This window comes from Bufo bufo, chromosome 1 (assembly GCF_905171765.1).
Source record: "Bufo bufo chromosome 1, aBufBuf1.1, whole genome shotgun sequence".
NCBI classification, from domain to species: Eukaryota; Metazoa; Chordata; class Amphibia; order Anura; family Bufonidae; genus Bufo; species Bufo bufo.
In genome coordinates, this window is record NC_053389.1 from 809,142,099 (window position 1) to 809,286,277 (window position 144,179).

The 144,179-nt window shown below is 45.3% G+C and overlaps 1 protein-coding gene and 2 pseudogenes across 1 annotated transcript; all 3 read right to left on the reverse strand.

Moving 5' to 3' along the window:
• Positions 1 to 33,183: 33,183 nt before the first annotated feature.
• LOC120988872 lies at positions 33,184 to 80,806 on the reverse strand (annotated as a pseudogene).
• Positions 59,229 to 59,375, reverse strand: LOC120987371 (annotated as a pseudogene).
• Positions 80,807 to 121,854: 41,048 nt separating the features above from the next.
• Positions 121,855 to 129,376, reverse strand: LOC120988880 (vomeronasal type-2 receptor 26-like). The gene is made up of 3 exons (XM_040416634.1): positions 129,290 to 129,376; positions 122,841 to 122,964; positions 121,855 to 122,762 (listed from the first exon to the last, which is right to left on the reverse strand). The coding sequence occupies exons 1-3, from the start codon at positions 129,374 to 129,376 to the stop codon at positions 121,855 to 121,857; spliced, it is 1,119 nt and encodes a 372-aa protein (XP_040272568.1).
• Between the last annotated feature and the right edge of the window lie 14,803 nt (positions 129,377 to 144,179).

Sequence of the window (144,179 nt, forward strand, 5' to 3'; positions counted from 1 at the left end):
CAGTGGGGAAGCGTCAACAGGCCCAGCTGAAGCTGATATGCTTAGAGGACAAATAGCACACCGCCCCTGAGCTGTGGCAGTGTCACTACCAGAGCTTTGAGACGTTCTCACAGCTCTGTTTCTCCACCCCTGTGATGATGTCACTACTAGAGCTTGGAGGAGTTCTCACTGCTCAGTTTCTCCGCCCCTGTGATGAGGTCTTTACTTTCTGTTTCCTTCCTCCCAGCTGTTCCTCCTGTGTTTGATTTCTCTGCCTTTAAATCACCCCTCCTCCTTTGTAGGGAGCGGATTATATTTCTCATTTGAGTTGTATCTCTTGCTTGAGTATCTTCACTTGTGTGCTATCATTTCACTGGACCTGTGTTCTGCTGCAGCAAGTACTCCGGATATTGCCAGCTGTCTTTGGATCTGTCTTCACTGCGGCTGCAGCTCCTTCAGCTAAGTGTGCAGACATTGTAGTGTTTCTGTTTGTTTTCTGACTGGATCCGAGGCGACCCCGGGGCCGTCCATATACTGAGCAGGGCACCGGTGGCCGTGCCCCTTCCACTATTGTAGGGGTTACAGTGGTCATCAGTCTTAGGTACGCGGGCATGCCTCGTTCCACCATTTGGATCCGGGCATGTGCTTAGCAGCATAGGGAGAGCTTTGAGGGTCTGACAGGGGTCACCATTTATTCTCCCTAGTTTGGGTCCGGTCAGTAGCTCTATTCACTGTGTATGCTCTTGTTGCTCACATACAGCCGTGACAGGCAGGGAATAAGAGACCAGACTGAGCTGTGGCTCTTGCCACTCAACCTACAACCGGGCATGGCTGTGTCTGATAATAGCCGTAACTTGGTGGTGGCTTTGGAGATTGGAAAGCTCACACACATTCTATGCCTAGCCCGCGTCTTCAACTTAGTGGTTCAGCGGTTTCTCAAAACCTACCCCAATTTGCCTGAGCTACTGGTAAAGGTGCACCGCGTGTGTTCACATTTCCGCAAGTCATTGTCAGCTTCAGCCAGTCTGTCAACGCTGTAGCAGCGCTTGAAATTGCCAGGTCACCGGCTGTTGTGCGACGTGATCACGCGCTGGAACTCCACGTTACACATGTTGGCCAGGCTTTGTGAGCAGCAGAGGGCTGTAGTGGAATACCAGCTGCAACATGGTCGTCGTCTTTGCAGTCAGCTTCCGTTATTCAAAAGCGAGGAGTGGGCATGGATGTTTGACCTCTGTGACGTTTTAAGAAACTTTGAGGAAACAACATAGTGTCACGACTGTGACTGATCCAGACAGGTCTGGGAGGAGAAGGTCGCAGCGACTTGCTACTCGCGATAGCTTGTGAGTTCGCTCCGTGGTTCAGGGTATGTAATCTGGGTTTTGCCTTGTGAACCTTTTTGTCCTGACTGGGAGTTTGTAGGCATCCTTCTCAGGTGAGTCCTGTCTGCCACTCCCAGCTACTATATTAGTTTCACTTTCACTTGCAGTCATTGCCAAATATAGTCCTTACTTCCAGTTCTATTCTGACCTTTGAAGGAGATCGTTTGATGGTGTTGCTGTGGAGCTCTTGTCCGGCGTGGACTGTCGTGATTGGGATCGCCTTCTCTGCTCGTGACTGGATAAGTCTATCTCTGATATAGTTTGTTTGTTGCTGTCTTCCCCTGCTGTTCTCCTAGACATGAGTGATGGTGACTAGTGCTCCCATCGGCCTTTCCCCACTCTAGGCTTTAGGGTGACTGAGGGTTTAGGCATCCTGCTCGCCGCACGGGTTCACGCCCCGTCTAGGGTATCAGGGCAGACAGGTGCCAGCTTAGGGTTAGTCAGGGGTGGCCATACTATTCCTATCCGTAGATAAGGGTCCCCCTTCCCCTCCGTCTGGTGCGACACGACTGCTGCTGGGGTAGCGGTCGTGACACATAGATGGTGAGTGGCGATAACGCTTTTATCAGCGTAAACATCCCATATCTGTGTCTACTCAAATGCTCTCTGCTCACAATGAAGGCGGACGCTTTGCATGTCAAAGAGGTGGAAATGGGGGAACACATTACACAGGGTGATAGCCAGACCAACCTGAGTTCGTCTTCTCAGTGCGAATTGGACGATGAAGAGGAGGAGGAGCAGGAAACGGTTGCCTCCGCTACAGAGGGTAGTACCCATGGAAGTTTAATTCCATATGTTCAGCGTGGGTGGGTAGAAGAGGAGAAAGAGGATGAGGAGATTGAGAGTGACCCTCCTCATGACGACAGCAATTGCCTGTTGGTACTGTGGCACACATGGCTGACTTCATGTTAGGCTGCCTTTCCCGCGACCCGCTCGTTATACGCATTTTAGACAACACGGATTACTGGGTGTTCACCCTTCTCGAGCCCCGCTACAAAGAGAACTTCTCATCTCTCATTCCTCTGGTGAAGAGGACGAGCAAAATGGTTCAATACCAGAAGATCCTTGTTGAAAAATTGGTCTAAAAATTTCCATCTGCCAATGCTGGCAACAGAGTTCATATTTCCTTGGCCAACCAAGGAGGGGAGACAAGGGGAACACACAGCAGTTCCAACAGAGGCAGGGCAACACTCTCCAAAGCCTGGGATAGTTTCATGACACCCTGCCAGCACCCTCAACCTGATGCGCAGCCTAGTGTCACAAGGAGAGAAAAGTTTTGGAAGATGGTAAAGGAGTCCGTAACAGACCGTGTCAGCGTCCTCAATGATCCCTCAGTGCCTTACAACTACTGGGTGTCCAAGCTGGACACATGGCATGAACTGGCACTCTACGCCTTGGAGGTGCTGGCCTGCCCTGCCGCCAGCGTTTTGTCTGAGCGGGTATTTAGTGCTGTTCGTGGCATTATAACAGATAAGCGTATCTGCCTGTCAACTAAAAATGCTGACAGGTTGACTCTCATAAAAATGAACAAGGCCTGGATTGCCCCAGACTTCTCGACTCCACCAGAGGAAAGCTGATGAACATAAAGGCACTTTAAATGTGTTGTTTATAATGTACTGAATACACAGTATTCCGACGCACCCCTTCCACTACAAACAAGGGTATATAGTTAAATCTTTCTTTTCTCATCCTCCTCATCTTCCATCATATCAACACATTCTTATTTGTTGCATATAATGCCCTCTCATATATGCCCTTCGTATATAATGTTTTAAATGGTCAGCTCAGCTGCAGGCCCTCGTATATAATTTTTTTAGAGGGTCAGCTCACCAGCAGGCCCTCACCTACAATATTTTGCAGGGTCAGCTCACCAGTAGGCCCTCGCATATAATTTTTTAATGGGTCAGCTCACTAGCAGGCCCTCACCTACAATGTTTTACAGGGTCAGCTCACCAGTAGGCCCTCACATATAATGTTTTACAGGGTCTGCTCAGCTACAGGCCCTTGTATATAATCTTTTAGAGGGTCAGCTCACCAGCAGGCCCTCACCTACAATGTTTTACAGGGTCAGCTCACCAGCAGGCCATCGCATATAATTTTTTAAAGGGTCAGCTCACCAGTGGGCCCTCACCTACAATGTTTTACAGGGTCAGCTCACCAGCAGGCCCTCATCTACAATGTTTTACAGGGTCAGCTCACCAGCAGGCCATCGCATATAATTTTTTAAAGGGTCAGCTCACCAGTGGGCCCTCACCTACAATGTTTTACAGGGTCAGCTCACCAGCAGGCCCTCATCTACAATGTTTTACAGGGTCAGCTCACCAGCAGGCCATCGCATATAATTTTTTAAAGGGTCAGCTCACCAGTGGGCCCTCACCTACAATGTTTTACCAGGTCAGCTCACCAGCAGTCCCTCATCTACAATGTTTTACAGGGTCAGCTCACCAGCAGGCCATCGCATATAATTTTTTGCAGGGTCAGCTCACCAGTAGGCCCTCGCATATAATTTTTAATGGGTCAGCTCACTAGCAGGCCCTCACCTACAATGTTTTACAGGGTCAGCTCACCAGTAGGCCCTCACATATAATGTTTTACAGGGTCTGCTCAGCTACAGGCCCTTGTATATAATCTTTTAGAGGGTCAGCTCACCAGCAGGCCCTCACCTACAATGTTTTACAGGGTCAGCTCACCAGCAGGCCATCGCATATAATTTTTTAAAGGGTCAGCTCACCAGTGGGCCCTCACCTACAATGTTTTACAGGGTCAGCTCACCAGCAGGCCCTCATCTACAATGTTTTACAGGGTCAGCTCACCAGCAGGCCATCGCATATAATTTTTTAAAGGGTCAGCTCACCAGTGGGCCCTCACCTACAATGTTTTACAGGGTCAGCTCACCAGCAGGCCCTCATCTACAATGTTTTACAGGGTCAGCTCACCAGCAGGCCATCGCATATAATTTTTTAAAGGGTCAGCTCACCAGTGGGCCCTCACCTACAATGTTTTACCAGGTCAGCTCACCAGCAGTCCCTCATCTACAATGTTTTACAGGGTCAGCTCACCAGCAGGCCATCGCATATAATTTTTTGCAGGGTCAGCTCACCAGTAGGCCCTCGCATATAATTTTTAATGGGTCAGCTCACTAGCAGGCCCTCACCTACAATGTTTTACAGGGTCAGCTCACCAGTAGGCCCTCACATATAATGTTTTACAGGGTCTGCTCAGCTACAGGCCCTTGTATATAATTTTTTAGAGGGTCAGCTCACCAGCAGGCCCTCACCTACAATGTTTTACAGGGTCAGCTCACCAGCAGGCCATCGCATATAATTTTTTAAAGGCTCAGCTCGCCAGTGGGCACTCACCTACAATGTTTTACAGGGTCAGCTCACCAGCAGGCCCTCATCTACAATGTTTTACAGGGTCAGCTCACCAGCAGGCCATCGCATATAATTTTTTAAAGGGTCAGCTCACCAGTGGGCCCTCACCTACAATGTTTTACAGGGTCAGCTCACCAGCAGTCCCTCATCTACAATGTTTTACAGGGTCAGCTCACCAGCAGGCCATCGCATATAATTTTTTGCAGGGTCAGCTCACCAGTAGGCCCTCGCATATAATTTTTTACAGGGTCAGCTCACCAGTAGGCCCTCACATATAATGTTTTACAGGGTCTGCTCAACAGCAGGCCTTGACCTACAATCTTTTACAGAGTCAGCTCACCTGAAGGCCCTTGCATATAATGTTTTAAAGTGTCAGCTCACCTGCCGCCCCTTAACTACAACCTTTTAGAGGGTCAACTCACCAGCAGGCCTTCTCCTATGATCTTTTACAGGGTCAGCTCATTTGCAGGCCCTCACCTAATTATACCTAATTGGTAATTTGCTCCTTGCTTGGATGTGGTAGCCGTAGAAAGGAGGGCCTCATTAACATGGTGCTACAATTTTCCAGGTAGTGGGACTCCTACACTCATAAAGCCTATGCACTAAGTGAAAGGGCTGCCAAAAATTACAAGGAACTGGTACTACAATGCACCTTATATTACACATAAAGGAGGGCATCATACACACCCTTTAAAAATTATCATTGAGGGCCTGCTGATCAAAACACCTAAGAAGTTAATTGACACAGTCAGCACAGGCTACCAAGAAAGAATGACCAATTTCTAATTGTAATGTTCCTTTGGGTTCCAGAGAACGTCACATAGCAGAGTTAGCACAGGGAATGGCGGTCAGCATTTGTTGCCTCTTTACATTATGGAACTGTATCACAATTACAAGCTGCTATCTGACTATCTTGGAATTCTATTGTCTACCCCAAAAAAAAATCTAGGGAAAGTGGCACATACAATGAAAAAAAAGAATACAATTGTAATTCCTCCAGGCCCCAAATGTGAAAGGGTCTAATATCTCCTGAAAAGGCATCTGCAAAGGAGAGAGGAGAAAATGGAGTCAAGCCTGACATTTTTTTTTTTAAAAAACATTGACATTTTTACCCCGTGCCACTATATAAAAACCAGAATCCTGTAAAAAACAAATGGATGAAAGATTCACCACTGAAGGAAACCAAATTATGTTTCCTTCCAAGTCTGAAACATAGAAAATAATATACCATGTCAGCTGACACCCCTAAAAATTGTAGGTGAGGGCCTACAGGTGAGCAGACTGTATGAAACATTGGAGGTGAGGGCTTACAACTGAGCAGACCGTATGAAACATTGGTGGTGAGGGCCTGAAGGTGAGCAAACCCCATAAAACATTGTAGTGAGGGCCTACAGCTGAGCAGACTGTATGAAACATTGGAGGTGAGGGCTTACAGCTGAACAGACTGTATGAAACATTGGAGGTGAGGCTTGAAGGTGAGTGAACCCCATAAAACATTGTAGTGAGGGCCTACAGCTGAGCAGACTGTATGAAACATTTGAGGTGAGGGCCTACAGGTGAGAAAACCCCATAAAACATTGGAGGTGGGGGCCTACAGCTGAGCAGACGTATGAAACATTGGAGGTGAGGGCCTACAGCTGAGCAGGCATATGAAACATTGGAGGTGAGGGCCTACAGCTGAGCAGATCGTATGAAACATTGGAGTGAGGGCCTACAGGTGAGCGAACCCCATAAAACATTATAGTGAGGGCATACTGCTGAGCAGACGTATGAAAGATTGGAGGTGAGGGCCTACAGCTGAGCAGACGTATGAAACATTGGAGGTGAGGGCCAACAGCTGAGCAGACCGTATGAAACATTGGAGGTGAGGGCCTACAGCTGAGCAGATCGTATGAAACATTGGAGTGAGGGCCTACAGGTGAGCAGATCGTATGAAACATTGGAGTGAGGGCCTACAGGTGAGCGAACCCCATAAAACATTATAGTGAGGGCATACTGCTGAGCAGACGTATGAAAGATTGGAGGTGAGGGCCTACAGGTGAGCAGACCGTATGAAACATTGGAGTGAGGGCCTGAAGGTGAGCAAACCACATTAAACATTGTATTGAGGGCCTACAGCTGAGCAGACATATGAAACATTGGAGGTGAGGGCCTACAGCTGAGCAGACATATAAAACATTGGAGGTGAGGGCCTACAGCTGAGCAGACGTATGAAACATTGGAGGTGAGAGCATACAGCTGTGCAGACCGTATGAAACATTGGACGTGAGGGCCTACAGCTGAGTAGACGTATGAAACATTGGAGGTGAGGGCCTACAGGTGAGCAAACCCCATAAAACATTGTAGTGAGGGCTTACAGCTGAGCAGACTGTATGAAACATTGGAGGTGAGGGCCTGAAGGTGGGCAAACCCCATAAAACATTGTATTGAGGTCCTACAGCTGAGCAGACGTATGAAACATTGGAGGTGAGGGCCTACAGCTGAGCAGACGTATGGAACATTGGAGGTGAGGGCCTACAGCTGAGCAGACCGTATGAAACATTGGAGGTGAGGGCCTACAGCTGAGCAGATCGTATGAAACATTGGAGTGAGGGCCTACAGGTGAGCAGACCGTATGAAACATTGAAATGAGGGCCTACAGGTGAGCAGACCGTATGAAACATTGTACTAAGGGCATATATACTGTATAGAACAGGAGGAGGATGAGTAAACAAGATTCAAACATATACCCTTTTTTGGAGGTGAAAAGAGTGCATCTGAATCTTGTGGATTGAGTACATTGTAAAGCATACATTTCAATTGCGTGTTTGTTCCTCATTAGCTCAGCGTTCCTCTGGTGGAGTGGAGAAGTCAGGGGCATGTTCGGTCCGCCCCCTATACATCATCATTGAGCAAACTTTGACCCTGTACCTCACAGTCAGCAGACACATTCCAGCCAATCAGCATACCCTCCCTCCCAGACCCTCCCACCTCCTATCAAAAAGCAAGGACAGCATCCATCTTAGATTCATTCTGAAGCTGCAGTGTCACAAATTTGACTAAGTTGTAATCGCAATGCGATTAATACAGGTTATATTAATCGCATTGCGAATTTAACTTAGAGCTGGGTTCCTAATGGTTGTATTGCTAGAATATAACGAAGATTGAGAATATAGTGCTATATTCGTTATATTCGTCAATACAACCATTAGGAACTTAGCTCTAAGTTGAATTCGCAATGCGATTAATGCAGGTTATACTAATCGCATTGCGAATTCAACTTACCACACTCTGCGTCAACTACGTAATTTTCCATGGGAGTTTTGCCATGGATGCCCCTCCAGCATGCCACAGTCCAGGTGTTAGTCCCCTTAAAACAACTTTTCCATCACTATTGTGGCCATAAAGAGTCCATGTGGGTTTTAAAATTCGCCTGTCTATTGAACTCTATGGCTGTTCGCCCGTTCGCAATCATTTGCGGAAGTTCGCGTTTGCCGTTCGCAAATGGAAAATTTTATGTTTGCGACATCTCTAGCCACCAACAGCACTAAATACACGCTCAGACAAAACACTGGCGGCAGGGCAGGCCAACACCTCCAAGGCGTAGAGCGCAAGTTTGTGCCACGTGTCCAGCTTGGACACCCAATTTTCGTAAGGCACTGAGGGATCATTTAGGACGCTGACATGGTCTGCTATGTATTCCTTCACCATTTTCCAAAACTTTTCCCTCCTTGTACCACTAGGCCGCGCTTCAGGGTGAGGATGCTGGCGGGGTGTCATGAAAGTGTCCCATGCCTTGGAGAGTGTTGCCCTGCCTTTGTTGGAACTGCTGTGTGTTCTCATTGTCTCCCTTCCCCGATTGCCTAAGGAAGTACGGACTCTGCCTTCATCGTTGTCAGATGGAAAATTCTGGAGCAATCTCTCAACAAGTACCTTCTGGTATTGCACCATTTTACTCTCCCTCTCCACCACAGGAATGAGAGATGAGAAGTGTTCTTTGTAGCGGGGGTCAAGAAGGGTGAACCCAGTAATCTGTTATCTAAAATCTAAATTGCGTATAATGCGAGTGTGGCTGGTAAGGCAGCCTAACATGAATTCAGCCATGTGTGCCAGAGTACCAACAGGCAAGATGTCGATATCAGGATGACTCTCCATCTCCTCTTCCTCCTCCTCCTCCTCCTCCTCTTCGGCCCATCCACGCTGAACAGATGGAATTAAAGTTCCATGGGTACTAGCCTCAGTAGCAGAGGCAACAGTCTCCATCTCCTCCTCCTCTTCACGGTCCAATTCGTGCTGAGAAGACAAACTGCGGGTGGTCTGGGTATCACCCTGTGAGATGTCCTCCCCCAGTTCTTCGTCTGCCACATTCATAGTGTTGTCCTTAATTGTGAGCATCGATCGTTTGAGTAGACAGCAGTGGGATGGTTATGCTGATAATAGCGTTATCGCCACTAACCATCTGTGTGGATTCTTCAAAGTTTTTTAAAATCTCACATAGGTCTGACATCAATGCCCACTCCTCGCTTGTGAATAGTGGCAGTTGACTTGAAAGGTGATGATCATGTTGCATCTGGTATTCCACAACTGCCCTCTGCTGCTCACAAAGCCTAGCCAACATATAGAACGTAGAGTTCCAGCGCGTGCTCACGTCGCACAAGAGTCGGTGAGCTGAAAGCCGCAAGCGCTGCTGCAGCGTTGACAGGCCGGCTGAAGCTGTGGACAACTTGCGGAAATGGGCACACACGCGGCGCCCCTACACTAGTAGCTCTGGAAAATTGGGGTATGTATTGATAAACCGCTGAACCACTAAGTTTAAGACTTGGGCTAGGCATGGGATGTGTGTCAGGTTGCCAAGCTCCAAAGCCGCCGCCAAGTTACGGCCATTGTCATGGCTGGTTGTAGGTTGAGTGGAGAGAGCCACAGCTTGGTCTGGTCGCTTATACCGTTCCAAATCTCTGCGGCGGTGTGCTGTTTGTCCCCTAAGCAGATCAGCTTCAGCAAGGCCTGTTGACGCTTACCGACAGCAGCGCTACACTGCTTCCAGCTAGCGACTGATGGCTGATGGCTGCTGGAGGTGGAAGTGGAGGAGGATGAGGCAGAAGAAGTGGGGGTTGGAGCCAGTAACATAGCTGCTTGCGGAGACCCTGATGGACGTAGGGCACGCAATCCTGAGCGTGGGTAGCACCTGTGCCATCCCAGGGTACGACTCACTCCTGGCCTCCACCACAATCACCCAGTGTGCGGTCAGGGAAATGTAGCATCCCTGGCCACCAGCACTTGTCCATGTGTCCGTGGTTAAGTGGACCTTCCCAGTAACTGCGTTGGTCAGGGCACGGGTGATGTTCTGGGACACATTCTGGTGTAAAACGGGCACGGCACACCGTGAAAAATAGTGGCGGCTGGGGACTGCGTACCGAGGGACTGCGGCCGACATCAGGCTGCGGAAGGCCTCAGTGTCCACAAGCCAATATGGCAACATTTCAAGAGCCAGTAATATTGAAAGTTGGTAATTAAGTGCTAAGGCCTGTGGGCGGGTGGGTGGCAATTTGCGCTTGTGTTTAAATTACTGTGGTATGGACATTTGGATGCTGCACTGGGACAGGGAAGTGGATGTTGTTGCTGCTTTCGAAGGTCCAGGTGTAGAGCGAGAGTCATCCGGGCCTGCGTCTTGGACAGGGGATTGGACAGCACGTAACACAGGGGAAGAGGAGGCAGTGGTGTGACCCGCAGACCCAGATTGTGGACCCAGGCGTTCGGCCCACTTAGTAGGGTGCTTGGATGCCATGTGGCGGATCATGCTGGTGGTGGTGAAGTTGCTAGTGTTCATGCCTCGGCTCATTTTGGTACCGCACAGGTTGCAAACTACCACTCTTTTGTCCTCTGCACTTTCTTCAAAAAAGCACCATACTGCGGAACACCTACCCCTTGCTAAGGTTGATTTACGCATGGGGTGAACGGTGTAACGGTTGCAGGCCAATTTGGTGTGGGCCGACTTCTCCCTTTTGCAGCTCCACTGCCTCTTCCAGCCTGTTGCGGTGCTGTGGATCCCTCCCCCTCTGTACTGCTGTCCTCGCTCGACTTTTCACCTTGCCATGTTGGGTCAATGACCTCATCGTCCAACACCTCCTCTTCCACTTCCTCACTCTGATCATCCTCCTGTCTTGACCTAACCACAACGTCAGTGATTGACGTTCACCACAGTCCTTTTCTTGAAACTGTGAAGGCTCAAGAGGTTGTGAATCAGGGCACAATATTTTAGGTCCCTCTTCAAGCATGCTGGCCGCGAGGGCCAAATCTAATAGTGGAGCTAAAAAGAGCTCCTGGGAATATCCGAATGTGGGATCACTCATTTGGCAGGCCTCTCCATGGTGGGAGGAAGGATGATCTGAGCGAGGAGTTGGCTGACCAGACTCTTGGCTACAGAGACTGGAGAGAGGGTGGTGCTTAGCTGACTGGAAGTATTATCGTCAGCAATAGGGTTGAGTGAACCCGAACTGTAAAGTTCAGGTTCGTACCGAACTTTAGGATTTTTGGGCCCCGAACCCGAACATTTCTGTAAAAGTTCGGGTTGGAGTTCGGTGTTCGGCGATTTCTTAGCGCTTTTTGAAAGGCTGCAGAGCAGCCAATCAACAAGCGTTTAACTATGTGACCTTAGAAGACATCACAGCCATGCCTACTAATGGCATGGCTGTGATTGGACAGTGCAGCATGTGACCCAGCCTCTATATAAGCTGGAGTCCCGTAGCGCTGCACGTCACTCTGCTGTGCCCAGTGTAGGGAGAGGATGATGCTGCTGCTGTGAGGAAGAGAATAGGACAGAATCTGTTATCAGAACTCCAATTGAACTCAGCGATTTACATAGATTTAGTTGTGTGGGTGCAGTGCACAATCTTTTTGCCCTGCCCTGAGCCCAGTGCTAGAGAAAAACAACTTTTATCTGTCTGTTAGTTAGGTGGGCAGCGGCGGCCATTTTATGTAAGCTCAGTGCACCAGCACTGCATCTGTGCTTTTGTGAAATTCAAATCCAAGCTTGAAATACTGCAATAATAATCTGGCTTTGAAAAAACACACATTTTTGGCAATATCCTACATCTGGGGCCTTTGCAGGATTAGTCAGTGTGCAATTTAAGCTAGAAAAACAGCTATAATTTTCTAGGTTTTTAAAAACACCCTTTTTGGGCAAAATACACTATTTTACAGCCCTTGCTGCATCTGCACGTGTGAAATTCAAGCGTTATATTCTGCTGTCATATTCTGTAAGTAAAAAAAACACCCTTTTTTTGCAAAATATTTAATATTGCAGCCTTTGCTGCATCTGTGATTGTTAAAAACAAGTTTTAAAAACTTTAATAATTTTCTGGCTTTGAAAAAACACCAATTTTTGGCAATAACCTGCATTTTGGGGCTCTGCCGTATTAGTCAGTGTGCAATTTAAGCTAGACATACAACTATAATTTTCTTGGTTTTTAAAAACACCCTTTTTGGGCAAAATACACAATTATACAGCCCTTGCTGCATTTGCACGTGTGAAATTCAAGGGTTATATACTGCTGTCATATTCTGTTATTAAACAAACACCCATTTTGGGCAAATAACTTAATTTTGCAGCCTTTGCTGCATATGTCGTTGTGAGATACACACTTTAGATACTGTAGTTCTATTCTGTTATTTGAAAAAAAAACTATTTTGGGGAAAAAACTTAAAAAGCGACCTAGTCTGGATCTGTAAGTAAGAGGTATACACTTTAGATACTGTGGTTATATTCTGCTATTAATAAAACACCCTTTTTGGGCAAAATACACAATTTTACAGCCCTTGCTGCATCTGCACGTGTGAAATTCAAGGGTTATATACTGCTGTCATATTCTGTCATTAAGCAAACACCCATTTTGGGCAAAAAATTAATTTTGCAGCCTTTGCTGCATATGTCCTTGTGAGATACACACTTTAGATACTGTGGTTCTATTCAGTTATTTAGAAAACAGCTATTTTGGGCAAAAAACTTAAATTGCGGCCTAGTCTGGATCTGTACGTGTGAGATACACCCTTTAGATACTGTGGTTCTATTCTGCTATTAATAAAACACCCAATTTTTGGCAAGAGCAAATGTGGAAAAGCTTTTTCAGCACGCCACAACAACCAGCACCACCAGCTGATATGGAACGTCTTAGCAGGAGGCAGCATTTCAGCAACATGGTGGAGCAGTATGTGTGCACACGCCTACACATACTGAATTAAGGGTCTGCCCCCTTCAACTTCTGGGTCTCAAAATTGGGCACATGGCCTGAGCTTGCCCTTTACACAAGCTTGCCCTGCTGGCCTGCCCTGCACGTGTATTATCTGAACGTATGTTTAGCATGGCAGGGGGCGTTATCACAGACAAGCGCAGCCTCCTGTCCACAGCCAATGTGGACAAGCTCACGTTCATTAAAATGAACCAGGCATGGATCCCACAGGACTTGTCCGTACCTTGTGCAGAATAGACATGTATACCGGCCTTAACCAGCCATTGTTATACTACAGCGCAATTGCTTCTTCTTGTATTTTGGATATTTTACACTCTTTTGGAGTGTACCCTAATTAAAAAAAAATAATTAAAACTAAAAACCAGTGTTGGCTACCTCGTCCTCCTCCACCGCCGCTTCCACCTATACCGCTACATCCACCGCCTCCTCAAACTCCTTCTCCATATGGATCTCCACCTCATAATCCAAGTTTTTTTGTACTTATTTTATTTTATGTTATGTAATTTCACTAATTTGTCTGTTACATTTTCGGGTGAAATTCACCAATTTTTGGGTGTGATATACCACTGCTATACCTAGTAGACAGGCAAAAAACTTAAATAGCGGCCTAGTCTGGATCTGTACGTGTGAGATACACCCTTTAGATACTGTGGTTCTATTCTGCTATTAATAAAAAAAAAACATTTTTGGCAAGATCCTAAATTTGAGAAATATGAGGAGAGCTTAAAATATGGGACGTGGCCCAGGTCGTGGTGCTGCTGGTGGAGCTCCTGTTGCAGGGAGAGGACGTGGTCGATCTGTGCCAGCTACACGCACAAGTGAAACCCCTTCCTCAGGTGCGAGTAGGCGACAGAACCTGCAGCGGTATTTGGTCGGGCCTAATGCGGCTCTACGAATGTTGAGGCAAGAACAAGTACAGGCGATAGTAGATTGGGTTGCTGACAGTTGTAGCGGTCAGAGGAGGGAGAGACCGCAAAGCAGGATTCAAGTACAGTACAGCGGACAAGGAGACTGAAGCAAAAGCCGGCTTTATTAAAGAACCAGATGTAACTGCCGGAAAATCGGATTAACGGTATAAACAGGTTTACACAGATTACATGAACACGAGTTAGAATAAATGCGTACCACAGTATACACATCAGAGTCCAGGCTACACTTAGCTAGTATACTCCTATCTAGCCCTGCTACCCAGGGGACGCTTCTGCAGCGCACTGACTAAGTCCCTGACTCTATAACCTATCACAGATCAGCACCGGTGCCACTCACAGTTCTGCAGATTCTCTTGGATTCCATAAGATGCAGTCTGGCTCCAGGTCCGGTTGCTTGCTTGTCTGTCTTTCTCTCTCTGGTTACAGCAGATGCAGCCCACTCCTCTGTAACACACTGTGCAGTCTCTTTCTCTGGGTCACAGCTGCAGCACTTCAGTTCAGAATCTATCTTGGACTGTCTCCAGCACAGCCAGCTTCTCAGGACTCCATCAGTCAGGCTCCATGTCCCATCACTAGCCTTTACTTGGCTCCTAACATGGCAGCCATCCTCTCACAGCTCTTAGGACACTCTCAACTCCAGTCATGACTCAAACCCCGGGAACTTCTGGCTTCTCCTACCTCTTAGGCATCTCAGCAACAGTTCAGCTTCCTCATTCTCAGAGCCACAGTGCCCTCTAGTGGCTGAAATAAGTAATCACAGTCTATGTAACACCATATTGTAAGATATCTGTGCAAAGAACAGTATTCTAGGGGCTGACCCTTACACAGTGCCACCAAGTCTCCTGCTGAAAGATCAGAGTTGGCACCTGCAGCCCTTGTCCATCAGTCTTTCACCTCACCCCCTTGCAAATCAGCCAAGCCCCAAGCTTGCAGCAGTCTCTTCTGCATTTTGATGACTCTGTTAGCAGGGTTGATCAGAACCATTCCCTTATCCCTGCCCTAGAAGTGGAAGAGATTAAGTGCACCGATGCCCAACCACTTGTGTTTCAAGATAAGTACATGGGACGATCATCGCAGCACGTCTCAGATGACGACGAAACACAGGTGCCAACAGCTGGGGCTTTTAAAAGTGTGCAGACCGACAAGGAGGGCAGGAGTGAAGACTGGGTGGAAGATGATGTGAAGGACAATGAGGTCCTCGACCCCACATGTAATCAAGGTCATGCGAGTGACCTGTGTAGTTCGGAGGAAGAGGCGGTGGTCGCACAGAGCCACCAGCACAGCAGAAGAGGGAGCAGGGTGCAAAAGCGTAGCGGCCATCCCCTAGACAGTACGCCTGCTACTGCCCACTGCAGCAAGGGACCGAGCACACCAAAGCCAGCTCCAAGGAGTTCCCTGGTGTGGCAGTTCTTCAGACAATGTGCTGATGAATAAGACATGAGTGGTTTGCACGCTGTGCAATCAGAGCCAGAAGCGAGGCAAAAAATGTTCTCGACCTGAGCACAATCTGCATGACCAGGCATCTAAGTGCAAAGCACGAGCTGCAGTGGAGTAGACACCTCAAAAACCAAGAAAGGTCTCTGGCTCCTCCTGCTTCCTTTTCTGCTGCAGTCTCAGCCTCTTCATCCACCTCTGGATTGACAGTGCCACTTGCCACCCCGCAAACAGAGGATCTGCCAGCAACAGCACCACCTGGGTCACCAAGCATCTCAGATACTGGTGTTCGATTCTGTTATTAAAAAAAAACACCCATTTTGGGCAAAATATTTAATTTTGCAGCCTATTCTGCTTTTGTTAGTGTGACATACAAGCTAGAAATACTGCAATAATATCCTGGGTTAAAAAAAAACACCCATGTTTGGCAATCCCCTACATCTGGGGTCTATGCTGCATTTGTTAGTGTGACATACAAGCTTGAAATACTGCAATAATATTCTGGGATTAATAAAACACCCATTTTTGGCAATACCCTACATCAGGGGCCTATGCTTCATCTGTCAGTGTGAGATTCACGCATTAGATACTGGTATTCTATTCTGTTATTTTTAAAAAACACACATTTTGGGCAAAAATCTAAATTTGCAGCCTTTGCTGCATCTGTCAGTAAAAGATACACGCGTTAGATACTGGTGTTCTATTCTGTTATTAAAAAAAACACCAATTTTGGGCAAAATAATAAATCTGCGGCCTTTGCTGCATCTGTCAATGTGAGATAAACGCGTTAGATACTGGTGTTCTATTCTGTTATTTAAAAAACAAAATTTTTTGGGCAAAATACTTAATTTTGCAGCCTATGCTGCATCTGTCAGTGTGAGATACAAGCTTGAAATACTGCAATAATATGCTGGGTTTAATAAAACACCAATTTTTGGCAATACCCTACATGGGGCCTATGCTACATCTGTCAGTGTCAGATATATACGCGTTAGATACTGGTGTTTTATTCTGTTATTAAAAAAACACCCATTTTGGGCAAGATCCTAAATTTGAGAAATATGAGGAGAGCATCAAATAAGGGACGTGGCCCCGATCGTGGTGCTGCTGGTGGAGCTCCTGTTGCAGGGAGAGGACGTGGTCGATCTGTGCCAGCTACATGCACAAGTGAATCACCTTCCTCAGGTGCGAGTAGGCGACAGAACCTTCAGCGTTATTTGGTCTGGCTTAATGTGGCTCTGTGAATTGTGAGGCCTGAACAAGTACAGGCGATAGTAGATTGGGTTGCTGACAGTGCCTCCAGTTCCTTCACATTGTCTTCCACCCAGTCTCTTGCTGAAAGATCAGAGTTGGCACCTGCAGCCGATGTCCATCACCTCAGCTCCTTGCAAATCAGCCAAGCAGTCTAAGCCCCAAGTCATGCAGCAGTCTCTTCTGCTTCAAGGAGTTCCCTGGCACGGCAGTTCTTCAGACAATGTGTTGACGAAAATACACGTGTGGTTTGCACGCTGTGCAATCAGAGCCAGAAGCGAGGCATAAACATTCTCAAACTGAGCACAACCTGCATGACCAGGAATCTAAGTGCAAAGCACGAGCTGCAGTGGAGTAGACACTTCAAAAACAAAGAAAGGTCTCTGGCTCCTCCTGCTTCCTCTTCTGCTGCAGTCTTCATCCACCTCTGGAGTGACAGTGGCACCTGCCACCCCGAAAACAGAGGATCTGCCAGCAACACCACCACCTGGGTCACCAAGCATCTCCACAATGTCCCACAGAAGCGTTCAGCTCTCCTTCTCCCAAACACTGGAGCGGAAGAGGAAGTACCCCCCTAGGCACCTGCAATCCCTGGCCCTGAATGCCATTTCAAAATAACTGGCCTTTGAAATGCTGTCATTCCGTCTGGTGGAGACGGAGAGTTTTAAAAGCCTTATGGCGGTGGCTGTCCCATAGTACGTTGTGCCCAGCCGCCACAACTTTTCCAAGCGTGCCATCCCTTCTCTGCACAACCAAGTTGTGGACAAAATCAGGTGTGCACTGCGCAACGCCATCTCTGGCAAGGTCCACCTAACTACGGATACGTGGACCAGTAAGCACGGTCAGGGACATTATATCTTCCTAACAGCACACTGGGTAAATGCAGTGGTGGCTGGGCCTGAGGCGGATAGCAGTTTGGCGCATGTCAATCCACCACCGAGGATTGCAGGGCGCTTCAGTTTGCCTCCTGTTGCTTTCTCCTCCTACTCCGCTTCCTCATCCTCTACCAGCTCCTTATCCGGTCAGTGTAACACCTTCTCCACCAACTTCAGCACAGCCAGGGGTAAACGATAGCAGGCAGTTTTAAAACTTATCTGTTTGGAGGACAAACCCCATGCCGCGCAGGAGCTGTGGACGGGCATGGAACAACAGACCGATGAGTGGTTGGTTGCAGTGAGCCTCAAGCCCGGCCTGGTGGTGTGCGATAATGGGCGAAATCTCATAACAACTCTGGGACTAGCCGCTTTGACGCACATCCCTTGCCTGGTGCATGTGCTGAATTTGGTGGTGCAGAGGTTCCTTAAAAATTACCCCGATAAGTCAGAGCTGCTGCAGTGCGGGCCGTCTGTGCACGCTTTTGGCGTACTCACCCTGCTGCTGCTCGCCTGTCAGCGCTGCAGCGTAACTTCGGCCTTCCATCTCACCGCCTCATATGAGACGTGCCCACAATGTGGAACTCCACCTTGCACATGCTGGCCAGACTGTGCGAGCAGCAGCAGGCGATAGTGGAGTTTCAGCTGCAGCACGCACGGCTGGGTCGCTCTGTGGAACAGCACCACTTCACCACCAATGACTGGGCCTCCATGCGATACCTGTGTTTCTTGTTGCGATGTTTTGAGTACTCTACCAACATGGCCAGTGCCGATAACACCGTTCTCAGTGTTACTATCCCACTTCTATGCCTCCTTGAAAAAACGCTTCTGGTGATGATAGAAGAGGATGTGGCACAGGAGGAGGAGGAGGAAGAGGGATCATTTCATAGGGTTTGCAGCCAGTCATTCACAAGTGGCTCCGAGGGTGGGTTCCTGCACCCACAAATGCCAGTTACACAATTGTCCAGCCAGGGCACAATTCTGGAGGATGACGAGGTGGAGATGAGGAGGAGGAGATGGAGGAGAAGGAACAGTGTTTAAGCAGGGTGGCACCCAAACCAGCTCATGGTCATCACTGGGGCGTGGCTGGGGGGATACAGAGGACACAGACGATAGACCTCCCACAGAGGACAGCTTATCGTTGCCTCTGGGCAGCCTGGCACACATGAGCGATTACATGCTGCAGTGTCTCCGCAACGACCGCCGAGTTGCCCACATTCTAACTTGTTCTGATTACTGGGTGGTCACGCTACTGGATTCCCATTACAAGGACAACGTAACGTCCTTAATTCCGTCACTGTAGCGCAATCGTAAGATGCGCGAGTGCAAGCACACGCTTGTAGACGCGCTGCTGGTGGCATTCCCACCTGACAGCGGGGGCACAGTGGAAGCACAAGGCGAAGGCAGAGGACGAGGAAGAGGTCGCCAATCACAGCTGGGGGACCACCAGCACCTCAGAACGCAGGGTTAACATGGCCGAAATGTGGAAAAGCTTTGTCAGCACGCCACAACACCAGCACCACCAGCTGATATGGAACATCTTAGCAGGAGGCAGCATTTCACCAACATGGTGGAGCAGTATGTGTGCACACGAACATGGTGGAGCAGTATGTGTGCACACGCCTACACATACTGAATGACGGGTCTGCCCCCTTCAACTTCTGTGTCTCCAAATTGGGCACATGGCCTGAGCGTGCCCTTTATGCCTTGGAGGTGCTGGCCTGCCCTGCAGCCAGTGTATTGTCTAAACGTGTGTTTAGCACGGCTGGGGGCATTATCACAGACAAGCGCAGCCGCCTGTCCACAGCCAATATGGACAAGCTCACATTCATTAAAATGAACCAGGCATGGATCCCACAGGACTTGTCCATACCTTGTGCAGAATAGACATGTATACCGGCACTAAGCAGCCATTGTTATACTGCAGCGCAATTGCTCATTGTTGTATTTTGGATATTTCACACTCTTTTGGAGTGTAACCTAATTAAAAAAAATATAATTAAAACTAAAAACCAGTGTTGGCTACCTTGTCCTCCACCGCCGCTTCCACCTATAACGCTACGTCCACCACCTCCTTATACTCCTACTCCATATGGACCTCCAACTTTATAAATCAAGTTTATTTATTTTTTATTTGTACCTTTTTTATTTTACTTTATGTCTTTTCACTAATTTGTCTTTTTACATTTTCGGGTGAAATTCACCAATCTTTGGGTGTGATATACCACTGCTATACCTAGTAGACAGGTAAAAAAAAACACTATTTTGTCTGTTACATAGTCAGGTGAAAATTACCAATTTTTGGGTGTGATATACCACTGCTATACCTAGTAGACAGGTAAAAAAAAATCACTAATTTGTTTGTTACATTTTCGGGTAATATTCACCAATTTTTGGGTGTGATATACCACTGCTATACCTAGTCGACAAGTAAAAAAAATTTACTAATTTGTCTGTTACATTTTCGGGTGAAATTCACCAATTTTTGGGTGTGATATACTACTGCTATACCTAGTAGACATGTAAAAAAAAATCACTAATTTGTCATACATTTTCGGGTGAAATTCACCAATTTTTGGCTGTGATATACCCCTGCTCTACCTAGTTGACAGCTTAATAAATTTCAAATAAATTTTGGTTACATTTTCGGGTGACATTCAACAATTTTTGGCTGTGATTAGGGATGAGCGAACCCGAACTGTATAGTTCGGGTTCGTACCGAATTTTGGGGTGTCCGTGACACGGACCCGAACCCGAACATTTTCGTAAAAGTCCGGGTTTGGGTTCGGTGTTCGGTGCTTTCTTGGCGCTTTTTGAAAGGCTGCAAAGCAGCCAATCAACAAGCGTCATACTACTTGCCCCAAGAGGCCATCACAGCCTTGCCTACTATTGGCATGGCTGTGATTGGCCAGTGCAGCATGTGACCCAGCCTCTATATAACCTTGGGTAACGTAGCGCTGCACGTCACTCTGCTGATACAAGCATAGGGAGAGGTTGCTGCTGCGACGTTAGGGCTAGATTAGGCAGATTAACTCCTCCAAAAGACTTCATTCAGTGATCGATCTCCAGCTGTGGATCATTGAAGTGCTGATATTCAATTGCTCACTTTTTTGAGGCTGCCCAGAGCGTTTTTATATCACTTTTTTCTGGGGTGATCGGCGGCCATTTTGTGGCTTGTGGTGCGCCAGCACAAGCTATCACAAAGTGCATTTAACCATCAATAGTGTGGTTATTTTGTGCTATATCCTACATCAGGTGCAGGCTGAGCCTGTGTCACCCAAGTGCATTTAACCATCAACAGTGTGGATATTTTTTGGCCATATACTACATCAGGTGCAGGCTGAGCCTGTGTCACCCAAGTGCATTTAACCATCAATAGTGTGGTTATTTTTTGGCCATATACTACATCAGGTGCAGGCTGAGCCTGTGTCACCCAAGTGCATTTAACCATAAACAGTCTGATTATTTTTTGGCCATATACTACATCAAGTGCAGGCTGAGCCTGTGTCACCCAAGTGCATTTAACCATCAATAGTGTGGTTATTTTTTGGCCATATACTACATCGGGGCAAGTTGAGCCTGTCACCCAGCGCCTAAAAAATAGGCCTGACATTTATATTCAACCAAATCTGTACTGTTTTAGCTGGTCAAATTATTTGTAGTGACCGTAAAAGCACAGTTTTTGTTCTGGGTTGAAAAACTATTCCCAAATTTGCCATTCTCATAAATAAGTAGTTTCTGCTATATCAGGCCTACTTTAAATCTATACCAAAAAGGATATCTTAGATTCAAGGTGCTGATAGTGTCATTCTGAAAAACTTAACACACACGCTACCGTGCAGATACAAGTCTAATTCTGTGATTAAGGGCTCATTCAGACGGCCGTATGCTGTCCGCAAAAATACTGAATGCTATCCGTTTTTTTGCGGATCCGCAAAAAAACGGATCTGCAAAAAAACGGATAGCATTCAGTATTTTTGCAGACCCATAGACTTCAATAGGGCCATGTCCTGATTTTCACGGACAAGTATAGGACATGTTTCATTTTTTTTGCGGATCCGCAAAAAAACGGATAGCATTCAGTATTTTTGCGGACAGCATACGGCCGTCTGAATGAGCCCTAATAGTGATGAGCGGGAGGTGCCATATTCGATTTCGCGATATTTCGCGAATATTCGAATGAATATTCGTATTATTTTCGTCAAAATCGAATATTCGGAATTATTTTATTTTTCGCAAATAATATGCGATTAAATTAATCGTACGATTATTTTATTATTAATTTTTTTCCTGTATAAGGCAACGTTCCTATGACTATGGCTAGGCTAATATGTGCTTTTTACGAAATTTCTTAATATTGCTCTAATTTCGTCTTTTAGAATATTCGTAATATTGCTCTAACTCCGTCTTTTAGAATATTACGAATATTCTAAAAGACGAAGTTAGAGCAATATTAAGAAATTTCGTAAAATACACATATTAGCCTAGCCATAATCATAGGAACTTTGCCTTATACAGGGAAAAAAATAAAAATAAAATCGTACGATTAATTTAATCATCCGATTATTAGCCTAGCCATAGTCATAGGAACGTTGCCTTATACAAGAAATTAATCGTACGATTTTTTATTTTTTTTAAAAAAAATACGAATATTCGATTTCGCGAATATTTGGAACTATATTCAAAATTTTCGCGAAATCTCGAAATTGCGATATTCGAGAAAAAAAATCGAAATTCGAATATTCGCGCTCAACACTAGTGATTAAAGGTATATCTGTCACACAGCGAGTAAAAAATAGGCCTCACATTTATATTCAACCAAATCTGTACTGTTTTAGATGGTCAAGTTATATTTAGTGACCGTAAAAGCACAGTTTTTGTTCTGGGTTGAAAAACTATTTCCAAATTTGCCATTCTCATAAATAAGTAGTTTCTGCTATATCAGGCCTACTTTAAATCTATCCCAAAAAGGATATCTTAGATTGAAGGTGTTGATAGTGTCATTCTGAAAAACTTAACACACACGCTACCGTGCAGATACAAGTCTAGTTCTGTGATTAAAGGTATATCTGTCACACAGCGCGTAAAAAAAAGGCCTGACATTTCTATTCAACCAAATCTGTACTGTTTTAGCTGGTCAAGTTATTTGTAGTGACCGTAAAAGCACAGTTTTTGTTCTGGGTTGAAAAACTATTCCCAAATTTGCCATTCTCATAAATAAGTAGTTTCTGCTATATCAGGCCTACTTTAAATCTATCCCAAAAAGGATATCTTAGATTCAAGGTGCTGATAGTGTCATTCTGAAAAACTTAACACACACGCTACAGTGCAGATACAAGTCTAATTCTGTGATTAAAGGTATATCTGTCACACAGCGCGTAAAAAATAGGCCTCACATTTATATTCAACCAAATCTGTCATTACTTGTGTGCCTGTATTAGTGTAATACGGTACCTAAATAGATAGCCAGACAGTGTTAGGTGTCTGTAAAAAAAGGCCTGAATTTTAATTCAATACATTGGCCCGAATAATATTTTTCTTATTGTGGTGAACGGTAACAATGAGGAAAACAACTAGTAAGGGACGCAGACGTGGACATGGTCGTGGTGGTGTTAGTGGACCCTCTGGTGCTGGGAGAGGACGTGGCCGTTCTGCTACAGCCACACGTCCTAGTGTACCAACTACCTCAGGTCCCAGTAGCCGCCAGAATTTACAGCCATATTTGGTGGGGCCCAATGCCGTTCTAAGGATGGTAAGGCCTGAGCAGGTACAGGCATTAGTCAATTGGGTGGCCGACAGTGCATCCAGCACGTTCACATTATCTCCCACCCAGTCTTCTGCAGAAAGCGCAGAGATGGCGCATGAAAACCAAGCCCATCAGTCTGTCACATCACCCCCATGCATATCAGGGAAACTGTCTGAGCCTCAAGTTATGCAGCAGTCTCTTATGCTGTTTGAAGACTCTGTTGCCAGGGTTTCCCAAGGGCATCCACCTAGCCCTTCCGCAGGGGTGGAAGAGATAGAATGCACTAACGCACAATCACTTATGTTTCCTGATGATGAGGACATGGGAATACCACCTCAGCACGTCTCTGATGATGACGAAACACAGGTGCCAACTGCTGCGTCTTTCTGCAGTGTGCAGACTGAACAGGAGGTCAGGGATCAAGACTGGGTGGAAGACGATGCAGGGGACGATGAGGTCCTAGACCCCACATGGAATGAAGGTCGTGCCACTGACTTTCACAGTTCGGAGGAAGAGGCAGTGGTGAGACAGAGCCAACAGCGTAGCAAAAGAGGGAGCAGTGGGCAAAATCAGAACACCCGCTGCCAAGAGACTCCGCCTGCTACTGACCGCCGCCATCTGGGACAGAGCACCCCAAAGGCAGCTTCAAGGAGTTCCCTGGCATGGCACTTCTTTAAACAATGTGCTGACGACAAGACCCGAGTGGTTTGCACGCTGTGCCATCAGAGCCTGAAGCGAGGCATTAAAGTTCTGAACCTTAGCACAACCTGCATGACCAGGCACCTGCATGCAAAGCATGAACTGCAGTGGAGTAAACACCTTAAAAACAAGGAAGTCACTCAGGCTCCCCCTGCTACCTCTTCTGCTGCTGCCGCCTCGGCCTCTTCTGCTGCTGCCGCCGCCTCGGCCTCTTCCTCCGCCTCTGGAGGAACGTTGGCACCTGCCGCCCAGCAAACATGGGATGTACCACCAACACCACCACCTGCGTCACCAAGCATCTCAACCATGTCATACGGCAGCGTTCAGCTCTCCATCTCACAAACATTTGAGAGAAAGCGTAAATTCCCACCTAGCCACCCTCGATCCCTGGCCCTGAATGCCAGCATTTCTAAACTACTGGCCTATGAAATGCTGTCATTTAGGCTGGTGGACACACACAGCTTCAAACAGCTCATGTCGCTTGCTGTCCCACAGTATGTTGTTCCCAGCCGGCACTACTTCTCCAAGAGAGCCGTGCCTTCCCTGCACAACCAAGTGTCCGATAAAATCAAGTGTGCACTGCGCAACGCCATCTGTGGCAAGGTCCACCTAAACACAGATACGTGGACCAGTAAGCACGGCCAGGGACGCTATATCTCCCTAACTGCACACTGGGTAAATGTAGTGGCGGCTGGGCCCCAGGCGGAGAGCTGTTTTGCGCACGTCCTTCCGCCGCCAAGGATCGCAGGGCAACATTCTTTGCCTCCTGTCTCCTCCTCCTCCTACTCAGCTTCCTCCTCCTCTTCTTCCACCTGCTCATCCAGTCAGCCACACACCTTCACCACCAACTTCAGCACAGCCCGGGGTAAACGTCAGCAGGCCGTTCTGAAACTCATATGTTTGGGGGACAGGCCCCACACCGCACAGGAGTTGTGGCGGGGTATAGAACAACAGACCGACGAGTGGTTGCTCCCGGTGAGCCTCAAGCCCGGCCTGGTGGTGTGCGATAATGGGCGAAATCTCGTTGCAGCTCTGGGACTAGCCGGTTTGACGCACATACCTTGCCTGGCGCATGTGCTGAATTTGGTGGTGCAGAAGTTCATTCGCAACTACCCCGACATGTCAGAGCTGCTGCATAAAGTGCGGGCCGTCTGTTCGCGCTTCCGGCGTTTACACCCTGCCGCTGCTCGCCTGTCTGCGCTACAGCGTAACTTCGGCCTTCCCGCTCACCGTCTCATATGCGACGTGCCCACCAGGTGGAACTCCACCTTGCATATGCTGTACAGACTGTGCGAGCAGCAGCAGGCCATAGTGGAGTTTCAGCTGCAGCACGCACGGGTCAGTCGCACTGCGGATCAGCCCCACTTCACCACCAAAGACTGGGCCTCCATGCGAGACCTGTGTGCCCTGTTGCGCTGTTTCGAGTACTGCACCAACATGGCCAGTGGCGATGACGCCGTTATCAGCGTTACAATACCACTTCTATGTCTCCTTGAGAAAACACTTAGGGCGATGATGGAAGAGGAGGTGGCCCAGGAGGAAGAGGAGGAAGAGGGGTCATTTTTAGCACTTTCAGGCCAGTCTCTTCGAAGTGACTCAGAGGGAGGTTTTTTGCAACAGCAGAGGCCAGGTACAAATGTGGCCAGACAGGGCCCACTACTGGAGGACGAGGAGGACGAGGATGAGGAGGAGGTGGAGGAGGATGAGGATGAAGCATGTTCACAGCGGGGTGGCACCCAAAGCAGCTCGGGCCCATCACTGGTGCGTGGCTGGGGGGAAACACAGGACGATGACGATACGCCTCCCACAGAGGACAGCTTGTCCTTACCTCTGGGCAGCCTGGCACACATGAGCGACTACATGCTGCAGTGCCTGCGCAACGACAGCAGAGTTGCCCACATTTTAACGTGTGCGGACTACTGGGTTGCCACCCTGCTGGATCCCCGGTACAAAGACAATGTGCCCACCTTACTTCCTACACTGGAGCGTGATAGGAAGATGCGCGAGTACAAGCGCACGTTGGTAGACGCGCTACTGAGAGCATTCCCAAATGTCACAGGGGAACCAGTGGAAGCCCAAGGCGAAGGCAGAGGAGGAGCAAGAAGTCGCCAACGCAGCTGTGTCACGGCCAGCTCCTCTGAGGGCAGGGTTAGCATGGCAGAGATGTGGAAAAGTTTTGTCACCACGCCACAGCTAACTGCACCACCACCTTATACGGAACGTGTTAGCAGGAGGCAGCATTTCACTAACATGGTGGAACAGTACCTGTGCACAAACCTGTACGTACTGACTGATGGTTCCGCCCCATTCAACTTCTGGGTCTCCAAATTGTCCACGTGGCCAGAGCTAGCCTTTTATGCCTTGGAGGTGCTGGCCTGCCCGGCGGCCAGCGTTTTGTCTGAACGTGTATTCAGCACGGCAGGGGGCGTCATTACAGACAAACGCAGCCGCCTGTCTACAGCCAATGTGGACAAGCTGACGTTCATAAAAATGAACCAGGCATGGATCCCACAGGACCTGTCCATCCCTTGTGCAGATTAGATATTAACTACCTCCCCTTAACAATATATTATTCTACTCCAGGGCACTTCCTCATTCAATCCTATTTTTATTTTCATTTTACCATTATATTGCGGGGCAACCCAAAGTTGAATGAACCTCTTCTCTGTCTGGGTGCCGGGGCCTAAATATGTGACAGTGGCCTGTTCCAGTGGTGGGTGACGTGAAGCCTTATTCTCTGCTATGACATGAAGACTGATTCTGTGCTGACATAAGGCCAGATTCTCTGTTTTACGGGACCTCTCTCCTCTGTCTGGGTGCCGGGGCCTAAATGTGTGAAAGTGGCCTGTTCCAGTGGTGGGTGACGTGAAGCCTGATTCTCTGCTATGACATGAAGACTGATTCTGCGCTGACATAAGGCCAGATTCTCTGTTACGGGACCTCTCTCCTCTGTCTGGGTGCCGGGGCCTAAATGTGTGACAGTGGCCTGTTCCAGTGGTGGGTGACGTGAAGCCTGATTCTCTGCTATGACATGAAGACTGATTCTGTGCTATGGCATGAAGAGACTGATTCTCTGCTGACATGAAGCCAGATTCTTTGCTATGGCATGAAGAGACTGATTCTCTGCTAACGTGAAGCCAGATTCTCTGCTAAGGGACCTCTGTCCAATTGATATTGGTTAATTTTAATTTTTTTAATTTTTATTTTAATTCATTTCCCTATCCACATTTGTTTGCAGGGGATTTACCTACATGTTGCTGCCTTTTGCAGCCCTCTAGCTCTTTCCTGGGCTGTTTTACAGCCTTTTTAGTGCCCAAAAGTTCGGGTCCCCATTGACTTCAATGGGGTTCAGGTTCGGGACGAAGTTCGGGTCGGGTTCGGATCCCGAACCCGAACATTTCCGGGAAGTTCGGCCGAACGTCTCGAACCCGAACATCCAGGTGTTCGCTCAACTCTAGCTGTGATAGAGCCCTGCTCTACCTAGTAGACAGGTTAATAAATTTAACTAATTTTTCTGTTACATTCTTGGTTGACATTTTACAATTTTTGCCGTGAATAAACCCCTGCTCTGCATAGGTGACAGGGACCGAAATTTTTAAAAAATAATTTGATCCATTGGTGGGTGACATTTACCCATTTCTGGCGATGAAAAACCACTGCTCTGCAAAGGTGACAGGGACTTAAATTTAAAAAAATTCGTCTTTAATTGGCTCTTTCAGTCGATCCTTCTGCTTTAATAACTTGTCCCACATTTCCGCTCCATCCCTTTGCAGCCATTGACCTCACTTGGATGAGGTCTCCCTTTTTTTTCACGCTCCCTCTCTGGCGTGGAACCCTGAATCGCCAATAACCGTGATCAACATGGTAGGCTCAGAATATAACATCGAAAGTTGATAGGGAAGATATCCAAATGGATCGTAGACGTCACAGAGATGTGCGATCAGGCAGAAGTTATTTAGAGTCAACAAAGCGGCAGCAGGGCCTCTCCTGGCTATCGTTTCCAAATACAAAATACCCCAGTGACATTCCATATAATTTTTTTTATTAATCATTCCAAAAACAGGGCATCTTAAGTATCCTGTATTGTTAGTTATCGCCACTACCTTAACGAGTCGGGAGCGGGTAATTGCCGCGCGCCCCCTCCTTTCCTTCAATTCTTCCGTTTTAATAGCTTCTTCTACATTTCCGCTCAATCACAATTAAATTTCATCCATTGATCTCCCTTGGATGTTGTCTCTTTTTCTCACGCTCCCTCTCCGACGTGGAACCCTGATTCGCCGCTAACCGTGTTTACCATGTAAACATCACGGGGACGTGCGTCATGGTGGGGCAGTATGTTTGCACACGCCTACACTAACTGACTGATGGGTTTTCCCCCTGCAACTTCTGGGTCTTCAAATTGGGCACATGGCCTGGGTGTGCCCTTAACGCCTTGGAGGTGCTGGCCTGCCCTGCAGCCAGTGTATTGTCTGAACATGTGTTTAGAACGACTGGAGGGGGTTATCACAGGTTATATTCCCCAATGTTTTGGGGTGTACACTAATTTAAACAAAAAATACATAAATTAAATAAATTAAAACCAAAAAACTGCGTTGGCTACCTCCTCCTCCTCCGCTTCCACCTACACTGCCACATTCACTGCCTCCTCAACCTCCTACTCCATATGGACCTCGTCCTCCTAGATCAAGACTATTATTTTTTATTTTTATGGATTTTATGTTATTTAAAGTCATTTCCCTATACACATTTGTTTGCAGAGCACTTGCCATGCTCTTAACCACATTTTGATGCCATTTGCAGCCCTCTAGCCCTTTGCATGACATTTTTAGAGCCATTTTATTGCTCAAAAGTTCGGGTCCCCATTGACTTGAATGGGGTTGGGGTTCGGGGTCAAATTCGGGTCAAGTTCAGTTTCCGAACTAGAACTTTTTTGTGAAGTTCGTCCGAACCAGTCGAACCCGAACATACAGGTGTCCGCTAAACTCTAATTATGAATACTTACGTTGTCTAAGTAATTAAAAAATGAAGCCAAGGCAGGCAGTGTGACCAAATAACAAACAAACCAAGGCTCATCCAGTTAGGACCTCTACTCCAGTGCTCTGTACTTTTCACTATTTACTTACCCGTACCAATGATGCACACGTGATAGTTGCAGCCAATCACTGGCCTTTGTGGACTATAGTCATAGACTGCTGAGGCCAGTAACTGGATGCAGCAGTCACCTGTGCATCATTGCTACAGGAATATGATCAATAACTGGTGTGCACTGGAGTGGCAGGGGTTCTGACAATTTTAGTTTTTTCTTATTTTATCACATTGCCTGCCTTTGCCCATTTTAATAAACTTGGACAACTCCTTAAAAAGGGTTAGCTGAGGCTGTAAATGGGCCCCCATACGACTGGGCCCCTCACACTGATTCTACTTACCTGGCTCCCCGTGTCGCTCCTGGTTCCCACACTGCCGCAGCTGCTTCTCCCCATGGCCGTATGAAAACATCCGGTGTCAGGGGGAGAAGCCAATGGCAGGCGGGTGACAGGTATGAGCCTCACGAGCATCACCCACGATGCTAGGGAGGCTCATCCCAGTCAACTCCTGTTTTCATCCTGTTGTGCATTTTCATACGTATACAATATTATCCAATGACATTATAACCAAAATGAATGACCATTGCCTTTAAGAGGAAATCAGCCTGAACCAAAGTTCTATTATGTGGCTGAGGAAGCCAAGATGAGTTCATGGCAAGTTCATTTTATATAAAAATAATTGTGAACATGAACGGACATTGTATTTAAAAGTTAGTGCTAAAGATATGGGTTTATCTAGCTAGCTTCCTCCGACATGTCTGTCTGAAGGGAACAAGGTTGTTTCATGGATAAGCCATGACGTGATAAGGATTTATAACCTTGAGGCACACCTGCTGTATGAGGTTTAATTTATATATTCATAATTATATTATATATATCTCTGTATGGTATATTTAGTTTACAACATATTTTAACCAATAATTTATATAATGTGTTATCTATGTTTAACAATGTATCGATTTATATATATATGTTATACAATGTATTTATCATTTAGAATGTATTGTGGAAGGTACAGAAACATTGAAGTAAGTTTATGTTAATTCGATTTCTGAGAAGAGTAAATGTTATTTCAAAACAATATTTTTTTATGGATGTAGATAAGTGAAATGTACAAGTTCCGGTGCCAAGCATCAAAGCCGTTATATAAAATTTTTAGCAAGTTAACATATATTTCAAAAAGATAAGAGAAGACAGCCAACTCCAAAAAGTCCAGGATACAGGTAATTAAAAGTGTCAGGAAAAGACCTTTATCAATGATGTATATTAAAAAGGGCAAGAAGGTCATGTGAATGGTTAATTAGATATTTAGTTTTAAATGCTTAAAAGTTGCGATGTTCATCTGCAGTACCACAGTGCCATCTGGAGGCAGATGGACAAGATTATATTATTTTATCATTTGTTTTATGCCATATTAGGAGTTAATATGACATCACAATGTTATTAGCATGCAAATACACCCACCTTACCTGATTGGAAATCACTAATCTAAAGGGGATGGATTCTTAGATAAGGGGGGGGATAATTACTCGTATGCGGAGCAGCAAGGGAGATCCATAGATCCATTAATTCATCCATCCATCCATTCAATCAAAAAGAAAACTTTACCAGAAGAACCTTGGATTATTTTTTTGATTACTAGGAAAGTTCTTGAGAACTGGTCTACCTTTGACCCGGTAACGTATATTTGTGTTTACTGCTCGTGATATTAATAAGATATTTCTCTCGGTATATAGCCAAGAGTTCCCATACTGTGGGAATATATAGTGTTAGGCGCCTCCATAATGCTGATTGTTCTCTTAGCAAAGATGCATATTGTTAATGGAAGATCTGACATTATTTGAAAAGAGGACTAAAGCCCTTGGAAAGAAATTTTCCATAGTCTGATTGTCCAAGCTGAATATTTTATCATATTAATATCATATATTTTTGATTGGTCATAGGAAAACAGAGTCAAGGGATAACAGTTATTTTCCTGTATATCCGTGTTTTATTGTTATAGCCTGTTTGATAAACAGAAGATCCTAAGTTTCTCTTGGTATATGAGACTGTTTGTTAAAAGTATGACACTGGTTGCCATAAATCACTGTCACACTGTGCTGATCAGATAGGGGTGTGTTAGCACCACCGTGTGGTACATTTTGGATATTATTTTGTAACTTCATCATCTGTTTTGCAATTGTATTGATTTTATATCCTTTGTTTTTATAATAAACGATTATATATTTTTGCATATACAATTGTCCCTTTGCTTCACTGCTTGCACAAATCAAATTAAGATACTCGATAAAAAGAACTTAGAGGTGAAGGATAATATAATATTTATGTTTTTTTATCCTCTCTTTTATTTGAAGATTTTTTTCATATTGAAGATACAGTTGCAATAAAAAGTATGTGAACCCTTTGGAATGATATGGATTTCTGCACAAATTGTTCATAAAATGTGATCTGATCTTCATATAAGTCACAACAATAGACAATCACAGTCTGCTTAACCTAATAACACTCAAATAATTAAATGTTACCATGTTTTTATTGAACACACCATGTAAACATTCACAGTGCAGGTGGAAAAAGTATGTGAAACCCTAGACTAATGACATCTCCAAGAGGTAATTGGAGTGAGGTGTCAGCCAAGCGAAGTCCAATCAATGAGATGAGATTGGAGGTATTGGTTACAGTTCTGGGTTTGCTTTTCACAAGATGCATTGTCTGATGTGAATGATGCCTTAACACAAAAGAGCTCTCAGAAGACATATGATTAGGAATTGTTGACTTGCATAAAGTTGGAAAGGGTTATAAAAGTATCTCCAAAAGCCTTGCAGTTTATCAGTCCACGGTAAGACAAATTGTCTATAAATGGAGAAAGTTCAGCACTGCTGCTACTCTCCCTAGGAGTGGACGTCCTGTAAAGATGACTGCAAGAGCACAGCACAGACTGCTCAATGAGGTGAAGAAGAATCCTAGAGTGTCAGCTAAAGACTTACAAAAGTCTCTGGCATATGCTAACATCCCTGTTAGCGAATCTACAATATGTAAAACACTAATCAAGAATGGATTTCATGGGAGGATACCACAGAGGAAGCCACTGCTGTCCAAAAAAAAACATTACTGCACGTTTACAGTTTGCACAAGAGCACCTGGATGTTCCACAGCAGTACTGGCAAAATATTCTGTAGACAGATGAAACCAAAGTTGAGTTTGGAAGAAACACACAACACTATGTGTGGAGAAAAAGAGGCACAACACACCAACATAGAAAACCTCATCCCAACTGTGAAGTATGGTGGTGTGGGCATCATGGTTTGGGGCTGCTTTGCTGCGTCAGGACCTGGACGGATTGCTATCATCGAAGGAAAAATGAATTCCCAAGTTTATCAAGACATTTTGCAGAAGAACTTAAGGCCACCTGTCCACCAGCTGAAGCTCAACAGAAGATTGGTGTTGCAACAGAACAACGACCCAAAGCATAGAAGTATATCAACAACATAATGGCTTAAACAGAAGAAAATACACCTTCTGGAGTAGCCCAGTCAGAGTCCTGACCTCATCCCGATTGAGATGCTGTGGACCTCAAGAAAGTGATTCACACTAGACATCCCAAGAATATTGCTGAACTGAAACAGTTCTGTAAAGAGGAATGGTCAAGAATTACTCCTGACCGTTGTGCCCGTCTGATCTGCAACTACAGAAAATGTTTGGTTGAAGTTATTGCTGCCAAAGGCGGATCGACCAGTTATTAAATCCAGGGGTTCGCATACTTTTTCCACCTGCACTGTGAATGTTTACATGGTGTGTTCAATAAAACATGGTAACATTTAATTCTTTGTGTGTTATTAGTTTAAGCAGACTGTGATTGTCTATTGGTGTGACTTAGATGAAGATCAGATCACATATTATGACAAATTTATGCAGAGATCCATATCATTCCAAAAGGTTCACATACTTTTTCTTGCAACTGTATATGACAATCCACGCATGGGGAGAAGCAGCTGTGGCAGTGAGGGGACCAGGGCCGGGAGTGGGGAGCCAGGTAAGTAGAATCAGTGTGAGGGGCCTGGGCATATGGGGGCCATTTCCAGCCTCAAATAACCCCTTTAACTACTAACTACTAACTGATTGTATGATCCTGTTTTAACATAAGATATGAAACTTGCTTTTGGAAAATACAAGCACAACATTTTGTGAAAAAAACTTTTTTAATTAGGTTTTTACATGATGATTTGTTTTCCAAAAAGGCTTTTCTTGGAGTTTACATGAGGATGAAACAAAATAATATAGCATTTTGGAAAAAACAAGCAACAGAGTATGGCCCAACTGGAGGACATTATAGCAAAGACCTCCATGGCCACAGTGTATTTACCACTAGTACTTAGTGAAGCTGGAATGAAGGACACCCATACAGTGAGGAACGCCAACATGCTGAAAGTGATATACTTGGCCTCATTGAAGTTATCAGGAAGTTCTCTTGCCAAGAAAGCAACAAGACAACTAATAAGGGCCAAGAAACTCAGATATCCTAAAGTAAACCAAAATGCCGTGGAGGAACCTTCATTACATTCATAAACAAGAACTCCAGTCCTAGCTTTGACGTTATATTCAGGGAAGGGAGGAGAAATAATAAGCCATATTGTACAGATCAGGAACTGAATGACAGTGCCCATACAAATGACCACATAGGACACTTGAGGATTTGCCCATCTTCGTAAATCACTGTTGGGCTTAGAAGCTTTAAAAGCAATCATTACCAATACAGTTTTGGCCAAAATACATGACACGCATAATGCAAAAACCATGGCAAAGGCCACTTGACGTAGGAGGCACTTCTCTTTTCCAGGATAGCCGATGAATGCCAGGGAACACAAAAAACAAAGGGACAAGCAAATGAGAAGAAGACAACTGATGGTGTAATTGTTGGCACGGACAATGGGGGTGGTCTTATAGCAAATGAGTAGCCCTAGGATAGCTATAGGTACAAAGGATGAAGTAACACTGGTGGATACCAATGTGATGCCCAATGTTTCTTCATACGAGAGGTATTCAATTGTTTTTAGTAGACATCTGTCCTTTTCTTCACTTGGCCACTTATTCCAATGACATTTAGAACAATTATTTGCATCTAAAAAGAGATTACACATAATTAGAAAAAAAATAATATTTGATCACTTTATAAGAAAAATTTCATAACTATCTCACCAGTTTCATTAGAAATCTCTCCTTGTGAGCAAGGGACACATTTGTAGCAACAACTTGGTTCTCCTTGAACTGAAGCTTTTTGAGAACCTGGTGAACAACTGTCACTGCATACAGAGACTGGAACCTAAAATGATTAAATGGATAATTAATGTGTAATGTTACATATCTGACACAAAAATTATTATTTTTTAAATTTGATTTGGCAAAATTTTAAAGATTTGACAGTTTAGTCAAATTGCAGATTACAAATTCATATTGACAGCAAGGTTAAATTGACTGTAATGTATACTACAAAAATACAAGCCTTCATACAGAATATGGAAGCACAATTTTATGACATGTCACGGTAAATACTGTAAAAAAAAAAAAAAGCGAATAAATAGTTGAAGGTAAAATATTTTACATTATTTGTAACTTAAAATGATGTCATTAAACATACAACTTGTTTGTCAAAAAATAAATAAATATATATAGTCTCGTTGATGGAAAAAAACTGTTGTGGCTCTCGGAAGGCGGGGGTGAAAAAGGAAAAAAGATGCTGCATCCTGAACACCCAAATAGTCACATTATTAAAGGGGTTGCCAAGGATTTTGCTATTGATGTCTTATCAGCTGTTTTGGAGTAATTTTTGTGCCGTAGGTCAGTGCTAGAAGTACACAGCTTCACCCATTCTCTAGTTGACAGACCTGGTAATTGTAGCACTTCCAGCCCTAGAGCTACAAGTAACATCAGCTGATTGGCAGAGTTGTGGGTTGTCAGACCAATATCAAAATCCTGGAATTCGCCTTTAAGGTTTTAAAGCATTCTTTAAGGTGCTGTAACCTATTTTGGCCTCATATGTAAGACCATTTCCACATCTAATCACACCATGGTTTACTGAGTTTCTTACCGTTTCATTACCAAAGGGCCATTGGACAGAACTGGTATTAATATAAAGGGATCCTCTGTAAGTGGCTATGCCTGTAAAATGTCCCACTTTAATCTGTTTGATGGAACCTCCCAGGTCCATTTGCCAGTTGACAATATCATATGTTGGAGGGGGGTCTCCATTCTCATCAAAAAACAATTCCTTTCCACTTCTTAACTTTATTCGGGTCTTCCTCATGTAATGGAGAACCTATGATGAGAATTTGGTGAATTCTTAGGTCCATATAGACTATAACGCTATACTATGCCTACCAACTTTTAGGTGATTTAAAAACCTAAATACAAAAACTATATGACTGTCACCAGAGCTCGAGTACTTAACAAACTTTTTTAAGATTGAGTAGTTTTTGAAAAAATGTATGTGGTGGCCAGTGATGCTATCTGGGACTGAAGGAGTAGTGTTTTAGTTATAAAGGGTGTGGAGGTAGTACTTGTACCTGGGTTCTGGTGCCTGAACAGTCCTAGAGCTCTCATAGTTTAAAAAATACTTGAAATCTGTTACAAGATGGGGGGTCCTACAGCAGATTTTGCATTGGGGCAAAAACAGAGTGAAAACAATTATTGTAATTCAAAAACTCAGGCTGACAAAGCCTTTGTGTACTATCAGGAGTAGGTAATGGTGGGACTGAAAGCAAGCCTTTCTTGCCACCGTTTCAAGGCAGTATAGGTCATAGTTGTAAAAAAAAAACAACTGTTATCACTGTAAAATTATAGCAAAAATTGTATAATTTGCTCCAGTGCAACAATGGTTCCACTCTACATACCATATCATTACCATCCCATGTGAATTCATCCAAAGAGGGAGGTGCTCATGCCGCTCTACAGAGCACTAGTGAGACCTCATTTGGAGTATTGTGTGCAGTACTGGAGACCATATCTCCAGAAGGATATTGATACTTTGGAGAGAGTTCAGAGAAGAGCTACTAAACTAGTACATGGATTGCAGGATAAAACTTACCAGGGAAGATTAAAGGACCTTAACATGTATAGCTTGGAAGAAAGAGGAGACAGAGGGGATATGATAGAAACTTCTAAATACATAAAGGGAATCAACAAGGTAAAAGAGGAGAGAATATTTAAAAGAAGAAAAACTGCTGCAAGAGGACAAAGTTTTAAATTAGAGGGGCAAAGGTTTAAAAGTAATATCAGGAAGTATTACTTTACTGAGAGAGTAGTGGATGCATGGAATAGCCTTCCTGCAGAAGTGGTAGCTGCAAATACAGTGAAGGAGTTTAAGCATGCATGGGATAGGCATAAGGCCATCCTTCATATAAGATAGGGCCGGGGGCTATCCATAGTACTCAGTATATTGGGCGGACTAGATGGGCCAAATGGTTCTTATCTGCCGACACATTCTATGTTTCTATGTTCTCTTGCAGTGAAAAACATCCTCTGAGGACACAGCCTAGTATCCACATATGTTACACAAAGATTTTGTCTTACAATTTTATGCAGCTTGAACTTCATTCACATGTATTATATGGTACCTTATCCTTGAGTTTTATTATGGAATCCTTGCTGGGATAAAATAATCCAATAGACAAAGGATAAATGCTAGATCAGTGTTTTAATCACTTCTCTGTAGTTTGTATGAGCAACAGCACATATGCTTGACCAATGCACTATACCACTTTCCCTCACTATGGATTTGTGTTGTGCTGGTGGCCCACGCCTGTCTCTCTTCCACTTCCCTATGCAGCCAGCTTGCTCTTTTCTAGCACGGCCCCCAGTATCTCATGTGCTTCTTTGAAGCCAACATGTCTGTTAGGCCAGTTGTCCTCAACTCCAGTCCTCAGGGCCCATCTCCTGGTCATGTTTTCAGGATTTCCTTAGTATTGGGCAGCTGATATAATTAGTGTCTATCCATCAGGATTTACCACAGGTATTCATTCTGTGGGATACTCCTAAATCCTGACCGGCAAGTGGGCCCTGAGAACTGGAGTTGGGGAACCCTGTGTTAGGCCACACTCTCAAAACCCATATGTTGCTCGTCCGACACCTCAGCGTCTCTGAAAGGGCCAGCGGAGGGTATTTCAATCTTTACCAGCCAACAGCTGGCAACTTGAAGGTATTTCAGGTACCTTCCCCAGGAGGAGAGTGATTAAGCATTAGGTTTTCTGTTTGTTAGTGACCAGTTTAGGTGGGCTTTTCTGTTTGTCTGCCCATGAACTGACCTCTACCTGTTTTATTACTTTGACCCTCCGCTGCCTGTTCTGACCAATGTCTATTGACCGTATAAACCCTTTTCTGCCTGTCCTGACTTCAGACTTGTTTTGTGGATTTGCTTGTACTCTGCTTGCCCTGACCTTGGCCTGTTCTGACAAGTACAGCCTGACCCTTCGTTGCTTCACCACAGTGCCTCTGACCCCTGTGGGTGAGCTGCCAATCACACAGGGACTATTACAACAGGTATCAGCCAGACATCTCCTCTGCTCCAAAGTCTAGATCTCTGTATAGGGGTTACAGGATGAATAACGGGCGACTGACATATAATGCCCTTAGTTCTTGCCCAAAAGCAAACTGGTTGGTTGGCGCAGTGGTTCCACACCCACTGTTCATATCAATGTGCTTCTGAGAAGGAACAACTGACTTAGAGGTGGGACCCTAGTGATCTAAAATAAAAGCGTATGAGTAGGTGATCAACGTAATACAATAGGTTTATCAATCTCTTTGGTATGTTAGATATTGGTATTTCTGTAATTCCTTATCTCAAGTGCAGATTTCTTACTTGCCATGGCTTAATGTTAAAAACATCTGAGCAGCCTTCATTTAGAAAAGGACCTTCTCCAACTTTACATAAACTCAAGTCATGCATAGCTTTAGCAATTACATAGATAGCCTTATACAGGTTATACACCATTCCAAAGTTGGATATATTATTCAGGCTTATATGAAAGTTCTCCAATCTTTTTTCCACTGAACAATTTCTGTTTGGCCTTTCCCAGTAAAAGGTCATGTTTTTGAAGTCCAAAAGTTTACAGCCAACAGTATCCTCCCAAAACATACCATCCCAGGGCTCATTTGACGTTTTGGAGAAATCAAATGTCTCAGTATAGTTGTCAAACCCTGGGATGTGTTCAATAGAGTAAGAAAAACCTATTGTTCCATAAAGGAGCTCACTATATTTTTCATAAGACAGCAAATTTGAGGTTGCCCAGCCTTCACTGGCCACCCAAAGCTTCCCAGTGATATTATGACGTAGAAATTCCTCAAACAACAAAATAATATCAACATCAGATGCAAAGATAACCACAGTCTTGGCTCTGGACTTTTTGATGGTCTGGATGATATGTGGAATGTTGTGATCTGGACGACTGCTCTGGACATACTCCAAAAATTCCACACAAGCTCCAGATTTGATGAATTCTTGTCTCACTCCCTGTATGCCCTGGTATCCATAATCATTAGAATCAGCGATCATCCCCACCCAGGTCCATTGGAAATGCAACAACAGTTGGGCCAGTCCTTTGGATTGGAAAGCATCACTTGGAGCAGTGCGAAGAAAGAATGGGAACTGAGCCCTGTTACTTAGAATGGAGCTGGTGGAAACATGGCTGATCTATAATGAGAAAAACAATAAAATTTTATTTCATTGTTGTACTTTTTATAAAAAAAATGTTTTCTTGGACATAAAAATGTTCTAATTTTTGATTTTTGAAATGATTAGCTTACTGATGATTAAATGATTTCTTCAGTGTCTTAAGTTTTACATGTGATCACCGATAATGTACACATTTTTACATGTATTTACCATTTTAAGACTTTTCAAAGGGTTTTTAGAGCCTTGTATGTGGTGAGAACTGCAGCTGTCTGTGGGTGGGTCAGTTGTTTTTTTGTCTGTTTCTAACCCTATTCTAGTGGCAATGTAAGCGTGAATGCCAAAGTCAGTGTTCGTAGTTTAAATAAAGCTTGTTGAAAGACTGAAGATCAGCCAATCAACAAGCATTTAAGCTGTAGGCACTTGGAAGCTATCACCGTCATGCCTACTATTGGCATGGTTGTGATTGGCCGTCACACCATGTGACCCTGCATATAAATGCTGGGTCACATGGTGTGCCGCCATTCTGCTCTGACTAGTGTAGGGACAGGACGCTGCTGCAGGCAGGGAGAGTGTTAGGCCTTTATTATTTGCAAAAAGTGTACGGGTGACCTGTAGGCTTTATTGATCAGTGCAATACAGCTCCTTTGTACCAGTGGAACAGAAATACCATACTTAGTCTATTTTCACACTTGTGGTAGCCTGTTCCGGTGGGGTAACAGCCTGCTGACTCCGTGCTACCGCTAGCCCACCGTGCCACCGGAAGTCCGCTCCGGCCCCAAACCGGCCGCAGCACGGCAAGCATGTCTCAAGGTGGCAGGACAAAAAACACAGCGTGCTGTAGTTTTTGTCCGGCCGCCTCTCGGCATGTCTGCCGTGCTACGGCTGGACCTCCGGCACACCCCTATTATAGCTAATGGGTCGGAGCGGAGGCTAGCGGTAGTATAGATCTGGCAGGCTGTTCCCCCTCCGGAACAGCCTGCCAGAACATGCTACCACAAGTGTGAAAGTATCCTTAATCGTGCTGTTCAGACCCCGATGAGGACGACAAGCATGCAGATGAACTTCCCTGAGACGGTTTCTGACAGTTTGTGCAGAAATTTCTTCGGTTATGCAAACTAATTGTTGCTGCAGCTGTCCGGGTGGCTGGTCTCAGACGATCATGGAGGTGAACATGCTGGATGTGGAGGTCCTGGGCTGGTGTAGTTACACGTGGTCTGCGGTTGTGAGGCCGGTTTTATGTACTGTCAAATTCTCTGAAACGCCTTTGGAGATGGCTTTTGGTAAAGAAATGAACATTCATTGCATGGGCAACAGCTCTGGTAGACATTCTTGCAGTCAGCATGCCAATTGCACGTTGCTTTAAATGTTGCCACATCTGAGGCATTGTGCTGTGTGATCAAACTGCACATTTCAGAGTGGCCAGTTATTGTGGGCAGTCTAAGGCACACCTGTGCAATATTCATGCTGTCTAATCAGCACCTTGATATGTCACACCTGTCAGGTGGGATGGATTATCTCAGCAAAGGAGAAGTGCTCACTGACACAGATTTAGACAGATTTGTGAACAATATTTGAGAGTAATGGGTCTTTTGTATATGTAGAAAATGTTTCAGATCTTTGAGTTCAGCTCATGCAGAATGGGAGAAAAACCGAAAGCGTTGCATTTATATTTATGGTCAGTGTATATTAGTTAATCAGTCTGTTAATTGTGTGTGTGAGACATACCTATATTTGGTGAAAAAAACTTTACTTGCCACTGTCACAGGGAAATATAATAGTTAATCACTCTGTTAATTGTGTCGGTGAGACATACCAATTGATTTTTGTTTGAAAAAAACGTGACTTGCCACGTCACAGGAAAATATAATAGTTAATTGCTCGGTTAATTGGGTTGGTGAGACCAAACAATATTTGGCGGTGAAAAAAAAGTTACTTGCCACCGTTTCAGGAATATATTATAGTTAATCGCACTATTAATTGGGTCAGTGAGACAAAACTTTTTTTTGCAGTGAAAAAAACTTTACTTGCCACTAGAGATGAGCAAATCGAAGTTGACGAAGTGGAATTCGATCCGAATTTCAGGAAAAATTTGATTCACACTGAAGCCAAATTTCATCGTGCTTCATGGTAACGAATCACATTTTTTCCTAAAATGGCTGCTGCACGTGTGAGGACATGGAGAAAGGAACTCTGGGAAGGCGTAAACACCTATAATGCCATGCATTCAGCAGCCAGCCAGCCCTGTGGTGTCACAGCCCTATAAATAGCATCAGCCATCTTAGTGTCGGCATTCGAACCCGTGACCAGCCACATCCCAGGCGGTAGCCCTGCTTACTTACTAGGCTACCGTCCTCTCTGGACATTCCTCCCTGAAGCCTATTAGTTAACCTCAGTCTTGCCAAGCCTTGCTTATTACCCTTGATTCCCCACACCTGGTACTTCCCTATATAAGTCCAGCCCCTTGCACTCCAGTTTGCTGATTATTGAGCTCCTGAGCTTTGATCAAGCTTCTCCTCATCTGCTGCTCTTGCTACTGCTGGAAGTCCACTGCTGACCAGGAATTGCCTACCGACTACTCTTCTGCTTTGTCCCTACCTACTGAACTGCTACCACCGTTGCCATCCGGATTGTCTGACCACGCTTACTGCCGCCTGCCCTGACCCACCGCCTGCCTGCTGACTACTCTTCTGCTTTGTCCCTACCTACTGAACTGCCTCCACCGTTGCCATCCAGATTGTCTGACCACGCTTACTGCCACTTGCCCTGACCCACCGCCTGCCTACCGACTACGCCTCTGCCAGACTTCCTGCACCTACTACCTGCCTGCGGTCCTTGCCACTGGGCTCCACTCCTACCTCCAGCAAGTGGTCCTCTGACTCAGGTGAGCCTGTAGGACTGTTACAGAATAATCAGCCACACTATGGAGTCCGCAATGGCCACTCTGCGTAAGCAGGTCTCCGAACTTTAAGAATTTGGTACTACATATCAGGAGAAATTTGCCCAGCTCCAAGGCGTAGTCCAAAGCCAGCAAAGGGAGATTATTGAACTACAGAGGCAACACCTGGACGTCCGCGGCGCGGCCGCAGACACCCGCATGCCACTCCCATCAAGATTCGGCGGCGACAGACGCCAGTATCGGGGGTTTCTAAACCAATGCCGCATCTATTTTCAGATGTACCCGGCCCCTTCACCACCGAGAAAAAGAAGGTGCTATTCATGGTCAATCTCCTGACGGAAGAAGCATTAGCATGGGCATCACCTTACGTGGAGACTAACAGTCAGCTCCTGGACAACCTAAACAACTTCATCACCGCCATGAGCCAAGTCTTCGACGACCCCAACCGCTGTGCGACAGCTGAGGCGCAACTACATGGTCTGCGGCAAGGGAGACGCTCTGTCGCCGAATACACCGCCGAGTTTCGCCGTTGGGTCACGGACACCACCTGGAACCCAGCGGCACAGAGGAGCCAATTCCGGCGAGGCCTGTCAGAATTAATAAAGGACGAACTCGCCAGAGTTGAGGCCCCGGACGATCTGGATGACTTCATTCAGTTATGCATCCGGATAGATCAAAGACTCTCCGAGAGGAAGAAAGAAAGACTCTGGTCCTCAGACCACAGACCCACTTACTCCTTCTCTTCCAATGCCCAGCGCGACCCCCAATCAGCAACTGAACCTATGCAGGTCGACGCTCTACGTAGGTCTCTATTTACAGCTGAGAAGGAGAGACGGCTGGCCGAAAAACCTCTGCCTCTACTGTGGGGAACCGGGTCATTTTGCCATCAAATGGCCTCATAAGATCCGAAAGACTATTGCCGTCACGGAACTAAAGGAGCAACCACAGACTCCAACCCCGCCAGCAGCCCCGGAAAATAACAACACGGCAGCTCATGGATCCCACTTCATCGTTCCCATCCTCATCGACATTGAGGGGCGACAACTCCCCTGTTCAGCGATGTTAGACTCTGGGGCGGGAGGCAACTTCATGGACCTAACCTTCGCCCGCGAAAAGAACATTCCACTAACAATCAAGGCAGCCCCCGTTGACCTGGAAACCGTCGACGGATCCCCACTCTCCTCGGGGCCGGCCACTCACGAGACCACCGAACTACAACTCCTCATAGAACTCGATCACCGCGAAAAGATCCACTTCTCGCTGATCGCTTCCCCGAAGTTCCCGGTGATCTTGGGCATCCCTTGGTTGGCCACCCACAACCCCTCGTTGACTGGGAAACCCGCTGCATACGATTCCCGTCTGAGTTCTGCTCGCTAAATTGCTCCCACAAACTCGTCCTTCCACCCGAAGACACCACCATCTCAAAACTATCCGTCAAGGATCTGCTACCCCCTCAATACAGCGAGTTCCAGGATGTCTGCGACAAGAAAAACGCAGACAAGCTGCCACCACACCGACCCTACGACTGCCCTATAGAACTGTTGCCCGGGGCCGAAATACCCTTTGGCAGTATCTACCCCCTCTCAGAGCCTGAACTCAAGGCTCTGAAAGAGTACCTGGACGAGGACCTGAGGAAGGGGTTCATCCGGCCCTCTACCTCCCCAGCGGGAGCCCCCTTTTTCTTCGTAGAGAAAAAAGACTCCTCCCTGCATCCCTGCATAGACTACAGAAAGCTTAACAACATAACCGTAAAAAAAACGGTACCCGCTCCCACTAATTTCAGAACTTCTCGAGAGACTCTGGGCAGCGAAGATCTTCACTAAACTCGACCTTCGAGGGGCCTACAACCTCGTCCGGATCCGCCCTGGGGACGAATGGAAGACCGCCTTCCGGACACGTTATGGTCATTTCGAGTACCTGGTCATGCCTTTCGGACTCTGCAATGCTCCCGCCACCTTCCAGCACTTCATTAACGACGTCCTCCATTAGCTGCAAGTACTACCTTCAAGTACTACATTAAGTACAGTGAAGAGATATTGCAGGAGATAGTCAGGAGGTAGGCTGGAAGGTGGAAACAATACAAAAAAAGGTAAGATTTGTTTGATTTAAATTTACTAATTTTTTATTTATTTTTTATTTATTTTTTCCTCCTCTTTGAAAATGGCAGACTTGGTTCAGTGCAGGAATTGTTGTGCATTTATTTCATGTTCCACTCTTTGGAGATTCGGATGCTGTCAGATCTGTAGACAGTTCTCCTTACTGCAGCAGGAAATTGCATTTTTGAAATCTGAGATATTTAAATTATCTGTTAAACAAACTCCAGCTAGGACTGCTGCAATGCCACTGCCACAGAGGACCCCCAGAAATGGCAGATGGGTTACTGTAGGTTCTGGAAGACTTAGAGTGGTGGATAGAAGACATGTCCCACAGTCGGTGGTTCTCCATAATTCATTTGCAGCACTCTCAGAATGTAAGGACAACATGGATATGGACTCAAGCACAGAGGGTGAGAAACCATCGACTCCTATGTCTAATGTATGCAAGACTGCAGCCAAGGACAAAAAAGATAAAGTGAAGTCTCAAAGGAAGCAGCTGTTGCTGGGTGATTCAATCATAAGAAGTGTGGAGCTTAAAGAAAATGGTTTTGTGAGATGTCTCCCTGGGGCTACTGCTAGAAGAGATAGAAGACGTATTATTAATATTGTTAAGCAAGCAAAGCAGGAAGGGGACGTGGATGTTCTTGTCCATCTAGGGACAAATGACCTGGCTTGCAATGAAGTGTCAGAGGTGAAAAAATCTTTTATCACACTTGGTAATGACGTATAGGATTTTGCATCCACCATTTCATTTTCTGAAGTTCTGCCTGTGCATAATGTTCAGAATGATAGGCAGAGGCGCATAAAGGAGTTCAACATATGGCTTGGTAAATGGTGTCAAGAGCAAGGATATGGCTTTGTTTCTCATGATAGCTCTACTTGGAATAGAAAGGAACTGTACAAAAAATATGGTTTGCATCTTTCTCTCAAAGGAACAAATGTACTTAGTGAACAACTCCAAGAATTTGCGAAAGAGTATTTAAACTAGGAAGGGGGGGGCAAAAGAGTGAAAATAAAAGAGTCCAATTGCCCCCCGAAACAATGCCAGAACAGGTCAGAAGCACAGAGGTTAAGAAATGATAAGCTCAGAGTCCTGTCTACAAATGCTCGCAGTTTAGGTAAAAAAATCAATGAACTTGTAGAATGTAGAATTAGTGGCTGTTACGGAGACATGGTTTAATGAAAGAAATGACTGGGACATAACCATACCAGGGTACTCTTTATACAGAAGAGACAGAGAAGGCAAGAAAGGAGGAGGAGTGGCCCTGTATGTGAAAGATAGCATTAAATCTAACCTAATACAAGTTGGTGAGGCCAACATAGAGTCAGTTTGGGTTACGTTGCAGTTTGCTAATCATGCAGTAACTCGTGTAGGTGTGATATATAGACCACCTGGTCAAGTTAAAGAACTAGATGATCTACTAGTTGAAGAAATAGCTAAAATGACAATGAAAGGAGAAGTTATCATTATGGGGGATTTCAATCTTCCAGATATAAACTGGAAAACCAAAATAGCAAGTTCTACCAGGAGTACAGATATTCTAAATTCCCTACTGGGGTTATCTCTACAACAAGTGGTAGAAGAGCCAACCCGGAGGGAGGCCATTTTGGATTTGGTATTCACAAATAGGGATTCGGTATATGATGTCATTGTAGGCGAAACCTTGGGATCTAGTGATCACCAGTCAGTGTGGTTTAATATAAGAACTGTGAAAGAGTCCCACCACACAAAAACAAAAGTTTTAGATTTTAGAAAAACAGACTTTTCAAAAATGAAATTAGTCATAAATGAGTCCTTATCAGACTGGAACGGATTACATGGAGTCCAGGAGAAATGGGACTACTTAAAAGGTGCATTATTGAAGGCAACAGAAAATTGCATTAGACTTGTCAGTAAAAGCAAAAAAAGGAAGAGACCACTGTGGTACTCAGCAGAAGTGGCCCAAATCATTAAAAATAAAAAGCTAGCATTTTGTAATTAAAAAATAAAACCCCGAGCAATGAAGATAAGGAAATCTACAAGATTAGGCAGAAAGAGGCCAAGCAAGTTATAAGAACTTCTAAAGCGCAGGCAGAAGAAAAACTAGCTCAGTCTATGAAAAAAGGGGATAAGACATTCTTCAGATATATAAATGAAAAAAGGAAATTAAAACAAGGAATAACTAAATTAAAAACAAAGGACGGAAGGTATGTAGAAGAGAATAAAGGGCTAGCCGACTGCCTTAATGAATACTTCTGTTCAGTTTTTACAAAAGAAAAAGAAGGAGAAGGACCTCCACTAGAAAGGATGACTAATAAATCGTTTGATGCATGTGTCTTTACAGAGGAAGATGTTCTAAGTTTGCTGTCTAAAGTGAAGACAAATAAGTCACAGGGGCCTGATGAGATACACCCAAAATTATTAAAAGAGCTTAGTGGTGAGCTGGCAAAACCGTTAACAGATTTATTTAACCAATCATTAGTATCAGGAGTCGTCCCGGAAGATTGGATATTGGCAAATGTCGTGCCCATTCACAAGAAAGGTAGTAGGGAGGAATCGAGCAACTATAGACCAGTGAGTCTGACATCAATAGTAGGCAAATTAATGGAAACCCTATTAAAGGATAGGATTGTGGAACATCTAAAATCCCATGGATTGCAAGATGAAAAACAACATGGGTTTACTTCAGGGAGATCATGTCAAACAAATCTTATAGATTTTTTTGACTGGGTGACTAAAATAATATTCGGTGGAGGTGCAGTAGACATCGCATATCTAGATTTTAGTAAGGCTTTTGACACTGTCCCACATAGAAGACTTATCAATAAACTGCAGTCATTGAGCATGGACTCCCATATTGTTGAGTGGATTAGGCAGTGGCTGAGTGACAGACAACAAAGGGTTGTAGTCAATGGAGAACATTCAAAACAAGGTCATGTTACCAGTGGGGTTCCACAGGGATCTGTACTGGGACCAATTTTGTTTAATATCTTCATAAGTGATATTGCAAAAGGCCTCGATGGTAAGGTTTGTCTTTTTGCTGATGACACAAAGATATGTAACAGGGTTGATGTTCCTGGATTGAAACGCCAAATGGAAAAGGATTTAGGAAAACTAGAAGAATTCTCAGAACTCTGGCAACTGAAATTTAATGTGGATAAGTGCAAGATAATGCACCTGGGGCGTAAAAACCCAAGGGCAGAATATAGAATATTTGACACAGTCCTGACCTCAGTATCTGAGGAAAGGGATTTAGGAGTAATTATTTCAGAAGACTTAAAGGTGGGAAGACAATGTAATAGAGCAGCACGAAATGCCAGCAGAATGCTTGGATGTATAGGGAGAGGTATAAGCAGTAGAAAGAGTGAAGTGCTTATGCCGCTGTACAGAACACTGGTGAGACCTCACTTGGAGTATTGTGCGCAGTACTGGAGGCCATATCTCCAGAAGGATATAGATACTCTAGAGAGAGTTCAGAGAAGAGCTACTAAACTAGTACATGGATTGCAGGATAAAACTTACCAGGAAAGGTTAAAGGACCTTAATATGTATAGCTTGGAAGAAAGAAGAGACAGAGGGGATATGATAGAAACTTTTAAATACATAAAGGGAATCAACTCGGTAAAGGAGGAGAGCATATTTAAAAGAAGAAAAACTACCACAAGAGTGCACAGTTTTAAATTAGAGGGGCAAAGGTTTAAAAGTAATATAAGGAAGTATTACTTTACTGAGAGAGTAGTGGATGCATGGAATAGCCTTCCTGCAGAAGTGGTAGCTGCAAATACAGTGAAGGAGTTTAAGCATGCATGGGATAGGCATAAGGCTATCCTTCATATAAGATAGGGCCAGGGACTATTAATAGGATTCAGATATATTGGGCAGACTAGATGGGCCAAATGGTTCTTATCTGCCGACACATTCTATCTTTCTATGTTTCTATGTTTCTATGGCATGAGCCACCACTTTAGATCTTGATGAGTGGCTGGAGAAATGAGTAGAGCCTTCTCCAGAGTGTTTTGTGACTGTTGTACCAACAGTCCAGAGTGTTTTGTGTCCCATACTGACAGTATATTGTTTTGTAGGGACCTGATATGAGCTTTGGCCCAAGGAACAGCATCTATTGATGAGGTCAAGAGACCGAAAACTCTCATGGCATTCCTGACAGACATCTTTGGATGAGCAATGAGAAGATACATTTCCTGGATAATCTTTTGTATCCTTGGTGTGGACAATATGATGTTCATTTTGCAAGAATCTATCACAAAACCCAAAAAAGTTATTGTTTTTGTAGGATCCAGGTGAGACTTTTTGTGATTTATCAGCAACCCGTGTTGCTGTATCAAAGAAGTGGTTTCTTGCAGGTCTTTCATCAGCTGGATGCTCGTATCAGTCAGTCGTCTAAATATGGTATTACTGAGATTCCCCTCAGTCTGAGGGCTGCTGACAGGATCACTGTAATCTTTGTAAACATATGAGCTTAATATGTATAGCTTGGAAGAAAGAAGAGACAGAGGGGATATGATAGAAACTTTTAAATACATAAAGGGAATCAACTCGGTAAAGGAGGAGAGCATATTTAAAAGAAGAAAAACTACCACAAGAGGACACAGTTTTAAATTAGAGGGGCAAAGGTTTAAAAGTAATATAAGGAAGAATTACTTTACTGAGAGAGTAGTGGATGCATGGAATAGCCTTCCTGCAGAAGTGGTAGCTGCAAATACAGTGAAGGAGTTTAAGCATGCATGGGATAGGCATAAGGCTATCCTTCATATAAGATAGGGCCAGGGACTATTCATAGGATTCAGATATATTGGGCAGACTAGATGGGCCAAATGGTTCTTATCTGCCGACACATTCTATGTTTCTATGTCCTCAGGGACATGCTGGATCTGTTTGTAGTCGTTTACCTGGACGACATCTTGATCTTCTCTGAAGACCTCGAGCAGCACCACGAACACGTCCGCAGGGTACTGCAGAGACTCCAACAGAACTCTCTCTATATCAAGCTAGAGAAATGCGAGTTTGAGCGAACCACCACTCAGTTCCTCGGATACATTATCTCCCCTGAGGGCCTAAGTATGGATCCGGGGAAGGTCCAAGCTGTGATGAACTGGCCCGTTCCGAGAAACGAGAAGGAGATACAAAGATTCATTGGCTTCGCCAACTTCTATCGGAAGTTTATCCGGAACTTCTCCAAGGTCATAGCACCAATCACCCAACTCACCAAGAAGGCAGTCCCCTTCTCTTGGACACTCAAGGCCCAGGAGGCCTTCACCAAGTTGAAACTCCTCTTCACTTCTGCTCCAATCCTAATCCACCCGAACCCCGAGCTGCCATTTACAGTCGAAGTGGATGCATCAGACTCCGCGGTGGGGGCAGTTTTGTCACAACGGACAGGGGAGAGGATGCTATTACACCCGTGCGCATATTTCTCCCGCCAGATGTCCCCCTCCGAGAAGAACTATGACATCGGGAACAAAGAACTACTGGCGATCAAGGATGCCTTCTCCGAGTGGAGACACCTGCTGGAGGGAGCCACCAACCCCATAATTGTACTAACTGACCACAAGAACCTCGAGTTCATCCGCAGCGCTAAGAGGCTCTCAGCCAGACAGGCCAGATGGATCCTATTCTTTTCCCGCTTCAACTTTCTCATCACCTATCGCCCCGGATCAAAAAACGGCAAGGCTGACGCCCTCTCCAGAATGTTTTCCGAGCCCTCACAGAGTAACAAGGGCCAAAATAACATCCTACCGAGAGAAAGGTCGTAGGGGCCACCTACTCTAAAGAACTCCTGGGCACAATCAAAGAAGGATATGAAAATGACCCCTTCCTCTCCCACCCCACAGGGAATGTCAGCCTTACGTTTAAGAGCGGTCATTGGTTTCATCAGGACCTACAACTATATGTACCAGAAATCGCACGGCTCGAAGTGCTCAAACTCAACCATGACTCCAAGGTGGCCGGCCATTTTGGCACAAGAAAGACCCAGGAGCTTCTCTCCCACTCCTTCTGGTGGCCAACATACAAGGAGGACATCAAGAGGTACATCTCCTCGTGCACGGTCTGTGTCCGCAATAAGACTCCTCGTTCCTCTCCCGTGGGTCTGTTACAACCCCTCCCGATTCCCTCCCGCCCCTAGGGCTCGATCTCCATGGACTTTGTGGTAGACCTTCCTCCTTCAAAAGGGATGAACACCATCCTGGTCGTGGTCGACCCTCTCACCAAGATGGCCCATTTCATCCCCTACAAAGGCCTACCCACAGCCAAACAGACGGCCGATCTTATTCTCAGAGAGGTCTTCAGGCTGCATGGGATCCCGGACGACGTGGTCTCCGACCGAGGCGTACAATTTGCCTCAAAGTTCTGGAAGAACTTCTGCCTGGCGCTCGGGGTTAAAGTGAACCTGTCCTCTGCTTTCCACCCTCAGTCAAACGGGCAGACCCTAGAGCAATACCTACGCTGTTTCAGCTCCCACCTGCAGGATGACTGGCTTGATCATCTCCCCACAGCCGAGTTCGCCTACAACAATGTTGAGCACAGCTCAACCAAGCACAGCCCCTTCTTTGCTAACACAGGCTCGCACCCGGTGTTCATTCCCCACCTACCCGTTGCCTCCACCCTCCCAGCAGTGGCCGAACGCCTAACAACCCTACAGGAGGCACAAAAGAACATTATAGACAACCTCCAGCTTGCCCAGAGGCGCTTTAAACAGGGAGCAGACAGACGTCGCAAACCCACCCCGGGCTTCCATGTGGGAGAAGAGGTGTGGCTGTCCACCAGGAACCTCAGATTGAAGGTCCCCTCCAAAAAATTTGCCCAAAGATACATGGGTCCGTACCGGATCACCGTGGTCACGTTCCGGCTCGACCTTCCGGACTCCATTAGGGTGCACCCTGTCTTCCATTGCTCTCTCCTCAAGCCATACGTGGAGAACACCTTCACAGGCCGCCACTCGCCCCCTCCACCACCCGTGAGGGTACAGGGTGAAGAAGAATACGTTGTCGCAAAGATTCTCGACTCCAGGATCCACCGGGGAAGACTACAATACCTAATTGGGTGGGAGGATTACCCTCCCGAGGATAACTCCTGGGAGCGAGAAGAAAATGTCCACGCCCCCAGACTGGTAAAAGAGTTCCACCAACGGCACCCCGGTAAGCCTGCCCCTGCAGTGCCTGGAGGTCACCTTGGAAGGGGGGGGAGTACTGTCGGGATTCTAACCCGTGACCAGCCACATCCCAGGCGGTAGCCCTGCTTACTAGGCTACCGTCCTCTCTGGACATTCCTCCCTGAAGCCTATTAGTTAACCTCAGTCTTGCCAAGCCTTGCTCATTACCCTTGATTCCCCACACCTGGTACTTCCCTATATAAGTCCAGCCCCTTGCACTCCAGTTTGATGATTATTGAGCTCCTGAGCCTTGATCAAGCTTCTCCTCATCTGCTGCTCTTGCTACTGCTGGAAGTCCACTGCTGACCAGGAATTGCCTACCGACTACTCTTCTGCTTTGTCCCTACCTACTGAACTGCTACCACCGTTGCTATCCGGATTGTCTGACCACGCTTACTGCCGCCTGACCTGACCCACCGCTTGCCTGCTGACTACTCTTCTGCTTTGTCCCTACCTACTGAACTGCCTCCACCGTTGCCATCCGGATTGTCTGACCACGCTTACTGCCGCCTGCCCTGACCCACCGCCTGCCTACCGACTACGCCTCTGCCAGACTTCCTGCACCTACTACCTGCCTGCGGTCCTTGCCACTGGGCTCCACTCCTACCTCCAGCAAGCGGTCCTCTGACTCAGGTGAGCCTGTAGGACTGTTACACTTAGATTCTGCCATTTACCAGTGTACTTAGTGCAGGGAGAGACGTCAGCAGGCGCTAGGGACAGGGTATAGAAACGCTATTGTGCTGAAAAAGCGATTTACAAGTTCAGGAAAAGATTATTCAAGGTGTAGGGAAAGGATAGGGAGGAATCATTCCACAGCATTTATGTAGAACAGGGTTCAGTTGGAGGAGGTTACAGCCTGGGTAATAAGAACAATCCTAGTACACCTTGCTGCACTGACTGGGGATCCAAATTGCCATTATACAGCTCTGTAATTCCAGCAAACCGTCTTTTTATTGGGGTGAAAGTGCTGTTTGATACAGTCATTAACAGGGTTACAAGGAAATATTTCTACATCTAATTTGCCCTGGTGCGGTGCAGTTATATGTTCTAAATCTAAAGCATTCTTTGGCTTGTATTAGTGGGAAAAAATGGCTTATTAGCCGTTGTGTGGTGAAGTGCTAAAATTAAAGTCCTTTTTGTCGTGTATTAGTGGCAAAAGTAAAATATATATGCAAGTCAGCATTGCAGTTATCTGTTCTAAAGCCATTTGTGGCGTGTATTAGCGGAAAAAGAAAAATATATTTGTCGTTCAGCGATTTAGTTATATGTTCTAAAGCCATTTTTGAGGTGTATGAGTGTGCAAAACAAAAATATATTTGCCGTTTAGCGGTGCAGTTATATGTTTTAAAGCCTTTTGTGGTGTGTATTAGCGGAAAAAGAAAATATATATTTTCCGGTTAGCGATGCAGTTATATGTTTTAAAGCCATTTTTGCCATGTATTAGCGGCAAAACAAAATTATATTTGCTGTTCAGTGGTGCAGTTATATGTTTTAAAGCCTTTTGTGGCGTGTATTAGCGGGAAAAGGAAAAATATATTTGCCGGTCAGCGGTGCAGTTATATGTTTTAAAGCCATTTTTGCCATGTATTAGCGGCAAAGCAAAATTATATATGCCTTTCAGTGGTGTGGTTATATGTTCTAAAGGCATTTTTGCCGTGTATCAGTAGCAAAACAAAAATATATTTGCCGTTGAGAGGTGTTGTTAAATGTTCTAAAGCCATTTTTGCCGTGTATTAGTAGCAAAACAAAAATATATTTGCCATTCAGCGGTGCAGTTATGTGTTCTAAAGCCATTTTTGCCGTGTATTAGTGGAAAAAGAAAAAATATATTTGCTGGTCAGCGGTGCAGTTATATGTTTTAAAGCCATTTTTGCCATGTATTAGTGGCAAAACAAAAATATATTTGCCTTTCAGTGGTGTAGTTCTATGTTCTAAAGCCATTTTTGCCGTGTATTAGTGGCAAAACAAAAAAATATTTGCCGTTCAGCGGTGCAGTTATGTTTTAAAGCCTTTTGTGGCGTGTATTAGCGGAAAAAGAAAAAATATATTTGCCGTTCAGCGGTGCAGTTATGTATTAAAGCCTTTTGTGGCGTGTATTAGCAGAAAAGGAAAAAATATATTTGCCGTTCAGCGGTGTAGTTATACACTCACCTAAAGAATTATTAGGAACACCTGTTCTATTTCTCATTAATGCAATTATCTAGTCAACCAATCACATGGCAGCTTCTTCAATGCATTTAGGGGTGTTGTCCTGGTCAAGAGAATCTCCTGAACTCCAAACTGAATGTCAGAATGGGAAAGAAAGGTGATTTAAGCAATTTTGAGCGTGGCATGGTTGATGGTGCCAGACGGGCCGGTCTGAGTATTTCACAATCTGCTCAGTTACTAGGATTTTCACGCACAACCATTTCTAGGGTTTACAAAGAATGGTGTGAAAAGGGAAAAACATCCAGTATGCGGCAGTCCTGTGGGCAAAAATGCCTTGTGGATGCTAAAGGTCAGAGGAGAATGGGCCGACTGATTCAAGCTGATAGAAGAGCAACGTTGACTGAAATAACCACTCGTTACAACCGAGGTATGCAGCAAAGCATTTGTGAAGCTACAACACGCACAACCTTGAGGCGGATGGGCTACAACAGCAAAAGACCCCACCGGGTACCACTCATCTCCACTACAAATAGGAAAAAGAGGCTACAATTTGCACGAGCTCACCAAAATTGGACTGTTGAAGACTGGAAAAATGTTGCCTGGTCTGATGAGTCTCGATTTCTGTTGAGACATTCAAATGGTAGAGTCCGAATTTGGCGTAAACAGAATGAGAACATGTATCCATCCTCTGATGGGTACTTCCAGCAGGATAATGCACCATGTCACAAAGCTCGAATCATTTCAAATTGGTTTCTTGAACATGACAATGAGTTCACTGTACTGAAATGGCCCCCACAGTCACCAGGTCTCAACCCAATAGAGCATCTTTGGGATGTGGTGGAACGGGAGCTTCGTGCCCTGGATGTGCATCGCTCAAATCTCCATCAACTGCAAGATGCTATCCTATCAATATGGGCCAACATTTCTAAAGAATGCTTTCAGCACCTTGTTGAATCAATGCAATGTAGAATTAAGGCAGTTCTGAAGGCAAAAGGGGGTCCAACACCGTATTAGTATGGTGTTCCTAATAATTCTTTAGGTGAGTGTATGTTCTAAAGCCATTTTTGCCATGTATTAGTGGCAAAACAAAATTTGCCATTCAGCAGTGCAGTTACACATTCTAAAGCCCTTTTTTGTGTGTATTAGTGGCACAAAAAAAGTAATTGCCGTTGTGTGATAAAGTGAGAAAATTACAGCCCTTTTTGGCATGTATTAGTGGAAAAAAAAGGGCTTATTAGCAGTTGTGTGGTAAAGTGTGAAAATTACAGACTTTTTTGGGGTGTTTTAGTTTCCTTTTTATTTATTTGATCTAACAGTATGTCAGACAGGTGAGTGGCAGAGGCCTAAATGTTTTTGGCGCTGGCACAGGTCGCAGCAGAGTAAGGGGGTGTGGCAGCAGGAGTCGCAGCGAGAGGCCTAAGGTCCCGGTGTCATCTAGCGGTCGTGTCTTGACCAGCAACCCAGCGGTTCTTGAATGGTTGACTCGGTCATCCACTTCGTCCTTAGTGACATCAGACACCCCCAGCCAACAGTCGGTGGGTTTGTCAGACATAACCCTTAGTTGGCATGGCCTGGGAGCAGGCCCTGTGCCCTCACCTGTCCTCAACCTGCCTCTGTCCATATCTGTTCCCTCAGCCAGAGAAGTATTATATGATGTGGGGTAGACCACCCGCTTCACAGGAGCCTACCTGCCAGGAAAGTAGTGGTGCACAGGTTCACGGAAGCAGTGGCAGTAGCAGTCAGTCAGTGCATAGTGTTGGGGATAAAATCACCTACTCGGCGGTGTGGCAGTTTTTTGTTAAGCTCTATGTCGAATCTGTGGGCAGAAGGTGAAGCGTGGCCAGGGTGCCAATGTTGGCACCATGGCCCTGCGTCAACATATGCAGCATCGCCATAATGTGGCCTGGGAGAACCGTGGCTCCGATGTGATGGTCCAGCCTGCCGCAGCAACCGCTGCATCACCCAGAGGCACGCACCCGGTTTCAGGCAGTCAAGGCTACGCCACCTCAGCCGAAGCGAGCTGTCTGTCCTTCCCATCATCTGCTGGTCCTGATGCTCCTGCTCCTCCTACTTCTCGTCAGTCATTCCGTCAGCAATCGATCACCGAAGCGATTGCCAAGAGACAACAGTAGCTGAAAGTACTCCTGTCCAAGTTTCCACTGCTGTAGTCCCTCCCTTTCCAAGTGGTGGACTCTGCACCTTTCAGAGAACTGATAGCTTTTGCCGAGCCGAGGTGGAGAGTCCCAAGCCGTCATTTCTTTGACAAAAAGGCACTACCAGCCCTGCACACACATGTAGAACAGGAGGTGGGCCAGTCCTTGAGCCTGCCGGTATGTACCAAAGTGCACAACAGCGCCGATGTGTGGAGCTGTAGGGACAATACATCTCCTTTATGGCCCACTGGGTGAATGTGGTTCCTGCACAGCTACACCAGAAACTTGGCCAGGTGACGCTGCTTCCGCCTCCACATTGTCACGCCGTTGGTCCTGCAACAATGTCCGCCTCTGCCTCCTCATCCGCCACGGTGTCCTCAGCCTCCACTGCAGGGACAATTCACAGTGCCGCTCCAGAAAATCACATGTGCAGGGCACGGTGGTGTCACTCTATTCTGCACCTCATTTACCTGGGCAAACGGAGTCACATAGGGGAGGAACTGCTCCGTGTCCATCATCAAGAAATCGAATCCTGGTTTTCTCCTAGACAACTCAAAATCAGAACCATAGTGACCGACAACGGGAAGAACATGGTGTCAGCGCTGCATCAGGTAGGGATGAGCCATGTGCCCTGCATGGCTCACGTGTTCAATCTGGTTGTCAAGTGGTTCCTGAAGTCTTCCACCCATCTGCAAGACATCCTAAAAATGGGCAGGAAGCTTTGCATGCACTTCAGCCACTCATACACCGCAAAGCACACCCTCCTTGAGCTGCAGCGGCAGAACGGCATCCCCCAACATAGGCTGAAATGCGACATGTCATTAAGGTTGGGTGAGTGATGTGTGCAGTTCGGAGGAGGAGGTGGGGGTCAGAGCCAACCACACAGAAAAAGAGGGAGCAGGGTGCAAAAGCAGAGTGGCTGTCCCCCTGCCAGTACGCCTGCTACTGCCCAATGCGCCAAGAGACATAGCCCACCAAAGCCAGTGCAATGGAGTTCCCTGGCGTGGCAGTTCTTCAGGCAGTGTGCTGACGACAGTACATGGGTGGTTTGCACGCTGTGCAATAAGAGCCTGAAGCGAGGCATACATTTTCTAAACCTGAGCTTAACCTGCATGATCCGGCATCTAACCGCAAAGCACATGCTGCAGGGGAGTAGACACCTCAAGAACCACGAAAGATCAGATGCTCCTCCTTCTCACTTTTCTGCTGCAGTCACGGCCTCTTCTTCCCCCTCTGGAGCAACAGGGCTACCTGCCACCCCGTGAACAGAGGATGTGGCAGCAACACCACCTTCTCCACCACCGTCACCGAGCATCTTTACACTGTCCCATGGAAGCGTTCAGCTGTCCATACCTCAAACACTGAAGATAAAGAGGAAGTACTCCCCTACCCACCCACAAGCCCAAGCCCTGAATGCCAGCATTTCAAAATTGCTGGCCTTTGAAATGCTGCCATACCATCTGGTGGAGATGGATAGTTTTAAAAATGTCATGATGGCAGCTGTCCCACGGTACGTGTTTCCCATCTGCCACTACTGTTCCAGGCGGGCCATCCCTGCCTTGCATGAACAAATAGCAGAAAAAATCAGGTGTGCGCCATCAGTGGGAACATCCATATAACCACTGACACGTGGACCAGTAAGTACGGGCAGAGATGTTAAATCTCCCTAACTGCCCACTGGGTAAACGTAGTGGTAGTCTGGGCCTGAGGTGGACAGCGGTTTGGCGCATGTTCTACCACCACTGAGGATTGCTAGACGTTTCTCTGTGCCTCCTGTTGCTTCCGCCCCTCCTACTCCGCTTCCTCCTCTGGTTCCTCCTCTACCGCCTCCTCATCAAGTCAGCGCAACACCTGCACCACTAACTTCAGCACAGCCAGGGGTAAACAACAGCAGGCTGTTCTGAAACTCATATGTTTGGGGGAGATACCCCACACCGCGCAGGACAGGCATCGAAGAACAGATCGATGAGTGGTTGGTGCCGCTGAGCCTCAAGCCCGGCCTGGTGGTGTGCGACGACGTGCAAAATCTCCTAGCAGCTCTGGGCCTAGCCGGTTTGATGCACATCTCTTGCTTGGAGCATGTACTGAACTTGGTGGTGCAGAGGTTCCTGAGAAATTACCCCGATATGTCAGAGCTGCTGCAGAAAGTGAGGGCCGCCTGTGCATGCTTTCGGCGTTCTCACCCTGCTGCTACTCGCCCGTCTGCGCTGCAGTGTAACTTCAGCCTTCCCGCTCACCGCCTCATATGAAATGTGCCCACAAGGTGGAACTCCACCTTGCACATGCTGGAGAGATTGTGTGAGCAGCAGCAGGCTATAGTGGAGTTTCAGCTGCAGCATGCACGGGTGAGTCGCTCTGCGGAACAGCACCACTTCACCACCAATGACTGGGCCTCCATGCGAGACCTGTGTGCCCTGTTGCGCTGTTTCGAGTACTGGACCAACATGGCCAGCGGTGATGACTCCGTCATCAGCATTACTATCCCACTTCTATGTCTCCTTGAAAAAACACTTCAGGTGCTGATGGATGAGGATGTGGTACAGATAGAAGAAGAGGAGGAAGAGGGATAATTCCCACGGTTATCGGGCCAGTCGTCCACAAGTGGCTCAAAGGGTGGGTTCATGCACCAACAGCAGCCAGGTACACAGTTTTGGAGGATGAGGAGGATGATGAGAAGGATGATCCGCTTTCACAGCAGGATGGCATCCAAATCAGCTCACGGGCATCACTGGAGCGTGGCTGGGGGGATACAGAGGAAACAGACGATACACCTCCCACCGAGGACAGCTTGTCGTTGCCTCTGGGCAGCCTAGCACACATGAGTGACTACATGCCGTCCTAAATTCCGTCACTGGAGCATGATCAGAAGATGCGCGAGTACAAATGCATGCTGATAGAGGCGCTACTGATGGCATTCCCTCCTGACAGCGGGGGCTCAGTGGAAGCACGAGGTGGAGTCGAAGGAGGAGGAGGAGGAAGTCGCCAATGCAGCAGGGGCACCGTCAGCACCCGAGTAGGGAGGGTTAGCATGGCCGAAATGTGGAAAAGAATTGTCAGCACGCCACAATATCCAGCACCACCATCTGATATGGACCGTCTTAGCAGGAGCCAGCATTTCAGTAACATGGTGGAAGAGATTGTGTCCACGTGCCTGTACGTACTGATTGATGGGTCTGCCCCATTTAACTTCTGGGTCTCCAAATTGGGCACAGCCAACGTGGACAAGCTCAAATTTAATAAAATGAGCCATGCATTGATCCCACGGGACTTGTCTGTACCTTGGGCAGAGTAGAGAAGTTTACTGGCCGCACCTAGCCATTGTTATACTCCAGCGCAATTTGTGAATTCTCTTTGATATGTTTTGGGGCCTCCACGTCCGCCTCCTCCGCCTCTTCCACCAGCACCACCATGTCTGCTTGCACTGCCACGTTCGCCTTCTCCGCCTGTACCACCACGTCCACCTCCTCCTCCACTTGGACCTCCGCCTCCTGGCTCAAGATCATTGTCTTTTATTGGCAGAGTACAGAAATATACCAGTGCACCTAGCCATTGTCATACTTCAGCGCAGTTTTTGCGTTCTCTTTGCCATTTCCCAATGTTTTGGGGCCTCCACAAACCAAAAAAATATATATATATAAAGTTGGTGACCACCTCAGCCTCTTCCTCCTGCAACACCACATCTGCCTCCTTTTCCGCCAGTACTGCTAGGTCTGCTTACACCGCCACGTCCGCTGCCTCCGCCTGTAGCACCATGTCCGCCTCCTCCGCCTGAATCAACATGTACGCCTCCTTTTCCACTGGCACCTCCGCCTCCAGGCTCAAGATTATTGTGTCTTAGATTGGCCGAGTAGAGAAGTATACTGGCCACACCCAGCCATTGTTATTCTCCAGCACACACCCTTCATCTGTCTAACTGTTGTAGGAGAGGAAATTTATTTAGTATATTTTCCCCAAATGGGGGACGTAGGAGATATAAAAATTAGAAGAAAAGATACTACACGTGATCTCAGCAATTTTACTATCTGCAGCTGTCCCACTTGACCCATCCAGAGAGGCAGGAGAAAGAAGCAAGACTTGGCCTTGCCCGAAGATCCATTTGCAGTCTTCAGAGTCCTACGAAAACAGTATCAAACAACAATGATCTCCAGCAGAATAGGTGTGTGGAGTGGAGAGAGCAAGCTGTCTTTTACTCTCCTTGTTCTAAAAATCCATTAGATATATGGTCTCCAGATAGGAGAGGTAGGAGACATTAAACTGAGAAGGAAAGATACTACAGGTGATTACACCGTAAAAGCCAAGCTTTCTCACGGTCACACCATCCCCCTGGGCGATTCGACCCATAGGGTTTCCAGGGCCTTTGTCGTCCATCATCATCATCGCCACGCCTAGGACCTGTCACGGAACCATGAACCAGACGTACAACAAGAGATAAGTGAAAATGAGAAGGCTTTATTGAAAATAAAGCTGTAAAGCAAAAGTCCAAACGGATGGTGAAACCGAGCAGAGTCTTTGCGAAGCCAGAGGTCAGGAACCAGAAGGGTAGTCAGACGAAGCCAGGATCAGGAACCAGCAGGGTAGTCAGACGAAGCCAGGATCAGGAACCAGCAGGGTAGTCAGACGAAGCCAGGATCAGGAACCAGCAGGGTAGTCAGACGAAGCCAGGATCAGGAACCAGAAGGGTAGTCAGACGAAGCCAGGATCAGGAACCAGAAGCAGCAGCAGTCTTAGAAGCATGTGAACACAAGAGGACCAAGCAAGGAACTGAAGCCACAGACCTCCTATATATATGAGCTAGGCATCCAGCTCCTCCCAGGGGAAGGAGGAGCCGCAGGGTGGAAGGCTACAAGAAACCCAGAAACCAAGATGGCCGCCAGCACATGTCAAATGAAGGAGAGCAGCAAGCAGGTAAGACCATGACAGTACCTCCCCCTCAAGGGCCCCTCCTCCGCGGAGCACAAAACGGTTTCTGAGGGAAGCGTGCGTGGAAGGCTCGGAGCAAGGCAGGAGCATGGACATCTGCGGAGGGAAACCAGGAACGCTCCTCTGGACCATAACCACGCCAATGGACCAAAAACTGCAACCGACCGCGGACCAGGCGTGAGTCCAGGATATTGCTCACCTCATATTCCTCACGATTGCCCACTTGGACCGGACGAGGCCGAGGAACCGAGGAAGTGAAACGATTACACACCAGTGGCTTCAACAGGGAGACATGAAACACGTTGGAGATCCGCATGCCAGGAGGAAGCGCAAGGGCATAGGCTACCGGGTTTACCCTGCGAAGCACTCGGAAGGGACCAACAAAGCGAGGCGCCAGCTTGGGAGTGGGCACTCGAAGGTTGAGGTTGCGGGTGGACAACCATACACGGTCTCCGACCTGGTAGGAAGGAGCAGGCGCTCGTCTGCGATCAGCCTGGAGTCTCTGGCGCTGCGCAGAGACCTCAAGGGACTTCTGGATCTGTACCCAAGAAGCACGTAGGACGGAAAGGTGATCCTCCACAGCCGGAATATCCTGGGGAGAGAATACCTCCGGTAACACGGCAGGTTGGAACCCATAATTGGCCATGAAGGGAGACGTCCCAGAGGAAGAGTTCACCGCCGTGTTCCTGGCAAACTCAGCCCAAGGCAGGAGGTCAACCCAATTGTCTTGGTGATCGGAGACATAGCAACGAAGGAATTGCTCCAAGGCCTGATTGGATCGTTCTGCGGCCCCATTGGACTGAGGGTGGTAGGCCGAGGAGAAGGAGAGATGAATCCCCAACTGGGAGCAAAAGGCGCGCCAGAACCTGGACACAAACTGACTCCCCCGATCCGACACAATCTCCTTAGGCAAACCGTGCAACCGGAAGACCTCCCTGGCAAAAATCGTGGCCAACTCTTGTGCAGAGGGTAACTTCTTGAGAGGAACACAGTGGCACATTTTGGAAAACCGATCCACAATCATGAGAATGACCGTATGGCCTCGGGATGCAGGGAGGTCCACAATGAAATCCATCCCCAGGTGTGACCATGGACGCTCCCCGGTGGCTATGGGTTGCAGAAGGCCCAACGGAAGGTGCCGAGGGGACTTACTCTGGGCACAAACGGAGCATGCCGCTACATAGGCGGCGATGTCGGAACGTAGGGAAGGCCACCAGAACAGACGTGAAACAGTCCAGGACAGCTGATTCTTTCCAGGATGCCCCGCGGTCTTGGAGTTATGGTAGGTTCGCAACAACCGAGTGCGCAACTCCTCAGTCACAAAACATCTGCCGTTGGGTCTCCCAGAGGGAGCACCAGATTGAGCCGCCAAAATCTGCTCACCCAGGGGAGAGGTCAGGCTGGTGCGAATGGCGGCCAGGATCTGATTCGGAGGTATGACCGAAGTCGGAATCGACTCCTCCCTGGACAGCTCGGAGTACTGCCGTGATAAGGCATCCGCCCTGATGTTCTTGGAACCGGGTAGGTAGGAGACCACGTAATTAAAACGTGACAAGAACAGAGCCCATCTGGCCTGACGTGGTGTCAATCTCTTGGCCTCAGAAAGGTAGGTCAGATTCTTGTGGTCCGTCAGGATGAGAACCGGAACCACCGAACCCTCGAGCAAGTGCCTCCATTCTTTAAGGGCCTGCACGATGGCCAATAACTCCCTGTCACCAATCTGATAGTTGCACTCCGCGGAAGACAGTTTCCGGGAGTAAAACCCACAAGGAAGCAGAGGACCCTCTGGTGTTCTACGCTGAGACAGAAGGGCGCCTACTCCCGTCTCAGACGCGTCCACCTCGAGGACAAAGGGCAACCCAGGGTTGGGATGCGACAGAATCGGAGCCGACACAAAGGCGGACTTTAGGGCCTCAGAAGCTCGGATGGCCTCGAGCGGCCAGACCTGGGAATTACTGCCCTTCCTGGTCAGATCCGTGAGAGGCTTGGCCAGCATGGAAAAGTCCCTGATGAACTTCCGATAATAATTGGCGAAGCCCAAAAAGCGCTGCAGGGAACGAAGACCACTGGGCTGGGGCCACTGTAAGACAGCCGAAACCTTCTCAGGATCCATGGAGAACCCCTCAGCGGAAATGATGTAACCTAAGAAGGTTACCTGGGATCGGTGAAATTCGCATTTCTCAAGCTTACCGAACAGCTTGTTCTCTCGTAACCGTTGCAACACTCGTCTGACATCCAGAATGTGGGCCTCCATGGATTCAGAATATACCAAGATGTCATCCAAATAGACTACCACACACTGCTGCAACAGGTCACGGAAAACATCGTTGATGAATTCCTGAAAGACTGCGGGTGCATTGCACAACCCAAAGGGCATAACCAAGGATTCGTAATGACCGGTCCTGGTGTTAAACGCGGTCTTCCACTCATCGCCCGCCTTGATCCTTACCAGGTTATATGCCGCCCTCAGGTCGAGTTTGGTAAAGACCGTGGCCCCTTTAAGGCGATCGAACAGCTCGGAAATCAAGGGTATCGGGTAAGCGTTCTTGATCGTGATGCGATTGAGACCCCTGTAATCGATGCAAGGCCTCAACTCACCGCCCTTCTTTTTCACAAAGAAAAATCCAGCCCCTGCCGGGGACGAAGATTTGCGAATGTGTCCGCGTGAAAGCGCCTCCCTCACGTACTCCTCCATGGCCTCATTCTCCGCTACCGACAGTGGATAGACTTTGCCACGAGGAGGAACGGCACCAGATTGTAACTCTATGGCACAATCATATGGGCGGTGCGGAGGTAGGGCAACCGCGCGCACCTTATCGAATACATCCCGGTACTCCTCATATTCAGGAGGCAACAGAGAGTCCGAGGAAGTACACAGCAACTTGACAGACCCATGGATGCAACTAGCCCCACACTGCGGTGACCACGAGAGGATCTCGACCGATCTCTAATCGAAAGTCGGATTATGCTTCTGGAGCCAGGGGTACCCCAAGACCACCGAGTGTTGTCGAGACGAAATAACCTGGAGGCAGACCGACTCTCTGTGAACGGCACCAATGGCTATCCCCACTGGAAGGGTCTCATGAGTCACGTGTGGCAGCAGAAGGGGTCTGCCGTCTATCGCCTCAAGAGCCAGTGGGGAACCTCGAGCCTGCAGAGGAATGGAATTGGCGGCAGCGAACACACTATCAATGAACAAACCACCAGCACCAGAGTCCACCAACGCCTGGGTCGTCACCGAGCCCCCGACCCAGGAGAGGACAACAGTGATCAGTGGTTTGTCAACACGGGAAACCGGGGACGAGGAGACTCCACCCAAGATCTGCCCCCGACAGGATCTCAGGGTACGAGCGTTTCCCGGACAGTTCGGACATGCCAACCGAAAATGCCCACCGAGACCACAGTACATGCATCGGCCCTCACGTCTCCGGAGTGCCCTCTCCCCCTCGGACAGGCGAGCAAACCCCAGCTGCATGGGTTCACCCCCAGACAAGTCATCCCCAGGAGGCGTGGGAGGAGAGGGAGGCATGGGTGGGACAGCAAACGTAGGCACCAATCTGTTAGAAGACCTCCGCAGGTTCTCCTTAAAGGAAGGTCTCTCCCTGAGTCTGGTGTCAATCAAAATCAGGAAAGAAATAAGAGACTCGAGCTCAACTGGTAGGTCCTTAGCTGCAACCTCATCCTTCAAGGCATCCGAGAGACCATGAGAGAAAGCAGCGACCAGAGCCTCATTATTCCAGCCCACCTCTGCTGCCAGGGTACGAAACTCAATGGCGTATTCAGCTACGGATCGTGAACCCTGTCTGATGGACATAAGGAGCTTCGCAGCAGAGGCAGCACGAGCCGGCACATCGAATACCTTCCGAAGAGAAGCAACAAAACCGGAGAACTCGGCAACCACCGGATTGTTGTTCTCCCATAAAGGGCTGGCCCAGGCCAAGGCCTTGTCCGAGAGCAGCGAGATCAAGAAGCCCACCTTTGATCTCTCAGTAGGAAAGGCATGTGGTAGCAACTCGAAATAAATGCCCACCTGGTTAAGGAAACCTCGGCACTGAGTTGGCTCTCCCCCAAAGCGCTGTGGAAGAGGGGCAGAACCGGTCATACCACGAAACACCGCAGGCGCAACAACAGGTGTCGGGGTAGACTCTGGCGCAACAACAGGAGCGGCAGTAGGAGCGAGCCCAGGAGCGACAACCGACCCATCGGCAACGGGAGCGAAATGAGCCGTGCGTTCAAGCAGGGTTTGCAACGCCACAGCGAACCGACCCAACAGGTGATCCTGCTGATCAAGTCTGGCAACCAGTGTGGGTAGCGAGGATGGCCCTGTACCGTCAGAATTCATGGCTTGGTCCTAATGTCACGGAACCATGAACCAGACGTACAACAAGAGATAAGTGAAAATGAGAAGGCTTTATTGAAAATAAAGCTGTAAAGCAAAAGTCCAAACGGATGGTGAAACCGAGCAGAGTCTTTGCGAAGCCAGAGGTCAGGAACCAGAAGGGTAGTCAGACGAAGCCAGGATCAGGAACCAGCAGGGTAGTCAGACGAAGCCAGGATCAGGAACCAGCAGGGTAGTCAGACGAAGCCAGGATCAGGAACCAGCAGGGTAGTCAGACGAAGCCAGGATCAGGAACCAGAAGGGTAGTCAGACGAAGCCAGAATCAGGAACCAGAAGCAGCAGCAGTCTTAGAAGCATGTGAACACAAGAGGACCAAGCAAGGAACTGAAGCCACAGACCTCCTATATATATGAGCTAGGCATCCAGCTCCTCCCAGGGGAAGGAGGAGCCGCAGGGTGGAAGGCTACAAGAAACCCAGAAACCAAGATGGCCGCCAGCACATGTCAAATGAAGGAGAGCAGCAAGCAGGTAAGACCATGACAGGACCCCTGACCTAATACTAATCTTTCCCGGAACCTCTATCATCCTCACCACTTCTCCATGAAGTACGGTCTTCGTCCAATCCTCTAAGTGGTGTCCGATCATCATCTAAGCCTCTTCTGGGACCACGTTCATCGTCAAAGCTCATTCTGGGGCCACGTTCATCATCCAAGCCACTTCTAGGGACATGATCATCAGCAAAGCCCCTTCTAGGGACACGTTCGTCCTCAAAGCACCTTCTGGGGCCACGTTCATCATAAAAACCTCTCTGGTACCATGTTCATCGTCAAAACCCCTTCTGGGGCCACATTAACCTCTCTGGGACCATGTTTATCATCAAAACCTCTCTAGGGCCATGTTCCTCATCAAAGCCCCTTCTAGAGACACGTTCATCATCACAGCCCCTTCTGGGGACACGTTCATACTCCAAACCTCTCTGGGGTCCCTCCTCAAAGACGTGCCTGGGACCCCTGTCCTTTTCAAGGCCACACCTGGGACCTCTGTCTTAAATCTCTCCTGAAACCTCTATCATCCTCACCCCTTCTCCATGAAGTATGGTCTTTGTCCAAACCTCTAAGTGGTGTCCGATCATCATTAAAACCTCTTCTGGGACCACGTTCATCGTCAAAGCCCTTTCTAGGGCCACGTTTATCCTAAAAGTTCCTTCTAGTGCCACATTCATCCTCCAAACCTCTCTGGGGTCCCTCCTCAAAGCCACACCTTGGACCCCTGTCCTTGTCAAAGCCACGGCTTGGACTCTTGTCCTTGTCAAAGGCACACCTGGGACCCCTGTCCTGGTAAAAAGCCACAGGTGGGACCCCTGTCCTTGTCAAAGCCATGCCTGGGTCTCCATCTGAGCCTGCTTTGCTGCGCCATGGCCTGTTGTTGTTGCACCATGGCCTGTTGTTGCTGTGCATTGGCCTGCACTAACTGCTTCATAGTTTCCTCCATTGCACTCGATAAGCTTTGCATAGCAGCTGCAGTTTTTACCCAGGACATATAAGCACCAAACTGTCACGTCGTGGCCATGAGCAACCTGACACAGAATTGACGGACACATGGAAAAAAACTAACAGAAACAGTGTTGGCTTCCTCCCCCACCTCCACCTCCACTAGGACCTCCACCTCCTGGCTCAAGATTATTATGTTTTAGATTGGTGGAGTAGAGAAGTATACCGGCAGCACCCCAAAAAATGGCTAAAAGTTCACACACAGAATTGACAGAGATATTTAAAAAACAAAAACAAAACAGTAACAGTGTTGGCTTCTTCCTCCACCTCGTCTGCCTCTTTCACCTACACTGCCATGTCCACAGCCTCCTCAACTTCCTATTCCAGTTGGACCTCCGCCTCCTGGTTCAAGATTGTTATTTTTTATTTTTATGTATTTTTATATTGTTATTTTAAGTCATTTCCCTATCCATAATTGTTTGCAGGGCAATTGTACTGCTGCTACGCCCACTTTGGAGTCTTTTGCAGCCCTCTAGCCCTTTCTATAGCTTTTTTTACAGCCATTTTTCAGCCCCAAAGTTCAGGTCCCTATTGACTTCAAAGGTGTTCTTTGTTCAGGGTCAAGATCGGCTCAAGTTCGGAATCCGAACCAAACTTTGAAACGAAGTCCGTTCGAACCCTGACATCAACTGGTCTGCTCATCACTAATTGCAATCACTATGTAAACTTTGTTGCTCAGGACACATCATCAATAAGGTCTAATAGGTTCTTTGTGGGTCAAGACAAATAACAAAATAACGTGGTCATAAAAGGCAAAAAAATGCTAAAAACCCAATATGCTGTTGTGCATATATAATCGGGGTAGCAAATCTTGCACATGTGATCCATTGCTAACAGGAATCCCCAGCAAAAATGCATATAATGGAAGATGCCGGCAGGGAACCACATGGACCACAGAAGCATCCTACACGGGGAAACCAAATGTGTGGATGTAATTGGCTATAAAAAGCAAACATTTACAAATTAAAAATGGTGCACTACAATGGAAAATGCAATTGACAATATATGGCTAAACCCCACACTGATATTAAAATTAGACTTTCGCCAATATATTCTTTTATCAAGAACATACTGGAGCCCGTGTACCCTGTCAAGGTCTCTCAAAGTGGCGCGGGACCTTACGCTAACCTATCTATGCCATGTGAGCAATTACGGATAGAGGTATAGAGGCCGACACACAGCCAACAACTCCCAGTTGCCTCGAGCGTGAAATCACACATACAATGGGAGGAGGCTGTGAGTCCCACCTATCACTGGTTCATGTGACGCAGGCCACAAGGTGCACCTGAATGTTACCATTAAATCAAAATCAAGGCACATCCAAACCTGAAGTTGCCACACCTCCAGGAATGCATGTACAGATAAAATAACAAAATAATGTGGTCATGAAAGGCAGAAGATGCTTAAAACCCCATATGCTGTTGCGCATATATAATCGGGGGTGCAAATCCTGCACATGTGATCCGTTGCTAACAGCAATCCCCAGCAAAAATGCGGTGGAGGATGCCGGCAGCGGACCACATGTACCACAGAAACATCCTACACGGGGAGACCAAATGTGTGGATGTAATTGGCTATAAAAAGCAAACATTTATTTTGTGGGTCAACCCATAAAATACAGCTATTAATACTTTATGGGTCTGAAGTCAGCTTTAATCTGCCATCATGAACAACAATAGGCATACTGCTTAGTATGGTTGATCATGATGAGAACACTGACCCCTCTCTTGCTGCAATTGGATATTCCATTATAGAGAAATTATCGTAGATCTGCTGGCATCAGATAGCCTTAGGCCCCTTTTCACATGGGGCGAGTATTCCGCGCGGATGCGATGCGTGAGCGTGAACGCATTGCACCCGCACTGAATACCGACCCATTCATTTCTATTGGGCTGTTCACATGAGCGGTGATTTTCACGCATCACTTATGCGTTGCGTGAAAATCGCAGCATGCTCTATATTCAGCGTTTTTCACGCAACGCAGGCCCCATAGAAGTGAATGGGGTTGCGTGAAAATCGCAAGCATCCGCAAGCAAGTGCGGATGCAGTGCGATTTTCATGCACGGTTGCTAGGAGACGATCGGGATGGAGACCCGATCATTATTATTTTCCCTTATAACATGGTTATAAGGGTAAATAATAGCATTCTGAATACAGAATGCATAGTAAAATAGGGCTGGAGAGGTTAAAATAAATAAATAAATAATTTAACTCACCTTAGTCCTCTTGCTTTCGTAGCTCGGCATCTCCTTGTGTCTCCTTTGTTGAATAGGACCTGTGGTGAGCATTAAATACAGTTACAGGACCTTTGATGACGTTACTCCGGTCATCACATGGTACGTCACATGATCTTTTACAATGGTGATGGATCATGTGATGACCGGAGTGACGTCATCAAAGGTCCTTTACCCAGGTCCTAAAGAAAGAATACAGAAGGAGATGCCGGCTGCGCTATCAAGTGGACTGAGGTGAGTTCAAAAAAATTTTTTAACCCCTCCAGCGCTATTTTACTTTACATTCTGTATTCAGAATGCTATTATTTTCCCTTATAACCCTGTTATAAGGGAAAATAATGCAATCTACAGAACATCGATCCCAAGCCCGAACTTCTGTGAAGAAGTTCGGGTTTGGGTACCAAACATGCGTGATTTTTCTCATGCGAGTGCAAAACGCATTACAGTGTTTTGCACTCGCGCGGGAAAATTGTTCCCGCAATGTTCCCGCAGCGCACCCGCACATTTTCCCACAACGCCCGTGTGAAAGAGGCCTTAGTGTTCTTTTATCTTTTTTTTTTTAAAGAAAAGCTAATTTAAATATTTTTTCCAGAAACCCAAAGGTATGCAAATTAGCTTTGTTTCCATAAAGAAATTTAGGCTAATCCTATCAGATGCAAGCAAATGTAAAATACTAAAATTTGCATATATTTTTTCCCAGAAAGGCAGAGCAGCATTGTCTGGACTACAATACTCCTCATTCATATTTGTTTGTCTCCATAATGAGAAAGAGCAATCCCCAGAGTATCCTTGAAGGCCAGGCAGCAACAAGACATTTGGGGAGATTTGGGGTGAATTCTTAGATGGTAGAATTAATTTGCCCATCTTTATTGTGAATGCACCTGTGGTCGGTTAAAACAAATCATGCTGCTATAATATTGCTAGTGCATTATTATTATTATATGTAAAAAATATAGTAGAGTGCTATTTCCATTTTGCCTTTAGAAAGGAAATAAAGAAAAAAATTACTGCACAGGTGTCAATTGCCTTTAAATGATAAAGTGCTAAAGAGGGTGCTACAGATGCTCAACAATGAGACTTACTTTAATTCTTAATAAGAGTGGTCTAGCTGTTCGATATATATAAAAAAAATGCTTCCCATTGTTCAATGTATTGAAGTAAATCAATCTCTCCTTATTGCCTCAACACTCCTTTTCCGATGCTTTGTAGTCTTCTGCTGGTCTCTGTTTCTGGTCCCCTTTCACATGTATGAAATGTCCACTCAGGCTCTGGCTGTGGCTGGTCTTCGCTGACGCCAGTGACTGAATTAGCAAGCATTGCACATGTGTAGAGAGGGAGCAGGAAACAGACACCGGCTCTGGAACTGTAAAATGGTAAATAGTGACTTATATTTTCTTTTTACACCATAGGGAGCATTTTAAAAAAAATGAAAAAGCTGGACAAGCCCTGTAATAGTAATTGTATTATTTAATATTAATTTATTGTTTAGAAATTGTGTAGGACTGTAATTAGAATTTTACATATGGAGCTGTTATGCCATTGTATGGTGGTATTTGAGCACTGTGTGGCACTGTGTCACCGCCAGTTCTGTGAGAAGGTCTGTTAGACGTTCTTCTCTACCTCTTGCATGAGGTTCTTTGTTTTGGTTTCACTTTGTCATCTCCTTTCCTTCTCCAGCTGTCACCTATTTACACTAATTGTCTCCATTTATATTATAATGTCACGGATGGTGTTGCAGAAAGCTGGAACTTATAAATAAACATCCGACTGGGTTGATCACAAACTAAGGAGCCCTATAAAACCCCTAGAGCTCTCCCTGACTGCTATGCAAAGGTCTTTATGATAGACGATTGCATGCCCAAGTACCTTATACTGTGTGACACCTGAAAACCCTATAATAGTGAGGGGACACGACCACCGGCTCCCTGCACTTAATACGGACGGAGTCAGGGTCACCTAGAATCAAGGAAAAGGACTTATCTGAGGAATCAGCAGTAGCAGCCTCCAGCAGTGAACAATTCATCCAGGAAGAAGTATAAACCGCAAAGTGAGGCTGTATGGGAGGGAATATAAAGGGAGACAATTAGTGTAAATAGGTGACAGCTGGGAGAAGGAAAGGAGATGACAAAGTGAAACCAAAACAAAGAACCTCATGTAAGAGGTAGAGAAGAACGTCTAACAGACCTTCTCACAGAACTGGCGGTGACACACTGATACTTAGGCAATGTACAGTAAATTGTTTTGTATCTTTGGCGGTAACAGCATTTTATAAAAAAAATATACTCTAGGCAGCCAGTGGTAATGGTACACACTGTTATGGCCGGGGGCACCAACAGAAGGTACAGCATAGGATATCGTTAAACATAAGGCATGGCCAAATGTTGGCAGGCAAACATTTTAAACAAATATTGTTTTTATAAAAAGTTTAATCTCAACCTACATGTGGATACCTGATAACACCCAAAATATGAGATAAGAGACTTGAGAACGTGGATGTACTGTAGCCAATGAAAGCAGCCAGTCGATTCCTCTTTTGGCACTGGTAGTTGGGTATAGCTCTGTTCTGGCCTGTTATCATCCATAAGGTGCCTTCAAGTTCCTTCTGGAGAACTCGACAAGAATCATATATCTGGAAGCCCAAAGTGATGTTGGGGAGAATGTCAGGATTATTGTTGATCTCATTCATTGCATACCTTATGGTCTGTAACTGAAGATATTTATCCAGTTGGAGTCTGTAATAATAAACATTCAGAGAACTGGAAATAAGTGATACTAGAAATGGGTTAAATATGAATAGACAACGTCAAAGAATGTGTCTTCAGGAAACAGCCTATTGTTTAACCCTAGTTTTTTATGTTTAATATCTTTATAAACATTTCTAATTTATTTTTAAATTTCCAATCTTATTATCAATCTTAAAAAATTTACTGGAAACTTTGCAGTTTTCGCTTTGGCCATTGAACCTCATAATAAGTGTTCAGCGAATAGAAGCATCTGAAGTTTAGGAAAAATTCAATTGTCCATGAAGTGATCACCAGATGATCAGGCAGGGAGTTACACTGTTCTGTCACTGAAGTCCAAGAGAGTGTTCCTTGCCAAATAATGGATGAAATGAGAGGACAGTCTTCATTACCTTCTGCAAGACACTGTAGTTTTGAAAAAGTGTTGCATGAATAAATGTATCATCTGTGCCATGCATGTGTTATTTCCCTCAGGTTCAGTGCATCCACAATGTTGCAGCCATTGTTGCTGACCATCTTGCCCAGTTGGACTTGGCGAGACAGCCAGTGGAATGTTTGCTGCTTGATGCACTTTAGCAACTGATTGGCTTTGTGGCTACTCTCACCTAGGTTCAACAGTAGAGATGAGCGAATTTCTTGAAAGTTCAATTCAGCTGATTCGACAAAATTTCACCAAAAAAATTTGCACGAGGAAATTCAGCTTCTAGATGAATCAAATTTATCTGGAACTTCGGATCGAATTCCACTTTGTGGGATTCCATTCGCTCATCTCTATTCATCATTTTTGACACTGCATGGCAATGCTCCATTTTACGCAAATGATTGGAAGGAGGGGAAAAGAAGCCAATGTTCTGCCCTGCTTCTATTAGGGATAAGAGGATGCCCATTGATGAGGATATGGAGATGGTGGATTAAGCTCTGGTGTGGGAACAAACTGACACAAAGCGTGGAGGTGTCAATTGGACCTGGCCTTCTCGCTGTAGTGCTGCATCACCACTGCCACAAAAAACATTGACCCGATGAACCATGAAAAAACATGTACTGTACTGCCAATAACAGCTGCTTTGGGTGTCCCCCCCTGGCATGCAATTTGCTGGATGGCACAAATTGCAGAGAAGGGCCCGACTTTCTCCTCCACGAGACATTACATAGCAGGGATTGCATTTTAGAGAAATAATGGTGACTAGGTATCTTCCAGTGAGGCTGAATGCATCAGTTCTTAAAGGCAGCAGAACCCAATAAGAGGTCCTTAAATAGGCAGCTGGGCTCAGAAGCCAGGTCTCTCTGTTAGGATCTGGGAGCCTTGTGTCTGGATGATGGCTTGCTACCTTTTTGGCATGAAAACAGGTTGGTGCTGCTATCAGCAAGGACTCATTGAGGCAGGAATTGCCGCATGGTGTGAATTAACACCAAACACCACAAGTTGAAGTATGGTGGTGGCAGCTGAACAGCTGAACTTTATTTGGGGTTAATCAGAGTCACTTTACATGATGGCCGGTGTATGCTGACTCCTATTTAACATGATTTTGAATGTGATTGCTTAATTCTGAACACAGCTACATCCCCAGTTATAAGAGGGTGTGCACACTTATGTAACCATATTAATTTATTTTTATATTTTTTCTTCCCTCCACCTAAAAGATTTCAGTTTGTTTTTCAATTGAGAGGTACAGTTTATAGATCACATTAAGGTGGAAAAAAGTTCTGAAATGATTAATTATGTTTTTTTTACAGCACAGAAGCCTGACATTTTAACAGGGGTGTTGTAAAGTTTTCATATAGACTATACCGTGTGGATACTGAATATATATAAACAGAAGATGGAGGCGTAATGCTCAATTTAACTTAATACACACAGGTAGATTGTTGCCACACCTTGGGTATTGCTGCAGTAATCACGTGTATATACACTCACCTAAAGAAATTATTAGTGCCCCCATACTAAATACGGTGTTGGACCCCCTTTTGCCTTGCAGAACTGCCTTAATTTTAAGTGGCATTGATTCAACAAGGTGCTGATAGCATTCTTTAGAATGTTGGCCCATATTGATAGGATAGCATCTTGCAGTTGATTGAGAATTTGAGGGATGCACATCCAGGGCACGAAGCTCCCGTTCCACCACATCCCAAAGATGCTCTATTGGGTTGAGATCTGGTGACTGTGGGGCCATTTTAGTACAGTGAACTCATTCTCATGTTCAAGAACAATTTGAATGATTCGAGCTTTGTGACATGGTGCATTATCCTGCTGGAAGTAGCCATCAGAGGATGGATACATGTTCTCATTCTGTTACGCCAAATTCAGACTCTACCATTTGAATGTCTCAACAGAAAATCGAGACTCATCAGACCAGCAACATTTTTCCAGTCTTCAACCAGTCCAATTTTGGTGAGCTCGTGCAAATTGTAGCTCTTTTTCCTATTTGTAGTGGAGATGAGTGGTACCGGTGGGGTCTTCTGCTGTTGTAGCCCATCGCCTCAAGGTTGTGCGTGTTGTGGCTTCACAAATGCTTTGCTGCATACTCGGTTGTAAAGAGTGGTTATTTCAGTCAACGTTGTCTTCTATAGCTTGAATTAGTCGGCCATTCTCCTCTGACCTCCAGCTTCCACAAGGCATTTTTGCCCACAGGACTGCCGCATACTGGATGTTTTTCCTTTTCACACCATTCTTTGTAAACCCTAGAAATGGTTGTGCGTGAAAATCCCAGTAACTGAGCAGATTGTGAAATACTCAGACCGGCCCGTCTGGCACCAACAACCATGCCACGCTCAAAATTGCTTAAATCACCTTTCTTTCCCATTCTGACATTCAGTTTGGAGTTCAGGAGATTGTCTTGACCAGGGACCGCCCCCCCTAAATACATTGAAGCAACTGCCATGTGATTGGTTGACTAGATAATTGCATTAATGAGAAATAGAACAGGTTTTCCTAATAATTCTTTAGGTGAGTGTATATATACACTGCTCAAAAAAATAAAGGGAACACAAAAATAACACATCCTAGATCTGAATTAATTAAATATTCTTCTGAAATACTTTGTTCTTTACATAGTTGAATGTGCTGACAACAAAATCACACAAAAAATTTAAAAATGGAAATCAAATTTTTCAGCCCATGGAGAAAAAACGCAACAGGCTGATCCAAACTTTGATGTAATGTCCTTAAAAACAAGTCAAAATGAGGCTCAGTAGTGTGCTGTGGCCTCCACGTGCCTGTATGACCTCGATACAACGCCTGTGCATGCTCCTGATGAGGTGGCGGATGGTCTCCTGAGGGATCTTCCTCCCAGACTGGACTAAAGCATCTGCCAACTCTGGACAGTCTGTGGTGCAATGTGACGTTGGTGGATAGAGCGAGACATGATGTCCCAGATGTGCTCAATTGGATTCAGGTCTGGGAAACGGGCCAGGCCAGTTCATAGCATCAATGCTTCGTCTTGCAGGAACTGCTGACACACTCCAGCCACATGAGTTCTAGCATTGTCTTGCATTAGGAGGAACCCAAGGCCAACCGCAACAGCATATGGTCTCACAAGGGGTCTGAGGATCTCATCTCGGTACCTAATGGCAGTCAGGTACCTCTGGCGAGCATGGAGGGCTGTGCGGCCCTCCAAAGAAATGCCACCCCACACCATTACTGACCCATTGCCAAAACGGTCATGCTGGGGATGTTGCAGGCAGCAGAACGTTCTCCACGGCGTCTCAAGACTCTGTCACGTCTGTCACATGTGCTCAGTGTGAACCTGCTTTCATCTGTGAAGAGCACAGGGCGCCAGTGGCGAATTTGCCAATATGGTGTTCTCTGGAAAATACCAAACGTCCTGCACGGTGTTGGGCTGTAAGCACAACCCCCATCTGTGGCGTTGGGCCCTCATATCACCCTCATGGAGTCTGTTTTGACCGTTTGAGAGACCATGCACATTTGTGGCCTGCTGGAGGTCATTTTGCAGGACTCTGGCATGTTCCTCCTGCTCCTCCTTGCATAAAGGCGGAGGTAGCGGTCTGCTGTGGGTTGTTGCCCTCCTACGGCCTCCTCCATGTCTCCTGATGTACTGGCCTGTCTCCTGCTAGCGCCTCCATGCTCTGGGACACTACGCTGACAGACACAGCAAACCTTCTTGCCACAGCTCGCATTGATGTGCCATCTGGATAAGCTGCACTACCTGAGCCCACTTGTGTGGGTTGTAGACTCCGTCTGATGCTACCACTATAGTGAAAGCACCGCCAGTATTCAAAAGTGACCAAAACATCAGCAGGAAGCAAGGAACTGAGAAGTGATCTGTGGTCACCACCTGCAGAACCACTCCTTTATTGGGGGGTTGTCTTGCTAATTGCCTATAATTTCCACCTGTTGTATATCCCATTTGCACCTTACAGCATGTGAAATTGATTGTCACTCAGTGCTGCTTCTAATTGGACAGTTTGATTTCACAAGAAGTGTGATTGACTTGGAGTTACATTGTGTTGTTTAAGTGTTCCCTTTATTTTTTTGAGCAGTGTATATATATATTCTGCTTAACTAAACTGAACCCCACAAAAAATAATTTCTGATAAAAAGGAAAAATAAATAAAAGTATTTGCTTGCAGGTAGCTGCTTTGAGGTCTGCACTGCAGCACCTTCACTTCTGATAGCAGGACAGCCACAGCTCCTATCTTCCCCCTCCCATTCTATTATCTGCCCTGCTTCTACACACACAATTCTTCAATCACACGATGCAATGCACGCTCCAGAAAGAAGGCGTAAGGTACGATTGTCACTGATGGTGCCCTGGCTGCGACTGACCAGTTTGGCGATCTCATCAAATGGCCGCAGAAGTCTGTCCTGCGCAGAGCTCGTACAGGTTGTTAACGGCCGTTTCTGCTGGAGCAGCCTATCAAGCATATACAAGGTGGAGTTCCAGCGCATAGGGCAGTCACAAATCAGACGTCTGATGGGCAGGTGGTGTCGCCGCTGAACGTCCAAAAGGCGAAGCCATGGCCATGTAAGATCTTCTAAAATGGCCAGAGATTTTCCTAGCCTGCGGCAAGACGTCCTGGACCCGGGGGAATTGGCAACAAATCGCTGCACGACTAAGTTCAGGACGTGTGCCATGCACGGCATGTGTGTCATCTAGCCCTGTTTCAGCCCGCTCAGCAGATTGGCACCGTTGTCGCACACACTTGTCAAATTGAGCGGGGTTAGCCACTGACTGGCTGTGATCGCAGAGCGGAAAGCAGTGCAGGGACCCCGTGTGACTCTTGGCTTCCAGGCAGAAACAGCCGCAGCACGCATGGCAACGTCTAACCTGGCACGTCCCAAATAGGTTCTGGGGATATGGGGGTGCAGCAGAAGAGGCGGGTAGCAGTGGAAAAGGAGGAGTCAGCGAGGAGGAGACGGAGGATGGAGTAGGGGGAGGATGCAATCCGTGGCGGTAACACCAAATCCACATGGGTGCCACGGGTTGCATGCTTCACAGCCATCAGAAGGTTCACCCAGTGGGCAGTAAAAGTTATGTACCTTCCCTGCCCGTGTTTGCTAGACCACGTGTCTGTGGTCAGATGAATCTTGGCACGAACACTGTGTGCCAGAGATACATTCACTTGCCACTGAACGTGGCCATATAGCTCTGGGATGCCCTTCTGGGAGAATATTTCTTCGGGGACCTTCCATTGCGGTGTGCCATGGCCACAAATTTTCTAAAGGCCTCGGGTCCACCAGTTTATATGGCAGTGGTTGGGGGCTAGCAGTTCCGAAAAGCGGCGGTCAGCGTTGGGCAAGAGTGTTATCCAGGCATCATCAACTTTTTACGTTCGAACATTTGGGCCACGGAAGCTGCCTTTTGCCAGATGAACGCAAGACGGCACGGTGGAAGATGGAAGTGGAGGACAAATGGGAGGAGAAGAGGTAGGAAATGGAGCACCAGGCGTGTGGCTTTGTGGGTTCTGATGGCGTTGCTCCACTGGGCTCGGGGGATGAGAGGCCAGGTGCCTTCTTAAGTCAGTCGTCCCTAGGTGAGTGTTGGGCTTACCGCGACTTATGCGTTGACAGCACAGGATGCAGATGGCAACACTTTTGTCAACAGCTGACACGTTAAATAAAGCCCACACTGCGGAGCCATGAGCCGGTGTCCTGGGAGCGCAAGATGTGAACGTGCATGGTGGATGGCTCGTTCCAGATACATTAGCAGTCTGATTTTTGCCTCCTGTGCACTGCGAGCTCTGCCTGCTTCTCCTCCTTCTCCTCCCTATCTGCTGCTCCGTTTCTCCCTCTGAACTCCTCTCCTTTTCCTCTCTTGTGGGCATCCACGTGACGTCCATCGGCACGTCATCATAGTCACCTTCATTAACCACAGCTAAGCCCACGAGATTTGATCTGCCCTCGCACCGTCGCGGACAATTACGTGTATGGACATGCGCAGTTACTCGACAGGCACGCCGAGGTCTGCACAGCCGCCATTATAGGAAGCTCATACAGGTGAGCTAGAGGGGTATATACATTAAGTTAAATAGGCACTGCAGTGCGATCCTTTCATTATTGGCTCTGATTAGATTTGCTTTATTAGTCCTGTTCTTTGATTGGGTGAATAACTTTGTGGGAGTGCATGTTTTTAACTATTTATATGTGGGCATTATCACTTGTATTGTATGCTTGACAAAGGCTAGATGTAGCCGAAACGTTGTATGTTTTTGTACACCGTGCCATGGAATTCTGAATAAAGAGGTAATTTGTTTGGAGATGCTGCTGAAGCCTACGTTTTCTATTGCCTTCATTTACCACTGACATTAGAGATCTCGGAGTAGGCAGCAACAGCGGGGACCACCCTCCTTGGGCTGATCTGGGTACTGTCGTCAGACCGCTGGGTGGCGGCCGTTGCTAACTCCTCTTCCTGATCCTATGCCAAGAATGTCTGCGCATCGGTAAGGTCTGGTAATGGAAGGGAAAATAATTCCTCTGACTCGGGTGGAGGGGCTATGGTGGTGGTGGTAGTTTCTTTGGGGGTGCACACAGCAGAGAGTGAGGAGGGTGCAGATACAGAGGATGAGCAGGGTGCAGAAGCGGAAGGCTGAGTGAGCCACTGAACCAACTCTGGTGCGTCCTTTGACGTAATCGCACTCACCTTCTCCAACTTCCCACTTAGGCTCTGGCCTGGTGCACATGCCCGACCCCGACCACCCCTGCGGATTGGCCTGCCTCTTCCTCTGTCTTTCATTTTTAAAATGACCCTGTGACAAAATCCCTATAGAAGAGCAGTATTTGTGGAAGCAGGTATACAAAACACCTTAATGAGTATTTGCTGGAAGCAGGTATATCAAACCCCTTAATCAGTTAATTTTGGGGAAACAGCTATATCTCCCCCGCTGCAATTAGTTGTTCCAATAGCGTTTGCCCCTCTGTATAGCTGCGGTATCGCAGCAGAACCGCACACACAACTGCTGCACAATACAAATGCACTATATATTAGAAAGTATATTATATTGCACCCCTCTGTGTATCACACCTATTGATAGCACACCTATACCAGTCCGTTAAAAGGACTTTTGTGGCCCTATTAGCTAGTGTTTGGTGTCCCTAACAGTCTGTCCCTGCTCCGCACAGCAACCTCTCCCTACACTGGCAAAAGACTGAATGTAAAATGGCGGCCAGGTTTATTTATAAGGTAGGGGGTATTTCCATGTTCTGAAACGTCTCAATTGGCTGTCCTGTACCACCTGATGGATGTGTCATGGGTCAAAGTTCGGCTCTATGCAAAAAAAATATGGCGCCTGCGAATTTCTCCATATGTTCGCATGTTCGGCGAATCGCGAACGAGCAAAGTTCGCCGCGAAACGAAGATCTAAGCTAGTCAGCCCAAAGACTATCACTGGCAATGGTGTCTTGTCAGGAGATTATTTAAACTGAGCGCCAAGCCCCTTGATCAGAACCTGATAGGTCCATTGCCTCAGCACTCCATTGGTCAGAAACACAAGCTACACAGTAATAGAGCAGCTGAGCTGTCAATCAGCCCACTGCTAATCGCCCCCATCACACGCCCGCTGCGAGGAGAATCAGGGCGTTGCATCCTATTGTGGCTCAGCAGTGGGACACGGACAGGCAATGTCAATGTAATCACACCTGGTCCTGTCAGAGTGTAGAGGGCGTGACAGTTGCAGAGAGAACTGAGCCTCTAGGTGTAACGGCAACGCCCCTGTTGCTCCTAGAGGCTCATTTGCATATATTTAAAGTTCATTTTTGTGCAGACACGACCACCACTGATGGATTGCAGGGTGGTCAGAACCATGGAAACGAGCAGTGATAATGTGATGAAAAAATGAATCAGCAGCAAAGGAAAGCAATATGAACAATCACCGCACATTAGTAAGTGCCTTGTATTAACTATCGCTACATGATAAGTGATATTTGCTGAAGTGAGACAAACCCCTTTAATGGAAGACAGTTATTTATTATTTGAGAGTATGTCTTTGGAGGGAAACCAAGACTTAGTGTGCTCCATTATTCTCCTACCCCCAAGGAAGCAGAAGAGGCTCCTGTTTATGGTAAGTCTTCTTGAGTTATTTTGTCTTTTCTAGGTAAAGGGGAATTAATGTGTGGGGGCAGTGTGGTGGAAATTACTGTGTGAGGCAAATTACTATATGGGGCAGTGTGAAATTACTTTGTGGTGGGCAAATTTCTATGGGGGATTACTATGTGGTGGCAGTGTGGGTTCAATTACTATATGGGGCATCGTGTTGCTATTGGGGAGGCACTGTAGGGGCAATTCAATTTTTTTAGGACACTATACAGGGATTATTACATGTAGCACAATACGATACGTAAAACACTAAACAAGAATGGATTTAATGGGAGGGAACCACAGAGGAAGCCACTGCTGTCCAAAAAAAACATTGCTGCACGTTTACAGTTTGCACAAGAGCACCTGGATGTTCCACAGCAGTACTGGCAAAATATTCTGTGGACAGATGAATCCAAAGTTGAGTTGTTTGGAAGAAACACACAACACTATGTGTGGAGAAAAAGAGGCACAGCACACCAACATCAAAACCTCATCCCAACTGTGAAGTATGGTGGTGGGGGCATCATGGTTTGGGGCTGCTTTTCTGCGTCAGGGCCTGGACGGATTGCTATCATCGAAGGAAAAATGAATTCCCAAGTTTATCAAGACATTTTGCAGGAGAACTTAAGGCCATCTGTCCACCAGCTGAAGCTCAACAGAAGATAGGTGTTACAACAGGACAACGACCCAAAGCATAGAAGTAAATCAACAACAGAATGGCTTAAACAGAAGAAAATACGCCTTCTGGAGTGGCCCAGTCAGAGTCCTGACCTCAACCCGATTGAGATGCTGTGACATGACCTCAAGAAAGCGATTCACACCAGACATCCCAAGAATATTGCTGAACTGAAACAGTTCTGTAAAGAGGAATGGTCAAGAATTACTCCTGACCATTGTGCACGTCTGATCTGCAACTACAGGAAACGTTTGGTTGAAGTTATTGCTGCCAAAGGAGGTTCAACCAGTTATTAAATCCATGGGTTCACATACTTTTTCCACCTGCACTGTGAATGTTTACATGGTGTGTTCAATAAAAACATGGTTACATTTAATTCTTTGTGTGTTATTAGTTTAAGCCGACTGTGATTGTCTATTGTTGTGACTTAGATGGAGATCAGATCACATTTTATGACCAATTTGTGCAGAAATCCATATCATTCCAAAGGGTTCACATACTTTTCTTGCAACTGTAGTAATCCCCAATAATAATCTGCCCCACACAAGTAATACAGCCAGCCCCAATATTATAATAATTCCCCCCTCAGATGTACTGTCTCTTCACACGTCCCCCAAAGTTGGCACATAAAATAAAAAGAAAACAAAAATAAAATAAAATAAAAAGCTAAATACTCACCTACGTCCAGGCAGACACGTCACTGTGATGCATCCCGGCAAAGGCACGCAATGACGTCATCGCGCCCACCTGCGCTGGGATTTTACTACCGCTTAGGCCTCAGGCCTACTAGGCCTGAAGCCTATGGCGGTGATCGGCGGCGGGGCAGGGAGCTATACATCCCTATTGTAATCCGCCATTGCTGCCAAGCCTTAGCTCCTGGAAACACTTGACTAAGAGGGGTACGTAGACTATGGCGACTCCTTGCCAGAGCAAAGGATATACAGTAGAATTGAGGCCTTGAAGCATGCAACATCACCCCTGGATAAGGGAGGTCCCCCTTGGGTCGGAATGTGTATGTCATGTACACACAATCCAGAATGTAACAAAGGAGCAATTGCAAGGGGTTAATCTATCACTCAGTATTGTATACACCCATCACGCAGGCTGCAAGCTTAGCACAACACAGTCTATGCTCCCCCAAAACATGCTGCAACCACCTACCCAATTTTTGCTCCAGTAGAAAACTTGCAGCGACAACTGCTGCTTCATTCACCTGTCTCAGATTTCTGTATTCCTGTGGACCCGTCTCCTGCTCTTCACACAGGTTTCAGCCTACTTGTCGGTTAGGCCTATGTTCCTGTGCCCATAATGTGCCCACTCCGGCTCTTAATGTGCCTGCATGCTCACACCCTAATCTGCTCTGTTCTGTGACTGGCTACTTTGGGGTTCTTAAGGTACCTTCCCTCAGTGGAGAGTCCCTGAGCAAAAGGGTTTGCTAGCATGTTATTATCCTGCAAAGATGTCTGTTCAGTTATCTGCCCATGCACTGACTTCCTGCTTGTTTTCTGGATTGTGACCATCTGCTGCCTGACCTCTGTATTTAACCTTTGCTGCCTACTCTGACCTCAGAAATTTTCCGTGCTGATTCTACTCTCTCTGCCCTCACCTCAGTCTGCCCCTGACTATGATTTTGCTTCACCCCTCCGTGCGACCCATGCCGGTCAACTATCAATCATACAGAGTGTACTCCAGGAGGGAGTGGCCTGGTTTACCCAGGCAGCGAACTCTAGGTCAATAAACAAAGTTTTAAGGGTGAAAACCAGGGGTCTTTTGGGACAATGACCCTAGGATTAGCCCAAAGTCAAATTTGTTGGTTGACACAGTGGTTCCACATTCATTGCCGTAGCAGCAGTGGTGAATTATAATTGGGGCGTTTGGGTTGGCAGCCCCGGGCCCGGCATTGCTGGGGGGCCCAATGCTGACCTAAACACCCACAAACTACGGAGGGGCATGGGAGCGCATAGTTCCCTGCCCCGCCGCCAATCACCGCCATAGGCTTCAAGCCTAGTAGGCCTGAGGCCTATGTGGTGGTAGAAGCCCGGCGCGCCGTACGTTATGATGTCATCGCGCGGCGTGCGTGATGGCGTCATCGCGCGCCTATATAGATGTGCGCGCAGAGCTCTGACGTACGCGCGCATGCCTCACCATTCCGGACACAGGAAAGTATTAGCTTTTTTTTTTGTGTGTGTTTGTGCCAACTTTGGGTGGCAGAGGAGGACACATTACTACAGGGACAGTGGAGGCAAATGTTTCCATGGGGGCAAATTACTTAATGGGGGGCAGTGTGGGGGCAAATTACTTAATAGGGGGCAGTGTGGGGGCAAATTACTTAATGGGGGCAGTGTAGGGGCACATTACTTAATGAAGGGCAGTGTGAGTGCAAATTACTTAATTGGGGCAGTGTGGGGGAAAATTACTTAATTGGGGCTGTGTGGGGGGAAATTACTTAATGAAGGGCAGTGTGGGGGAAAATTACTTAATGAAGGGCAGTGTGGGGGGCAAATTACTTAATGAAGGGAAGTGTAGGGGCAAATTACTTAATGAAGGGCAGTGTGGGGGAAATTACTTGATGGAGGAGTGTGGGGGGCTAATTACTTTGTGGGGCCAAACTACTACATGGGGAACAGTGTGGGGGGAATTACTACATGGGAGGCAGTGTTGAAGAAATTACTGTATGGAGCAGTGTGGGGGAAATTACTGTATGGGGCAATGTGGGGGAAATTACTGTATGGGGCAGTGTGGGGGAAATTACTATATGGGGAAGTGTGGGGGAAATTACTGTATGGAGCAGTGTGGGGGAAATTACTATATGGGGCAGTGTGGGGGAAATTACTATATGGGGCAGTGTGGGGGAAATTACTATATGGAGTATTGTGGGGGAAATGACTATATGGGGGCATTGTGGGAGAAATGACTATATGGGGCAGTGTGGGGGAAATTAGTATATGGAGCAGTGTGGGGGAAATTAGTATATGGAGCAGTGTGGGAGAAATTACTATATGGGGCAGTGTGTGGGAAATTATTATATGGAGCATTGTGGGGGCAATTACTATATGGGGGCAGTGTGGGGGAAATTACTATATGGAGCAGTGTGGGGGAAATTACTGTATGGGGTAGTTTGGGGAAAATTACTATATCGAGCAGTGTGGGGGAAATTACTATATGGGGCAGTGTGGGGGAAATTACTATATGGGGCAGTGTGGGGGGAATTACTATATGGAGCAGTGTGGGGGAAATTACTATATGGAGCAGTGTGGGGGAAATTACTATATGGGGGCAGTGTGGGGGAAATTACTATATGGGGCAGTGTGGGGGAAATTACTATATGGAACATTGTGGGGGAAATTACTATATGGGGGCAGTGTGGGAGAAATTACTATATGGGGCAGTGTGGGGGAAATTACTATATGGGGCAGTGTGGGGGAAATTACTATATGGGGCAGTGTGGGGGAAATTACTATATGAGCAGTGTGGGGGAAATTACTATATGGGGGCAGTGTGGGGGAAATTACTATATGGAGTAGTGTGGGGGAAATTACTATATGGGGGCAGTGTGAGGGAAATTACTATATGGGGGCAGTGTGGGGGAAATTACTATATGGGGCAGTGTGGGGGAAATTACTATATGGGGCAGTGTGGGGGAAATTACTATATGGGGCAGTGTGGGGGAAATTACTATATGGGGGCAGTGTGGGGTAAATTACTATATGGGGCAGTGTGGGGTAAATTACTATATGGGGGCAGTGTGGGGGAAATTACTATATGGGGCAGTGTGGGGGAAATTACTATATGGAGCTGTGTGTGGGAAATTACTATATGGAGGCAGTGTGGGGGAAATTATTATACGGGGGCAGTGCGGGGGAAATTACTATATGGAGGCAGTGTGGGGGAAATTACTATATGGGGGCAGTGTGGGGGAAATTACTATATGGGGGCAGTGTGGGGAAAAGTACTATATGGGGCAGTGTGGGGGAAATTACTATATGGAGGCAGTGTGGGGGAAATTACTGTATGGGGAAGTGTGGGGGAAATTACTGTATGGGGAAGTGTGGGGGAAATTACTGTATGGAGCAGTGTGGGAGAAATGACTATATGGGGCAGTGTGGGGGAAATTAGTATATGGAGCAGTGTGGGAGAAATTACTATATGGGGCAGTGTGGGAGAAATTACTATATGGGGCAGTGTGGGGGAAATTACTATATGGAGCAGTGTGGGGGAAATTACTGTATGGGGTAGTTTGGGGGAAATTACTATATCGAGCAGTGTGGGGGAAATTACTATATGGGGCAGTGTGGGGGAAATTACTATATGGAGCAGTGTGGGGGAAATTACTATATGGAGCAGTGTGGGGGAAATTACTGTATGGAGCAGTGTGGGGGAAATTACTATATGGGGCAGTGTGGGAGAAATTACTATATGGGGCAGTGTGGGGGAAATTACTATATGGAGCAGTGTGGGGGAAATTACTGTATGGGGTAGTTTGGGGGAAATTACTATATCGAGCAGTGTGGGGGAAATTACTATATGGGGCAGTGTGGGGGAAATTACTATATGGAGCAGTGTGGGGGAAATTACTATATGGGGCAGTGTGGGGGAAATTACTGTATGGGGCAGTGTGGGGGAAATTACTATATGGAGCAGTGTGGGGGAAATTACTATATGGGGCAGTGTGGGGGAAATTACTATATGGAGCAGTGTGGGGGAAATTACTATATGGAGCAGTGTGGGGGAAATTACTATATGGGGCAGTGTGGGGGAAATTACTATATGGGGCAGTGTGGGGGAAATTACTATATGGGGCAGTGTGGGGGAAATTACTATATGGGGCAGTGTGGGGGAAATTACTATATGGGGCAGTGTGGGGGAAATTACTATATGGAGCAGTGTGGGGGAAATTACTATATGGGGGCAGTGTGGGGGAAATTACTATATGGAGTAGTGTGGGAGAAATTACTATATGGGGGCAGTGTGGGAGAAATGACTATATGGGGCAGTGTGGGGGAAATTACTATATGGAGCAGTGTGGGGGAAATTAGTATATGGAGCAGTGTGGGAGAAATTACTATATGGGGCAGTGTGTGGGAAATTATTATATGGAGCATTGTGGGGGCAATTACTATATGGGGGCAGTGTGGGGGAAATTACTATATGGAGCAGTGTGGGGGAAATTACTGTATGGGGTATTTTGGGGAAAATTACTATATCGAGCAGTGTGGGGGAAATTACTATATGGAGCAGTGTGGGGGAAATTACTATATGGAGCAGTGTGGGGGAAATTACTATATGGAGCAGTGTGGGGGAAATTACTATATGGAGGCAGTGTGGGGGAAATTACTGTATGGAGCAGTGTGGGGGAAATTACTATATGGGGCAGTGTGGGGGAAATTACTATATGGGGCAGTGTGGGGGAAATTACTATATGGGGCAGTGTGGGGGAAATTACTATATGGAGTATTGTGGGGGAAATGACTATATGGGGGCATTGTGGGAGAAATGACTATACAGGGAGTGCAGAATTATTAGGCAAGTTGTATTTTTGAGGATTAATTTTATTATTGAACAACAACCATGTTCTCAATGAACCCATAAAACTCATTAATATCAAAGCTGAATATTTTTGGAAGTAGTTTTTAGTTTGTTTTTAGTTTTAGCTATTTTAGGGGGATATCTGTGTGTGCAGGTGACTATTACTGTGCATAATTATTAGGCAACTTAACAAAAAACAAATATATACCCATTTCAATTATTTATTTTTACCAGTGAAACCAATATAACATCTCAACATTCACAAATATACATTTCTGACATTCAAAAACAAAACAAAAACAAATCAGTGACCAATATAGCCACCTTTCTTTGCAAGGACACTCAAAAGCCTGCCATCCATGGATTCTGTCAGTGTTTTGATCTGTTCACCATCAACATTGCGTGCAGCAGCAACCACAGCCTCCCAGACACTGTTCAGAGAGGTGTACTGTTTTCCCTCCTTGTAAATCTCACATTTGATGATGGACCACAGGTTCTCAATGGGGTTCAAATCAGGTGAACAAGGAGGCCATGTCATTAGATTTTCTTCTTTTATACCCTTTCTTGCCAGCCACGCTGTGGAGTACTTGGACGCGTGTGATGGAGCATTGTCCTGCATGAAAATCATGTTTTCTTGAAGGATGCAGACTTCTTCCTGTACCACTGCTTGAAGAAGGTGTCTTCCAGAAACTGGCAGTAGGACTGGGAGTTGAGCTTGACTCCATCCTCAACCCGAAAAGGCCCCACAAGCTCATCTTTGATGATACCAGCCCAAACCAGTACTCCACCTCCACCTTGCTGGCGTCTGAGTCGGACTGGAGCTCTCTGCCCTTTACCAATCCAGCCACGGGCCCATCCATCTGGCCCATCAAGACTCACTCTCATTTCATCAGTCCATAAAACCTTAGAAAAATCAGTCTTGAGATATTTCTTGGCCCAGTCTTGACGTTTCAGCTTGTGTGTCTTGTTCAGTGGTGGTCGTCTTTCAGCCTTTCTTACCTTGGCCATGTCTCTGAGTATTGCACACCTTGTGCTTTTGGGCACTCCAGTGATGTTGCAGCTCTGAAATATGGCCAAACTGGTGGCAAGTGGCATCTTGGCAGCTGCACGCTTGACTTTTCTCAGTTCATGGGCAGTTATTTTGCGCCTTGGTTTTTCCACACGCTTCTTGCGACCCTGTTGACTATTTTGAATGAAACGCTTGATTGTTCGATGATCACGCTTCAGAAGCTTTGCAATTTTAAGCGTGCTGCATCCCTCTGCAAGATATCTCACTATTTTTTACTTTTCTGAGCCTGTCAAGTCCTTCTTTTGACCCATTTTGCCAAAGGAAAGGAAGTTGCCTAATAATTATGCACACCTGATATAGGGTGTTGATGTCATTAGACCACACCCCTTCTCATTACAGAGATGCACATCACCTAATATGCTTAATTGGTAGTAGGCTTTCGAGCCTATACAGCTTGGAGTAAGACAACATGTATAAAGAGGATGATGTGGTCAAAATACTCATTTGCCTAATAATTCTGCACGCAGTGTATGGGGCAGTGTGGGGGAAATTACTATATAGAGCAGTGTGGGGGAAATTAGTATATGGAGCAGTGTGGGAGAAATTACTATATGGGGCAGTGTGTGGGAAATTATTATATGGAGCATTGTGGGGGCAATTACTATATGGGGGCAGTGTGGGGGAAATTACTATATGGAGCAGTGTGGGGGAAATTACTGTATGGGGTAGTTTGGGGGAAATTACTATATCGAGCAGTGTGGGGGAAATTACTATATGGGGCAGTGTGGGGGAAATTACTATATGGAGCAGTGTGGGGGAAATTACTATATGGAGCAGTGTGGGGGAAATTACTATATGGGGGCAGTGTGGGGAAATTACTATATGAGCAGTGTGGGGGAAATTACTATATGGGGGCAGTGTGGGGGAAATTACTATATGGGGCAGTGTGGGGGAAATTACTATATGGGGGCAGTGTGGGGTAAATTACTATATGGGGCAGTGTGGGGGAAATTACTATATGGGGCAGTGTGGGGGAAATTACTATATGGAACATTGTGGGGGAAATTACTATATGGGGGCAGTGTGGGAGAAATTACTATATGGGGCAGTGTGGGGGAAATTACTATATGGGGGCAGTGTGAGGGAAATTACTATATGGGGGCAGTGTGGGGGAAATTACTATATGGGGCAGTGTGGGGGAAATTACTATATGGGGCAGTGTGGGGGAAATTACTATATGGGGGCAGTGTGGGGTAAATTACTATATGGGGCAGTGTGGGGTAAATTACTATATGGGGGCAGTGTGGGGGAAATTACTATATGGGGCAGTGTGGGGGAATTACTATATGGGACTGTGTGGGGAAATACTATATGGAGGCAGTGTGGGGTAAATTATTATACGGGGGCAGTGCGTGGGGAAATTACTAATATGGGGGGCAGTGTGGGGGAAATTTCTATATGGGGGCAGTGTTTGGGAAATTACTATATAGGGGCAGTGTGGGGAAAAGTACTATATGGGACAGTGTGGGGGAAATTACTACATGGGGCAGTGTGGGGGAAATTAGTATATGAGGCAGTGTGGGAGAAATTACTATAATGGGGCAGAGTGGGGAAAATTACTATAAGGGGCAGTGTGGGGGAAATTACTATATGGGAGCAGTGTGGGGGCAATTTACTGTATGGGGTAGTTTTGGGGGAAATTCCTATATCGAGCAGTGTGGGGGAATTATTACTATATGGAGCAGTGTGGGGGAAATACTCTGTATGGGTCAGTGTGGGAAATTACTATATGGAGCAGTGTGGGGGAAATTACTATATGCAGTGTGGGGGAAATTACTATATGGGGCAGTGTGGGGGAAATTACTATATGGAGCAGTGTGGGGGAAATTACTATATGGAGCAGTTGTGGGGGAAATTACTATAATGGGCAGTGTGGGGGAAATTACTATATGGGGCAGTGTGGGGGAAATTACTATATGGGGCAGTGTGGGGGAAATTACTATATGGGGCAGTGTGGGGGAAATTACTATATGGAGGCAGTGTGGGGGAAATTACTATAAGGGGCAGGTGTGGGGGAAATACTATATGGAGTAGTGTGGGAGAAATTACTATATGGGGGCAGTGTGGGAGAAATGACTATATGGGGCAGTGTGGGAAATTACTATATGGGGCAGTGTGGGGGAAATTACTATATGGGGCAGTGTGGGGGAAATTACTATATGGAGCAGTGTGGGGGAAATTACTATTATGGGGGCAGTGTGGGGGAAATTACTATATGGGGCAAGTGTGTGGGAAATTATTATATGGAGCATTGTGGGGGCGAATTACTATATGGGGCAAGTGTGGGGGAAATTACTATATGGAGCAGTGTGGGGGAAATTACTGTATGGGTAAGTTTTGGGGAAAATTACTATATCGAGCAGTGTGGGGGAAATTACAATTATGGGGCAGTGTGGGGGAAATTACTATATGGCGCAGTGTGGGGAAATTACTATATGGAGCAGTGTGGGGGAAATTACAATATGGAGGCAGTGTGGGGGAAATTACTGTATGGAGCAGTGTGGGGGAAATTACTATATGGGGCAGTGTGGGGGGAAATTACTATATGGGGCAGTGTGGGGGAAATTACTATATGGGGGCAGATGGTGGGGGAAATTACTATATGGAGTATTGTGGGGGAAATGACTATATGGGGGCATTGTGGGAGAAATGACTATATGGGGCAGTGTGGGGGAAATTACTATATGGAGCAGTGTGTGGGAAATTAGTATATGGAGCAGTGTGGGAGAAATTACTATATGGGCAGTGAGTGGGAAATATTATATGGAGCATTGAGGGGGCAATTACTATATGGGGGGCAGTGTGGGGGAAATTACTATATGGAGCAGCAGTGTGGGAGGAAATTACTAAATGGGGCAGTGTGGGGGAAATTACTATATGGGGCAGTGTGGGGGAAATTAATAATATGGAGCAGTGTGGGGGAAATTACTATATGGGGCTAGTGTGGGGGAAATTACTATATGGAGCTGTGTGGGGAAATTACTATAAGGAGCAGTGTGGGGGAAATTACTATATGGGGGCAGTGTGGGGGAAATTACTATATGGGGCAGTGTGGGGGGAAATTACTATATGGAACATTGTGGGGGAAATTACTATATGGGGGCAGTGTGGGAGAATTACTATATGGGGCTGTGTGGGGGAAATTACTATATGGGGCAGTGTGGGGGAAATTACTATATGAGCAGTGTGGGGGAAATTACTATATGGGGCAGTGTGGGGGAAATTACTATATGGAGTAGTGTGGGGGAAAATTACTATATGGAGTAGTGTGGGGGAAATTACTATATGGGGCAGTGTGGGGGAAAATACTATATGGGGCAAGTGTGGGGGAAATTACTATATGGAGCAGTGGGGGGAAATTACTATATGGGGGCAGTGTGGGGGAAATTACTATATGGAGTAGTGTGGGAGAAATTACTATATGGGGGCAGTGTGGGAGAAATGACTATATGGGGGCAGTGTGGGGGAAAATTACTATATGGAGCAGTGTGGGGGAAATTAGTATATGGAGCAGTGTGGGAGAAATTACTATATGGAGGCAGTGTGGGGGAAATTACTGTATGGAGCAGTGTGGGGGAAATTACTATATGGGGCAGTGTGGGGGAAATTACTATATGGGGCAGTGTGGGGGAAATTACTATATGGGGGCAGTGTGGGGGAAATTACTATATGGAGTATTGTGGGGGGAAATGACTATATGGGGGGCATTGTGGGAGAAATGACTATATGGGGCAGTGTGGGGGAAATTACTATATGGAGCAGTGTGTGGGAAATTAGTATATGGAGCAGTGTGGGAGAAATTACTATATGGGGCAGTGTGTGGGAAATTATTATATGGAGCATTGTGGGGGGCAATTACTATATGGGGCAGTGAGGGGGAAATTACTATATGGAGCAGTGTGGGAGAAATTACTATATGGGGCAGTTGTGGGGGAAATTACTATATGGGGCAGTGTGGGGGAAATTATATATATGGAGCAGTGTGGGGGAGGAAATTACTATATGGGGCCAGTGTGGGGGAAATTACTATATGGAGCAGTGTGGGGGAAATTTACTATATGGAGCAGTGTGGGGGAAATTACTATATGGGGGCAGTGTGGGGGAAATTACTATATGGGGCAGTGTGGGGGAAATTACTAATGGACCATTGTGGGGGAAATACTATATGGGGGCAGTGTGGGAGAAATTACTATATGGGGCAGTGTGGGGGGAAATTACTATATGGGGGGCAGTGTGGGGGAAATTACTATATGAGCAGTGTGGGGAAATTACTATATGGGGGCAGTGTGGGGGAAATTACTATATGGAGTAGTGTGGGGGAAATTACTATATGGAGTAGTGTGGGGGAAATTACTATATGGGGCAGTGTGGGGGAAATTACTATAAGGGGCAGTGTGGGGGAAATTACTATATGGAGCAGTGTGGGGGGGGAAATACTATATGGGGGGCAGTGTGGGGGAAATTACTATATGGGAGTAGTGTGGGAGAAATTACTATATGGGGGCAGTGTGGGAGAAATGACTATATGGGGCAGTAGTGGGGGGAAATTACTATATGGAGCAGTGTGGGGGAAATTACTATATGGAGCAGTGTGGGAGAAAATTACTATATGGGGCATGTGTGTGGGAAATTATTATATGGAGCAGTGTGGGGGAAATTACTGTATGGGGGAGTGGGGGGAAAATTACTATATGGAGCAGTGTGGGGGAAATTACTATATGGGGCAGTGTGGGGGAAATTACTATATGGAGCAGTGTGGGGGAAATTACTATATGGAGGCAGTGTGGGGGAAATTACTGTATGGAGCAGTGTGGGGGGAAATTACTGTATGGAGCAGTGTGGGGGGAAATTACTATATGGGGCAGTGTGGGGGAAATTACTATATGGGGCAGTGTGGGGGAAATTACTATATGGAGTATTGTGGGGAAATTACTATATGGGGGCATTATGGGAGAAATGACTATATGGGGCAGTGTTGGGGGAAATTACTATATGGAGCAGTGTGGGGGAAATTACTATATGGAGCAGAGTGGGAGAAATATACTATATGGGGCAGTGTGTGGGAAATTATTATATGGAGCAATTGTGGGGGCAATTACTATATGGGGGCAGTGTGGGGGAATTACTATATGGAGCAGTGTGGGGGAAATTACTGTATGGGGTAGTTTGGGGGAAATTACTATATCGAGCAGTGTGGGCGAAATTACTATATGGGGGCAGTGTGGGGGAAATTACTATATGGAGCAGTGTGGGGGAAATTACTATATGGAGCAGTGTGGGGGAAATTACTATATGGGGGAAGTGTGGGGGAAATTACTATATGGGGCAGTGTGGGGAAATTACTATATGGAACATTGTGGGGGAAATTACTATATGGGGCAGTGTGGGAGAAATTACTATATGGGGCAGTGTGGGGGAAATTACTATATGGGGCAGTGTGGGGGAAATTACTATATGGGGCAGTGTGGGGAAATTACTATATGAGCAGTGTGGGGGAAATTACTATATGGGGGCAGTGTGGGGGAAATTACTATATGGGGGCAGTGTGAGGGAAATTACTATATGGGGGCAGTGTGGGGGAAATTACTATATGGGGCAGTGTGGGGGAAATTACTATATGGGGCAGTGTGGGGGAAATTACTATATGGGGGCAGTGTGGGGTAAATTACTATATGGGGCAGTGTGGGGTAAATTACTATATGGGGGCAGTGTGGGGGAAATTACTATATGGGGCAGTGTGGGGGAAATTACTATATGGAGCTGTGTGGGGGAAATTACTATATGGAGGCAGTGTGGGGGAAATTATTATACGGGGGCAGTGCGGGGGAAATTACTATATGGAGGCAGTGTGGGGGAAATTACTATATGGGGGCAGTGTGGGGGAAATTACTATATGGGGGCAGTGTGGGAAAGTACTATATGGGGCAGTGTGGGGGAAATTACTATTATGGAGGCAGTGTGGGGGAAATTACTGTATGGGAAGTGTGGGGAAATTACTGTATGGAGCAGTGTGGGAGAAATGACTATATGGGGCAGTGTGGGGGAAATTAGTATATGTAGCAGTGTGGGAGAAATTACTATATGGGGCAGTGTGGGAGAAATTACTATATGGGGCAGTGTGGGGGGAAATTACTATATGGAGCAGTGTGGGGGGAAATTACTGTATGGGGTAGTTTGGGGGAAATTACTATATCGAGCAGTGTGGGGGAAATTACTATATGGGGCAGTGTGGGGGAAATTACTATATGGAGCAGTGTGGGGGAAATTACTATATGAGCAGTGTGGGGGAAATTACTGTATGGAGCAGTGTGGGGGAAATTACTGTATGGGGCAGTGTGGGGGAAATTACTATATGGAGCAGTGTGGGGGAACTTACTATATGGGGCAGTGTGGGGGAAATTACTATATGGAGCAGTGTGGGGAAATTACTATATGGAGCAGTGTGGGGGAAATTACTATATGGGGCAGTGTGGGGGAAATTACTATATGGGGCAGTGTGGGGGAAATTACTATATGGGGCAGTGTGGGGGAAATTACTATATGGGGGCAGTGTGGGGGAAATTACTATATGGGGCAGTGTGGGGAAATTACTATATGGGGCAGTGTGGGGTAAATTACTATATGGGGCAGTGTGGGGTAAATTACTATATGGGGGCAGTGTGGGGAAATTACTCTATGGGGCAGTGTGGGGGAAATTACTATATGGAGCTGTGTGGGGGGAAATTACTATATGGAGCAGTGTGGTGGAAATTATTATACGGGGGCAGTGCGGGGAAATTACTATATGGAGGCAGTGTGGGGGAAATTACTATATGGGGGCAGTGTGGGGGAAATTACTATATGGGGGCAGTGTGGGGGAAATTACTATATGGGGCAGTGTGGGAGAAATTACTATATGGGGCAGTGTGGGGGAAATTACTATATGGGGCAGTGTGGGGAAATTACTATATGGGGCAGTGTGGGGGAAATTACTATATGAGCAGTGTGGGGGAAATTACTATATGGGGGCAGTGTGGGGAAATTACTATATGGAGTAGTGTGGGGGAAATTACTATATGGGGGCAGTGTGAGGGAAATTACTATATGGGGGCAGTGTGGGGGAAATTACTATATGGGGCAGTGTGGGGGAAATTACTATATGGGGCAGTGTGGGGGAAATTACTATATGGGGGCAGTGTGGGGTAAATTACTATATGGGGCAGTGTGGGGTAAATTACTATATGGGGGCAGTGTGGGGGAAATTACTATATGGGGCAGTGTGGGGGAAATTACTATATGGAGCTGTGTGGGGGAAATTACTATATGGAGGCAGTGTGGGGGAAATTATTATACGGGGCAGTGCGGGGGAAATTACTATATGGAGGCAGTGTGGGGGAAATTACTATATGGGGGCAGTGTGGGGGAAATTACTATATGGGGGCAGTGTGGGGAAAAGTACTATATGGGGCAGTGTGGGGGAAATTACTATATGGAGGCAGTGTGGGGGAAATTACTGTATGGGGAAGTGTGGGGGAAATTACTGTATGGAGCAGTGTGGGAGAAATGACTATATGGGGCAGTGTGGGGGAAATTAGTATATGGAGCAGTGTGGGAGAAATTACTATATGGGGCAGTGTGGGAGAAATTACTATATGGGGCAGTGTGGGGGAAATTACTATATGGAGCAGTGTGGGGGAAATTACTGTATGGGGTAGTTTGGGGAAATTACTATATCGAGCAGTGTGGGGGAAATTACTATATGGGGCAGTGTGGGGGAAATTACTATATGGAGCAGTGTGGGGGAAATTACTATATGGAGCAGTGTGGGGGAAATTACTGTATGGAGCAGTGTGGGGGAAATTACTGTATGGGGCAGTGTGGGGGAAATTACTATATGGAGCAGTGTGGGGGAAATTACTATATGGGGCAGTGTGGGGGAAATTACTATATGGAGCAGTGTGGGGGAAATTACTATATGGAGCAGTGTGGGGGAAATTACTATATGGGGCAGTGTGGGGGAAATTACTATATGGGGCAGTGTGGGGGAAATTACTATATGGGGCAGTGTGGGGGAAATTACTATATGGGGCAGTGTGGGGGAAATTACTATATGGAGCAGTGTGGGGGAAATTACTATATGGGGCAGTGTGGGGGAAATTACTATATGGAGCAGTGTGGGAGAAATTACTATATGGGGGCAGTGTGAGGGAAATTACTATATGGGGGCAGTGTGGGGGAAATTACTATATGGGCAGTGTGGGGGAAATTACTATATGGGGGCAGTGTGGGGTAAATTACTATATGGGGCAGTGTGGGGTAAATTACTATATGGGGGCAGTGTGGGGGAAATTACTCTATGGGGCAGTGTGGGGGAAATTACTATATGGAGCTGTGTGGGGGAAATTACTATATGGAGGCAGTGTGGTGGAAATTATTATACGGGGGCAGTGCGGGGGAAATTACTATATGGAGGCAGTGTGGGGGAAATTACTATATGGGGGCAGTGTGGGGGAAATTACTATATGGGGGCAGTGTGGGGGAAATTACTATATGGGGCAGTGTGGGGAAAAGTACTATATGGGGCAGTGTGGGGAAATTACTATATGGAGGCAGTGTGGGGGAAATTACTATATGGAGTATTGTGGGGGAAATTACTATATGGGGCAGTGTGGGGGAAATTACTATATGGGGCAGTGTGGGGGAAATTACTATATGGAGGCAGTGTGGGGGAAAGTACTATATGGGGGCAGTGTGGGGGAAAGTACTATATGGGGCAGTGTGGGGCCGTTGCTATTAGGGAACATTATTTTTGGCGACACTATACAGGCATTTTTACCTGGAGCACAATATAGGGTGTTATTATTACTGGGGGCACTCTAGGGGACATTATAATTGCTGTAGACACTATAGGGACCTTTGGGGTAATTTATCAAACTGGTGTAAAGTAGAACTGGGTTAGTTTCCCATAGCAACAGATTCCACCTTTCATTTTTTACAGCTCCTTTGGAAAATGAAAGGTGGAATCTGATTGGTTGTTATGGGCACCTAAGCCAGTTCTGCTTTACACCAGTTTGATAAATGACCCCAAATATGAGAAATCTAACGTGTCTGTAACAAACTCTGTAGAGACGAGATGCGGCTGAAAGAATTTGTCATGGCGTTCTGGGTCAAACGGAGGAGAAGAGGAAAGAGAAGATCTACATGACAGGAGAAGTCACTGGAAGTAACAGGTATATGGTGCTGTATTCTCCTATATGTAGAGCGGGCTCACCACTGTGACCTGTGTCTCATCTTCTTCTCCAAGTCTTTTTTTATCATAATCGTATGTATTTTAAATTTGGCAACTAACATTTTAATTTGTCACCTGCAGTCCTATGTAACGGCCCAGATAACAGTGATAACTTTCTGTGTGCAGATAATGTAGTAGATGTTCCCTGCAGTCCTATGTAACGGCCCAGATAACAGTGATAACTTTCTGTGTGCAGATAATGTAGTTCACTGTGTTATGTGGGGTGTTACATAGGACTGCAGATAACATCTATGACATCTGTACTCAGAGAGTTATGAGATGGTGGGGGTCTGACTCCTGGCACCCCCCCCCCAATCAGCTGTTTGAGGAGACCGCGATATCCCAATGAGCGCCGCAGCCTCCTTGCTCCTTACCAAGCACAGCGCTGTCCATTTATTAGAACTGTGCTTTGTATTACAGATCAGCCCCAATCACTCAGATGGGACAGAGCTGCACCTAGACCATGTGAACGATGTCATATGGCCTAGGAAGAGACTGTGGCGCTTACGAAGCACTGCAGCCTCTTCATACAGAAAGAAAACTAAAACGGAGGGGGGGGGGCAGGTTGGGTAGACAGCTTATCATGCACTTAATCCACCACTGATAGGCAGCCATACAGTTAACAAATTAGTCGACTGTTTAGGTTAATGGGGAGATGGACTGAGTCTGCCCCCAGTTAGGTTGAGGAGTCTAGCCTAAGAAAAGCTACAGGAAGGAAGCTTGTGAGGCAGTTCTGCAGACCAGGCCAAAGATTGGTGGACCTCAGTCTCTGAGGCTTCAACTGCCAAAGAAGCAACTTCACTACCATAGTACCCCTGAGAGAATGGGACTGGACATCTTACAAGGTCTAGAACCTAACAGGTCATGCAAGCTTAGACAGCAAGGTATTCATTTATGGCATGATGTGGAAAGAATTATTGCTGATGTGGAAAGAATTATTGCCTGTAGCACCTACAAGACTTTAGGACGGACTGGCCATCTGTGTCTTAAATCTGCGCCCCTCAGTCCGGAAATTGCAGAAAGGGTTTAACAAGAACCTAATTGCATGCCTGTAGTTACTGACCTTAGAGAGACAGCAAAATGACCTTAGAGAGACAGCAAAATGACCTTAGAGAGATAGCCGGGCAGTACTACAACTACCATCACTGTTGCTGCATGTACACTGCTATTGGGAGAAGATTACCCTGTGATATATTTTTTGGAACTGTGTTTTTTATAGTCTTATGTACTACTGCACCCATATTCAGTTCAGTAAAGGCCTCATGCACACAACAGTTGTTTTTTGTATCTGCAAATTGTGCGTCCGCTAAAAAAAAAAGATGCGGCATCCGTTTTTTTGGGAGGATACGTTTTTTCCCACAGATCCCTTGTAATAAATGTGAAAAAAGTAGGACATGCACAATTTTTTTTGCTGAAGGGAAACACGGACAACGGATGCGGAACACAAACGGATGAACTATCAGCATTTTCTTTGCTGACCCATTGATATGAATGGGTCCCCATCCTATCGCAAAAAAAAACGAAACGGAGGCTGAGAAAAACAACCGTTGTGTGCATGAGGCCAAATAAAGATTTTATTTATTGAAACCTGGAGATCCGTCTGCGACATCTGCCCTCCAGCCTTGCACCGTGCCAAACTATCCAGCCTCAAGATGACCCCAACTATCAGGCGCCTCAAGGACAGAGTGTGCCATCCACTCACTGCACTGCCCTAGGGAGGGTTAGAGTGGGGATTACCGCCATGACTGTATTACTAAGGCCACAACCACCACTCCTTCCTCGCTGCGCCTCCCCTGGAGCTTTATGTACTTTAAGAATTCAATCAGTTTCACGTGTTTTTTTGGGGGAAATTACTTATTTTGACTTGTACTCGACATGTAAGTGCTGATGGTAGAGAACACAAAATCCCTTAGACTCAACTTTCTGGTTCAGCTATACACCAAATCCATATAAATCCCCTTCTGGACAGGAGGTTTTGTCAGGTCCCAGGCTGTTTCCATAGTGATACCAAGATGGTGGTCATAATAGTAAAAGTACTCCCTACTCTAGTGCATTAATGAGATTTGATTACGGCAGTTAAGGTACTACTGTTAATTCCAGAACTGTAATATTTGCACCCAGTATCTGATTGTAGGAGTTCAACTCCAAGGACCTCTGATGATCAGTTGAATGAGTGGCTCCTGTGAGTGCTATGTGCTACGTTCCATTCTTTGTTTACTAGGCACAGCATATTACATTTGGCTGTGGTTTTGTTGGGGTCCGGAACTTAGTCCCATGCACTTGAACAGGACCAAGCTGCAGTGACTTGCAGTACCAGGCACTGCCACAGCCAAATGAATGTAGCTGTTCCAGGCAAACAGTGAAGAGGATGCAGGGATCAATGAATCAGTTGGACCAGGAGCTGGATTCCACCGGCTGAATTCCACCGATCAGATGTTGATTGTCTAGGTCAGGCATAGACAACCTGCTGCTCTCCAGCCGTTGTAAAACTACAACTCCCACCATGCCCTGCTGTAGGCAGTCTGGGCATGCTGGGAGTTGTAGTTCTGCAACGGCAGGAGAGCAGCAGGTTGTCTATGCCTGACCTAGACAATCAATATAAAAACCCAAAGATATCATATTTCACACTATGGGAACACAACAGAAATTCTTTACCTCCTACAGATGACTGGTGGTGGCTTCTCTTGGTACGTTATCTTATTATTTACTTTGTCCACATGTAACGTTAATACTGCTCCAACCATGATGTCTCCTCTCCACAATATGCCCGTCTGTTCTGGAGCATTCAGATTACAGCTCTGTCCATTGGAATATGAGTCCGCTGTGAGGTAATAGTGAGCGAGGTTCCATAATATCTTATAGAAAAACATCTCCAGCCTGTTATTGTAAAGACAAAATACATAAAATACCCAACCTGACTATTCATTATTACTGCTATAAATTCAAATAAATAAAATATAAATTCTAAGCGAAATTATAATAAAATATAAAAATAAATTATATTAAAATAGGAATACTAACTAGAGATGAGTAAAGAATCTGTCAAAAAATTCAATTTGGGTACAAATAAATCTGTCCAGAATTAAAAGTGCTAGAAACTGAGGGTTCTCTCAGTCGTTGCTGGAGGTAGAGATGGACTTGTAATGGTAGGTCGCCATGCTGGTCGCTGGTAATACAAGCCCCATTCATAGTCTTGTTATTACTCATTTCTCCCCTGAAGAGTTCACTCACGGAATGAAACGTGACATGTCGGGAGTACCCACGTAGGGTTTATTAGGGATTCCGCCCCCACAGGGTCAGGTATCCGGATGGGGACGCCCCTTGCGGGGCAAGTTCCTCGTATAGATAAGTAGGGCGTAATAGCCCCTGTCCCTTACATAGGGTGTTCTAGGGCTTTGCCCTGTTACTCAGCAACATACAGGGGCGAATACGCTTGGCACCTTCCAGCATGGCGACCTACCATTACAAGTCCATCTCTACCTCCAGCAACGACTGAGAGAACCCTCTGGGTGAGAACGTTCCTGTATATTTTTTGGTACTGTTCACCATACTGTGCATGTCTAGTCTAGGCCCTCAGGGCTGTTTTATGTTTGTTTGTTACAGAGGTCCATCCTCTAGCGTCCATCTATTTTAGAAGTACCTACATTAAATTCTAAGTTTTACCCCTCTGTCCCCTAGGGGATTAGTACCTTTGCTAAAATTGTTTTGGGAGTAAATAGGCCTGGTCGTCGAACTTGGCCTTCATTGTTCTTTCTATTTGACTCTTACACTGAGCATGGCAGGCTTCCTTGCCACTGGCTTCAGTGCTGAGAATTGGCTGGTTGAGGCCAAGGAGATATTTTCTGATAAGGAATTTTCCCCAAAAAAGTACACCTCATCCTCTATTGCTAACAGGAGAGATATTGTGGGAGCCCAAACAGATCAGTCATCGACTGAGACTGACTGCTCCGACTCTGACAGTACGTCCAAGGGCTCTAGACCACCATCCCGGGGAGGCACCTAACCCTCGTTTTTTAGGGGGGGACTGGCCAATACCAGGGTCAACCCAACCCTCAGCAGACATACCCACTGCGCAATCGTATGCAACCACCTCTACCACCCCTAGGTCCACAGGTTGTTAACCTTTCATCTCGTTCCCCCCTGAGATAGAGGTTCTCCAACTTGGTCTCTCTTTTGTCCCTACTTCTTCCTTTAACCATTTTGACATTACCAAAGACTTAAACTTGTTTGTCCGTAAGCTCCGTTGGCACAAGTTCTACAAATTACAGGAGAAAAAACAGTGCCGTGATTTGGGTATTCCCCTGGACATCCTAGCGGATGTGCGTCTCCTGTACGGACTTGATAGAGAACTTGACAAGCAGGAAGGTCAGGGACCCTTTACCAACCTAAAGCTGAAAAGCAATAAAATGCCCCCCAACTTAGGTGAGCTATCGTGTGTGGATGTTTTCCTCAGCACTGTCTCGCAAGAGATTGAGAACCTACGTCCCTCACATTTCTCCAATATTGACCTGGTACGAGCCACTGCCATTACCAATTTGGAGAACGATCACTCTATAGTGATCAAGCCCTCGGACAAGGGGGGCAACACTGTGGTTATGGACCATGGTCGATATGCTGACATGTGCGAGGCTTTGCTGAGGGACTCATCCACATACGAGGTCCTATCACAGAACCCGTTGGACAAATTTAGAGCACAGCTTAAAACCACTTTAGACGAAGCAAAGACCTCGTTAATCATCACAGACGATGAATATAAATTCATGCTTCCAACCCATCCTCGCTTAGCAACATTTTATTGCTTGCCTAAGCTGCACAAGGGGACACATCCATTAAAGGGGCGTCCCATTGTGTCAGGGGTGGGTAATCTGTCCCAAAACGTGGGGATCTATGTGGACCGAGTTTTGGTACCATTTGTTGCTGCATTGCCTTCTTACACTCGGGACACCACACACCTGTTGAAACAGCTGGAGGGCATCCAAGTCGAAGACGAGAGCATGTTGGCCAGTATCGATGTGGAGGCCCTTTACTCCAATATTCCCCATACCCTTGGAATTAAGGCGGTGGAACATTTTTTGAGCACCCGTGGATGCCAGTACCGCGCCCACAGCCTCTTCGTCCTCTCCCTATTGGAATTCACTTTGATCAGCAACGTTTTTTCCTTCAATGGGAGACTCTACCACCAGCTAAGGGGCACTGCGATGGGGAGTTCTTGTGCCCCGTCGTATGCTAACATGTTCCTGAGCTGGTGGGAGGAGACCCTGGTTTTCAGGGAGGACCGCTCCATACTTATGGACCAAGTAGGCATGTGGGCGCGGTACATTGATGACATCTTCATCATATGGAACGGTAATGAGCCTTCGTTCCGATCCTTGGTGGGGATGCTCAATGTTAATAACATTGGCATGCATTTCACTTGTGAAGTTGGGGGCAGTAGGTTACCTTTCCTTGATGTCCTCATTTCTTCAACATCTACTGGCGAACTGGAGACGTCAGTTTACAGAAAACCTACGTCTACCAATACCCTGCTTAGGTGGGAGAGCAGTCATCCTCTCCCTCTTAAGCGGGGTATTCCCAAGGGACAGTATCTCAGGCTCAGGAGAAATTGTTCAACCAAACGGGAGTTCGTCAGACAAGCGGCTGACCTACGGGTTAGGTTCCGCCAGCGCGGATACCCTGATAGGGTTTTGAGGAGGGCGTTTGAGTTTGCACTGCATTCGGATAGAGCGTCTCTCCTTACTCCTAAACCTTGTTCAGTGCCGACTACAAACATCATCCGCCCCATCATGACCTATGACAGGGCCGCAGGTGATATCAGAGACATTCTCCAAAAAAATTGGGGCATTCTCGTACTGGACTCAGACCTGAGAGAGGTAGTGGGTGATTACCCACACCTCACCTATCATCGCGGCCGTAGCCTCCGCGACAGGCTGGTGTCCAGTGAATTTGTGCCCCCCACTTTGTCTGACTCCACTTGGCTTAAATCCAATGTGAAAGGATGTTACAGGTGCAGTGGCTGCATTGTCTGTCCCTATGTGAAATCTGGGAAAGTCTTTAGCAGCGCAGTCACGGGCAAGGAATACCGTATACATCACTTTATTAACTGCAGGACTCGCGGGGTCATATACCTCCTGTCCTGTGAGTGTGGCAGGGGGTATGTGGGTAAAACCATCTGTGAGTTCCGCAGACGTATTGGGGAGCATTTAAGTGACATAGCAAAGGCTAAAGACACTCCCGTAGCTAACCATGTCCATAACCACCACAATGGAAAAGCCCGCATCTCAGTGATGGGCATTGATCGGATCTTACCCCCAAAACGTGGGGGAGATTGGGATCGTGCCATCCTACAGCGGGAGACACGATGGATATACTACCTCAAAACCATGGCCCCCTTGGGCTTAAATGAGCAGTTACATTTTGGCTGTTTTATATAAACTTCTCACTTCCTTTCCCCCCAATTCCTTATCTCCATGCTCTCGCTTGGTACCTTGCCAGTCAGCTCCTCCCTGGGGCTGCCGTCTCCTAAAAGTTCGGTTTTGCTTTATTTATTATTTTGTTACCAGAGGACCCCTATAACTATGGGCCTTAATCGCTGCCTTGTTTGTCCACATTCACTTTCTGACAATACGGTCGCTTTGTGCCCAGTCCCGCCCCCTGTTGATACTCATAACCGCTCCCTCTCTGGCGCACTGGTGGTGGGCGTGGCCTACCGGCGGTGATTCGCTCCGCAGTCGGCTGCTTCCTGATCATGTGCTTTGTCACGTGATGTGTGACGTCACTGCTTGGCGCCGCGCACTCCGGATCGCATCGCCCTGGAACGCATGCTCACTTCCTTGCGTTCCACCGGACACGTGACTTCCTTCTACTGGAGTCACGTGACCGGAAGTGGTGCGGCACAGGGAAACTGGCGCAATCTCTGGCACATTTTAAAAGGCGCTGACAGGTGGGCAATCTCTGCTGACAGCCCATTTGGATCCTACGTATCCTGCGGTCATATTTTGACTCTGACAGATACCAACCACTGGTGTACCTGCACTCTAGCTAAGAGGTTTGCTGCGGTCATTCCCCGGTGTTTTGTCCGACTGACTATTCACCTATGACTATATTATATTGACTGACCTTTAGCAACCCTCCTTCTACCATCTTATTTGGTAATACAAGCCCCATCCATAGTCTTGTTATTATTCATTTCTCCCCTGAAGAGTTCACTCACGGAATGAAACGTGACACGTCGGGAGTACCCACATAGGGTTTATTAGGGATTCCGCCCCCACAGGGTCAGGTATCCGGATGGGGACGCCCCTTGCGGGGCAAGTTCCTCGTATAGATAGGTACGGCGTAATAGCCCCTGTCCCTTACATAGGGTGTTCTAGGGCTTTGCCCTGTTACTCAACAACATACAGGGGCGATTACACTTAGCACCTTCCAGCATGGCGACCTATCATTGCAAGTCCATCTCTACCTCCAGCAACGACTGAGAGAACCCTCGGTCTACTTCTACATCTGGGTGAGAACGTTCCTGTATATTTTTTGGTACTGTTCACCATACTGTGCATGTCTAGTCTAGGCCCTCAGGGCTGTTTTATGTTTGTTTGTTACAGAGGTCCATCCTCTAGCGTCCATCTATTTTAGAAGTACCTACATTAAATGCTAAGTTTTACCCCTCTGTCCCCTAGGGGATTAGTACCTTTGCTAAAATTGTTTTGGGAGTAAATAGGCCTGGTCGTCGAACTTGGCCTTCATTGTTCTTTCTATCAATGGGATCAGGTTAAGATGTACAGAATTTTCAACCTTGGGAGATATCGTCATACCCAAGTATTGAAAAGTATCGACCACATCTAGCTGGGTTATCAATGACTCCTTTTGGGACACCGGGTCTATTGGCATCAAAGTGGTCTTTGACCAGTTTATATCTAGGCCTGATACCTCACCAAATAGTTTAACCATACGGATAATTCTTGGGACAGTTATTTCTGTATTATCTACGAAGGAAAGGACATTGTCAGCGTATAGAGAAATGCGGTCTTCCACTCCAAATACTTTCATTTGAACATCCTGCCTAATAGCCAAAGCCAGGGGCTCAATATGAATATTAAATAGGCGTGGAGATAGTGGGCAGCCCTGGCGAGTACCTCTATTTAGGTTAATACTGGGAGTAATGCTCCCATTGAGACTCAGCTTAGCCGTAGGGGATCTATGCAGTGTTTTAATCATATTTATAAATCTCTCCCCAAAGCCCATCTTTGCCATAACCCTCCATAGGAATCGCCACTCCACTCTGTCAAAGGCCTTAGAGGCATCTAAAGACAGGATGGAGCGAGCAGACCCCCCAGGAGCCTGTATATTGGCAAAGAGCCGATGAAGATATGATGAGTACCTTTATTTGGAATAAAACCGTTCTGGTCCGGATGGACAACGGAGGAGATAACCCCAGAAAGTCTTGTGGCCAAGATCCTCGCCAGGAGCTTTACATCCGCGTTCAGCAATGAGATCAGTCTATAGGATCCCAAATCTATGGGGTCCTTACCTTTTTTTGGAATTAGTATTATTACCGCTTCCATCATTGAACCCGGCAGGTTCCCCTCCTCCACTGATTCAGCAAGGACCTCTAGCAATTTAGGAAAAACAACCTCCTTATATTTACCATAAAATTCATATGGGAGTCCGTCTGAACCGGGGGTGGAGTTCCCCGAGCAAAGTTTAATTGCCCCTTCGAGCTCCTGAATAGAGAGATCGGCCTCAAGTACCTTCTTTTGAGCCGGAGTAATAGTAGGAAAGAAAATACCATCAGGATAGGAGTCCATCATTTCATCCGTGATCCTGCAGTCGGCTTTATAAAGGTCTCTATGGAGTTTTGTCCCCTAACCATCCTCCCATTAGCCAATCGTATATTATCTATATTTTTTTTAGATTTCTGGCTCGAGATCACCCTAGATAGGAGTTTCCCCGGTCGCCCTGATTCAGTAAAATATTTTTGCCCCTTAAAGAATAGACTCTGTTGTGCCTTCTCCAGCAAGAAGTTGGAGTATGCCTGTGTAGTCTTCAGCATAGTTTCCCTACTTTCCTATGTCCTATTTATATAGAAAAGTTGTGTAGCTGAAGAGGCTTGTTCTTTTAAATTTTTCTCATTTTCCCCATACTCCTTTCTCAGGTTTGCAATGTGACTGACCATTATTAAAGAACTAGATGATCTACTAGTTGAAGAAATAGCTAAAATGACAATGAAAGGAGAAGTTATCATTATGGGAGATTTCAATCTTCCAGATATAAACTGGAAAACCAAAATAGCAAGTTCTACCAGGAGTACAGATATTCTAAATTCCCTACTGGGGTTATCTCTACATCAAGTGGTTGAGGAGCCAACCCGGAGGGAGGCCATTTTGGATTGGTATTCACAAATGGGGATTCGGTATATGATGTCATTGTAGGCGAAACCTTGGGATCTAGTGATCACCAGACAGTGTGGTTTAATATAAGAACTGTGAAAGAGTCCCACCACACAAAAACAAAAGTTTTAGATTTTAGAAAAACAGACTTTTCAAAAATGAAATTAGTCATAAATGAGTCCTTATCAGACTGGAACGGATTACATGGAGTCCAGGAGAAATGAGACTACTTAAAAGGTGCATTATTGAAGGCAACAGAAAATTGCATTAGACTTGTCAGTAAAAGCAAAAAAAAGGAAGAGACCACTGTGGTACTCAGCAGAAGTGGCCCAAATCATTAAAAATAAAAAGCTAGCATTTTGCAATTATAAAAAAACCCAGAGCAATGAAGATAAGGAAATCTACAAGATTAGGCAGAAAGAGGCCAAGCAAGTTATAAGAACTTCTAAAGCGCAGGCAGAAGAAAAACTAGCTCAGTCTATGAAAAAAGGGGATAAAACATTCTTCAGATATATAAATGAAAAAAGGAAATTATAACAAGGAATAACTAAATTAAAAACAAAGGACGGAAGGTATGTAGAAGAGAATAAAGGGCTAGCCGACTGCCTTAATGAATACTTCTGTTCAGTTTTTACAAAAGAAAAAGAAGGAGAAGGACCTCCACTAGAAAGAATGACTAATAAATCGTTTGATGCATGTGTCTTTACAGAGGAAGATGTTCTAAGTTTGCTGTCTAAAGTGAAGACAAATAAGTCACAGGGGCCTGATGAGATACACCCAAAATTATTAAAAGAGCTTAGTGGTGAGCTGGCAAAACCGTTAACAGATTTATTTAACCAATCATTAGTAACAGGAGTCGTCCCGGAAGATTGGAAATTGGCAAATGTCGTGCCCATTCACAAGAAAGGTAGTAGGGAGGAATCGAGCAACTATAGACCAGTGAGTCTGACATCAATAGTAGGCAAATTAATGGAAACCCTATTAAAGGATAGGATTGTGGAACATCTAAAATCCCATGGATTGCAAGATGAAAAACAACATGGGTTTACTTCAGGGAGATCATGTCAAACAAATCTTATAGATTTTTTTGACTGGGTGACTAAAATAATGGACGGTGGAGGTGCAGTAGACATCGCATATCTAGATTTTAGTAAGGCTTTTGACACTGTCCCACATAGAAGACTTATCAATAAACTGCAGTCATTGAGCATGGACTCCCATATTGTTGAGTGGATTAGGCAGTGGCTGAGTGACAGACAGCAGAGGGTTGTAGTCAATGGAGAACATTCAAAACAAGGTCATGTTACCAGTGGGGTTCCACAGGGATCTGTACTGGGACCAATTTTGTTTAATATCTTCATAAGTGATATTGCAAAAGGCCTCGCTGGTAAGGTTTGTCTTTTTGCTGATGACACAAAGATATGTAACAGGGTTGATGTTCCTGGAGGGAATCGCCAAATGGAAAAGGATTTAGGAAAACTAAAAGAATGGTCAGAACCCTGGCAACTGAAATTTAATGTGGATAAGTGCAAGATAATGCACCTGGGGCGTAAAAACCCAAGGGCAGAATATAGAATATTTGACACAGTCCTGACCTCAGTATCTGAGGAAAGGGATTTTGGAGTAATTATTTTAGAAGACTTAAAGGTGGGAAGACAATGTAATAGAGCAGCACGAAATGCCAGCAGAATGCTTGGATGTATAGGGAGATGTATAAGCAGTAGAAAGAGTGAAGTGCTTATGCCGCTGTACAGAACACTGGTGAGACCTCACTTGGAGTATTGTGCGCAGTACTGGAGGCCATATCTCCAGAAGGATATAGATACTCTAGAGAGAGTTCAGAGAAGAGCTACTAAACTAGTACATGGATTGCAGGATAAAACTTACCAGGAAAGGTTAAAGGACCTTAATATGTATAGCTTGGAAGAAAGAAGAGACAGAGGGGATATGATAGAAACTTTTAAATACATAAAGGGAATCAACTCGGTAAAGGAGGAGAGCATATTTAAAAGAAGAAAAACTACCACAAGAGGACACAGTTTTAAATTAGAGGGGCAAAGGTTTAAAAGTAATATAAGGAAGTATTACTTTACTGAGAGAGTAGTGGATGCATGGAATAGCCTTCCTGCAGAAGTGGTAGCTGCAAATACAGTGAAGGAGTTTAAGCATGCATGGGATAGGCATAAGGCTATCCTTCATACAAGATAGGGCCAGGGACTATTAATAGGATTCAGATATATTGGGCAGACTAGATGGGCCAAATGCTTCTTATCTGCCGACACATTCTATGTTTCTATGTTTCTATGTTATTCCTCTCATATAGGCCTTAAAGGTATCCCATACTATTTGGATTTTAGTTGACCTATAATTAGTAACCCAGAATTGATTAATTTCCTTATGTATTATTTCATGGTTCTTTATTAGTGATAGCCAATAAGGATTCAATATAAAAAGAGGCCTACCTATTTGTTTATCCTGGGCCAGGCAAAGTTCAAGGAGCAACGGTAGATGGTCCGAGAATGACCTAGTCTCATACTTCATTCGTTTTACATATCGCACATATTTTTTATTGATCAGAGCATGGTCTATTCTGGACATGGATCTACCTAATTTACTAATACATGAGAAGACCCTTCTCCCCTGACCCAAACCTCCCCAAACATCCTCAAACCCAGCCTCAGAACAAAAACCTGCCAGGGGGGACCCCTGAACAGAGGCGTCTCCCTCGACACCCATAGAGACCCTATCTACGGCCGGGTTAATAACACAATTAAAGTCACCAGTAATCAATTTGTCCATACATTTTAACAGAGAGTTAAGCACTGAGAAAGAGAATGGAGGTGGGATATAAACAAAGGCCAAAATGCACATCTTTCCCCCCAGCTTGCAGTATAGGAAGACAAATCTTCCCTGGTGGTCAACAGAGGATGCCTCGCAGAAAAATTCAATCGTTCTATGAATAAAAACAGTTACTCCCCTAGAGTGACTAGAGAAGGTCGAGTGGTAGGTATGCGCAGCCCATCCCCTGGTGACCACCCTGGAGGTCTCCCCAGTAAGGTGTGTTTCTATCAAGCATACAATTGCTAGGAGGTGTATACGCATCAAATCAAAAACCGCTTGTCTCTTTCTTCTGTCCACCAAGCCCCTAACATTCCAGGTAAGAATTCTAATAGACATTATAACCAGAAATTAATGGGAAAAAAAAAAAGAAAGAAGACGCATTCCAGTCCAATCCCAACCCCCCATACAAGTAATCCACCACATATTGCAGCAGATCTCTTGCCTATGACCATCCCTCCCCCACTCCCCCCCTGCTCTGCACCTCCCCGCTAGCTAAACAAAGAAAGTGGAAAATATAAACACCCTCTACTAATTGTTATTCCCAGCCAACCCTACAACAGTTAGGTCACATATTATTTTGTTCAAGCCAATCCGCGGCTTTATCCGGAGTGTCAAAGATACTCAAAGATTTTTTAGTAAATTATTTCATAAATTTCTCTCTCGCTTCTTTCAAGCTCATTAAAGAAAAAAGCAATAGAGAATAATGTCAGAGGGACATCTATAGCTATGGTTGACTGTTAGCAAACAGCCTGTTTAATAACACACTGGCTGCCGGACTTGTTATGCTTTTGAAAAAAAAATATTGGGGGCAGATGCCTGACAGTGTTAATACAGACACAAACGGTAGTAGCAGAAGAAACAGTGGCTTGTTCTGAACAAGCAGTTCCAAATTATGCTTAATTAGGGTCAGAGACCTGCCCCTTTTTATGCACGCATTGTAAAAGGCTTTTTGTACATTTGTTAATATTAATTAAGGACATTTTGCGACAGGTTTTTGGTATAAAAATAGGTGCAATTGCACGCCTGTTGCAAAAACATACACTGCGGGTGATGATGGAAAATAAGCTTGTACACTTAGTAAATGTCGAAAATTAGTTACAGGTTTTTGGAGAGAAAAAAAGGGGCAATTACACAGTGCAACTATGATGCTTAAAATATCATCAGCCATTAGATTTAGTTTTTTACATTAATTGAGCTGCTAGATCACTCCTGTGCATAAACATCGAGTAGTGTGTCTTTATATTCTGGTGTGCCAGCTCAAGACACATAACACTAACTCACCTTATCCTATCCTTGGTGCTAAGCCCTGTCTTTCTATCAAGTAATTAAATCTACATAACTGAATATACCTTCCCAATTGTTAACCCTGTGCCCAGATCCTAAACTGACTGTCTTGTGTGTCTAATTGCTGTATCTGTGACAGACACGTCCTATAAAACCCGTGGTTTACCTCAAAATGGCATCTGTGCTTGAGACCTTACATAGTGCCTAATACACATCAATATTGTCCCTCCTGATTGGCTGTGTGGCTGACTGCAAGGAACAATGGTCAAGTCCATCTGCCAGGCCCCTGCACAGGGTCATGTGATCCTCTATCTTCATCTTCCCTGCCCTGCTTCCCTCACTAGTGGACTGAATTTCATATGTAAAATGAATTCATCCAAATTAAATTGCCAAAACTTTGAGGGGTTCAATGATGGGATTTGAGCGCTTCAATGACAGGAAGCGGCACAATCGGCGTTCCTTGTCATTGCACCTGCTACATACACAGGAATGCGATTTGTGACTAAGTAATTCATCACAAATCAAATTACTTTGTGAAATTCAGTGAAGCAGCGAATCCAAATTTTCAGAACTTTGCCCATCACTAATTGCTATAAATAAATTAAATAAAATTAAAAAAATAACTAAATAACATAAAAAATAAGGATTTAAGTCTAGTACCTTAGGGCATGAACTAAAGATAATTACAGATCACAGGGGTAAATCTAAATATTTTTGTATTTTTTTTAACAATTGACAATTGTACCTGCGTCATATTTAGTCATTTTTATTTCACTTTATTTTATTATATATTATATAGGTTTTGATATGTGTTTTTTATGTGTTTGTGAGCATTCCTATCATTACACACAAAATATTAGTTTTTGATCATTTTTAGACTTCAGTAGTCAAGTGTCAGGTAAATTGTGGAGTAGGATAATAGTAATGATAGTGATAATAATTCCAGTAAATGACATACCTCATTGTGCTGAGACTCAGGCCTGTACGTTCACTGAGTAGGACAGCTACATTAGTATACACTGTATATATACCTTCATTACGCGGGCATTCTTCATCCCAGCTGAACATAGGATCACTAATTGACTTCCCCTCCGTGGGGATGTGTGAATTATTCTTCCATTTATAGAACAAGCAAGGTACGCTGTTTTTGGACATCTTATTATTTGCTGCCTGTGTTTATTGGTGGAGATTTCAGGTCCTCGGAGAGAAAGACCTGAGATAAACGAGGCTGATTCATGTTGTCGTAATTAAGCAATTTTGTTCACATTACACATGACTTATATTATAAGTGGAGACGAGCAAAGTATTGAAAAATTCGATTCGGCTGCTTCTCGGAATTGAAATATTTTTTTTGCTTTGTAAAGACTTACTTCGTCATGAAGCGCATTTCTTTGTAAGTAGTGGGAGCAATGAAGGGGAACGGCGATTGTGCCGCCCCCCCCCCCATTATTGTACCCCTCAGATGCCACATTCATAGCTGATCTCGACATCTTACTTTAATAAGACAGTGTAAAATAAAATAAATTAATAAAATCCTTCTTACCTCCTCCGTTTGATAACGAAGAGTTGGCCGCCGCAAAATCCTGCGCGGACCACGTCGGCTGGCGTAGTGAGGTCATACGTCATCATGCACAGATTTCACACGGGATCTTGAATCAAGATGGCGGCCCCCTCTTTAGCTCAAACAGATGAGGTTTTCGATTTGGACAAATTGATTTGTTACCACGACGCACAAGTAAATTCAGCTTCATGGCGGATCGAGTGTTCCCTGAAATTCGCTCAACACTAATAAGATGTAATTTACCAGCCATTTTCGCCCTGCCCTGGGCACAACACAGTGGATTCGTTTTTTCCTGGAGTCATTTTCCGACCCCTAAGGGCTCATGCACACGGCCGTATGTGTTTTGCAATTCGCAAAACACGGATCTGCAAAAAATATGGATGACGTCCGTGTGACATCTGTATTGCATCCGTTTTTTTGTCGGATCCATTGTAACAATGCCTATCCTTGTCCACAAAACAGACAAGAATAGGACATGTTCTATCTTTTTTGCAGGGCTACGGAACATACAGATACGGTATGCTCTCCGCATTCTTTGCAGACCCATTAAAATAAATAAGTCCGCATCCTATCTGCAAAAAAAAAATGGAACGGACACGGAAGCAAAATATGTTTGTGTGCATGAGCCCTAAAAGTTAGGTTGGAATGGTCCATCATTTTCAGTTGTACTTCCCCGTTCCATAAGACACAGTTCCACCCAGTGGCGGAACCAGAGCCTGGTCTCGGGAGGGGCACTTTCAGATTATTTTTGGTCCGCCGCCACAAAACAATGGTGCTTATAGAACAGACTACACAGTGTAGCGGTATACTGTATATTGTGTGGCACAGTGTAGGCTATATGTGTATAACAAACATATTTCACATGAAAACGTACAAATACTTGACTTGGCCCTTGGGGATCTCGGACGCCACTTCAACACTTTGGCCGGGGGCTCTGTGGAGCTGATGTGTTTTATCCTAATGAGAAAGATTTCATAATAAGGATTTGGAGAAGGGGCAGAGGGATAGCAGAGCAGGGAGAGGCTGGTGCTGCTACTAGGGGGTCATACCATGGGGGAGTAATAAAGTCCACCATAATGCCCCCCCAGTAGAAATAATTCTCCTTAGGCCTCATGCACACAACCGTTGTCCGTGATTTTCTGCGGACCCATTGACTTTCAATGGATCCGTTGAAAACTCGGAAATTGCACTGTTTGTCATCCGCCTCCGTGATCCGTGTATCCTGTCCGTCAAAAAAAATATGACCTGTCCTATTTTTTTGACGGACAACGGTTCACGGACCCATTCAAGTCAATGGGTCCGTGAAAAAACACGGATGCACACAAGATTGGCATCCGTGTCCGTGATCCGTGTCTGTAAGCTACTTTCATACAGACAGAGCCGAAGATCCGTCTGCATAAAAGCTTTTTCAGAGCTGAGTTTTCACTTCGTGAAAACTCAAATCGACAGTATATTCTAACACAGAGGCGTTCCCATAGTGATGGGGACGCTTCTAGTTAGAATATACTAAGAACTGTGTACATGACTGCCCCCTGCTGCCTGGCAGCATCCGATCTCTTACAGGGGGCTGTGATCCGCACAATTAACCCCTCAGGTGCCGCACCTGAAGGAATTAATTGTGCGTATCATAGCCCCCTGTAAGAGATCAGGGGCTGCCAGGTAGCAGGGGGCAGACCCCCCTCCCTCCCCAGTTTTAATTTCATTGGTGGCCAGTGCGGCCCCCCCCAGCCCCCCCTCCTTCTATTGTATTAATATCATTGGTGGCCAGTGCGGCCCCTCCCGGGCCCACCTCCCTCCCTTTATTGCATTATCATTGGTAGCCAGTGTGCGCCCCCCCGGCCCCCCCTCCCTCCCTTTATTGTATTATCATTGGTGGCCAGTGTGCGGCCCCCCTCCCTCCCTCTATTGTATTTTCATTGGTGGCCAGTGTGCGCCCCCCCGGCCCCCCCTCTATTGTATTAATATCATTGGTGGCCAGCGTGGCCAGTTCAAAAAATAAATAAATATGAGACTTCTGCTGTATTGGCATACTTACTAATCTTAAGTATTCCTATAAAACAGAAGTCTCATATTTTTTTAGCAATTGGCCATGCAGCTCTATAGTGTAGCGGTTAACATTCTTGGCTGGAATGTAGAAGGTTGTGAGTTTGAATCCCGTCAGAAATAGAGGCTAAATAAAATTTATATATTTTATATTTTTTTTAGTAATTCTAAAAAATGTGTAATTACAAAAAAAAAATTATATATATATATATATATATATATTTATATATAGATATAGAAAAATAAGGCAGCACAGAGGATTCAATCAATGGAAGGGTGCACGGTCCAAAGGATAAGCAGTCCTTTCAATACAAAAATATCAAAAATAGGCAGCACTCCAGGAAATAAATGAATAAACAATCACCTTTTATTCACCCATGTGGGCAGCGCAACATTTCGGCTCAGCACTAGAGCCTTTCTCAAGCAAAGTATAAGTCTGATATAAATGAATGCATAATATGTGGGAAACTACTACATTTTAGCCATAATATATTTACATATATTATAATATATTATATATTCTAAATATCTAATAATATATGTAAATATATTATGGCTAAAAACTTATATATATATGTTTAAATAAAATTTAGCCTCTATTTCTAAAGGGATTCGTACTCACAACCTTTGATATTCCAGCCCATAATGTTAGCCACTACACAATGGCCAATTACTTAAAAAATAAAATAAAATAAAATAAAAAAGTATTCCTATACAGCAGAAGTCATATATACATATATATATATATATATATATATATATATATACACTCACCTAAAGAATTATTAGGAACACCATACTAATACGGTGTTGAACCCCCTTTTGCCTTCAGAACTGCCTTAATTCTACGTGACATTGATTCAACAAGGTGCTGATAGCATTCTTTAGAAATGTTGGCCCATATTGATAGGATAGCATCTTGCAGTTGATGGAGATTTGAGGGATGCACATCCAGGGCACGAAGCTCCTGTTCCACCACATCCCAAAGATGCTCTCTGTGATTTATACTGTCCTGCATCCGAAAACAGTTTATTTAGGGCAAATTCCAATAATCTGGGCCTAATCTAGTGTCCATATTCTGTGGGTTTCTGTGACATATACTGTCCTGCATCCGAAAACGGTGTCTTCAGCGGACTGTAAAACAATCTGCACCACATCTGGTGACAAAACCATTAATATGAAGAAGGCGAGCACTAAGGGACGGGGAAGTAGGTGTGATGCTGATGGTGCACGCAAAGGCCGTGGCCCTGGGCCTGCTGCCAGGGAACCAGAAAAAAAAAAAAAACATCCACCGTACCAAGCTTCGTGTCCAACTTAGCTGGGCGGCGCAGGACAACACTGTCCAAGTCGCACCACTGTGAACAGTTGGTCGGTTGGATTGCTGAATATAATGCTTACAGTCAGTTAAGCACCGCCCTCTCTTCCACCAAGTCCAGTATCTGTAGCCAAGAGTCCCGTCAACCGAATCCTCTCTCTGATCATCCTTCCTCCCACCACGGAGAGACTGGCCAAACGAGTGATCCCACACTCGGATATTCCGAGGAGCTCTTTCCAGCACCACTATTACATTTGGCCCTCGCGGCCAGCAGGCTTGAAGGGTGACCTGAGATATTGTGTCTTGATTCACAACCTCTTGAGTCTTCACATTCTCAAGAAGATGACGGTGAATGGAGGATAAGAAGTCAGGAGGATAAGAAGAGTGAGGAAGTGGAAGAGGAGGTGGTTGACGATGAGGTCACTGACCCAACATGTCAAGGTGAAAAGCCAAGTGAGGACAGCAGTACAGAGGGGGAGGGATCCGCAGCACCGCAACAGGCTGGAAGAGGCAGTGGGGTTGCAAAAGTCGGCCCACACCAAACAGGCCTGCAACCATTACACCGTTACACCATGCGTACATCTACCTTGCCAAGGGGTAGGTGTTCAGCAGTATGGCACTTTTTTGAGGAAAGTGCGGATGACAAAAGAGTGGTAGTTTGAGAACTGTACCGTACCAAAATGAGCCGGGGTATGAACACTAGCAACCTCACCACCACCAGCATGATCCACCACATGGCATCCAAGCACGCTAACAAGTGGGCCGAATGCCTGGGTCCACAGTATGGGTCTGCGGGTCACATCACTGCCTCCTCTTCCCCTGTGTTACGCACTGCTGGCCAATCCCCTGTCGAAGGCGCAGGGCCGGATGCCCCTCGCCATGCACCTGGACCTTCGCATGAACCATTAGCAACAACATCCACTTCCCTGTCCCAGCGCAGCGTCCAAATGTCCATAACACAGTCATTTGAACGCAAGCGCAAATACCCACCCACCCACAGGCCATAGCACTAAATGCACAATTTTCGAAATTACTGGCCCTTGAAATGTTGCCATTTAGGCTTGTGGACACTGAGGCCTTCCGCAGCCTGATATCGGTGGCCATCCCTCCGTACGCAGTCCCCAGCCGCCACTATTTTTCACGGTATGCCATGCCCGAGACACCAGCATGTGTCCCAGAACATCACCCGTGCCCTGACCAACGCAGGGAAGGGAAGGTCCACTTAACCACGGACACATTGACAAGTGCTGGTGGCCAGGGACGCTACATTTCCCTGACCGCACACTGGGTGAATGTTGTGGAGGCCTGGAGTGAGTCTCACCCTGGGATGGCACAGGTGCTACCCACGCCCAGGATTGCGGGCCCTACGTCCATCAGGGTCTCCACCAGCAGCTATATTACTGGCTCCAACCCCCACTTCTCCTCCTCCGCCGCCTCCTCCTCCACTTCCACCTCCAGCAGCAGTCAGCCATCATTCGCTAGCTGGAAGCAGTGTAGCACTGCTGTGGTTAAGCGTCAACAGGCCGTGCTGAAGTTGATCTGTTTTGGGGACAAACAGCACACCGCCGCAGAGCTGTGGCAGGGTATAAGGGACCAGACTGAGCTGTGGCTCTCGGCACTCAACCTACAACCAGGCATGGTTGTGTCTGACAATGGCTGTAACTTGGTGGCGGCTTCGGAGCTCGGCAATCTGACACACATTCCATGCCTTTCCCACGTCTTAAACTTAGTGGTACAGCGGTTTATCAAAACTTACCCCAATTTGCCAGAGCTACTAGTGAAGGCGCCGCGTATGTGCCCATTTCCGCAAGTCGTCCACAGCTTCAGCCGGTCTGTCAATGCTGCAGCAGCGCTTGCGGCTTCCAGCTCACTGACTGCGACGTGAGCATGTGTTGGAACTCTATGTTCCACATGTTGGCCAGGCTTTTTGAGCAGCAGAGGGCAGTTGTGGAATACCAGCTGCAACATGGTTGTTGCCTTTCGAGTAAACTGCCACTATTCACAAGCGAGGAGTGGGAATTGATGTCAGACCTCTGTGAGGTTTTAAAAAACTTTCATGAATCCACACAGATGGTTTGTGGTGATAAAGCTATTATAAGCGTAACCATCCCACTGCTGTGTCTACTCAAACAATCGCTGCTCACAATTAAGGACGACACTCTGAATGTGGCAGATGAGGAAATGGGGGAGGACATTACACAGGTTGATAGCCAGACCTCCCACAGTTTGTCTTCTCAGCGCGAATTAGACCATGAGAGGCGGAGGAGCTGGAGACAGTTGCCTCTGCTACAGGGTAGCACCCATGGAACTTTAATTCCATCTGTTCAGCGTGGATGGGCAGAAGAGGAGGAAGAGGATGAGGAGATGGAGAGTCATCCTGATGTCAACATCGAAGTCTTTCCTGTTTGTACTCTGGCACACATGGCTGACTTCATGTTAGGCTGCCTTTCCAGCGACCCTCGCGTTATACGCATTTAAGATAACACAGAATACTGGGTGTTCACCCTTCTCAACCCCTGCTACAAAGAGAACTTCTCATCTCTTATTCCTGTGGTGGAGAGGACGAGCAAAATGGTGCAATACCAAAAGATTCTTGTTGGAAAATTGCTCCAAAAATTTTAATCTGACAACGCTGGCGGCAGAGTCCGTACTTCCTTAGGCAACCAAGAAAAAGAGACAAGGGGAACACACAGCAGTTCCAACAGAGGCAGGGCAACACTCTCCAAGGTCTGGGACACTTTCATGACACCCCGACCAACAACCTCACCCTGAAGCGCGGCCTAGTGGTACAATGAGGGAGACGTTTTGGAAGATGGTGAAGGAATACATAGCAGACCGTGTCAGCATCCTAAATGATCCCTCAGTGCCTTACAACTACTGGGTGTCCAAGCTGGACATGTGGCACGAACTTGCGCTCTACGCCTTGGTGGTGCTGGCCTGCCCTTCCGCCAGCGTTTTGTCTGAGCGTGTATTTAGTGCTGCTGGTGGCATTATAACAGATAAGCGTATCCGCTTGTCCACTGGCAATGCTGACAGGTTGACTCAGATAAAAATGAACAAGGCCTGGATTGCCCCTGACTTCTCAACTCCACCAGAGGAGAGCTGAGCTGATGATGAACATAAAAGCAATTTCAATCTATCATTTATAATGTACTCAATCTACTGTAGTGTATTCCCATGCACCTTTCCCACCACAAAAAAGGGTATATGGTTGAATCTTATTTTCTCCTCCTCCTCCAGATTGTATATATTCCCTCCACTATAATTTTTTTTAATAGAGTCAGCTCAACTGCAGGCCCTCGCCCCTAATGTTTTAGAGGGTCAGCTCAGCAGCAGGCCCTCGCCCCTAATATTTTAGAGGGTCAGTTCAGCAGCAGGCCCTCACACCTAATGTTTTAGAGGGTCAGTTCAGCAGCAGGCCCTCACACCTAAAGTTTTAGAGGGTCAGTTCAGCAGCAGGCCCTCGCATATAATGTTTTAGAGCGTCAGCTCACCAGCAGGCCCTCGCCCCTAATGTTTTAGTGGGTCCACTTAGCAGTAGGCCCTCGCCCCTAATGTTTTAGAGGGTCAGCTCAGAAGCAGGCCATCTCATATAATGTTTTGCAGGGTCAGCTCACCAGCAGGCCCTCGCCCCTAATGTTTTAGAGGGTCAGCTCAGCAGCAGGCCCTCGAATATAATGTTTTACAGGGTCAGCTCACTAGCAGGCCTGCAACTCAAATCTTTTACAGGGTCAGCTCACCTACAGGCCCGCAACTCAATGTGAATGAGGCTCTCCTTTATGTGATATACAGGTTGTATCGGAACTTGCTTTGAAGTAGTAGCCGTAGCCGTTTATCAGGCTCCCTCTCCGAAATCGAAAAAGGATTCCCCGTTACCGGTGGTCACCATGTTAGGCGCATAAAAGAAAATCGAAAGTTGATAGGGAAGATATCCTAATGGATCGTGGACGTCACAGGGACGTGCGATCAGGCGGAAGTTATCTAGAGTTAACAAAGTGGCAGCACTTTGTTAACTCTAGATAACATTCCCTCTAGTGACATTCCCTGTAATTTTGTATTACTCATTCCAATAACAGGGCATCTTAAGAGTCCTGTATTGTTATTTATCGTCACTACCTCCCCGAGTCGGGAGTGGGTAATTGCCGCGCGCCTGCTGCCTTCCTTGCATGTTTCTGCTTTAATAACTTGACCAACCCTCTCCACCCAATCAGATTTCAGCCATTGACCTCTCTTGGATGTGGTATCCCTTTCTCAGGCTCCCTCTCCGGCATCGAGTTCTGATTCCCTGTTACCCGTGATCACCATGGTAGGCGCAGAGAAGAACATTGAAAGTTGATAGGGCAGACATCCGAATGGATCGTCGCCGTCACGGGGACGTGCAATCGCCCAGAAGTTATCTAGAGTCACCAATGCGGCAGCAGGCCCTCGCCTCTAAAGTTTTAGATGGTCAGATCAGCAGGCCCTTGCTCCAAATGTTTTTGAGGGTCACCAGCAGGCCATTAATCATAATTTTTCAAGAGTGTGTATGATGCCCTCCTTTTTGTGTAACAAAGGGTGTTTTGGAGTGCCGTTTCCTTGTAATTTTTGGCAGCCCTTTCACTTAGTGCATAGGCTTTATGAGTGTAGGAGTCCCACTACCTGAACAATTGTACCACAATGTGAATGAGGCCCTCCTTTATGTGATATACAGGCTGTTTCAGAGTGATTCTTGCTTGTAATTTTTTGCAGCACTTGCACTTTATATAAAATTAAATATACAGAAAAGAATGTTTCAAAACAATTTTTCCTGTAAAATTTATTTTTTGGGGGGTTTTGTGCATATTTTTGTCAGTCTGTAAAATTGGCGTACAACTCGGACAACATGGTTCCCAGACGCGATCTGTGAGTCAAAGATGCATCCAGACATCGTCCCCATGGTGTTCCTGATCCATTTCGGTGGTGTTTCTGTCACTTTCTGACCTTTTCCAATGGACCAGGCACCCTCCCCTCTTCAGAGCAGGGGGTGCCTGGTTGTCTCCCATTGACTTCCATTATACTCGGTTGCTCGTCCAAGCACACGAATATAGCAATGTGTTAGGGCCGAACACCCGAACACCTGAATACTTTGGTGCTTGATCATCACTAAGCATGAGGCCTCTATCACATAGTCAGTATTTTGTATCAGGATATGCTGATGATTTGGAAGCCAAAAGCAGGAGTGGGTACAAAACACAGAAAATATTCCCATCATGTGTCATCTCTGTTTTGGATCCACTCTTGTTTTCTTTTTTTTTTTTTTTGGCATTAGCAATACCGATCAATTACTGATGCTTAATGACAGGATCCGTTTTTTGATATTTGTTCTTGTGACGGATCATATGAAGGGAAAAGTAAACAGTGACGTCAACACAAACTTCCTGCTGACACCCTCTCCACTCTGTCACGGGGGCTCTACTTGTATAAGCGTTTAATAGAATAGGTTCTGTAGAAATCTATGTGGAATCAGCTGACGACGGTGTAAAAGGAGTGCACTCTTTCACTCTATAGTAGAATCTTGGGTCAATGCACGGTTCTTCATACCTGATGCTAACATTGACCTGGAAGGCTGAGTTCACACTCAGTTTTTAAACCTTCATTGACCAAATAAGTGAAGTGTGAACTGAGTCTAAGAGTGACGCCTGTCATCTGCCTGACATACTCAATAATTGTTTCACTACCACAGCTGTATATCTATGCATTTTTCTGCAATGCACAGTAATACATGCTCCCTGCAGCTGGGAAATAGCTGATTTGTAACTAATTAATTTAGATCAAATTAAATTTGGGGGAAAAATTTAGGGAAGCATCCAAAACAAATTTTTGAAAACTCATTTCTAATTACAATCCTCCATATCACCTCCGAGTGATAACATATGAAGCTCTGAGTCATATTATGAGAAACGCTGAGTCATTGAACTGCTGGATATTGTAGATACGAAGAGGAGTTAGAGGGATTGTCCACCTTTTAGATATTATTGACCTATTCTCCATGTAGGTCATCAATATTAATGTTGATCGAGCACCAAATTGCTTGTGTGCTCTGGCCGAACACATCGGTATGCTCGTGTGCTCTACCGAGCACCCGAGCACAATAGAAGTCAACGGGAGAACCCCATGTTAGAAATTGATGAAAACCCCATCAAAATGGTTTGGAAACAGCATTAAGAGGATGGCTGGATGCATATTGGACTCCTATTATCTATGACATACAATAGACAAGGTATGTTGAAGCCAACAATCTATTCATAAGACAGATAACAGTCAGCATACTTTACAATGGCAGCCTTGTGCACTATGAGACATTCCAAACCAGCTCTCATCTGACTGAAAGCCAGTAAACCTCAAAGTTGCTCCACATCTGTTGGATGGCTTGGGTGGACCTGCGCACCTAGATCAATATCATTAGGGTGACAAAAAGTTTTCTGATTGTCCTAACATAATGTTCAATAACCTTTCTATACAGTTTTGTAATGTAAAAAAACTAATTTGCATAAACATGGGCATATAGGAAAGACATGCAAATGAGCCGAATCTACTCATGAACGGCGCCATCTATAGTCTTGTCAGCACTCAGCCTGTAATAGCCTACGCTAACACTGAGGTGTATATCGGATTGCTGCTATCATTCACACATCTTCTAGCACTTTATCTGCGGTAATGTAAGCTTGCTAGGGTGTATCTGAGGACTATTGCCTTGCTTGTAATGACTCATGAACAGCGCCATCTATTGGTTTCATAGTCTTATGACAAGACTAATAGTCTTGTAATAAGACTCATTGTCTAATAGTCTTGTCACAAGACTATGAAACCAATAGATGGCGCTGTTCATGACTCACCTGTGCATCATTGCTACAGGCATTTAAAAATCAATGACTGGTGTGCACTGGAGTGGCAGGGGTTCTAACAGATTTTTTTTTCTCTTATTTTATCACATTGCCTGCCTTTGCCCATTTTTTATGAACTTGGACAACTCCTTTAAAGGGGTTATCCGAGGCTGGAAATGGCTCCCCATACGCCCGGCCCTCTCACACTGATTCTACTTACCTGGCTCCCTGTGCTGCTCCTGGTTACCGCACTGCTGCAGCTAGTTCTCCTCATGCACGGACGAAAACATCCGGTGTAGGCAAGGAGCAGACAGTGTCAGGGACGAGCCTCACGAGCGTCACCTACGATGCTAGGAAGGCTCGTCCCTGTCATCGCCTGCCATTGGCTTCTCCTCCCTGACACCAGATGTTTTCACCTGCGCATGGGGAAAAGCAGCTACGACAGTGCGGGCACTAGGAGCGGGACAGGGAGCCAGGTAAGTACAGTCAGTGTGAGGGGCCTGGGCATATGGGGGGCCATTTCCAGCCTCAGATAACCCCTTTAAATACTAACTATAGTTGATTGTATGATCCTGTTTTAACATAAGATATGAAACTTGCTTTTGGAAAATACATGCACAACATTTTGTGGAAAAAACTTTTTTAATTAGGTTTTTACATGATGATTTGTTTTCCAAGAAGGCTTTTCCTGGAGTTTATGTCAGGATAAAACAAAATAATATAGCATTTTGGAAAAAACAAGCAACAGAGTATGGCCAAACTGGAGGACATTATAGCAAAGACCTCCATGGCCACAGTGTATTTACCACTAGTACTTAGTGAAGCTGGAATGAAGGACACCCATACAGTGATGAACGCCAACATGCTGAAAGTGATATACTTGGCCTCATTGAAGTTATCAGGAAGTTCTCTTGCCAAGAAAGCAACAAGACAACTAATAAGGGCCAAGAAACTCAGATATCCTAAAGTAAACCAAAATGCCGTGGGGGAACCTTCATTACATTCATAAACTAGAACTCCAGTCTTAGCTTTGATGTTAAATTCAGGGAAGGGAGGAGAAATAATAAGCCATATTGTACAGATGAGGAACTGAATGACAGTGCCCATACAAATGACCACATAGGACACTTGAGGATTTGCCCATCTTCGTAAATCACTGTTGGGCTTAGAAGCTCTAAAAGCAATCATTACCAATACAGTTTTGGCCAAAATACATGACACGCATAATGCAAAAACCATGGCAAAGGCCACTTGACGTAGGAGGCACTTCTCATTTCCAGGATAGCCGATGAATGCCAGGGAACACAAAAAACAAAGGGACAAGCAGATGAGAAGAAGACAACTAATGGTGTAATTGTTGGCACGGACAATGGGGGTGGTCTTGTAGCAAATGAGTAGCCCTAGGATAGCTATAGGTACAAAGGATGAAGTAAAACTGGTGGATGCCAAGGTAATGCCCAATGTTTCTTCATACGAGAGATATTCAATTGTTTTTAGTAGACATCTGTCCTTTTCTTCACTTGGCCACTTATTCCAAGGACATTTAGAACAATTATTTGCATCTAAAAAGAGATTACACATAGTTAAAAAAAAAAGAACTATCTGAACACTTTATAACAAAAATGTCATAACTATCTCACCAGTTTCATTAGAAATCTCTCCTTGTGAGCAGGGGACACATTTGTAGCAACAGCTTGGTTCTCCTTGAACTGAAGCTTTTTGAGAACCTGGTGGACAACTTTCACTGCATACAGAGACTGGAACCTAAAATGATTAAATGGATAATTAATGTGTAATGTTACATATCTGACACAAATATAATATTTAGAAAATTCGATTTGGCAAAATTTTTAAGATTGCAGATTGCAAATTCATATTGACAGCAAGGCTAAAATGACTGTGTCCCAAAACCCCTCAAAAGATGCCATCCATTATTGCTTCCTGTTCTGTGCCATACATGTGTGTCACAGGGGGGAAGATGTGAAATGCCATATATGTGCAGGGCAGTGATGGCGAACACACAAAAGCTGAGCCAACAATGGTATCTGGTGTCTTCTGTACATTAAAAGGGTAGAAATAGAAATGTCAACTCATACTACAAAAATAGAAGCCTTCATACAGAATGTGGAAGCACAATTTTTTGACATGTCACGGTAAATGGCGTAAAAAAAAGCTAATTAAAAGTTGAAGGTAAAACATTTTACTTTATTTGTAACTTGAAATGGTGTTATTAAACATCAACTTGTACGTCAAAAAAATAAATAAATAAATATATATATACACTCACCTAAAGAATTATTAGGAACACCATACTAATACAGTGTTGGACCCCTTTTTGCCTTCAGAACTGCCTTAATTCTACGTGGCAAAAACACAGAAATATAGTGGCAATTCTGGAGGAGCTGCTCAGCCCCTAACACTGTAGCGTGTTTTTCATTGGGGGAGCAGCCCCACCGCATGTGGACCGCAGCGAACGACTATCCCCAGCAAAAAATGCATACGGTGGAGGATGTCGGCGCGGTCCACATGCACCACAAGGGCATCCTACACAAAACGGAGCATTGTGCGGATGTAAATACAATCATATAAATCACAGAAAAAATGCACCAAACGGATATGCCACTGACTATACTGGCTAGTCATAAATGCAGATATTTAAAGCTGAGACTTTCGTCAATATATTCCTGTCAGGAAAATATCGGAGCCCTTCATGCACCACGTCACGGTCACTCAGCATGGCAAAGGGTCCTACCACTACGCTAACTATGGTGTGAACAGGGTCTGAAGGTGATGTAATCCAGCTCACAGCCAGGCTTCCACACAGACGCCTAGCAGGACAACTAGTGCAATGTGAACAAAGTCAGGCTGCAAGCCACACCCATATCTGTGTTTTTGTCTTGCTTTATATGTAGTGTATGTGCCTTTTACCTGGCATTCAAACACTCTTTTGCACCTGGTGACCTCCATCACAGGGTCTGATATGGGTGTGGCTTGCAGCTTGACTTTGTTCACATTGCACTAGTTGTTCTGCTAGGCATTTGTGTGGAAGCCTGGCTGTGAGCTGGATTACATCACCTTCAGACCCTGTTCACACCATAGTTAGCGTAGTGGTAGGACCCTTTGCCATGCTGAGTGACCGTGACGTGGTGCATGAAGGGCTCCGATATTTTCCTGACAGGAATATATTGGCGAAAGTCTCAGCTTTTAATATCTGCATTTAAAACTAGCCAGTATAGTCAGTGGCATATCCGTTTGGTGCATTTTTTCTGTGATTTAATTCTACGTGGCATTGATTCAACAAGGTGCTGATAGCATTCTTTAGAAATGTTGGCCCATATTGATAGGATAGCATCTTGCAGTTGATGGAGATTTGAGGGATGCACATCCAGGGCACGAAGCTCCCGTTCCACCACATCCCAAAGATGCTCTATTGGGTTGAGATCTGGTGACTGTGGGGGCCATTTTAGTACAGTGAACTCATTGTCATGTTCAAGAAACCAATTTGAAATGATTCGAGCTTTGTGACATGGTGCATTATCCTGCTGGAAGTAGCCATCGGAGGACGGATACATGTTCTCATTCTGTTTACGCCAAATTCGGACTCTACCATTTGAATGTCTCAACAGAAATCGAGACTCATCAGACCAGGCAACATTTTTTCCAGTCTTCAACAGTCCAATTGTAGCCTCTTTTCCTATTTGTAGTGGAGATGAGTGGTACCCGGTGGGGTCTTCTGCTATTGTAGCCCATCCGCCTCAAGGTTGTGCGTGTTGTGGCTTCACAAATGCTTTGCTGCATACCTCGGTTGTAACGAGTGGTTATTTCAGCCAACGTTGCTCTTCTATCAGCTTGAATCAGTCGGCCCATTCTCCTCTGACCTCTAGCATCCACAAGGCATTTTTGCCCACAGGACTGCCTCATACTGGATGTTTTTCCCTTTTCACACCATTCTTTGTAAACCCTAGAAATGGTTGTGCGTGAAAATCCCAGTAACTGAGCAGATTGTGAAATACTCAGACCTGCCCGTCTGGCACCAACAACCATGCCACGCTCAAAATTGCTTAAATCACCTTTCTTTCCCATTCTGACATTCAGTTTGGAGTTCAGGAGATTGTCTTGACCAGGACCACCCCCCTAAATGCATTGAAGCAACTGCCATGTGATTGGTTGACTAGATAATTGCATTAATGAGAAATAGAACAGGTGTTCCTAATAATTCTTTAGGTGAGTGTATATATATATATATACCGTGCTTCCCATAATTATTCATACCCCTGGCAAATTTTGACTTAAAGTTACTTTTATTTAGCCAGCAAGTAATTTTTTGAAGGGAAATGACATAGGTGTCTCCCAAAAGATAATAAGACGATGTACAAGAGGCATTATTGTGGGAAAAAAAACATTTCTCAGCTTTTATTTACATTTAAGCCAAAAGTGTCCAGTCCAAAATTATGCATACCCTTATTAATAATCAATAGCAAGGCCTTTATTGGCTATTACAGCAATCAAATGCTTCCTATAATTGCAGACCAGCTTTTTGCAGGTCTCCACAGGTATTTTTGCCCATTCATCTTTAGCAATGAGCTCCAAATCTTTCAGGTTGGAGGGTCTTCTTGCCATCACCCTGATCTTTAGCTCCCTCCACAGATTCTCAATTGGATTCAAGTCTGGACTCTGGCTGGGCCACTCCAAAACTTTAATGTTGTTGTCTGCTAACCATTTCTTCACCACTTTTGCTGTGTGTTTTGGGTCATTGTCATGCTGAAATGTCCACTGGTACCCAAGGCCAAGTTTCTCCGCAGACTGCCTGATGTTGTCATTGAGAATCCTCATGTATTGCTCTTTTTTCATGGTGCCGTTTACTGTGATTAAGTTCCCTGGTCCATTGGCTGAAAAAAAAAAAAAAAGCATTAGGTTCTTTGACAGTGGGGATGGTGTTCTTTGGGTTGAAGGCTTCTCCTTTTTTATGCCAAATGAAGGAAACATCATTGCGACCAAACAATTTTTGTTTCATCTGACCATAACACAGAAGACCAGAAGTCTTCTTCTTTGTCCAGATGAGATTTTGCAAAGGCCAAGCAAGCTTTTGTGTGCCTGGTCTGCATCCGTGGAACCCAGCAGTGTGCAGTGTCCGTTGGATTGTCTGCCTTGAGACATTGCCACCAGCAGAGCCCAGATTCACCAGGATGGCCTTGGTGGTGATCCTTGGATTCTTTTTCACCTCTCTAACTATCCTCCTGGCCAGCACAGGTGTCACTTTTGGCTTCCGACCACGTCCTCTGAGATTTTCCACAGTGCGGAACATCTTGAATTTTTTGCTCAAATGTAAATAAAAGCTGAGAAATGTTTTTTTTTCCCCCCACAATAATGCCTCTTGTACATCGTCTTATTATCTTTTGGGAGACACCTATGTCATTTCACGTAAAAAAAATTACTTGCTGGTTGAATAAAAGTAACTTTAAGTTAAAATTTGCCTGGGGTATGAATAATTATGGGCAGCACTGTAGGTTCGTTGATGGAAAAAAAAAACTGTTGTGGCTCTCAGAAGGCAGGGTTGAAAAAGGAAAAAAGATGCTGCATCCTGAACACCCAAATAGCCACATTCTTAAAGGGGTTGCCAAGGATTTTGCTATTGATGTCTTATCAGCTGTTTTGGAGTAACTTTTGTGCCGTAAGTCAGTACTAGAAGTACACAGCTCCACCCATTCTCTAGTTGACAGAGCTGGTAATTGTAGCACTTCCAGCCCTAGAGCTACAAGTAACATCAGCTGATTGGCAGAGTTGTGGGTTGTCAGACCAATATCAAAATCCTGGAATTCGCCTTTAAGGTTTTAAAGCATTCTTTAAGGTGCTGTAACCTATTTTGGCCTCATATGTAAGACCATTGCCACATCTAATCACACCATGGTTTACTGAGTTTCTTACCGTTTCATTGCCGAAGGGCCATTGGACAGAACTGGTGTTAATATAAAGGGCTCCTCTGTAAGTGGCTATGCCTGTAAAATGTCCCACTTTAATCTGTTTGATGGAACCTCCCAGGTCCATTTGCCAGTTGACAATATCATATGTTGGAGGGGGGTCTCCATTCTTATCAAAAAACAAATCCTTTCCACTTCTTAACCTTATTCGGGTCTTCCTCATGTAATGGAGAACCTATGATGAGAATTTGGTGAATTCTTAGGTCCATATAGACTATAACTCTATACTATGCCTGCCAACTGTTAGGTGATTTAAAAACCTAAATACAAAACTATATAACTGTCACCAGAACTCGAGTACTTCACAAACTTTTTTAAGATTGAGTCGTTTTTGAAAAAATGTATGTGGTGGCCAGTGATGCTATCTGGGACTAAAGGAGTAGTGTTATAGTTATAAAGGGTGTGGAGGTATTACTTGTACCTGGGTTCTGAAGCCTGAACAGTCCTAGAGCTCTTAGTTTAAAAAATACTTGAAATCTGATACAAGATGAGGGGTCCTACAGCAGATTTTGCATTGGGGCAAAAACAGAGTGAAAACAATTATTCTAATTCAAAAACTCAGGCTGACAAAGCCTATGTGTACTATCAGGAGTTGGTAATGGTGGGACTGAAAGCAAGCCTTTCTTGCCACCATTTCAAGGCAGCATAGTTGTAAAAAACAAACAAACTGTGATCACTGTAAAATTATAGCAAAAATGTTATAATTTGCTCCAGTGCAACAATGGTTCCACTCTACATACCATACCATTACCAGCCCATGTGAATTCATCCAAAGAACATGTTCTCTTGCAGTGAAAAACTAGTATCCACATATGTTACAAAAATATTTAGTCTTACAATTTTATGCAGCTTGAACCTCATTCACATGTATTATATGGTACCTTTTAGTATGGAATCATTGCTGGGATAAAATAATCCAATAGACAAAGGATAAATGCTAGATCAGTGTTTAAATCACTTCTGCATAGTTTGTATGAGCAACAGCACATATGCTTGACCAATGCACTATACCACTTTCCCTCACCATGGATTTGTGTTGTGCTGGTGGCCCACGCCTGTCTCTCTTCCACTTCCCTATGCAACCAGCTTGCTCTTTTCTAGCACGACCGCCAGTATCTCATGTGCTTCTCTTAAGCCAACATGTCTGTTAGGCCAGTGCTCCTCAAATCCAGTCCTCAGGGCCCACCTGCTGGTCATGATTTCCGGATTTCCTTAGTATTGGGCAGCTGATATAATTAGTGTCCATCCATTAAGATTTACCACAGGTATTCATTCTGTGGGATACTCCTAAATCCTTACCGGCAAGTGGGCCCTGAGGACTGGAGTTGGGGAACCCTGTGTTAGGCCACACTCTCAAAACCCATATGTTGCACGTCCGACACCTCAAAGTCTCTGAAAGGGCCAGCGGAGGGCATTTCAATCTTTACTAGCCAACAGCTGGCAACTTTAGGGTATTTCAGGTACCTTCCCCAGGGGTAGAGTGATTAAGCATTAGATTTTCTGTTTGTTAGTGACCAGTTTAGGTGGGCTTTTCTGTTTGTCTGCCCATGAACTGACCTCTACCCGTTTTATTACTTTGACCCTCCGCTGCCTGTTCTGACCAATGTCTATTGACCGTATAAAACCTTTTCTGCCTGTCCTGACCTCAGACTTGTTTTGTGGATTTGCTTGTACTCTGCTTGCCCTGACTTTGGCCTGTTCTGACAAGTACAGCCTGACCCTTTGTTGCTTCACCACAGTGCCTCTGACCCCTGTGGGTGAGCTGCCAATCACACAGGGACTATTACAACAGGTAGCAGACAGACATCTCCTCTGCTCCAAAGTCTAGATCTCTGCATAGGGGTTACAGGATGAATACCAGACGACTGACATATAATGCCCTTAGTTCTAGCCCAAGAGCAAACTGGTTGGTTGGCGCGGTGGTTCCACACCCACTGTTCATATCAATGTGCTTCTGAGAAGGAACAACTGACTTAGAGGTGGGACCATAGTGATTCAAAATAAAAGCGTATGAGTAGGTGATCAACGTAATACAATAGGTTTATCAATCTCTTTGGTATGTTAGATATTGGTATTTCTGTAATTCCTTATCTCAAGTGCAGATTTCTTACTTGCCATGGCTTAATGTTAAAAACATCTGAGCAGCCTTCATTTAGAAAAGGACCTTCTCCAACTTTACATAAACTCAAGTCATGCATAGCTTTAGCAATTACATAGATAGCATTATACAGGTTATACACCATTCCAAAGTTGGATATATTATTCAGGCTTATATGAAAGTTCTCCAATCTTTTTTCCACTGAACAATCCCTGTTTGGCCTTTTCCAGTAAAAGGTCATGTATTTGAAGTCCAGAAGTTTACAGCCAACAGTATCCTCCCAAAACATACCATCCCAGGGCTCGTTTGACGTTTTGGAGAAATCAAATGTCTCAGTATAGTTGTCAAACCCTGGGATGTGTTCAATAGAGTAAGTAAAACCTATTGTTCCGTGAAGGAGCTCACTATATTTTTCATAAGACAGCAAATTTGAGGTTGCCCAGCCTTCACTGGCCACCCAAAGCTTCCCAGTGATATTATGACGTAGAAATTCCTCAAACAACAGAATAATATCAACATCAGTTGCAAAGATAACTACAGTCTTGGCTCTGGACTTTCTGATGGTCTGGATGATACGTGGAATGTTGTGATCTGGACGACTGCTCTGAATATACTCCAAAAATTCCACACAAGCTCCAGATTTGATGAATTCTTGTCTCACTCCCTGTATGCCCTGGTATCCATAATCATTAGAATCAGCGATCATCCCCACCCAGGTCCATTGGAAATGCAACAACAGTTGGGCCAGTCCTTTGGATTGGAAAGTATCACTTGGAGCAGTACGAAGAAAGAATGGGAACTGAGCCCTGTTACTTAGAATGGAGCTGGTGGAAACATGGCTGATCTATAATGAGAAACACAATCATTTTAATTTCATTTTTGTACTTTTATTCAAAAATGTTTTCTTGGACATAAAAATGTTCTAATTTTAGATTTTTTAAATGATTAGCTTACTGATGATTAAATGAGTTCCTCAGTGAAGTTTCACATGTGATCACTGATAATGTACACATTTTTTTTACATGTATTTACCATTTTAGGACTTTTCAGAGGGTTTTTAGAGCCTTGTATGTGGTGAGAACTGCAGCTGTCTGTGGGTGGGTCAGTTGTTTTTTTGTCTGTTTCTAATCCTGTTCTAGTGGCAATGTAAGCATGAACGCCAATCAACAAGTGTTTAAACTGTGGGCACTTGGAAGCTATCACCGTCATGCCTAGCATTGGCATGGCTGTGATTGGCTGGCACACCATGTGACCCTGCATGTATAAATGCTGGATCACATGGTGCGCCGCCATTCTGCTCTGACTAGTGTAGGGACAGGACGCTGCTGCAGGCAGGGAGAGTGTTAGGCATTTATTCTTTTCAAAAAGTGTGCTGGTGACCTGTAGGCTTTATTGATCGGTGCAATACAGCTCCTTTGCACCAGTGAAACAGAAATACCATACTTATGCTACTTTCACACCTGCAGTAGCCTGTTAGCGCGGGGGGAACAGCCTGCCGGGTCCGTAGTACTGCTACCCCACCGTGCCACCGGAAGTCCGCTCCGGCCCGAAACCGGCCGCAGCACGGCAAGCATGTCGAGAGGCATCCGGACAAAAACCAAAGCGTGCTGTAGTTTTTGTCCACCCGCGTCTAGGCATGTCTGCCGTGCTACAACTGGACCTCCGGCCCACCCCATTATAGTTAATGGGGCCGGAGCGGATTTCCGGCGGCATGGGGGGCTAGCGGTAGCACTTATACGGCAGGCTGTACCGGACGGGGAGCATGCTACCACAAGTGTGAAAGTAACCTTAATCATGCTGTTTAGTCTGAGGGTGACCTGTTGACATTTTTGTGTGGTGCAATCCTACACCTTTGCAACAGTGACAGGAAAATATAATAGTAATTCAGTCTGTTAATTGTGTGGATGAGACATACCTATATTTTTTTGGTGAAAAAACCTTTACTTAACACCGTCACAGAAAAATATAATAGTTAATTGCTCGTTTAATTGGGTCGGTGAGACCAAGCTATTTTTTGCGGTGAAAAAAACCTTACATGACACTAAAGATGAGCGACTCGAAGTTGACAAAGTGGAATTCAGTCCGAATTTCAGGAGAAATTTGATTCGCACCAAAGCCGAATTTCCTCGCGCCTTCTGGTAATGAATCGCATTTTTCCTAAAATGGCTGCTGCACGTGTGAGGACATGGAGAAAGGAACTCAGGGAAGGCGGGATCACCCATATTGCAGCCAATCAGCAGCCAGCCAGCCCTGTGGTGTCACAGCCCTATAAATAGTGTCAGACATCTTAGATTCTGCCATTTACCACTGTTCTTAGTGCAGGGAGAGACGTCAGCAGGCGCTAGGGACAGTGATAGAAAAAACTTCATTGTGCTGAAAAAGCGATTTACAAGTGCAGGGAAAGATTATTCAAGGTGTAGGGAAAGTATAGGGAGGAATCATTCCACAGCATTTATATAGAACAGGGTTCAGTTGGAGGAGGTTACAGCCTGGGTAATAGGAACAATCCTATTACACCTTGCAGCACTGACTGGGATCCAAATTGCCATTATACAGCTCTGTAATTCCAGCAAACCGTTCTTATTAGGGTGCAAGTGCAGTTTGATATATCCATTAATGGGGTTTATTACAAGGAAATATTTCTAGGTCTTATTTGCCTTGTATTATTGGGAAAAAAGGGCTTATTAGCCGTTGTGTGGTGAAGTGAGAAAATGACAGCCCTTTTTGCCATTCAGCGGTGCAGTTATATGTTTTAAAGCCTTCCGTGGCGTGTTTTAGCAGAAAAATAAAAAATATATTTGCCGGTCAGCGGTGCAGTTATATGTTCTAAAGCCTTTTGTGGCGTGTATTAGCGGAAAAAGAAAACAAAAATTGGCCGGTCAGCGGTGCAGTTATGTGTTTTAAAGACATTTCTGCTGTGTATTAGTGGGGGAAAAAAATTATTTGCCATTGTGTGATAAAGTGAGAAAATTACAGCCCTTTTTGGGGTTTATTAGTGGAATAAAAAAGGGCTTATTAACCGTTGTGTGGTGAAGTGAGAAAATTATAGACTTTTTTGGGGTGTTTTAATATCCTTTTTATTTAGTTATTTGATCTAACAGTATGTCAGACAGAGAAGTGTTAGGCCCTGCACAGGGGAGTGGCAGAGTACTAAATGTTTCTGGCACAGGTCGCAGCAGAGTAAGGGGGCGTGGCAGCAGGAGTCGCAGCGAGAGGCCTGTGCTCCCGGTGTCATCTAGCGGTCGTGTCTTGACCAGAAACCCAGCAGTTCTTGAATGGTTGACTCGGTCATCCACTTCGTCCCAAGTGACATTAGGCACTCCCAGCCAACAGTCGGTGGGTTCGTCAGACACAATGCTTAGTTGGCATGGCCCGGGAGAAGGCCCTGTGCCCTCACCTGTCCTCAACCTGCCTCTGTCCTTTTCTGTTCCCTCAGCCAGAGAAGTGTTATATGGTGTGGGCTCAACCCCACTATACAGCGAGGATGAGCTACTAGAGGACAGTCAGCAGCTACTGATCAGACAAGATGTGGAGGAGACATCCGACGCGTCCTCCGCAAGGCAGGCAAGTCGCTAGCGTCAGCAGGGTGGCAGCAATGGGAGGTAGGTAGCCAAACGTGCCAGAGGTAGACCACCCATTTCGCAGGATCCTGCCTGCCCGGAAAGTAGTGGTACACGGGTTCATGGAAGCAGCTGTGGTAGCAGTCAGTCATTGCGTAGTGTTGGGGGTAAAATCACCTACTAGGCGGTGTGGCAGTTTTTTGATAAGTCACTGGAGGAGGTGAACATGGCCATATGTAGAATCTGTGGGAAGATGAAGCGTGGCCAGGGTGCCTATGTTGGCACCAAGGCCTTGTGTCAACATATTCAGCGTCACCATAAAGTGGCCTAGTAGAACCGTGGCTCCGATGTGGTGGTCCAGCCTGCCGCAGCAACCGCTGCATCACCCAGAGGCACGCACCCGGTTGCAGGCAGTCAAGGCTCCACCACCTGAGCCGAAAGGAGCTGTCTGTCCTTCCCATATTCTGCCAGTCCTGATATGCTCCTGCTCGTCAGTCATTCAGTCGGCAATCGATCACCGAAGCGATTGCCGAGAGACAGCAGTATGCGTGCACTCATCCAACGGCGCAGAAGCTGAATGTGCTCCTGTCAAAGTTGCTGGTGTTGCAGTCCCTCCATTTCCAAGTGGTGGACTCTGCACCTTTCAGAGAACTGATGGCTTGTGCCGAGCCGAGGTGGAGAGTCCCAAGCCGTCATTTCTTTGCCAAAAAGGCCGTACTAGCCCTGCACAAATATGTAGAACAAAAGGTGAGCCAGTCCTAGAGCTTGTCAGTGTTTTCCAAAGTGCACAGCTGTGCAAACGTGTGGAGCTGTAACTATGGTCAGGGACAATACATGTCCTTTACGGCCCACTGGGTGAATTTGGTTCCTACACAGCCACACCAGCAACTTGACCAGGTGACGCCACTTTCGCCTCCACGTTCTCATGCCGTTGATCCTGTGACAATGTCCGCCTCTGCCTCCTCATCTTCAACCATGTCCTCAGCCTCCAATGCAGGGACAATTCCCAGTGTCCCTCCAGCATAGCACATGTACGGTCCCCCTCTGCCTCCTGGTTCAAGATTGTTATTTTTTATTTTCATGTATTTTTATGTTATTTTAAGTAATTTCCCTATCCACATTTGCTTGCAGGGCACTTGTACTGCTGTTACGCCCACTTTGGAGTCTTTTGCAGCCCTCTAGCCCTTTCTATGGCTTTTTTACAGCCATTTTTAAGCCCCAAAGTTCAGGTCCCCATTGACTTCCATGGGGTTTGTTGTTCGGGGTCAAGATCGGCTCAAATTCGGAACCAAAACCGAACTTTGAAACTAAATCCGTTCTAACCCCTCGAATCTGGACATCAACTGGTCCTCTCATCACTAATTGCAATCACTATGTAAACTTTGTTGCTCAGGACACATCATCAATAAGGTCTAATACTGTAGGTTCTTTGTGGGTCAACCCATAAAATACAGCTATTAATACTTTATCGGTCTGAAGTCAGCTTTAATCTGTCATCATGAACAACCCCATTAAACCAGGCACACTGCTTATTATGGTTGATCATGAGGAGAACTATGACCTCTCTCTTGCTGAAATTGGATAATCCATTGTAGAGAAATTATCGTAGATCTGCTGGCATCAGATAGCCTTAGTGTTCTTTTTTTTTAAAAAAGGTTAGTCCCAGATTACCACCCTTAAAACGTAGCCTTTAATAAAACATATTAAAACAAAAGACCCAAATAACCCAAATTATGATATAAAGACAAAATAAGTCAAAAAGATAAGTATAATATAGTAAGTGAGTAGGTACTCAGCACTAAGGGGCACAGGTAGGCAGGTGTTGGGTCTGATATATTACATGATGGGCTCTAACCCTGTATCTGACCCTATTTCTATCCTGCCCTGCCTATAAACGGAATGGCCACCCTGATAGGGGCGATCCCGTATCAGCAACCTCCTGAGCGCCCTAGGATGGCCCTGAGTGGGGATAACCTGCCAGCTGCTATATGCTGACCTACAAAACCGTGGTAAATAGCACAGTGTGATAACAAGAAAAAAACCAAAAGCAGACACAAAGAAAATAATAAAGAATATATGTACTGGTTCAGAAAAACGACTTCTATATATCAATCCTAATTGTGGATAGGTTTCAGGTTGGTCTCAAGGAAAGAGAACACCGTATTAGTTTATTACGTCATAATCCTGATTGACGCCATGTTAATTCATGATGTCATCGTCCAGATGCGTTTCACCCATATTATACTTGGGCTCATCAGGGGACATATTCAGTATGACCAGGATCAGATCAAAAATGCATTTAATCAAAGGAGTTTCAGCTTTGAAAAGCAAGAATTGATGTATTGGATGTCACCATCAGCTCATTGAGGTAATACGGTCTCCTTATGATAAGGAGACAACAAATAAATAATTGTCTACTTGCGTGTCACCGATGAAGGCATAGGCGATGTTATCATACAGGAGCCAATGACAATCAAAAGGTGAACAGTAGTAGACAGAGATCACGGATCACCTGTGGGATAATATACAGGGAGCCATCAGCCAAGATTAATTTATTTAAATCTCCCAGTCTGTAGCCCCAGTCGCCACTTTTAGTACCTATTTATCGATGAGGCGTTGTTCGCCATCAAAGCTAATAGATGCAGACCATTCGTTTGTTAGTGCATCAATTAGTTATAGCTGGCGTTTTCATGCCGGGGCCCAGTATATATGTTAGAACCGTATATGTGTGACACAGCTACCTATGCAGCGTGCAGAATATGAAAATAAATTTTTCGCATCTATAGATCAAAAAAGATGTCTCGAATTGGGACTGGAACCAAATGACCTACAGGAGGTAGACATTCTGGTACAACTATTAGATGAAGGGGATCGTCCTAAGGGACAAGGTCCCTTCACAACACTTAGGAATAAAAGTACTAAGATGCCCCCCAAAACCCTAAGCGAGGCCAATATTGATCTATTTCTGAAATCGTGATTAGAGATCTAGAACACATTCACCCTACCCAGACTATTAAGAACTACTCTCAGACAGACATGGAAGCCATAAAGCAACTAAGTAAGATTAGAGACATTGTGATTAAACCCGCAGACAAGGGGGGCAATGTCACTATTCTTACACTTCACATGTATAGGGAAATGTGTTATTTCCTTTTATTGGATAAACATAATTATGAGAGACTTAAAAGAGTCCCTACGGATAAGTATTCAGCTGAACTAACCCAAATACTGTGGGCGGCTTTTTAACAAAAAACTCATTGACCGTAATGAATTAGAATATCTTAGACCCTTTTTCTCCAGGATAGCCACATTCTATGCACTCCCAAAAATACAGTACATAAGGGCCTAAAGCCACTCAAAGGGCGACCAATTGTGTCTGGGATTCATTCTCTCACCCAGAATGTGGGCACATATATAGATCAGGTACTTTACCCTTTTGTTGTGGCCTTATCTCCCTCTACCTGAGGGACACTACTGATCTCCTCCAGCGACTCGAGAGAATCACTATTGAATCTAATGTATGTCTGGCCTCTATTGATGTAGAGGACTTATATACATCGATACCACACAAAAAGGGTTTGGCGGCTGCCAAATATTTCTTGGACTCAAGAACCAATGACCTCTCGGAACACAACCATTTTGTAATCCAACTATTAGACTTCATACTTACTCATAATTATTTTGTTTTTGAGGGACACTTCTACCACCAGCTCAGGGGTAAAGCGATGGGTAGCCCTTGTGCGCCCACGTGCGCTAATTTACTCCTGGGCTGGTGAGAGGATACCATTGTTTTTGCTGACCCATTAACCTACTGGACGAAACATATTTTGCTATGGTTCAGATTTATTGACGATATTTTTCGGGCATTTTATGGGCAGGTACGGAGGTGGACTTTAATCTCTTCATGAAAGATCTTAACTGCAAATCACATTGGTCCGTAGTTCACATCTGAGCTCCAACGTGATTGGATTACTTTCCTTGACATTCAGATTGAACGAGGGGTAAGCAATTCCATTAATACCACCTTATATTGTAAAAACACATCTACAAACAGTTTACTGAGATGGGATAATTTTCATCCTAACCCACTAAAAAGAGGCATACCAAAAGGGCAATTTCTGAGAATTCGAAGAAATTGCTCTGAGCAAGATGACTTCACCACGGAAGCACACAAATTGTATAACCACTTTAAATGTAGAGGTTATCCGGACTCGTGTCTATATGAGGCATGGTCTAATGCCCAATCAGTGGATCGGTTGACCTTGTTTCAATCTAAAAGAAAGGAAACACCACAAGAAACAATCAGGGTTATTGGCACATACGACACTGAATCAAAACAAATACGTGATATACTGAACAGATACTGGTCATTACTAAAAACAGACCCTGATCTAGATAAATTTCTGCCAGATAGTCCAGCAATCACTTTTAGATGGGGCCGAAGTATTGGGGACACACTTGTTCATAGTCATCTAGAGTCCCCTGAAGTCAATACTTGGCTTCAAAATAGGAATACAGGCACCTTTAGATGTGGGAAGTGCAAAGCATGTCCCTTTATCTCCGTGGGAAATACTTTCATGGATAGCTCGGAGATGAAGACTTATTCAACACGCAGTTTTGCGAACTGCAACACTATGGGAGTAGTCTATTTGGCGCAATGCGACTGTAGACTAATGTATGTAGGGAAAACGTGTAGACCTTGCGTCAGTGCCTTTTAAACACGGCGTCCGGTTGTCAAGACGACAACGACGCTCGCAAGTTACATACTCCTTATTAAAATAAATAGTTGCAAGTATGCAGAGTATACAATAGCATTATGCAAAGTTTCAAAACAACCTTAAATGAATACATTCAAATCATTTTTATCATTCAATCCTAGGGGACCGAGCGCGGCTGCCTTGATGATCCACCTTGCCTCCCTCCTCAGGAGTGCCCTGTGCCTGTCACCCCCGCAGGGCATGACCGGCTCCTGTTCAATACCCGAGAAAGTCAAGCAGCGTGGATCACCACCATGAGTATTACTGACGTGCTCGGACGTGAGCCTTGTGCAGCCTTTCCCGGTTCTCAGGGAATTTAGATGTTCCCTAAACCTCTCCAAAAAGGGGGCGTATCGTCTTTCCAGTGTCGAAGGCCCCACATTTACATTTAATCAAGTAGACCACGTATGTACTCCTACAGGTCATAAACTGGGTGGTGGGGTCTGAGACCCCTCCAAATGTTAGGTATTTAAGTTGGCTGTTGAAGCCGCAGAAAGAGCAGAAACGGCACCTATAGTTCCCAATAGATTTATTTCTGGTTAACCAATTGCATGCTGGTTTTGCCCGCATTCTTCTTCTGACTAATTTGTCCTTGATAGTATGACATTGTCTAAAGGCAACTATGGGTCTGCTCTTAGTGAGGCTCGACAGCCCAGCTTCATCCTTCAATATATCCCAGTTCTCATTAATGCTGCGTTTGATCAATTCGGCCGCAGGACAAAATTTGAATGTGAACACGAACCTGCCTTCATTTTTATGCGCATTGCGTTTTTGTCTATATAGAAGCTCCTCCTGCGAGAATGACCCTGCTTTCATCCTGGCATCCTCTATCTCTTCCTCCACATAGCCTCGACATAGCAGCCTATGTTTTAATTCATGTCATTGTTATACATAGCCTTCCTATGTGCTGTTGGTTCCTCTAGTGCCGATAAACTGGCCATACGGGACCAATTGTTTGACGTTTTTGTGATGGAAGCTACTAAAATGCAGCAAAGAGTTGGTGGCTGACGGTTTGCGATGGCAGGTAGTATGCAGGTTATCTCCATGTACGGATACCAAGACATCTAAAAATTCCAGAGAAGTATTCCCGAAATTTAAAGACAACTTCATATTCATGTTATTGCTATGTAAGTAAGCCACAAAATCTTTGCATTGATCTTCTGTACCAGACCAGATTATGAAAATGTCATCGACATATCTTAGGAAAAGTTGAATATACTGCGTAAAGGGAGAATACATATTTGTCCTCAAATACCGCCAAAAATAAATTGACATAGGTACATGATACAGGGGTACTCATCGCTTTACCCACTTTTTGCCTGTACTATTGTTCGCCAAATTTAAAGTTATTATTGTTGAGGACAATCGATGTGTGTGGCACTTTTGTCGGTCTTATTGAGTACTTTGCCTACAGCTTCTATACCAGCACAGTGAGTTATATGTATGTATAGGCTCTCCACATCTAAGGACACCAGGCTGAGCCCCTCCCGCCAGTGGAAACCTTTAATGGCGCGGAGGAAGTCACTGGTGTCGCCCAGATATGTGGGAGCACTAGAAAGTACTTTTGTATCCACATGTCCTCTACATGGGCACCCTAACTCCAAGAGGAGGCATCCGTGGTGAGAATCTTCTGTGCTTGAGTAATCAGACTCTTCCCACTGGTTAGGCGAGATGGCATGAGCCACCACTTTAGATCTTGATGAGTGGCTGGAGAAATGAGTAGAGCCTTGTCCAGAGTGTTTTGTGACTGTTGTACCAACAGCTTTGGCCCAAGGAACAGCATCTATTGATGAGGTCAAGAGACCGAAAACTCTCATGGCATTCCTGACAGACATCTTTGGATGAGCAATGAGAAGATACATTTCCTGGATAATCTTTTGTATCCTTGGTGTGGACAATATGATGTTCATTTTGCAAGAATCTATCACAAAACCCAAAAAAGTTATTGTTTTTGTTGGATCCAGGTGAGACTTTTTGTGATTTATCAGCAACCCGTGTTGCTGTATCAAAGAAGTTGTTTCTTGCAGGTCTTTCATCAGCTGGATGCTCTTATCAGCCAGTCGTCTAAATAAGGTATTACTGAGATTCCGCTCAGTCTGAGGGCTGCTGACAGGATCACTGTAATCTTTGTAAACATATGAGGTGCAGACGATATCCCAAAGGGGAGACATGCAAACTGAAGGTGTCTTGTCCCTTTGGGTGAAAGTAACACCACTCTCAAATACTTCCGATGTTTGGGGAGTATAGGTATATGTGGCAGGCACAGCACTATGAAGTGCCTTTTGCGCTGTGGCTTTAGAAGAATTTTGATATCTCTGACTTTTAGTCTAACCAGACTGTTACTCTGTAATTCCTCTAGCGCCGTTCTATGGAAACAGTAGGTTTAAAGAGCACACCAAATGCTTGAAATAACTTCTTTATTAACTTCAACTTTTCTTCATATAACACTGCCACCTCCACAGCAGATAGTCCATGTAACACGTGTTGAAAAGATATCACAAAATTGTGGTATGCATAAGATGGTGGTTCAACTGTTCAATCTTGTCATTCAACATAAAATGGTGGATATATTTCTCTCTTGAGTATCTGTACTCTCACTTTAAGTTATTTAAGCACTTTATGATCTCTCTGAGAGGTATATCTAAGGTCTTTGTTGGACCGCGCTGCTCCAGGAGAAACAGACTTTCCACACTTTAAAAACAGTTAGATGACTATGGATATAGGAAAGCAAACAGGCCAAAAACGAAGCCTTTCCTCCTTTCACCTTCCGGCTTCTATAGAAAACCAAGGATGCAGCAAATAGTGAAGTACCATCACATAGGTTGGAGTAGAAAGGATTTATTATACTCACAATTTAAAAGTAGATAGTAAGCACTGTACATAAAAGGCCAAACACCCGACCCAGGTTTCACTCAAAAAAGCTTTGTCAGGGGTATCTAATCCGCCTGGTCCGGGGCGGTCTTTTAACCCACAGGTGGGTATACTCCCACCTGTACACACGGTAATAGCCCAAAATAACATATTACAAATTACACCAATAAAAACATCCAACAATAAAATACATAAAATACATAATAATTAAACTTTTTCTTCTTACAAAAAATACACCAAATATACTCATCAGTTCACATCACCCACATAGCAATCCATAAAATTCCATCGTCCAATCCTAGACCACAAACACTATGATCACTCAGACTTCATTCAAACAATGCCCCTACGTCACTCCCCACATGATTTCATTTAACCTATCCTGACGCTTTCTCAGGTAATCACTCTAACCTATCATCGACTACACACACCATGACCCGCCCACTTTCATTCACGAGATCGCAACCACCTCCCACCTTACATGATCATATTAGGCCAATCCTGGCCCCTTCTCCTGGCTATTGATCTGTGTTACCATGTTACCTCTGCGCCAGTGAGGTTGTACTCGCTCCACCCCCGTAAATACTAAGCCACTCAGATTTTTCTGACGTGCCGTTTTAAAGTGCATCGAGACACTATGTGTCTCAAGGCCCTTTCTGATATTTTTTAAATGTTCTTGAATTCTCACTTTAAGTTTTCTCAATGGTCGACCCACATACTGGAGGCCGCACGGGCACTCCAGCATGTAGATGACCCCTACACTTTCACACGTAATGTAATTTTTTCAAATCTACATCTTTTTGATTGGAATGCACACATAGAGTGTCCCTTTTTGCCATCTTTCTTCCTATTTCTACATGGCAAACAAAATCCACACCAAATAAACTTGTTCACTTTTTCACCCTTATCCTGATGATTCGAACTATGGACTAATTTGGTACGGAGACAGGGTACCTTTTTAAAAATCACGTCAGGTTGTTGTGGAATTTCTTTACCTATCCCAGGATCGTTCTTCAGAGTAGCCCAATTTTTTCTTATTGCATGTTTAATCAGAACGGCTTGTGTATGAAACTAATTAAAGAAAGAAAAGCGAAAGTCTTTTTTTATTTTCACCCTTCCTCCTTTTTCCCCTTTCTCCTCCATTTCTTTACTACATTTAACCAGCTCCTCCTTCTGATAGCCCTTTTCCAAAAACCGCTCCTTAATGACCTCACTCTGTATCATGAAGTCCTCCACTTTTGAGCAGTTTCTAAAAACCCTTTTTATTTGCCCTTTAGGTATATTTTTAAGCCAGGGAGTGTAATGATAACTAGAGCTGTCTATGTAACCGTTTACATCTGTCTCCTTAAAAAAGGTCCTGGTCCTTAGCTGATTATCTTCGACAAATATTGTTAGATCTAGAAAATTAATAGAGCTGTCACTAACAGTACTGGTGAATGAGGTTTATTATTTCTAAAAGAAAAAACTAATTGCAAATGATTGCAACATTAACTTAAGCCTTATAAAGATCAGAAGGAGTATATGGTGTTATGTGAGAAATGTCAGAATGGTCTGATAAAAGTTGAAAAGGATGTTATTAATAAGAAACAAAATAAGTTTTTTTTAAAACTTGCAGTGATTATAAAAATAATAAAGTTTACAAGTGGAAGAGCAAAAAGGAGGAACAGAAAACCATTAAAATAGAACAAGAGGATAAGGATATGGGTTTACCAGTTCAGGGATATACCACAGGGAATCAAAGGAATTTGCCAGCAAAGAAGAACCATCATATTGGGTATAGAGAGATAGAGGAGAGGATTATGATTATGAACAGAGGAATAATTACGGTGCTTATAGGTTTAAACCTTGGGTGAGAGCACATCAGAATTACGAACATTATGGTCCCACCTATGGGCAATTCAGACCACAGAACTATAGGAACTACAATCAGAATAGAAGTTTCTATCCCCCACAAAAAGGAGGTTACTATCCCCCCCAGACAGAATAATTACCATAGTGGGAGGAATTATCCAAGTCCGTCATATCACAGGAATCATGAGAATTCCTAGAAGCTTCCACAGTCAACTGAGCAATTGAATTGAATTGAAAATAGGGAACTGTCGGAGATGCAGGGTAGTACCACTTCAGACAAACAAAATTTTCCCCACCAGGGAATAAAGGGCGTTCGAAGGACCGAGATAGGAAAACAGGGGACTCCGCAAAAAAGAAGCCACGTAGAGGAGAGCTAGGGGGAAAGAAACATAAGCCCAAACCCCCAAAAAAGCAGGGGGACGTAAAAGTGAGAATTCAAGAACATGTCAGGAATATCAGAAAGGGCCTTGAGACACATAGTGTCTCGATGCACTTTAAAACGGCACATCAGAAAAATCTGAGTGGCTTAGTATTTATGGGGGTGGAGCGAGTACAACCTCACTGGTGCGGAGGTAACATCGTAACGCAGATCAATAGGCGGGAGGTTGAGTGGGTTTATAGAATGGACACATTGCAACCAAGAGGGATGAATGTGGAGTTTGATCTCAAACCGTGTCTTACCTAGAATGCCGACAGTTGCAGAATTCATCCCCGCTGCCTTTAGGACCTTCAATAGTAAGGAGAAGGGGCCAGGATTGGCCGAATATGATCATGTGAGGTGGGAGGTGGTTGCAATCTCATGAATAAAGGTGGGCGGGTCATGGTTTGTGTAGTCGATGATAGGTTAGGGCGATTACCTGAGAAAGCGTCAGGATAGGTTGAATAAAATCATGTGGGGAGTGACGTAGGGGCATAGTTTGAATGAAGTCTGATTGATCATAGTGTTTGTGGTCTAGGATTGGACGATGGAATTTTATAGATTGCTATGTGGGAGATTTGAACTGATGAGTATATTTGGTGTATTTTTGTAAGAAGAAGAAGTTTAATTATTATGTATTTTATGTATTTTATTGTTGGATGTTTTTATTGGTGTAGTAGGTAATATGTTATATTGGACTATTACTGTATGTATCGGTGGGCGTATACCCACCTGTGGGTTAAAAGACCGCCCGGAACGGACGGATTAGATACCCCTGACTAAGCTTTTTTGAGCAAAACCCGGATTGGGTGTTTGGCCTTCTATATACACTGCTTATTATCTACTTTCGATTTGTGAGTATAATAAATCCTTTCTACTCCAACCTATGTGACGGTACTTCACTATTTGCTGCATCCTTGGTTCTCCATAGAAGCCGGAAGAAGGAAAGGCTTCATTTTTGGCCTGTTTTCTTTCCTATATCCCTGGTCATCTAACTGTTTTTAAAGTGTGGAAAGTCTGTTTCTCCTGGAGCAGAGCGGTGCAACAAAGAAACGCATCTATATATGTGAACTGTACCCACTTCACGATTGGAACCTGTGATGAACCTAAGGCAACGTATCTTCAAGGTCGGTTTTATATATTTTTTTTTATTATATCTGAGGTATAACTAATACCGTAGTTCACTTGCTGAAGTTGGTTGCAATTTGCAATATTCAGTTAGCAGTAACTACTTGCAGATTGGTTGAGTATGATCTGGTATGGTTGTATGCAATTTGGATTGCAATATGGAATTTGAATTTGGATTGTGAACTTTGTAGTTTGCAATTGGTAGAACTTTTGACCTCTCTGCTTCCATAAAACACAGCTCTTAGTGGAGTGAATGTCTGTTCAGATTCTCTCCTCTGGTGTAATGATTCTAGCAGCTCCTGCTAGGGGGATTTCCCA

Coding starts and splice junctions, on each gene's coding strand:
- LOC120988880 (XM_040416634.1), bottom strand. CDS start 129,376: ATGCATGACTTGAGTTTATGTAAAGTTGGAGAAGGTCCTTTTCTAAAT. Junction 122,965..129,289: donor TTAACATTAAGCCATGGCAA/GTAAGAAATCTG, acceptor TAATCATTTTAG/GTTCCAGTCTCTGTATGCAG. Junction 122,763..122,840: donor AGAGATTTCTAATGAAACTG/GTGAGATAGTTA, acceptor ATCTCTTTTTAG/ATGCAAATAATTGTTCTAAA.